Source organism: Cyprinodon tularosa, unplaced genomic scaffold, assembly GCF_016077235.1.
Source record: "Cyprinodon tularosa strain WSP-4 unplaced genomic scaffold, ASM1607723v1 ctg959, whole genome shotgun sequence".
NCBI lineage: Eukaryota > Metazoa > Chordata > Actinopteri > Cyprinodontiformes > Cyprinodontidae > Cyprinodon > Cyprinodon tularosa.
Window position 1 is genome coordinate 4 of NW_024039739.1, and position 144,179 is coordinate 144,182.

General features: G+C 37.4%; 7 protein-coding genes across 9 annotated transcripts in view; 4 read left to right on the forward strand and 3 right to left on the reverse strand.

Moving 5' to 3' along the window:
* The first annotated feature begins 37,077 nt into the window (after positions 1–37,077).
* Positions 37,078–58,426, forward strand: rorca (RAR-related orphan receptor C a). The gene is made up of 11 exons (XM_038275439.1): positions 37,078–37,385; positions 45,878–45,963; positions 46,070–46,211; positions 46,358–46,798; positions 47,105–47,226; positions 47,664–47,796; positions 51,142–51,249; positions 51,397–51,507; positions 53,484–53,596; positions 53,702–55,388; positions 57,003–58,426. The coding sequence occupies exons 1-10, from the start codon at positions 37,379–37,381 to the stop codon at positions 53,861–53,863; spliced, it is 1,425 nt and encodes a 474-aa protein (XP_038131367.1). The 5' UTR covers positions 37,078–37,378; the 3' UTR covers positions 53,864–55,388; positions 57,003–58,426.
* Positions 58,427–61,025: 2,599 nt separating this feature from the next.
* On the forward strand, positions 61,026–82,900 carry sh3gl1b (SH3-domain GRB2-like 1b). Of its 3 annotated transcripts, none has more exons than XM_038275436.1 (10): positions 61,026–61,184; positions 69,526–69,594; positions 70,548–70,620; positions 70,701–70,844; positions 71,574–71,707; positions 71,797–71,955; positions 74,776–74,879; positions 75,043–75,176; positions 75,692–75,742; positions 82,388–82,900. In XM_038275436.1, exons 1-10 carry the CDS (start codon positions 61,140–61,142, stop codon positions 82,579–82,581), a joined length of 1,107 nt encoding a protein of 368 aa, XP_038131364.1. In that variant the 5' UTR covers positions 61,026–61,139; the 3' UTR covers positions 82,582–82,900. The 3 variants fall into 3 exon arrangements, with proteins under 3 accessions (XP_038131364.1, XP_038131365.1, XP_038131366.1); XM_038275437.1 differs by having other exon boundaries at positions 75,695–75,742; positions 82,388–82,581; XM_038275438.1 differs by lacking the exon at positions 75,692–75,742 and having other exon boundaries at positions 82,388–82,581.
* Positions 82,901–86,577: 3,677 nt separating this feature from the next.
* mpnd (MPN domain containing) lies at positions 86,578–99,542 on the reverse strand. The gene is made up of 13 exons (XM_038275444.1): positions 99,323–99,542; positions 98,716–98,918; positions 98,419–98,640; positions 96,549–96,648; positions 96,394–96,472; positions 96,209–96,305; positions 96,056–96,128; positions 95,892–95,968; positions 94,342–94,510; positions 88,871–88,941; positions 87,870–87,959; positions 87,689–87,781; positions 86,578–87,616 (listed from the first exon to the last, which is right to left on the reverse strand). The coding sequence occupies exons 1-13, from the start codon at positions 99,324–99,326 to the stop codon at positions 87,530–87,532; spliced, it is 1,365 nt and encodes a 454-aa protein (XP_038131372.1). The 5' UTR covers positions 99,327–99,542; the 3' UTR covers positions 86,578–87,529.
* Positions 99,543–103,090: 3,548 nt separating this feature from the next.
* On the reverse strand, positions 103,091–107,374 carry LOC119776819 (galectin-3-binding protein A-like). Its single transcript, XM_038275435.1, has 7 exons — positions 107,322–107,374; positions 107,149–107,210; positions 106,674–106,865; positions 106,407–106,538; positions 106,032–106,302; positions 105,091–105,484; positions 103,091–103,099 (listed from the first exon to the last, which is right to left on the reverse strand). The coding sequence occupies exons 2-7, from the start codon at positions 107,204–107,206 to the stop codon at positions 103,091–103,093; spliced, it is 1,056 nt and encodes a 351-aa protein (XP_038131363.1). The 5' UTR covers positions 107,207–107,210; positions 107,322–107,374.
* Positions 107,375–110,001: 2,627 nt separating this feature from the next.
* mutyh (mutY DNA glycosylase) lies at positions 110,002–118,409 on the forward strand. The gene is made up of 16 exons (XM_038275440.1): positions 110,002–110,019; positions 110,366–110,507; positions 111,239–111,366; positions 111,856–111,895; positions 111,997–112,070; positions 112,160–112,201; positions 112,290–112,361; positions 112,471–112,584; positions 114,356–114,453; positions 114,526–114,670; positions 114,751–114,823; positions 116,165–116,344; positions 116,557–116,702; positions 116,796–116,948; positions 117,898–117,948; positions 118,071–118,409. Exons 1-16 carry the CDS (start codon positions 110,002–110,004, stop codon positions 118,227–118,229), a joined length of 1,635 nt encoding a protein of 544 aa, XP_038131368.1. The 3' UTR covers positions 118,230–118,409.
* A 2,791-nt stretch (positions 118,410–121,200) lies between these two features.
* On the forward strand, positions 121,201–128,028 carry elovl8b (ELOVL fatty acid elongase 8b). The gene is made up of 8 exons (XM_038275443.1): positions 121,201–121,522; positions 121,610–121,667; positions 123,086–123,273; positions 125,727–125,807; positions 125,927–125,983; positions 126,083–126,197; positions 127,250–127,377; positions 127,469–128,028. The coding sequence occupies exons 2-8, from the start codon at positions 121,610–121,612 to the stop codon at positions 127,631–127,633; spliced, it is 792 nt and encodes a 263-aa protein (XP_038131371.1). The 5' UTR covers positions 121,201–121,522; the 3' UTR covers positions 127,634–128,028.
* A 661-nt stretch (positions 128,029–128,689) lies between these two features.
* Positions 128,690–144,179, reverse strand: part of LOC119776824 (zinc finger protein GLIS1) — a gene marked incomplete at its 5' end in the record, with an annotated part of 70,684 nt that continues 55,194 nt past the window's right edge. Inside the window, 4 exons of the mRNA XM_038275441.1 lie at positions 128,690–129,796; positions 129,888–130,043; positions 130,736–130,872; positions 142,834–142,993. Of these exons, the coding sequence (XP_038131369.1) occupies positions 129,660–129,796; positions 129,888–130,043; positions 130,736–130,872; positions 142,834–142,993 (590 nt within the window). The remainder of the gene's footprint in view (positions 129,797–129,887; positions 130,044–130,735; positions 130,873–142,833; positions 142,994–144,179) is intronic.

The following is a 144,179-nucleotide window of genomic DNA, read 5'->3' on the forward strand; positions in this document are numbered from 1 at the left end:
TTTCATCTTTTAAAGGTCACATTGATATTTATTTGCAAAACACGGTGACATTCATAGACAAAATCTCATTCTGTGAGAGCAATCTCTCGGGCCATGAAAAAATCTGGTGCATTCAAATCAGAAACTTATGACGGTTTAGTCACAAACATGCAGAACACATCTTTCCCTTGCTTCAAGCCATGTCAGCTGGCCTACTGCTCCCCCTTCGTATCTTAGTCAAAGCATCACCCTTTCTGGGACCCATCTACCGCTCCGTGTGCCTTGAAAATAACAACTCTTTTGTATGGCCAAATTTTGCTGAGCGGGCAACCTTGAGATGTCAAATATTTCATTTTATTGAGTGTGCTTACTTATCACAAAGGGGGCCCCTCAACCCTGCGTTGTCCTGCAGACTTCAATCCTATTGGGGCCGGGTGCAATAGTTACACATACCTCACTGCTCTGCTTTTCTCCTCTCTGGCCTTGAATTGCTCTTATAACAGTATTTGGGAAAACAACTTTAAACTTATAAAACATTAACTTTATTTTATCTTATGATTAGTGCAGATTAATACAAAACACAGCCATGTTTGTTTTTCTTCAGCCTTCCACCCCTGGTTGACATCTTACATGTCACTGCATTTCATTGGTCAGACACATTTCTGTAATAAACGCTAACGTATCTATTGGCTTCTGACAAGATGCATTATCACCAGCTTGTGTATTCACAAATCTCATGACCATTCATCTGGCTTGCAAGGTAAAGAAGGCCCTGTCCAACACCAACATATTCAGTAATGCTTCTTTTGCTAGTAGTGGAAATATCCCATTTCACACCAAGTTTTTCTAAAAAGTAAAAAAAAGATCTCACAACTCTGCTAATCATACAGTCATTTTGGCAGGTTTTAGTATATAATTGAACTTTATAGATCTCACAGTGAATAAATTCACCTCTGCATTTAACTCATCCCCTTTTATCGTCATTACACTGTCACAAGTACAAAGCAAGTGTAGAGAGCTGGGGTTAAGTGTCTTGCTCAGGGACCCAGAGTGGCGATCTGTGGGAGTTGAACTCAGAACCTCGGTAACCCAAGAGCATCACTCATACCACTAGGCCACTATTCCTGGAACACAGTTCAGATGGAAATGTCAATTACAGTTGAGAACAATGGTCAATTTATTGCTATTGTCTATTTAAACTTAGAAAATAGGTAACTTTTAATCTCATTTTGGTAGAGACGTCTAGCTTTAGCAATTCACCTCATGTTGTTAACCCTACAGTCTGTCCAGGGTGAAGAAAACCTTTTTTTTATGCAGTAAAATTTGATTAGATGCTATATTTCTGTCATGCTACAGGTCTTATAGTTGCACGGAAATTATCCCAGTGGACAGAAGATCAGCTGATCCTGCTTAAGACTGAGAATGTTTTTATATAGGCCTAAAGGGCATAAAATATATCTGAAGACATTATTTACAATTTCACATGACAACTTTGTTACAGTAAATTGGTCACTGTTTTCTCTGCTGAACAGTGTTCATATTACAAGCTCAACTTAGATCAACTTATGTTAACAGAGGCTGTGGACAGATTCAGATCACTGGATCATAAATTTGCCAGTATAATTTCAAAGCGGGCGCAGCTACTGCTGCCTTGTAGGAAGAAGATTCCGGGTCGAATCCCAGTCTGGGATCTTTCTGCAAGGAGTTTGTATGTTCTCCCTGTGCGAGCATGGGTTCTCTCTGGGTGGCTTCCTCCCATAGTCCAAAAACGTGACTGTTAAAATCTCTTTAGCTGTGAGTGTGTGCATCAATGGTTATTTGTCCTTTTAGTCTCTATGTTGCCCTGCGATAGAATGGCAACCTGTCCAGGGTGTACCCCACCTTTTGCCCGTAGAGAGCTGGAGATAGGCACCAGCACCCCTCGCAACCCCAGCTGGGATAAAGCATGATGGAAAATGGAAATGGAAAATTTCCTAGCTACTGAAGCCGTAAAAAAGAACAGAAATTTCATTGTGGTCATAACAAAAACAACATCCTACAGTTACATATAAAAGTTTACAAAAATCGCCAATGTGACAGATGAGTTGCAGTTAAAGATATGGAAAGATACAGTCATTAGCCTCACATAACTTCATTGTAGTAAATCAGAAGTTGTTCTGCTTAAAACAGCAACTAGAGAAAAAATGTGCTGTGAAAGTGTAGAGCATTCAAATATTTTTTAAATGATAAAAGCAACTAGAATATCTACTTGAAAAGCTTTTCCGTGACTTAAAGGATTTTTTGCACAGAATTTTCTCTGTAAATGACGTTGCATAACATGAGCCACTGTGATTGTGACTGATTAAAATGGGTTAAGGACCACATTTATGCCTGGGTTCCCACTCATCCATGAATAGAATCATAACACTTTCATTATAATAATCGAGTTCATGATCTTCAATTTAAATCTGATGTAGAGAACAGCTGTCCCTGCATGGCTCCTGTTAAGCAATCATGCATTGCTGTATCTCACCAACAGGGGTCATTGTTTTGTTGGAATGGGTTATTAACACTCAATTGATACTGCTACATAACTTTAATAAACCCAAGGAAATAGTTGCTGTAGGGAAAATATTGTATTTCAGTTTTAGCTTTTTGGAATATGTTAAACAGGCAAAACCTGTTAAAAAGGCATTCATTTAAGACTAAAAGATAGATTATATGCTCATTTTACATGGATAGATTGCCATTCCATTGCAGTGCATGGAATTATTATTACTTAAATTAGTTGTGTCTATACAAAATAATTCTGACATTTGAAAGTTGATTAAAAAAACAAGAAGATATATGGTATCAGGTTTTCAATATAATATGAAAGCAAAATCAGAACAATGTGTCATGCATATTTGAGCGTCTCACAGGCAGCTGTTTATTCCATTATTTGAAAATGCACAGTTGAAACATCTACAAAGACATGGCCTTTATCAAAACTGACAGTTCAGACAGATTGAACATTAATCAAAGAAGCAGTGATAAAGCTCAATATAACACAGGTGGAGCTGCAGGGATGAACAGCTCAAGTTTTAAGAATATCTGCAAAGTTAAACTTTTAGTTGATCACTACACAAATTCCCCCCTCATGAAATAATGGTTAGAAGAGGGAGGTTACCGTTAAGAAACAAACGATTAGATTAACTGTCAAGCAAAGCAGGTAACAGAAAACAATATTGCCTAAGGAGTTCTGGTCAGATAAGGATTAGGTTACATGTAAAAACCCTGAACGCGTTGTCCCTAAATTGAAAACTGTGGGTAAGCTTTTTTAATAGGATAGAGATGCTAGCTAGAGTTTGTTGGATGAATTATGGAGCTGCATGCAGAAAAATCCTGGAAGAAAAACAGTGATAGTCAGTAAAAGACAACTTTGGGACAGGGATCCACCTTTCATTGTCCTCCATAGACAGCGATAATTATAAATGGACTGTTTAAGACTTATGAACTGGGGAGGAGGTTTACTTTCCAGAAGAACAATGCTGCTCTGCATCATAGCATATTTGTTGGTAAAACTGACCCAGTCTGGACTTAAGCCTATTTGATCAGAAAAACCGGTAGAGTTTTCACTAGATTTGCAAAGCTGGTAAGTAGATACAGTTGTTATTGCACCTAGTCCACAACTTCATATTTATTCAATGGTGCTGAATGCAAACCCACTTATTATTTGTTAAACTTTTCAAAACGAATATAGAATTTTGTCTCTTCTTCATAATTATGACATTATGAATAATGCGTTTACAACACGCATCTTCATTGTTTAAGTTCAGTTCACACCTCTCTGTCTCTTTGTTATTGGGTCAGAAGAACAAATAAATAATTTGAAGATCTAAAGGACAAAAAAAAAACTGTTTGCATGTCTCAACGGCAGCAGCAGATGGGATGTGAAGGAGCTTTTGGCTTGTTTACCTATTTGCTCAGTTTACCAATGAAGCCTCCTCTCTCCGTGTACATACAAAGGTCATGCCATGTCATGTAAGTAGGTTAGAAAATATATTGCATATCATTCTGATTCATCAGGGATAAGAACGTCCTCAACAGCTTGACAGCCTGTGCAAAATCCATCATCTTAATTTACCTTGTAAGGACACAGACTGCTGGAAATGTAGGACACAGAAAGACAACTTTTGGCCTCAAAACAAAATTTTATCCCAGGTAGATAAACATCATGTTACTTGGGTCTGCTTCTTTTTTAAAACATTAAAACAGTTTATGCATATTTTGAAATATCAGCCCTTTAACTGTTATTCAAACCTGTTAAAAAAAAAAAAAAAAAAAAACATTTATGCATCTGAAGAGGTGACTAATGCTCTCCAAACTTTATCTTTTCTTAAAAGGTTAAAAAGAAGAAAATCTTAATACACTTTGATTATTTTTATCCATTTGACCGTGGGAGATTTCTTAGCTTTATTTTTAAGCTATGATGTTTTTTTATATGCAATTTAGACCACTTGTAAAAGTAAAATATGTTTGCTAACATCATTTGTAGATTTGCATTTCATATTTAGCATATAACAGTCTTGTGATCAGAAATGCAAAACAGGAGGAAAAAAAAATCCATCTTGGGGGGGGGGGGGCTTTATCTGCAGAAACTAGAGTATGAAAGGGCTGTTAGTGTCCAGGTCTTGGTTCTGTTAAGTTTTCTTTTGAGTATTCAGTTTTACTTTGCTCGATGTTTTCTAGTTTTATTGGTTTCCTATTTTGTTGTGTTTTCTGGATATATTTGAGTTCTTAGGGTTTTTTTGTTGCCCTCTTGTGTTGGTTTCCTTTTCCCTAGCTCCTCTCTAGAAGCCTCTGTTCACACCTGCTCTCAATCAGCTCGTTAGTCCTCCCTTTGTTCACTCAGTCGTAAATACTCTACCTGTGCAGTTCCTCAGTCTTTCTCTGTCTTTTCCTGGCTCCTCATGTTGGTTTTCCCTGATGTCTCCAAGGCTCTGTTTTTTCTGTATTTTGTTATGTTGGATTTTTGTATTCTTGCCTCAGTTGCCTGTGAGTACTAAGTGATTTAAATTAAATCTTCAAGAACTCACTCTGCCTCTGCATTTGGGTCCTCAAAACCTCAACTCAACCTGACAGTTAGAAAGATAATTCAGTTGCTATGTTTAGTGTGGTGTTTTCCACCTAAAAAAAAAAAAAAGTGATCAAAATTTTAAGATGTTTATGCAGCTTAGATGAGTAGTTGTTTAGACTGCATTTTCTTTCAAAACAGTTCAAATAAAACATCTCCCCAATCCTAAATAAGTTCATAAAATTTCTGGAGAGCCTAAAAATGTATATTTACACCAAATCATCATGAACATCGTTGTTTGCAACTTCTTTGTTTTAGTTTTTGAAACAAAAACACTAAAGTAGGTGAACACCTCTACGGCTGTGTGAGCCTAATGAAAGACAGGACAGCCCAACTACAAATAGTGCAACATAATGGCTTTTTGCATAAAATAATAAAACAAAGCAAAACAAAATAGGAAATGAGAATAAATTGCCAAAAATATGTCAGTATCTTAATGAAGAAGGACCAGAAAAAATTAAGAGGATGAAGCGTCATTTCCACAAAATTAGTGAAAATTGTCCTAATATATCAGCTGCCTTGCAAGCTGCAGAGTTGTGTTGTTTATACAAATTTTATTTCAGACTTAATTATTACTGATTAACTGAAATATAATGAAACAGTCTAAGTAAAGTTTCCCTGAGTTATTTATAATAACGGGAGTAAATGCAAAAATGTAATGTTTAAGATGGTATTATGACAGTACTCAAGTTGAGGGGGGTGGCTTCCCTTCTTAAATGACCCGCCCCCCCCCCCCCCCCCCCCCCCCCCCCCCCCCCCCCCCCCATACCACTGCCTGTGACTTTTAATAGCTGAATGTGTAAATTTCTATTATATATTAACAGTAATGGCAATAATATAGCCCTTTCAACATTTGGCAGGCTGTGCTCTTATGAGTAGCCTGACCAAATTACGGTGGCCCAGAGGGCATTTACGGCTTCATTTTCATCCTCGGTGAAGCAACCAGCGGGGCAGGTGACGGTGTTCTAAACAGCATCATGGCCAATTGTGGTGAAGACGATGCAATTTGAGGGAATGTGAAAATAAGGAAGGGAGAGAATCTTCCCCAATATGCAAGTTTCTCCATATACAGGTGCTGGTCATAAAATTAGAATATCATGAAAAAGTAGATTGATTTCAGTAATTCCATTTAAAAAGTGAAACTTGTATATTATATTCATACATTACATACAAACTCATATATTTCAGATGTTTATTTTGTTTAATTTTGATGATTACAAATGACAACAAATGAAAATCTCAAATTCATCATATCAGAAAATTAGAATATTACTGAAGACCAATAAAAACAAAGGATTTATAGAAATGTTGGCCAACTGAAAAGTATGAACATGAAAAGTATGAGCATGTACAGCACTCAGTATTTAGTTGGGCCTCCTTTGGCCTGTATTACTGCAGCAATGCGGCGTGGCATGGAGTCGATCAGTCTGTGGCACTGCTCAGGTGTTATGATAGCCCAGGTTGCTCTAATAGTGGCTTTTAGCTCTTCTGAATTGTTGGGTCTGGTGTATTGCATCTTCTTCTTCACAATACCCCATAGATTTTCTATGGGGTTAAGGTCAGGAGAGTTTGCTGGCCAATTAAGAACAGGGATACCATGGTCCTTCAACCAGGTACTGGTAGCTTTGGCACTGTGTGCAGGTGCCAAGTCCTGTTGGAAAATGAAATCTGCATCTCCAAAAAGTTGGTCAGCTGCAGGAAGCATGAAGTGCTCTAAAACTTCCTGGTATGTGGCTGCGTTGACCCTGGACCTCAGAAAACACAATGGACCAACACCAGCAGATGACATGGCACCCCAAACCATCACTGACTGTGGAAACTTTACACTGGACTTCAAGCAACGTGGATGAAGTGCCTCTCTTCTTTTCCTCCAGACTCTGGGAACTTGATTTCCAAAGGAAATGCAAAATTTACTTTCATCAGAGAACATGACTTTGGACCACTCACCAGCAGTCCAGTCCTGTTTCTCTTTTCTGACGCTGTCTGTGGTTCAAGAGTGGCTTGACACAAGGAATGCGACAGCAGAAACCCATGTCTTTCATACGTCTGTGTGTGGTGGTTCTTGAAGCACTCACTCCAGCTGCAGTCCACTCTTTGTGAATCTCCCCCACATTTTTGAAGGGGTTTTGTTTCACAATCCTCTCCAGGGTGCGGTTATCTCTCTTGCTTGTACACTTTTTTCGACCACATCTTTTCCTTCCCTTCGCCTCTCTATTAATGTGCTTGGACACTGAGCTCTGTGAACAGCCAGCCTCTTTAGCGATGACCTTTTGTGTCTTGCCCTCCTTGTGCAAGGTGTCGATGGTCGTCTTTTGGACAACTGTCAAGTCAGCAGTCTTCCCCATGATTGTGTAGCCTATAGAACTAGACTGAAAGACCATTTAAAGGCTTTTGCAGGTGGTTTGAGTTAATTAGCTGATTAGAGTGTGGCACCAGGGGCCATCAATTTTGAACCTTTTCACAATATTCTAATTTTCTGATATGATGAATTTGAGATTTTCATTTGTTGTCATTTGTAATCATCAAAATTAAACAAAATAAACATCTGAAATATATGAGTTTGTATGTAATGTATGAATATAATATACAAGTTTCACTTTTTAAATGGAATTACTGAAATCAATCTACTTTTTCATGATATTCTAATTTTATGACCAGCACCTGTAATCATACCTATTCTCTGTGATTGTTGTATGAATTTCATAAGTCTGGGACAATAAATGTAAAAATGAGACGGGGAAGGAATCTTCGGCAGGTTCCAGGTTCTAAGTTTAACAAAGTGTCAGAACTTATTTAGAATGGTGGTGATAGCAAAATCGGGAATTGGCATCCACTGAGCAGAGAATTTATTCATCACACACTGACTGTAGCACATCGACTGAAACGTTTCTCCATACAAGTAAAATCCTTTTAATTCGAATTTATCTGTCCACCAAAACTATCAATTTTAAGGCATTGATATATAAGAAATATGAAAACATTAAGAATATGTTTAAAATTTCTGTTTTCATTTACTCATAAATAGGGTTGGGAATTGATAAGTTTTCATGATTCCGATTCCCTTATCGATTCTGTGAAATGATTCAATTCCTTATCGATTCTCGCCTGGGACATTCTATTTCTGCCTGCCTCGGCGAAAACAGGAGGCAGTAATCAGGAGCTGCCATCCTCTGAGCCAGCCAGGGTTCCTGTCTCGTCACAGTCATCTAAATCTAATGGAGAAGGCAACCGTTTAATGAAAAAGCATTACTGTACAATTTCGGGAATTAAACTAATCTCCCCCTGATTTAAATAAACGAGCATCACCTTTCTCTCCCTCCATGAACTGTGAAGCAACTTTGTAGCGTGTTTAATAACCCCAAAGAGAGGTAGGAAATGGGTTTATTTCCATGGCATATGCTTTACTAGGAACCGCTTTAAGCACAGCCAGTGATATGCATATATCACGCATCAAAACCGGCATCCGTTAAAATGTATGCCATGTTGTGTGCGCAGGTGTTTCTGCATGTTGGATGTATTTCCTCCCACGGATGTAATTGACACTTTGCAATGACTGCAAAGCACCTTGTTGCCATCTTTCTCTTCCTTAAAATGAAGCCAATCTTTCGATCACTTTGACCGCTTTTGTTTTGCTTTTCTAGACGTATGCCTGGTCACGTCGTACTTGCTTACTGAATGCTGTGTGCGTAAAAAACATGACGTAAGTCATGCTGCCCAGCGCTAGGCCCCTGGTGCTGCCTGAAATCCATAAGAGATTCGTTAAGCGAGCTGCCAAACGGTGCCATGGAATTGGAACGCACGGAACCGGTTCTGAACAGGAACCAGTTTTCGATTTCCATCCCTACTCATAAATGGGCGTGAGTTTGGGGCGATGCGAGCTCCCGTGACAGATGAGGTAATTCTCACTCAACCCAGAGGAGAGAATCAAAGGTTTGAAAAATGCATTTTAATTAAGCAATTTAAGACGCGTGTTAAGATTATCTTGAAAGAGCTGCCAAATGGGATGGCTAGTGATGTCTGGCCACAACCCAGTCTCATGGGAAAATGTACCCCCACTACGTTGGTCCACACTGCAAAACGTAGTGGAGGTACATTAATGGCCATTTTTTTGTGGTACTGTTACATTTCTTCTGCCTATATGCTTTCTATTGTTTTACGTCCTAGTCACTTGACTTTCAAGATTCCAGCTGGGGACACACCCTTTTAAATTCTTTGAACCATCAGAATATATTTTAAGGTAATTATAATATGAGTGTGCTTGTTGGAATCATTAACTGCTTTAAAAAATATTATTGTTATTATTACTATGCTTTTCAAAGAATTTAAAAGGGTGTGTGGGAATAGGAATATATGTACCAGAGTTCAAAATACACATTTCTAAAAGAATTTCAGATCAACTATCTGTTTTCACATCAGAGATGGTGGCAGTTATACTGAGTTTCCAATGGGGGAAGGAGGTCAGAGCAGACAGGTTGGTGGTCTGCACGGATTCCAACGCAGTTTTAGAAAGTATTCAGGGAGAAGGAAATGATAGGAAAGATTTAGTATTAGAAATTCAGCACAGTTTATTTAGATTATACAGGAGTGGCATTGATATTTAGTTTTGTTGGGTTCCAGCACATGAAGGGGTAAAAGGAAATGAATAGGCAGACAAATTAGCAAAAAGGGCTTTAGAGGAGGCAATAACAATTACAATTCCTTTAGGGAAAGGGGAAGGAAAATCATTTATTAAGAGGTAAGAAATTGAAAAATGGCAAAAAAGGTGGAATGAAGATAAAAAAGGAAGAAGGTTATATAAAGTACAAAAGTCAGTATTAAATAGAAATATTAATGAGAGAAACCGAAGGGAAGAAATAATAATGATCAGATTAAGAGTAGGTCATACTTATTTAAATGACAATTTATACTTAATAGGGAGGAAAAATAATGATAAATGTGAAGGATGTGGAGAGATAGAAAATGTAGAACACCTATTGATGAGAAAGAGTTGAAAGGACAGGCCAAGAATGGAGTCTTAAAGGATTATTGGGAAATAAAGGAAATATAAAAGATATTTATAGATTAAGGAAAGCATTATTTATTTATCTTCAGAATACAAAATTAAAAAATAGAATTTAATAGATGTAAAACAATGTTGCTACACACTCATGAACAGTAGGTGGCGGTATGCACGCCCCTTCCCTAGAGCCCGGTGGGATCCGAAAACATTTTGAATGGAAATCATTGGGGAGAAATTAATAAACTTTTGGTCCAAGTCGCTCTCTTTCACTGATTCCAGATATGCTGGTTGTGTATTTAAATTGTTTTTTTTTTTTTTTTTTTTTCCTCTTTGGTCAAAATCTGGTCAAAACCCATCAATGAGATCGCACCAAACAGGAAGTTAAATGCACAAAGGATCCGGTAGATTTCCAAATAAAACACACCCGATCTTAACCCATGATCCTTTTAACTAGTTTAATTAGTTTCTCCCGTATGCCACGACGTAATGCATTGATCTGAAAATCAACCTCAGACACAACGCACGCAGTGGCGAGGGTTTGATCCGTCAGATGGAGTTAAATCACAAAGAATTCAATGTTGAATCGGGGCGGCAGCTAAATGCTAGGCGATGGGTAGCAGCCAAAACGTTTCAATTTCACATAATCCTGACGAGATCCGAAAAACCGTAGCAAAAACTAGCAAGCGGGTGATTATGTATGTTCACTAAGTAAATATTATGTAAATAAACCCTACACTTGTCGCTATAAATGTAATCAAAACCAATTTAAATGCAGAAACTGATTGAAATTATTGATTTTCCCACTAAAAGTTAGAGAAATCTCAGCCATGTTTATACCAAAATGTTACAGTTTCACATTATCTTGAAAAATCTTTGCAAGAAACGAACAAGCAAGTGAATATGTACATTCCCTGAGTAAATATTCTGGCAACAAACTATACATTTCTCACTAGAAATGTAATCAAAACTAATTTTAATGCAAAAACAAACTCAAGTTATCAATCTTTCCACAAAAAAATGAGCAAATGTCGGCCATATATATTTTTTTTTTCTTCTCCCAGCTGGAATCTTGAAAGTCACGTGACTAGGACGTAAAACAATAGAAAGCGTATAGGCAGAAGAAATGTAACAGTACCACAAAAAAATGGCCATTAATGTACCTCCACTACGTTTTGCAGTGTGGACCAACGTAGTGAGGGTACATTTTCCCATGAGACTGGGTTGCTGGCCAATGGTCATAAATTAATTGAATGTTTACATCTGACTGCAAGGTCCCTCGTGTGACTTGCAGAGTGCCTGTTGTCCGATCAATGGTAAATAGCTTATTTTGACAGACCAGTTTGAATAGTTTTAACTCATTCATTGCCAGCATGAAGTCTAGCTTACTTCAAATTAGCCAATAGAAGCAATACTGATTTTCTCATAAACAGTCTATTTTATAAAATAAATACTGTAAATGAATATTTGAAAGGTGAGTAAAATTATTAGATTTTATTTAGCCTTATTTCATTTTCAGGCTAATTCTAATGTATTTGATTTTGTAAGCAGTTTTTTTTTTCAGATTTTGAAAATCATTTTAACTGTTTCAGTTTAATTGATTGAATTTGAATAAAATAATACTTGACTTGAAAGGATTCGGAAATTTATTTGCAATGTTTTGTGAGGTTTTGTTCTAAATCTTAATAGATTCATTGTCAAAAGATTTTCCAAAGTAAAATCAAAGAAGTGTCCTACCATGACTATGAAGCTGATCCCAGTGGAAAATTTGTCCTCTCCAGTTGTCCCTAACTATGCAGGGGCAGTGATAGCCATGCCAGTCCAAGGGCTGACTGCAGTTTGTTAAAGAAAAATGATTATTTTTTAGACTTTAATACAGTTAATCTTATGGCATGTGTAAAAGGTATGTTGTATACTCTCCTTTTCTCATATTTCTTATTTTGAACAAGTTTGTGAAGATAACCTTTCCTTGAACCAGATTACTAAATTTAAGTTTGTTCCTGAAAATTTATGGTGAGGCCCCCCGCATTCCACAAGCTGTCTGTGAAAGCTTATCTTGTGTTTTATGACCCTAAGAATTCTAGATGCCAGGACAAGCTTTCCGCCTTTTCTTGTTAAAACAAAGAAGCAAATGACCCCAGATGTTTGCAGTAAATAAGGGGAAGCTCTAGGCAGTGTCAGAGATGGCGTCTGGTTGGAGGACCGAGGGCCAGCCCTTTTTGAATGGATTAGATACAAGAGGATAAAGCTTTCTAAATAGAAGTTACAGATTAGATTTGCCCTTGCAACTCTCCAAAGATGTCTCTGTACTCTTTGCTTTCTTTCCTCCTATGTCAGGTAATGGAATGTATGTCTCTGTTGTTCTGCAGTTTCTGGTGTAGGTTTGTGCATTGTCTTATTTCTAAGTTTATGCATTGTCTTATATTGGATTAAACTCTGTAATTCTGTGATGTCAACACGCCTTGCTGATTTTCATAGTGACCACACGCAGCTCGCCGAGTGCACCTGGGAAAGGAAGAGAAACAGCCAACCTTTTTCCAAAGTTAACTATGTTAGAATATTTTCTTCCTTAACAAGTTCTACTGTAAGCTGCCTTGGTCAAGGTCAATGACCGGTGTACCTGACGTGTAACAACCATACTATGCATAGTGCTTTAGGTTAATAGAATATATTAATTAGGCTATGTATGCTTCCAAAAATACAATTACACCATCCCCCTTCTATTCTTTTTTTTTTTACAACTCAACTACTGATTATGACTTTTATGTTATCGCATGGCTTAGTTTTGTCTGCTTCACTCTGCCAGAAACCCTTCAAAGAACATAATTAGATCAGAAATTAACCAAAACGTAACAATCAATGGGCTTGATCTTTCAACTTGCAAAGAGAATACAGAGGAAAAAACTCCTTACTAAACATTCACCAATAAACTTCACAAACAGACTTGTTAGTTGTTGTGGGGGTTTTTTGCCAAAAAATCAGAATGCATGACAATTTATTGTAGAAAAGTAGATCATTAAAAAAAGAACTGTGTCATATCCATTTGACCCATTTTCAAACCATGTAATGAACCATTGAAAATGCAAGCCTGCTGTTTGAAGGTTAAAAAAATCACAGTTAATCATATTTCTGAAGGTGGAGTGTTTCACTTGATAACAGGTTTCTATGTTCCTTATAATCACCACAATGACTGGTGAAATGTCATGCTCCATACTGTATGCTGCCACTATGCTTTATTGTAAAACCTTGAAAATTTGTAGGAAAATTATGTTTACCATTAAACTCCTTGCAAATACCTTTCCACTATAATCAAATTCTACTGTTGTAACTTCTACTTTTGTAGAGATAATGGAATATTAAAAGCTGATTTATTTTATTTTATTTTTTTATTTTTTTGGAAGGTAAACTGAAACAAATTAGGGATGCACGATATAATCGGCCCCCTATGGGTATCGGCCTGTATCAGCCTTAAAACTGAATATCGGACATCGGCCACCCCACCGATGTTTAACCCGATATTTGATCAGCTTCTGAGTTTCTAAAGTCTAAAAAAAAAAAAAATACTACTTCTTCTTCTTCCTCAAAAACTTCTTTTTTACAGACTTAAAAACTTCTAAAGACGAGGGAAAAAATATTGATACATTAAAATATCCCAATATCTTCATATGCTGATATATTGCCATTTAAAAACACCATATCAATCTCTTTTACTAATGAAATATTGCTATATGTCATCGTTATGCTACGAAATCCCCCGAAAATTAACAAAATTTTGCCATATTTTTATATGTTGATATATTGACGCGGCATCGATCTATTTTACTAACAAAATCTCACAAGAATTTGCAAAATATCACGAGAGTTTTTAACAGAACGATGAAATTTCACGAGATTTTGAAAGTAAAACAGATCGATACCGCGATTTTAAAAATCAATTTGATATCAGCATATGAAAATATATTTGAGTATATTATTTTTCAAAGTGTCAGAAATGGATAACAAAACTGCTATTTTCAATGACTATTTATTTTTGTCCAGCTTTAACATCGGTATCGATATCGGTTATCGGCTACATGAGTTTTAAAATATCGGCATATCGGATATTGGCCAAAATCCCAATATCGTGCATCACTAAAACAAATCCTTAAAGGTATAGAGGAGGATGTTCTTTTTCCGGGTGGATCATCTAAATAAGGGGTCCTCCTAATTGTCAATCATTCGGGTGATATGTTTAGATAAGGCAGTCCTACATTCTCATCCCCATTTTCACTTACAGGTTTTGAGTCTGACATAGTGAAAAAATTGCAAATCTTCTTTTGCAACGTAAACTTGTATGAGCGATGCAAACAACAACTTTTAAAAAATGGCCATTAATGTACCTCCACTACGTTTTGCAGTGTGGACCAACGTAGTGAGGGTACATTTTCCCATGAGACTGGGTTGCTGGCCAATGGTCATAAATTAATTGAATGTTTACATCTGACTGCAAGGTCCCTCGTGTGACTTGCAGAGTGCCTGTTGTCCGATCAATGGTAAATAGCTTATTTTGACAGACCAGTTTGAATAGTTTTAACTCATTCATTGCCAGCATGAAGTCTAGCTTACTTCAAATTAGCCAATAGAAGCAATACTGATTTTCTCATAAACAGTCTATTTTATAAAATAAATACTGTAAATGAATATTTAAAAGGTGAGTAAAATTATTAGATTTTATTTAGCCTTATTTCATTTTCAGGCTAATTCTAATGTATTTGATTTTGTAAGCAGTTTTTTTTTTCAGATTTTGAAAATTATTTTAACTGTTTCAGTTTAATTGATTGAATTTGAATAAAATAATACTTGACTTGAAAGGATTCGGAAATTTATTTGCAATGTTTTGTGAGGTTTTGTTCTAAATCTTAATAGATTCATTGTCAAAAGATTTTCCAAAGTAAAATCAAAGAAGTGTCCTACCATGACTATGAAGCTGATCCCAGTGGAAAATTTGTCCTCTCCAGTTGTCCCTAACTATGCAGGGGCAGTGATAGCCATGCCAGTCCAAGGGCTGACTGCAGTTTGTTAAAGAAAAATGATTATTTTTTAGACTTTAATACAGTTAATCTTATGGCATGTGTAAAAGGTATGTTGTATACTCTCCTTTTCTCATATTTCTTATTTTGAACAAGTTTGTGAAGATAACCTTTCCTTGAACCAGATTACTAAATTTAAGTTTGTTCCTGAAAATTTATGGTGAGGCCCCCCGCATTCCACAAGCTGTCTGTGAAAGCTTATCTTGTGTTTTATGACCCTAAGAATTCTAGATGCCAGGACAAGCTTTCCGCCTTTTCTTGTTAAAACAAAGAAGCAAATGACCCCAGATGTTTGCAGTAAATAAGGGGAAGCTCTAGGCAGTGTCAGAGATGGCGTCTGGTTGGAGGACCGAGGGCCAGCCCTTTTTGAATGGATTAGATACAAGAGGATAAAGCTTTCTAAATAGAAGTTACAGATTAGATTTGCCCTTGCAACTCTCCAAAGATGTCTCTGTACTCTTTGCTTTCTTTCCTCCTATGTCAGGTAATGGAATGTATGTCTCTGTTGTTCTGCAGTTTCTGGTGTAGGTTTGTGCATTGTCTTATTTCTAAGTTTATGCATTGTCTTATATTGGATTAAACTCTGTAATTCTGTGATGTCAACACGCCTTGCTGATTTTCATAGTGACCACACGCAGCTCGCCGAGTGCACCTGGGAAAGGAAGAGAAACAGCCAACCTTTTTCCAAAGTTAACTATGTTAGAATATTTTCTTCCTTAACAATTGGGGGCTCGTGCCGGTTCTGGAATCTCGGCGCGTGGCTGTTTGGTCCTGATTGATCCGTTTCGGCCCGACGCTTCGGTGTGGTAAGACAGTATTTGATTATTTTTTAGTTGTCTGAAGCGCCGTGTGGTCGGACCGGGGCTGATTTGCTGTGTGCGGCCTCACAGAATTCAGATGCTGCAGAGGTAGATAGAATCCCTTCTAAAAGAGTCGGTTGTTTAAGGATTTGAATAAATACACATTACAGGGAACTGTGGCTAGTTCAAACAGAGCCTTTACGTTAACTCTGACTTAAGCTGGGTTTTAAAAAATGTATATTCTTTTTACCCTGAGGAGCAATGCCTGGGCCTCTAAAAAAAGTATTTTGGAAATTTGTGTATTGGTTAGTTTTGGCTTGTATCAGCCGGAGATTTCGACTCATCTCCAGTGGACTTATAATTATTTGGGTTAATTGGATCGAGTTGTATCACTCATGGAAAAGGACTAATAGCAGGTTAATTGGACCGAGTTGTATCACTCGTGGAAAATAAAGGACTAATAGCAGGTTGGATCACCTTTCTTCGGCACCCTTAATCGGGTTGCTTATAGTATAAAGGACTAAAATAAATTATTTGATTTAGTACGGGTTCAATCGCTCTCCCCAGCTGAAAAAGAAAAAAACCTTTTGTCACTGGGCGGATTGATTGATCGAATAAACTAAACTGAGGCTTATTTTCGCCTCGAGCTTGACCCAGCTCTGAAGTGTAGGACTGAGAAGTTGAAATGAGAATAAAAGGGATTTGTAAAATTGAAATTGGAAAATTAAAAGATGCGTCATACATTCTTTTAGCCGGCACCTGACAGTTTCTTTTCTTTTCTGTCTTTTCTTGACTGAACTACAACGTTGTCTGTGTTTCTGTGTTTTGTATGTTTCTTTGTGTTTGTGTGCGTGCTTGGCTGCGGGTTGATCTATTGCTGTGTCTGTCTCCCCCGTTATACAGTACTGTATGTTCCACCACGCGCTGCTGTCTATTCGTCTGTCTGTGTCTGAATTGTGCTGAAATTGTGCGGAAGTGATTTGTGTTTCAAGATTGTGTTATGAAATATTGTCAAATGTTTTTGCTGGATGTTGTATTACTAACTTTCTGTTAAAATGTGCTTCTGTGGGACAGAGGTGTCTCCATTTTGGTTACAAGTTGTGTTTCACAGCAGGGGGACTGATTGACCCCCCTTATTTGCATTTTGGGAGCGCTTCAGTTCTGTGCTATTTCCAGCTCATGCTTTCAGGATTCTTGGATTTTGATGTGAATTACTTTTAGAACTGTGTTTTGTGTTGAAATGAAAAGTACAAAATAACAGATTTACAGATGTTTTTACTTTCTCAGCGGGAGAAATGTGTGGCATCAGTTCCAGGCTAGACCACTGGAATGATCAAATTTTTATTTTTTATTTTATAATACTGTAACATTGACAATCACTTCAATTTCTAGGTTTCCTGACACAGGAGGGAACACCCTCACTGATTGGAACAGGAGAACAAAAAACGAGAACATATGGATGTTTTTCTGCTTAACAGTGTTTTCTACACTGTTAATGTGGGACATGTTGAAACACTAATGAATGATTTTGTTTCTTGTAGGACGATCTTCGTGTGCAGCCCATTTTGCATATTACATGACCACATGAACGGTTTTTGGGTTTTCCTACAGGGGTCTAGGTAGCCATTTAATAACAGTGGGCTATCATGAAATACGGTTGTGTGTATAATATGGAGTTTTTAAAAAAGGTTCACTCAAAACTGAACAATATTAGAACTATTGGCTAATTATGTCTTTTTTATTTTTTCAACCATGGTGTTATAATATTTGTGTTTAAGACTTTTACAGGATGAAATTTGGTTTGAAATCTGGGGTAACATCCTGCATCTTTTTTACAATGGGGTGTTGATGAGTCTGCTTTATTTTGGTTTTTCAGCAAATTATTATATAACAGTGACATAGATTTCAAATTGTTTTCAAAATGATAATTTTATTATATCAACAGGGGAGAAGCAGAAGTAGACCCTAATTCCTGGTAAATTTTTGGATATGGTTAATGGTAAATTAGTTAATCAATAATTTTGATTTTTTCATTCAACAATAGTGAATTATGGATTTCTTTAATGTAGAGTCATATGGCCTTCCTGCTTTGCTAAAATATGATGTATGTGATATAAAAGCTTCTACTAAATTAGATTTGATCATCTAAAATTGAACGGTTTCAAATAACATCTATGCCATGTTTATTTACATTTAAAATTGTTGATAGATTTCTGCATCACTGCTGACTTTGATTATATACAGTTGGGTGTAAATTCTTTGTTGAGGAAAGTTTTGGTTAAAACTGCTATGAAATTCAAATAAAATTTAAATAATTTCTGAAATTTTAAAATAGGACTTTGTCTAGAAGCGTGGGACAATGATAGGGATGTTTGGTATTTAATAGAACAATATGAAATTCATAATTATTTGACCAAGTGCAATTCCATCACAACTTTTATAAGTATCAGTACTAGGACATTCTAGAGTTTGTTCTAATTCTTTAATGAGTTTGTGAGGTTTTGATTTTAGAATTTGTAGTTGATATTTGGCACAAGCAGAGTGAATGTCATCGAGGTATTGAAGTTTATTGATTTTGAACAGTAAGTGTCATTATTTTCTTAATTCTGGCACATCCGATTGTGGACTATTTTAACAAATTTCCATGTTTATTCTTTTTGCAGTTCAGGATTTGGGGCAGTTGGCCGTTTGTGCTATAACAACAACAAATCTAGAGCCACACGGGAGGATGCATCACAAGATAAATTTTATTTATAATAGTGAAAGTAACAAAATGTGGCAAATATAAGTTTTGCTTTTTAATTACTTTGTATTATTTTTTCTCTGGCAGTTCTCCTTCCTTCTGACTTGATGGCAATCTTGGGGGAAGGGTCTTTTAAGCTCAGAGATCATGGGAAGATGTATTTGAAGGGATCTTCTTGATTACCACATCAGGCCGCTGTTGTTGCTGAACAAAGACATGATGAACTGTGCCCATCTTCTGCTGGACTGCTGTATGAAAGCCAAACGCTGTTGAGCGATTACGAAGGTCAGTGAAGGCGAACTGTTCTCCTGCTGTCACGTGAGGGCAAAGTGCTGCTCACAGGACCTGGCAACAGATGTCTCTTTTGAGTGTTGTTTTTCCTACCTGACTGAAAACAAAAGGGACTCAAGCGTTATCTGGTGGAGTCTTTTATGGCTGGGAATCAGCAGTGAGTCGGGACAACAATGATGATAGCCTTTTGTCCAAACCCGGACGGGGGCTTCAGTAGATGACTGGTCTGCTGGTTTCTATGTCCTGCTCTGTCGACCACGAAAGGCTGACCAAAGTTCATCAAAGCGGGACTGTATCCAGATGTTTCTGCACTGCAGGAATGACTGCTATTCTGGACACCTTCTGATTCAGCAGATAAAGAATTGGGGCATGGCAAGTCACTCAGCGGTGGTCCTGTTGTGTGTTCTCATGTTTGATCCTGGATTCTCACCTCTGATCATGTGACCTGGGCGCCAAAGCCCACTCCTGGGGTTCCCTTCAGTCTGCAGGTTGGAGACGAAATGGGTGCCAACAATACTTGGTAGTGGTGAATAAGTTTTTTTTAATTTTTGTAGTGTGTGATGCCATTCTTCTCTTCTTATTTTAGTTGTAGCACTGATGCGCTCTGTTGTCTTCACGTCCTGAAGCCCTGCAGTGTAATTCTAAGTGTTAAGAACACCCCATCTCCTGGGGTCAGAGGTTTTACAATGCAGTTTGGGGGTTGGTTTGCACCAACTGTTACGACACTGCATTCCTCCTCCATGATTCACTCTGTTGGTCTCACAAAATGCTAATGTGTCTTTTTCCCTTCCTGCCTGAAAAGAATGGGCAGGGACTAATTATTGCAATTACATTTTTTTTTTACTATAGCTGAATTGCATTGTGTGTTACGCTTCATCTACTAGGGAAGATGATCTAAATTTTATTTGCATAGTACAGTGGCTACCATTCAGTAAAACTAAATTTAAATTTAAATGGAATTTGAAATTAAGGTGTTAAAGTGGATTGATGGGTGTCTATAGAGCTTACTGAGCAAATGACACCAAGTTCTGTGTTGATTTCATAAATTTAATCAAACATTAAATTCTTTGATTGAGGTGTGCAGATTGTAACAGCATCTGGGACACCATGTTTGAATTGCATCCAACTGTGTTACATGAGGCTAAAGTTAGTGGTGATAGCGGATTTCATCTCAATGAGTTGTATAGGATTTTTATTGTATTCTATGACAGAACATTTGTTCTGTTATAGAAACAGGGGGACATGAATGGAATTGATCTGATAAGCAAATTTTTAGTTTGGATCTCTCTTTACTTTTCGGAAAAAGAGGTTATTGAAGTTAAATCAAAATACATTAAATGTTTTACGGTGTATTAGCAGCATTAAAGATGAGCTAACTATTTGGATATGAAATAAGTAAAATTTATAAATTGAATATACTAAACAAAATATTGACTATCAAATAATTTACATAAAATAGTGTTCTTAAACTAAGGAAGGTGATTGTTGGATTGTTGCATCTCTATTCATATGTTTTAAAATAAGTTGTTTAACTAAGACATCCAGGAAGGTCTAAACTAAAGATTTACATCATTTAATAAATTTAGCTGTATTGAATCTCTCTCCAAAACTGAAAAGGCATTGATAATTGATAAACAATATAAAAAGGGTAATACATTATTCAATTAAATATTTTATAAATAGGTTTTCAAAAGAATAAATGGATCAAAGGTAAAAATGATTGAAATTTTTGGGATTTAAAATATGATTGGAATAAAGTAGGTCATTTTTATATTTAGTGACAAGGTTAACTATACTCATGTAAAGCAGGCTGATCATTTTTAAGGTTTAAAAAATAGAAAATATGATGATTGAAATTAAATTGGTCTAAATTGGAGATTTACAAATTAGCAATTATGGAACTGCTTCTAAAATACAGTTAAGTTTTGGGTTTAACATGATAGGAAACATTAATTTCTCATGTAAGCCTTATATAAAAAGAGGGTCAAAGGATTGATAAAATACAGCTCCAAAGTAGCAGATTTATAATACAAAAGGAAGACTGTGAAGCTGTCATAAAGTGTCGGATCAATCATTAACCAATCAACAGGGTTCTCCCCATATGAGCTCCAGACAGGACGGATGTTTCCAGGACCTGCTACCCGCATTCCAGGATGGAAAGGTAGGCTTGCACATTTATCTCATAAAGATTTCTTCAATGAGTTACAGGTCCTGGCAGCAGAATTTACAAAATACCAGACGACACAGGAACGTCCAGGCTCGGGATCAGTTCGGGAAATCGACTGGGTGCGCATGAAGGTCATCAAAAGAAAGTGGTCTGAACCTCGCTTCGCCAGACCATACCGAGTCGTGGAGAGGACATCTCAGGCTGTCCGTCTGCAAGGGAAAAGGAGACATGTGGTTCCATTGGAGTCAGCTGAGGAGCCACAACGCACGCTGCAGGGCATACAGGAGAATCTACAGTCTCAACCTGCGGTTGAGGAGTGTCTGAGGCACATCACAGCGCGGAGGAGGATCTGCATTTCCGGGCAGAAGTCTGCCAAAACCACTTCATTTTCCTGAATTATAAGGCTTAAAAGGCCCGGACAGCCACAATAATCCTGTTCCGGTGTCCTTCCATTGAGAAAAGGAGATTGCAACCTCTCCTTAAACTCACTGTTATATTGGCACAAGACTCCAATTTTCAGTGAGCAACGGACACTCAGGTGAAAACCTGAGGTTTACAACCGAGGAGGAACACGTGAAGGATCAGGCTACAAGATCATCATTAACTTATCTTCTTTTTATTGCGTGTTTTCGTTTTTTGCGAACTCTTCAAGAACATTCGTTTCTTTTTGCGCGTATTTTTGGATCGTTTCCTGACGAAGAATTCATATTCATTTTTGAAAGACTATCGAAGGAGCATAGAGACGAACTCTAACTTCTTATTGTTGAATTGTGAAAAAAAAGAGAAAAAAAAAAGGTCTTTTGTAATTTTTATGTGTTTATGATGTATTTTTTATGTTGTTATTGTTTTGTATTGACAAATTGTAATTTTTGTGGCGAGTATTGTCTTTTAAGTCTGCTGAGCATTTTTTAGTAATTTCGAGATATCTTACTCTGGTTTTCCAATTTTATACTTGGGCTTATATTTCTATTGTGTGTTTCCTTCTATTGACATAACTGAGTTTTATGATTTTTCATGTTTGATAAGTGAAATGTATTTTTAGTTTAGTTTTTACTGGTTAAAATTTTGTGGTTCATCAGGTGAGTATTAAATTGTTGGACAGCGCAAGATACATTTGATAAGTCAGATAATGGAGTTCAGCTTCAGACATATGACCTGGCAGTGGAGCTAGGAGGTTCTGTCTGAAAAGGGGACTGTTATATAATTGGGCTAATGTTTTAGTTTTTTAGTATACTAAATAGTTTTTTGGTTCCTCTATTAGAAGGCTTAATCAATTTATTTGTGAGGTCTGTATGTCTCAGACCTCAAAACAGGGACTGTTAAAGAAAAATGATTATTTTTTAGACTTTAATACAGTTAATCTTATGGCATGTGTAAAAGGTATGTTGTATACTCTCCTTTTCTCATATTTCTTATTTTGAACAAGTTTGTGAAGATAACCTTTCCTTGAACCAGATTACTAAATTTAAGTTTGTTCCTGAAAATTTATGGTGAGGCCCCCCGCATTCCACAAGCTGTCTGTGAAAGCTTATCTTGTGTTTTATGACCCTAAGAATTCTAGATGCCAGGACAAGCTTTCCGCCTTTTCTTGTTAAAACAAAGAAGCAAATGACCCCAGATGTTTGCAGTAAATAAGGGGAAGCTCTAGGCAGTGTCAGAGATGGCGTCTGGTTGGAGGACCGAGGGCCAGCCCTTTTTGAATGGATTAGATACAAGAGGATAAAGCTTTCTAAATAGAAGTTACAGATTAGATTTGCCCTTGCAACTCTCCAAAGATGTCTCTGTACTCTTTGCTTTCTTTCCTCCTATGTCAGGTAATGGAATGTATGTCTCTGTTGTTCTGCAGTTTCTGGTGTAGGTTTGTGCATTGTCTTATTTCTAAGTTTATGCATTGTCTTATATTGGATTAAACTCTGTAATTCTGTGATGTCAACACGCCTTGCTGATTTTCATAGTGACCACACGCAGCTCGCCGAGTGCACCTGGGAAAGGAAGAGAAACAGCCAACCTTTTTCCAAAGTTAACTATGTTAGAATATTTTCTTCCTTAACAAGTTCTACTGTAAGCTGCCTTGGTCAAGGTCAATGACCGGTGTACCTGACGTGTAACAACCATACTATGCATAGTGCTTTAGGTTAATAGAATATATTAATTAGGCTATGTATGCTTCCAAAAATACAATTACACCATCCCCCTTCTATTCTTTTTTTTTTACAACTCAACTACTGATTATGACTTTTATGTTATCGCATGGCTTAGTTTTGTCTGCTTCACTCTGCCAGAAACCCTTCAAAGAACATAATTAGATCAGAAATTAACCAAAACGTAACAATCAATGGGCTTGATCTTTCAACTTGCAAAGAGAATACAGAGGAAAAAACTCCTTACTAAACATTCACCAATAAACTTCACAAACAGACTTGTTAGTTGTTGTGGGGGTTTTTTGCCAAAAAATCAGAATGCATGACAATTTATTGTAGAAAAGTAGATCATTAAAAAAAGAACTGTGTCATATCCATTTGACCCATTTTCAAACCATGTAATGAACCATTGAAAATGCAAGCCTGCTGTTTGAAGGTTAAAAAAATCACAGTTAATCATATTTCTGAAGGTGGAGTGTTTCACTTGATAACAGGTTTCTATGTTCCTTATAATCACCACAATGACTGGTGAAATGTCATGCTCCATACTGTATGCTGCCACTATGCTTTATTGTAAAACCTTGAAAATTTGTAGGAAAATTATGTTTACCATTAAACTCCTTGCAAATACCTTTCCACTATAATCAAATTCTACTGTTGTAACTTCTACTTTTGTAGAGATAATGGAATATTAAAAGCTGATTTATTTTATTTTATTTTTTTATTTTTTTGGAAGGTAAACTGAAACAAATTAGGGATGCACGATATAATCGGCCCCCTATGGGTATCGGCCTGTATCAGCCTTAAAACTGAATATCGGACATCGGCCACCCCACCGATGTTTAACCCGATATTTGATCAGCTTCTGAGTTTCTAAAGTCTAAAAAAAAAAAAAATACTACTTCTTCTTCTTCCTCAAAAACTTCTTTTTTACAGACTTAAAAACTTCTAAAGACGAGGGAAAAAATATTGATACATTAAAATATCCCAATATCTTCATATGCTGATATATTGCCATTTAAAAACACCATATCAATCTCTTTTACTAATGAAATATTGCTATATGTCATCGTTATGCTACGAAATCCCCCGAAAATTAACAAAATTTTGCCATATTTTTATATGTTGATATATTGACGCGGCATCGATCTATTTTACTAACAAAATCTCACAAGAATTTGCAAAATATCACGAGAGTTTTTAACAGAACGATGAAATTTCACGAGATTTTGAAAGTAAAACAGATCGATACCGCGATTTTAAAAATCAATTTGATATCAGCATATGAAAATATATTTGAGTATATTATTTTTCAAAGTGTCAGAAATGGATAACAAAACTGCTATTTTCAATGACTATTTATTTTTGTCCAGCTTTAACATCGGTATCGATATCGGTTATCGGCTACATGAGTTTTAAAATATCGGCATATCGGATATTGGCCAAAATCCCAATATCGTGCATCACTAAAACAAATCCTTAAAGGTATAGAGGAGGATGTTCTTTTTCCGGGTGGATCATCTAAATAAGGGGTCCTCCTAATTGTCAATCATTCGGGTGATATGTTTAGATAAGGCAGTCCTACATTCTCATCCCCATTTTCACTTACAGGTTTTGAGTCTGACATAGTGAAAAAATTGCAAATCTTCTTTTGCAACGTAAACTTGTATGAGCGATGCAAACAACAACTTTTAAACAGAGCTAACACGAGGAGAAATGGGCTTGTGCATCCTCTCACACATGTTTAATAGGCGTTTCCCTCTTGGGAGCTGGTACAAGGTTGTGCATGTGGATTTTTATTTTACATTTTTTTTGTGGAGAGGGCAGGTCTTTTCACAAATTCGTCAAAATCCTCCTCTATACCTCTAAGTAGGATTATTATACCCTAGTCTTTGTTAGATTTTCAAAGTCCAAAGCATTGGAAATCATTCATCTAATCTAAAACATGTTTGTTTGGTTTGTTATGTTAATCTACATAATGAAAGTAACCTGTGGCTAAAGCTTTTGAGTAGTTTGGACTTAAATATTAAACATCTTAAGTATCCTAGAACTCAATATATTCAATATACTCAATATTCTATCTGTGATTTAGACAGATACTTTTTTTTCTTTTGGAACCCTATTGGAGGACATGGGTCAAACGCTCTACTGTATCTCTCTCTAGTTTCTCTTTTCTCTGGAACAGCTGTCGAGATAAAACGAATCACATGCCGTGTTCACAGAAAAACACACATGCATGCTGGTTCGGGATCTGAGGATATAGTGTGACACTAAACACAAGCAGAGACACACAGACTGCACACAAGTGCACATCTAGTGTTTTACTTTATGGTGTTACTCAAAGGCCGCTATCACAGTTATCCATTAATGAGCAAGCTTGTGTTCTGTCTCTAAATTGATTTTTTTTATTCATTAGATTTGGGAAAACAATCCTATTGACCTGAAAAAGTATCTTTTCTTTTTCTTTTCAAAAATCTCATCGACCTCAAGAGGAATTCTTGGAAAGGCCATATGGTGATGTTGTATCCAATGTTTGTTTTCATGCCAATAATGGATGTTTTGTCACATATATGTGTGACTCTTTGCATGCATAAAGGTGTTGGTTTGAGTGTTACCACACCTCCAGGGTAGATGATTCATTACAAGCCAAGGGGGTGAGGGGCCTGCAAGGCTGTTGTCATGGCAGCGAGGGGTGGAAACACCAGATCTCCTTACAGTATCATCTTCAGATCGCCTGGACATGCACTTGGCTTTCTCCGGATGTGTGTAACAGCTGTGTTTTTAACTCTGTTTCTCTTTAATTTTATGTATTCCTTAGTTTCTCTACTATGCTCAGGTAAATGGTCGCTTTGTTGTTATTTTATTCACCTGTAGAAAACAAGTAGTCATTACAGCATGCTCTGTTTTCATGTGAAGCTAAATAAATAGTAAAAATGCAAAACAAGCACAGGGTTTAAATGGGACCTCATGTATGTCAGTTAGAAATATGTTCTAAGTCATAACAGGAAAAAATCATTACCACATACCTGCACACGCCTGCATATTTGAACCCTTAAACCAGCAGAGCAGGTAATGATAATTATATGTGCAACGTATTCTCAAAACAAGAATGGGTTCAATCTTAAAGTGAATTCTTCTCCAATCCAGACAAGGTCTAATATATATATATCTATATATATATAGATATATATATATATATTTTTTTTTGTCTGTATATATATATATATATATATAGACAAAACATTTCCTAATTCAATTTCAAGTTTATTTTTATAACCCTAATTGACAACATGTCAACCCAAGGAAATTTAAAGAGTCAATTCAATCAAATTATATTGATATTTCTTACATTTTTTATTTTTATCAAAGGTATCCCAGCAGATTGCATGGAAAAGACAAAGCTGGCATGCAAAAAGAGAACACGGAATAGCTGATCTAGAAATACTTTAAATTTTAGAAGATAATTGCAGCATAGAACCACGGATAACTTTGTCTAAGAAAGGAACATAGTTAATCGGATGAGACCAGAGCTGTTTTTTTGATCAAGAGGTTGAAAGAGAGCACATATAGTTAAGCTTGCCATCTTAGATAAACAAAAATCAGTCACTTCAGATGTTATCACCCAATAAATGGCCATTATTAGTGGTTATCAGTCCCATAGAGGGGCCTCAGATTGGTCCTCCTCCTACTAGTAGGCTCAGCAGGTTATCACCGAATGAATCCTAATGCTAAACCTAAGGTAATTCCTTTTGTGCCTGCAGAATGAGCTAATCTATTTAGGTGTAATCTGAACATAATTTTAGTTCGCTCATAAACTCATTAATAACAACAAATCTCATCTTGTCAACTGAGTTGCTTTTAATCACTATATTTTATATTATCTGCCATTAGAAACCTACTAGAAGCCATTCTATGAGACTGATAACCGCTAATAACAGCAATCCATTGCTTCGTTGCATCCAAATCGCGTGCAAAATTACGGGAGGCCCATGGGGATTCTAATATTATACTTTATTTTAGGCTGTTACTTTTAGTAAAGAGGTGATCAAGAAAGCAAACTGTCCAAATAAGGCTTAAAATCCTTCATTAGAACTTACAATTTATTGTAAAACATTGCTGCATATAAAGTAACATACAGTAGCAGATAATGAATAAAATATAATAAAATACCCCATCCCCACAACTTAGTTATTGCACAGTTATATACTTAATAACATACACTCAACAAAAATATAAAATCTACACTTCTGGTTTTCCTCCCGTTTTTTATGAGATGAACTCAAAGATCTAAAAAGTTTTCCACATACAAAATATAAATTTATCTCAAATATTGTTCACAAACCATTGTAAATCTGTGATAGGACTTCTCCTTTGCTGAAATAATCCATCCTACCTCACAGGTGGGTCCTATCAAGATGCCGATTAGACACTATGATTAGTGTACAGGTGTGCCTTAGACTGCCCAGGTTATTACCCAGGTACTTCTCCTGCTGAATGTATCACTCCTTTTTTGAGGTCTGTAAAGCAGATATAAGTTATTTCCATTAGAAAAAAATCATCTGTCTGCATTCCAGAGGAACAACCAAATAATCACTGAGGCTCCTTATAACAATACACTAGAAATGGATACCAGTTTGAAGGTCCACATTGAACTTGGCTTCCAATCTGCTGGATAAGAGAATTCTGACATATAAAGAAGTTAAAGACAATCTGATTTTTTTTTTTTTTAATCGCCGGATAAACATAGTTATACACTGTAAAGAAGTGCATTTTAACAAAAAGTGAGTTTTTGAGAGGGGGCTTAAAATACTACAAAATACTGGAACACTATGCCATCTCCTAATCTTAGAGCATTTTGTTCTTTGGCTGTGAGAGTGGCACAGAGTGCAAGAAATACCTGTGATGTAAATGGTTTAAATTTCAAAAAGCTTTCCACAGGAAATGCAATATATGAAATATTATAAGTAGCTTTATGAGCAATATTTAACAAAACATTTTCAGGTGATGTATTATCTGTTGGGATCTGGGGATGTACCATCTTTCTCCAGCAGAGTGCGCCGTGGGTCTCCTGGGCTGGAGCCCTTCAGCACACCTGGAGCTCGTCAGCCCATCAGGAGACCTTGCCTACATAAGCAGCTGCCAGACCTTCCTTCAACGCCGCAGTGTTGACCTAGTTTGGTTAGCAAACCTGAGCCTCTGTTACCTGACAGAATCTTTGTTATCTCAAGAGAGAAACCTGATTCTAATCTGCCTCTGTCTTTGCTCACAGGAAACCTGTCTCAAGTCTGAAGCTCTGGATGAGCTTAACCTGCCTGCCAGCCCTGGTGAGCCAAACCTGAAGATTCCAATCTGGATTTCTCCTGCTGCTCTCAGAGAAGAGCTGGAAACTCTGATCAAGGTCTGCCATTCAAAGTCAGAAGCTAGACGCTGCTGCTGCTGCTGCTGCTGCTGCTGCTGCTTGTGCACTCTGCTGAACCAACAGTCTCTGGACCCCACGGTTCCCTTTCTCACAAGTAAAGCCTGGACTTCTTCAAGGTAGACTCTGAATTATCCAAAGACTCATTTAATCATCTGACTGCCTGGCTAATCAAACGATCCATCTCTGCAGACATCAGTGAACCCAACCCGGACCGGTACCTGAACCAGTTCATGTCTTTGTGTGAAAACCTATTTCAATAAACTCTGTTAAACTTTTACTCAGCCTCCGTTTGTGTTCTGCATGTGGATTTAGCCTTAAACCAATCATGACATTATCCTGCTCACAGCTCTTGCTTTGTATGTGTTTTAATGTTGTATAAATACCAAACAGTACATAAAAGTCCACCTTCTGAAATGATTTACCTCTTTTTTTAACCAGAGGGCTTTGAATTCAATCACATTTTGATTTATTTTGTTAAGAGGGCTCCCAGCAGTGTCCCATCCATCTGCTGGTGAAGATTCTCAGTCATCCAGGTCATAGTAATTCCAACAAAGTTAAAAAAACAAACCAATGGATGATTCATTACCCATCCATGAAGCTTTCTCAATTCAAAATGTCTGGAGTAGCTTTTGAGTTCCAGGCTTATAGAGTGGCACAAACAAAAGCCTTGTTATGTCTTAGAAAACATGCAAATTGAACCCAAAAAACAGGTCAATCCCTTTAGCCGTTGAGGTCTTTGTTAGCCTACAATACCCAATACTGACCTATGCCTCTGAAAAGGGAGTCGTTAGGGTCATTGTTGGCCTGGCTGACCAGGCGAGACGTTTTTGTCCCCTGCATGGTGATGAGGATTGAGATAGCGGGAAGGAATCAACTCTATCTTTGCATTGTAGGTTTTTAAGAGCCATCCATCCATCTGTCCATCCATCCAGGTGGGTCTGGGGCTGGACAGGTTGGCAGTATATCATAGGGCTCTCTTCCAAAAACTTTTTAACTTATATCATTGAGGTGTGGTTTGCAGGTGAAACGGATATTTACTATAAAAAAAATATAAATCTTAACAATACTGAAATATTCAATTTATATAAATAAATGAACAACTGAGCAGAAAACCTTAGTTGGTGAATTTAAATGATGAATGTATGTAATGTTCCAAAAACAACCAAATTTTTCTAAATCTCAGATTTGGAAACTGATCTGTGTTTAGAATCCACTTGTTCTTCTTTTTCTGGTTTGCTTGCAAAATGCAATGATGCAAAGTGTGGAAGAAAACCAATTACGCATTAAAGGTATGCTATAATAGAAGAAAAAAGTTACATATTACTATTGCCTGTGTATTTAGATACTGAACACAGTGAATTTATTAAAGTCACCTGTTTAATGGTGGTTCATTCTGCACCTTGAGAAAGGAGGAGGATTTTTTCACATATGTTCAAGCTGTATGAATGTGAAAAATGTCAGCACTTGTTGCCAATGGACTAGAAGCTAAGAAAAAAAACTGCAAATTGAAGAGTTATCTATCATGGATTTACACTGTGATTGAATAATAATGTGTATTACTGAAGCTTGCAATTCCTTGTCAGAGCTCTGACTGTAAGTCTTATTTGAATTTAATACTATGAGCCTCAAATTATTAATATTGTGCAGAAAATATTAAAAAGCTGCATTGGTGTGCAGCGATTTGTTTAAATCCTCAAGTAATACTTCCCCATTTTTTGGTTCACAGTATATCCATCAGGTTTTCACCTGAATCCCTCCATTCCTCAAACAAATCCCTGCGGCAACTCAGAAAATACCTGCGGTCTCCGCTTCCTGTTCTGAATGTCAGTTTATCTGTCAGCAGAGAAATATCGATGAACAATAAACAGCGTGTGCGGAAGGACAATGGATAGATACACCACGTTAAATGTCAGCTTTAATTGGATGTCTATTGTCCAAATGTCCCATGTCAAGACTAAGCAAACAGACTGACCTCCCGATGACAGGATGTGAAACTAATGTGCGACAGAGGGTGAGATATTCAGCCATCTCTGGTATCAACAGCTGCACAGAGGGAAGATTAAGCTGAAGGGCAGTATAGTATGTTTCTTTGTTTAGATCATCCTGCCAAGTACAACCAGGTGCAAACAATACTTGCCAAATAAAGAGGAATCTAATTGACATCAGCGCTCTTTTTATAGCTAGACACAGAAGTTGATAAATGCCCTTATGGACTACAAATATTCTTTACCCTTTACTCTTGTTGGCATGCATGACAAAGATGTGTAAAAAATATTAACATATTAACATGCATAATTTTTTATGCAGGGCCATGACTGTATACTAGAAAGAAACAGGAAAATCCAGTCTTTAATGTGAGAATTATTCATTGAAGTAATCCAAGACTTCCTGTTCATCTGGAGTGTATAAAAGATGCAAGCAGACGATGTCCTCTGAACTGGCAGAGAACACAGAGAATTTTGTCTTACCATTAATACCCCTCTCTGTCAAACGTATTGATGGTTGTCCAAAACAGGAACGAACAATAACTGAAATAAAGACTTTTTTATTTAATGTTTTAATTTGAACATTTAATATTTACAATTTTATGCTTTCGATCTAACAATAAAACATGAATATGTTGCCTGGAAGTTTGTAAGGAAACATAATAAATACCAAGTAGATCATATTATAAACCTGTATTTATAAAACTGGAGCTCATCTGAGTAACTTTCCTTATAATCACATTTAAACTTGATAAATTAAGAACAAAATGCAGATAAAAAATTATAGTCAGGCTGACTTAATAAGTTTTACTTGACACCTGATCTTGCTTTGATGAGCGCCGATAGCTCAGTGTGAAAAACAGCTTATACCAGGCTGTTTTCTACATCCAGTCTGGTCCTCTGCTTGGGTAGATGTTTGTCAAAACTAAAGGTGAACTCAAACATATAAGAAAACATGCTTTTTGGTTGATAAGAGCTTTTTTATTTGGGTCCTCACAAAGCAAAAAAGATCAGAGCCTTATTTTATTTTACTAACTAAAGCCGGGCATAAACTGTGGGATAGTTTCAATTTTTGCATGCAGCTAAAGCTCACACAGTATGACGAATCTGCAAGGTGTAAAAGTTCACAGATTTTGGTTAATCGTCTCGCAGCTCTGCTTTGACAGCAGGATTTGTCCCCGATCACCTTACGACGGACGACTGAATTTCAAACATGTTTGATTTGCTCCCGACCTTACAATTCCTGATCGGGAGGTGGTCGTGAGAGGCTGATCGCCACCTCGTTACCCCCTGTACACTACATGAGGCATGATCAGGCTGAAACTCGGCCTGATCAAAAAATTCTTGCATGACTGGAGAATAGGAAAAGGGCAAGAAAATCGTACAGTGTATGCCTGGCTTAAGAAATAAAATATTTTCATGTACCCCTTGCAAGGCACTCGTGGTCCACTAGGGGTACGCATACCCCCGGTTGGGAAACACTTCTATAGATAATAAAATGTCAACAGAGTTTGCTTGAATTATGATACTTTTCTTTAAACATGGAAGTCACATTTTCATACTCTCAAATATAACAGGAATATGAAGTTTATTATTTATTATTACTGCAGCAGATATATCTTACTTGGAAAAAACCAAAGACCAAAGATTTTTTTTCCTCCCTTGTGTCTGAACTTGCTCATCTCAGCATGGACATCTTCTTGAATTATGTCAAAACAAGCAAGTATTATGTACATTTGATGTGATAATTTGGTAAAATTGATTTTCAGAAAAATAATATCAATAATATAAAAAGGGAATAATCCAGCAGCTAACATGCAAGAAAGAAAAAGTCTTTTAAGAACACAAATGAACAAATAGAATTTTTACCATATACATTTAAAGAAAGCAGTGGTAAAGAAAAAAATATATACTTGATTAAAAGAAAAAAAAATCTTCATATGTAAGGAAGTGAGTCACATATTTCATGTGTTTTCTACATAAAACATGAAGAACACATAAAAGAAATGACATTATCCACTGTAGATTTTTGTTTAGTTAAATCAGAATATATTAAATTTAGTAAAGAAAATAAAAAAAAAAAATAAAAAAGAACGTTTGGGAGTGTGAACTAAACTCTGGATGTTAGATTGCTCTAGTTTGTCCATAATCTTTTAAGATACATTATCTACAAATGTTATATTCATTATTTTTTTTACCATTCACCTGTTATAATCCAATGAATAACTGTTCTTTTTATATAATTTGTAGTAAATCTATAAATGACATAGCGAACATACCACATAGTTTTGCACAAAGTTTTCTTTTTTCTGTGGTTGTCTCTTCCTTTACTGAAACATGGATAAAGATGTGGCTATTGTGGACTTCTAGTAACCTGACTTTGCTTTACACTTTGCTGGTTTTTAAACTGAGTATACCATCATGCGTTTTCATTTACTGTGCAGTTTATTAAAAATCTTGATTCTGGTTAGTCAAACATTTTTATACAGTTGTTTGTGATGTGTGAATCCGTTTGCTTCTTCCCCTCTGATTGACATGAAGGGCAATTTTATCTTCTTCCAATGTATTTTGTCTGAAAAAATATGAATTATCTGCTTAATTTTCTATTTCATGGTTTTCTTAATACCTGCTTTTAAATATTTGTATTTAACTGTATAATCATGTGTCTGTAAACAACAGAAAAAATCTCTAAAGGAATGTAGAGAGTAATCTTTGAATCTAGAGTGATAATGTGTAGCACTATATTATTAATTTGGGACTGCTTACATTTAATCTTTTTTGGGAAAGACAGGAAGTTAGGCTTTGAACCTTTCTAGCTGATAGGACAAAGGGACACATTGTACCCGTCTACCATAGTTTATTTTTTAGGCAATCGCCGAAACAAAGGCAATGGCAGCATACCCTATGAGAAATCACAACAACTCACACATTTACGGATTCTGGCAAGACAGATGTCATGTGAGCAGCTAGGCGAACATCATCCTGCATGACATTGTTTTTTTGTTTTATTCCAGAGGTTGGCTTCATACCCTTTGCTTTCATCACAGCTATATATCCCGCCTTAAACGATAATACTGCAACATGATAGGCAAACCCATTTTAGGTCATTCTCAAGCAGTTTAAGCTGGATTGTGTTTTTAGAACACAAGTAACGTGGAAATTCAGCTTGCAGGCAAGATTAAGAATTTACATCATCATGGACACATTTCTGCCTTTCAGATGCTTTTAATTACAATATATTAGGTTTATTGGTACCAAAACTTGCCGCTCTGTGAGTAACATTTTAAACACAAGTCCATGTACCAGACTTTTAACTAAGTTAGAAAAGAAAACATTTCTCCGAAGCTTAAGGTATTTTGTTGAGAAATAAATCCTTCTGTCATTGACCACTCAACTCTAATATCACCTCTAAATAAGTGTCTGTCTTATTTTATTTCTTCTGCTAACAGACATATTCTTTCATTCTTTTTGAGTAGATATTTTTGAGTGGTCAAAAAATGTGGTCCAGGGGCGTGCATGTGGTGCAGTGGTTAGTGCGCACAACCCATGTGTGGAAGCCTTAGTCCTTGACGCAGTCAACCTGGATTCAAATCCGACCTGTGGTCCATTGCCGCATGTCTCTCCAACTCTCTCATTACCCCTTCCCCGTCAGCCTACTGTCGAAAAAAAAAAGAAAAGAGCCACTAGTGCTGTTAAAAAAAAAAAAAAGATTTGGTCTATGCTACATAAAGGTGTCTCTTTGCAGATGATCCAGCTTGGTATGCGCTAATTTATTGTTCAGGCTTTGAAGGTCCTATCAACTGTTTTGATACTTTAAGCACCAATCAGCTACCAGTTTAGTCTTCCTTCACTTTTTTCTAGAGCACTAATAGCAAGAGGAAATTCTGGAGGTACCTTCTCGTCTGGCCCACTGACCTATTGATTCAAGATAAGTTCAGATAAAATATAGATACAAACCAGATTACAGCCAAACAGAGACCAAGTGAGAGATTAGAGGGCATTTGAAAGAGGAGAAGGGAGAGGGTTATCAGGATGGGGGGGTGCGAGAAGAGAGGATTATTAAAGCCAGAGCCTGCATCCTAAAATAATCCTATCAGGGAGCTTTGCCCAATGCTGTGCAGGGAAGGGGACAGTTTGGGCTACAAAGTTGTTTTTGCATTCATAAAGTCATCAAACTGTGACAAGATTATGATGGGAAGCCTTTGTTTTAATGAGGAATGCCTTTCATTTGCTCTCTGGTGTTTGTTTGGTCATCTCACACAAGCTTAGCACACACGCCAACACATACACGCACGCGTTCAGCTGCCTTAATCTGCAAAGCTGGTTCAGAGTTACGTGCCTCAATGCGAAGCTCTAAGCGCCCGCTTCTTTCCATGCTTCACGTTCTAATTTGGGTATTGCCATGGTTACATAAGATTGAGGGTCAGGAGGTCAGTGACGTTGCAGACAAACACCGGATGGATGTGTGACTGTGGGGATGCACTGCAAGACATAATATAACCATAGAGATTCAGCATGAAAACAATCAGCCCTTGGTTAGGATCTAGATATGAGGAAGTTTACGTGTAGCTGCAGAATATAATAAAGGAAAACATACAAGAGTTTCCTGCAATTGTATCTACGCTTTTTTTCAGGAAACCAAACGTAATACAGCTATATACCCTGAAGTTTTTGCATGGGTTTGTGTTATGTTGGAATCTTTTTTAGTGTTTTGAGTTCTTTTGCATAAAGGAAAAACCTAACCTGCACAAAAGGTTATGCATGCACTCCAGCTCTAGCATAAAGGACACAGCATGTACTAATAGACCGATTTAGCTTGTATGGAAACGACAGTATCAATAGTGGAAAACGACCTGAGGAGAATCACTACACATGTACGTAAAGAAATAAAAGAGAGGGAGGGTGAGAAGCTCTGTGTTGGTCCACTAACCTACTTACCATAATCTCTCTCTTCTACCCATTTCATAACTGTACCAAGTTACATGATACACTTATCATCTTGCCCACGCTTGCAAATCAATTATTTTCATCAGAACTCTTATCGATAGGCTTTGCTTTTGACAGGCCGCTCTATGCCAGCGGGGTTTTTCTGTTCCCTTTTGTGCATGTCAACACGCCCCCACATCAAACAGGAATGAGAGGAATCACAACATACCTGTTGAGCTGTACTCCAAATTGAAGGATAGATAAGCCGTAAGTTAATGTAATTATGGTGCTTTCTTTTGTTTTAAAACTATCTCTAGAGCAGGATTCATTAGAAAATCCAGAGCAAGTAATTGCAGTAAAATAACCTGAGTCCAGTTTTAATTCCTCTGCTAAGAATAGAGTTTGATAATCCTTTGCAATAATTACAGCTTCTTTAAATCCTGCAACTAGCGAAAGGAAAGCTGAGGACACTGCTTCTATTCTCCTTTCTCATTATGATCACTTAAGTTATTCATCTACCCTACTATAATCAGGCTCAGCCGTTTTATTCAACAGACCTTCGGCTGGCTTCAATAACTGTGAGGGTTTCTTATCACAAGAAAAGGAGAGTTTATCTACTTTACTCTCATCCCTAGCACTTTGGATGTCTGGGAAGGTGATATAATCAAAGTAAAGATTTACCACAGTCTACTGGTTTCCTCAATCTTCGTATCTACAAGTGTCCTTTAAATGATTGGAGCTTTAGAATAAGCATAGTGTTGATTGAATGTAAAACCGTTGTTCAAACCACTTTTTGAACTCGGATGAGACTGTATTGGGTTTAATTATAAATGGGAGTGAACTGAAATATAAATCAATGGACTGTAATGAACTGGATTGCTTACATTCAGTACAAATTCAAAGGTGAGATAAGATAAGATGAGATAAGATAATATAACCTTATTGTCCATCACATTTTCTGAGATGGAGATTTGTCTTTAAAATCTGGCAACATAAAACACATAATTGAAAAGGATACTTTATATATATATTGATTTTCCTGTTTTGTTTTGATGTCACTGAACTTAATGGTACCACTAACTATTTATACTTCTAGAAATATGATGTGCATGAAATTACTTCACAGTATCGAGTGAATTGATGAGTAATGAGTAACATAAAAAAAAATAGAACAAAAAAACAATAGAGAATTTCTTATCTAGAGTGTATAAAACGCCCATCCAGGATGATTTTATTGAGTAACTGAATATTTAAAGTGTCTGTATGCATCATGGAAACCATCTAATAATCGCTTATGTTAAATTCCCTGTTAAATTGCTGTTAAATTCCCACGCTGGGAGCCTGCCACTCCGATCTGACACACTGCCACACTTTCCCACGCACGCGAGAGCCTCCTTAAAGCACGCAAAGGGGAGGAGGGGGGTGGCGCGCGCGTTAACTCACGGGGCACGAGGCGGGCGGACCGCGGCTGAGTCATGTGTAGTCCACGCGCTGAAAGTGGGTTAGTGCGAGCAGAGGGGCTGGAAGAAGGAGAGCAGCAATCGCTCCTTAAAGACATTTAGTTTTATCAGCTGCAAGGAGAACCTTGTGAATATTATTGGCAAGAACTTGCGAAGAGAAGTTAGAAAATCCATTTGAGGATTTGTGTTTTTTTCTTCAGCTTTTCCTGTTAAGAGTGAATAAATGCCCGTCGTTCTCTGCGCTTTCTGGCTTCTTTTCCACTTGGAGTTACATGCACCGGAGAGTTGATTACACTTCACCGAAAAAATGAGAGGTAAGCGGGTATTAATTCTGCTGGAAATCGCCTTAATTCAGGCAGAAAAACCTGTCGCACCAGGTTTGTTTACAAAGCAACTTTTCAGCTGCAGAGGCGCCACTTTTGAGTCCGAGGTGCGTGGACCAGGAGCGCACATTAGGAACAAGCACGCGCACTTATTCAATCTTTAATTGAATTAAGATTAATTAAGAGAATTACTAAAGATAATCCACATTTTTATTTTTTAAATACCCAATATATTTTTTTTTCTTCAGTTTTGTAGGTGTCATTAATTATAAAGTTACTACATAGTAATAAATCTGTATGGCTTTCTTATTTATTCAATTTAAATCTGTGGCAGTAAAGATGTGTTAAGATGTCCATCCTGCTCCTTTTTTTTTTCACCAGTAAGCCGCTGACTGCAGTTATGTAAGATTGGGGAAAGGGAGGCGGTGAGCAGAGTGATTCATGGGCTGTCAAAGCGCATTAATATCTAGTGGCAGAGATTGTTAAGTTAAATAAGCTAAGTAGTTTTATTCCAGAACCCCTTTTTGAATGCTTACCAATTTTAAATCCACCAAAAAGAGCTTCAAAGCTGACTCAGACATGAGTTTCACTTTGTGGAGCAAGTTTAGTTCAGTTTATTTTATGCAAATTGTGTTTTTATAAGCATTAAAGGACACATACACTGTTTTTTTTTATTTATTTATGGGGTTTGTCTTAAATAATTTGCTAGACAGACTGATTGTTTTTGTTGTCAGAATCAGCAGTTTCACTGGACAGAGTGAGAGGGGTGCTCCATTGACCTAGTTCCGTCATTGAAGATTACAGCAAGTCTCTGTTTGTCATCAGTAGTTTAAATAATGCTTTAGGAGAGACATAACTTTTTATTTATACACTTAAAAGCTGATTAGCTTTTTAGATATATTTTATTCACAAAATGCATCACATAAGTTGACATTAGATCATATCTGTTAGATAATTGTTATTTCCATCTGAGATGCACCAATGATCCGACCAAAGATAAGGTTAAAATCGAGTTTGATGCCTAAATATTAATATTTAGTCACTTATGTTAGTAAATGAATTCAAATAATGTCAAATAAACTTTATGTTTTTTTTTTCTCTTTGGTTTAGTTCTTATAAAAAAAGAGAAAAAAAAGACAAGACATCTGTAGCTAAAAATCATTTTTATTTTATCTCTGTGAACCACTTTGTTTAGTTTTGCCACGATGATGTTACAGATCATCATGCACCACCGGAACAAGCAGGATATGGGCACAGCAAGCCCACATATAAAGCACAGCAGGGCTCAATGGAGCTTCCTCTCACAGCTAAGGTTACAACCATAGCACTGCTTTTTAATTGGATTTAAAAAAAAAAGAAAATTGTATTTATTTTCAAAAAACTATAGTGAAATGTTATTTGTGGGATGTGGTTACCTAAAAACGAGAATTATACTAGTGTGTTAAGCAATTATTTTTGTTAAGTGTTGCATAAAGAGGTGCAGCCAATATAGTCAAATACATTAAGTAGTCTTATGTTTCACCCTTAAAGAAACACAAACTATAAATGTTAGCTGTAAAGAAACAAGCTCTCTCTGCTCTCCAAGGATATCACTGTGCTGAGCTCAGCCTTAAAGCCACTATCTGTTGAGAAAACAACCTTGGGGAAGATCACAGCAAGTTAGTGTATGTGTCAAGGTGCCCTTTCTGCAAACTGCATGCTTGAATTGTGCTACCCCATGTAATGTTTTAACTCTACAAACATGCATAAAAGCAAATCTTGTATCATCATTATCAAGTATTTTGCCTGCAGATTGTGATTACCTAACATATTCTGCCTAAAACATTTGCTTAGACTCCCTTATGTCGTATTTTGGTGTCATGTGTGATAGCCCGTATCTGTTGTCAAAGTATGCATAATGACAATCATATCTATAAGGATAGATATTTTTAATCAAGGTGAAAGAGGTTGTTGCAGCCTTATACTTGAATGGATTTCTGATGTTTGCTGCATGATTGAGCAATGATATTCTGTAAACTGGATTCTCCAGTCTAGTTTTTATTTGTGGTTTGGAGAGGCTCATTCGGATTAACCTTCTCACAGCTTAGTCAAATCAAAGTTTCCTGTTTACAGAGGTGCAGGATCAAAGTGTAAGTGTGACTTAAGTTCTTGGCAGATGTAGCTGTGTTGTCCGATATAAGCAATTTAACCTGAAAATACATAAAAAAATGCATTTTTCGTTTAAATAAATTGAAAGAGATTAGCAACTAGTGAAAAAAATATATAAATTGTCAGTCAAAATGACTTTAATCTTGTTTTCTTGGTGGTCTGATTCACCAAAATGCAAATACTGTTGATGCATTTTTGTTCATACACATAGATTGTCTTTCCTGCAAAATGAAATATTCCACAAAGATCCAAAACCTGCAGAAAAGCAGAATTGTGCAAGAGTGTACACCAACAGTTCTTGTTCCACCCTTGTTGTGTCTGCCAATGAAACTCCTACTCCTGCTGTACATTTTTAAAGAGTGTGCAACTACTATTGGTACATACTGTACTACCTGTTCTCTGTGGGTATCCCTTTTAGTGCTTCTTGTAGTATTTTAATATTCTAATCCTACCATTTAGACCCCAAAGATTATCACAGACTTAGGTTAAGCATACAATGTCTAGTAACTTTAAAACGCTAGGTAAATAGGACATTGGACTCAGTTTGATTACCTGGGCTGAAAGGACAAAGTCTGACTAGCTAAGGTTTTACAGCAAAGAGGAAGAAAAATGCTGACACATAGGATGGCTTGCTGGCACAAATATAGCCTTTAATGCAGTGGTTCTCTTTATTATCCTGTATTACATAGAACAAAGCTATGTGCTTTAGTTTTACACAGACTCTAATACAAAACTCCTACCTTTTGATACACATGTCTCTGAAACCTTGATTTCCTATTAAACCCTTGATATATCAAATGCTACATGTGACCTCTAACCCCTGGTGGAATATCAAAGTCCAATATGGCAACACATTCCTTAAGTATACATCATATAGTGATGATTATACTTGAGTTTTTATCCTGATATAGTTAAATGAAAGATAGAGTTTGTAGCACTATTACTTTGCAGAAAGAAGGTATCGGGTTCAATTCCCAATCCGGGGTCTTTCTGCATGAAATTTGCATGTTTTTCCCAGATTTACCCCGCTTCTCACCCATAGACTTCCAGTTATAGGCACCAGCCACACTGTGACCCTGACGGAATAAGCGGCAGTAGATGTATTTGAGATTATATTAATCTAAATACACCAAATGTATTAGTTTCTAAAGTGAAAATACAACAAATTAAGGTTATTATCTTTGGGAAAAACTGTTGTTAATAAGATGTATGTGTTGTGATATATACAGTATTCAGGTATTTTTAGAAATATTTAGGTTTATCTATCTTCAGATTGGGACTTTTACTACATTTCCCCACCCTTTTTGCAATTTGGTTAACATCCTCAAAATCAGGAATAAATGCAATCAACACTCCTTGAATTTGGATAAATACAGCCAATATGTTTTCAAAAACACCAAAATTATCAGTTATTATACAGAAAACCAGAAACTCAAATATTAATGTTTATTACTCAGAAAAATGATCCATCAAGAAGAGCATTTCTTTATCTTTACAAATTCTCCTTCCTGTTACTGCTTGTATCAGGCTCTAAAGGAGTAAACAACAAGAAATTGTGTTATACTTCTTTTTTTTCTAGGAACAAAAGATTAATAAGGTTCTCCAGATAAGCTCTCCCACAGATAAAGGAGCTCTTGTTCAGGCCCCAGCTGGATTGAAACAACCATATCAAATTAAATGTCACACACGTCATTGGTTTAGATATCAGAGCCGATGTAACAAATGCTCTGCAGACTAAAAGTATTTACACCAAACAGTGAGTAATTAAGAGCAGTGCTATTACTGTGCAACGTCTAATATCCAGTAGACCAGAACGACTACAGATATTTTTGGTGCTCATATTTCAACAGAGTAGAAATAGATTGTCGGTGGAGCTCAATTTCACTCGGATATTTGACGTGCTGCAGCAAGTTTAACACCTATGAGCTATATCTGTCTTCCTATTTGCAGCTCACTGTACTAGAGTCTGTGAAATATCTCCAGATGTTGGACTGGTTCTAAAAAAAAGTCGGATCACCTGTTGTGTTTCTTTGAATAAACCTTGCACTAATCTCTCTCTCGGCATGCCCAATGAACACATCAATTCTCTCCTTGTTTAAAGGCTGAGTCAGATTTGGTTCCACCTTAAAAGCTTCAAGAAGCCAGATTGTGTTTCTTTTCATAAGTCCGCCCCCTTCTTCACTGAATGGAAAGTGTGTCAGTGGAGCAATTTCTGTTCTCTGGTCCTGATGGTGCCACTCAGCTGACTGGCAGGTGAGGCGGCAAGTCTTAGAAACAAAGCTCCTTCTAGCCAACCAATTGGAGAGGGGCGAGAGGAGGGAGGGTTGTGGCACTGTTGCCAGGACAACCCCCTTTGAATGAGCGTGTTCATGGAATGCACCAGATGGGAGTTATATAACAGACTGGAGAGGGGAGGGAGAGGGAGAGCATCCATGGAGGGGGGAGGGACAAAAGGGAGCAATGGAGAAAGGGAATTTTTTTTTTCCATTGGCCTTTATTTATTTATATCCCTCAGTTGCATTTCATTTGCAAAGACCTCTAACAAGTGAAGATACTTCAGCATGAAGTACTCCAGAAGAAAGAAAGTTATAAGAGAAAAAAAATGAACTCATTTAATTCCCGCAGTCAGTTTTCAGTACATTGTCGGTCACTGACATCTTCTGCTCTCCCTCTGTCTGTGACGCACATCTTTCCCCCCACACTGTGACTCATGTGATTGGGTGTTTGAATTTTATAAAAAGGGCCTTCATAGAAAAAGCAATTTTCCGAAGAGCCGTGAAGACCAGTTAAATCCTATTTTGTGATTTAGCAGCTTACCTAATACGCTGTGTGACCCAGCAAAGGGTTTTAGTGTTTGCTTTGGCATCGCATGGCATTGTACTTCTCAATGTATGAGATTTGCAAATACAATGCAGCCTTCACTTGCAGATGCAAGGGTCCAAACATATTGGGGAAAAAAAGGGGAAACACAGCCAATAAAATGAACTAGTAATGGGAAATCCGTTGGTATGATTTGAAAATCCTTCTATGGCCCCTATGGTAAGAAAACCAAACACCGGCTCTTAACTAGGTCTGATTGTTTTATCTCTTGATGTTGGACAGTACCATAAACTTTTAATATTATATATACAAAATAAAAGCCTGAAAATGACTGCCAATAATGTCTACAACAGATCCCTGTACAAGCTCAAGAAAGTTATTTTGTCATGTTTATAAAACATCTTTAATATGCAATTTAAGAAATATTTGCTTTAAAAAAAAACAACATAAAACTACAAAGAGACATGAACATCTAACAGGTTTATCCACTGTTTTTGAATAAAATTATACGACAATGCATATTAATATTGAGTTAATGTCCACCCATACTCTTCTCTAATATTTGTTTACTTCAAGGGTCATCTTGATAACCTTTGTTACAAAAATCCATTACTGTAGGTGACCCTAGAGGAGTAAAATATATATGTGTGTATATATATATATATATATATATATATATATATATATATATATATATATATATATATATATATATATATATATATATATCAGGGCAGAAAGAGTAATTTATATAGTCTTATTTAAATAAAAACAATAACAAGGATATTAAATTGCAGCATCAGGTTTTTCCTGAATAGACTTCATAGAAAAATTCTGCTGCAAGATTGTAATTCGTCCTAAATCCTTGCCATCAAAGTTCTTGATTGAGCACTACTTTTAGACCTGAGTTTTCTCGTTTGTTTAAGTTTTATAGAGGAGATTTTTTTTATTTTGCCATATAAGTTTCATGGCTAAATGATGGCTATGACTAAAGTTGACAATGGAAGCTCGGTGGGTGGTTATAAAAGAAAGCTCTTATTTTACGTCTCACAGAAAAATAAAATGAAAGAACCAAACGGTTTTTTTTAAGGATTCTAATTACTAAATTAAAACATAAGATTTATGAGCACAATTAGTTAAGATTTAACTTTTGGGCATGAGCAGAAGATAACTAGAAAAGCAGAGAAGATAGACAAATGTATGGCTGCACATAGGCTAACATGTCCAAAATCAATATCAACCTTTGAATTTTTTCCAATGTAATTTACCCTAGAGCTCAGACTATTCATATATTACCCCATTTCATTTAATAAACGAATTATATTGAATTGATATATTTGACACATAAAAGCCGAACCTTAAATTGGTGCAACTTTTTGATTTGCTAAGGTTTCAAGATGCTGACAGGCTCTCAGGTTACATTTGAAGTCTCAGAAAGACTCCCCTTGGCACTACTTCTTTGTTAACCCACTAACATGCTAGCTTATCCTGAAGGAAGAGTTATAGCGTGTAAGAGAGAGCGCGATGTGAAACCTTATAACCCCCGGCTTCAGCTAATGCAATTGAGCTGCTATTCTTGGGTTGAGAAGGCCCAGCTACTGAGATAAACAACATAATGAAAAGAACAGGCTGTTCTGGAGTAAGAAGGATCAGGCTCCTTTAATGAACATTAAACGTATTATATATAGTGAGTTTTCATGTGTGGTTGACACACTTCTCTGATTTCTTTACAATCCCTCAACACGGTGAAAATTCTTTGTCATTATAACACAAATACAAACAGTAAATATTATTATGACATCTAAGAAATTATATCTTAAACTTGATCTAAATGCAGCTATGAAAGAAGGTTGTGGATCTGTTTAAGTTAAAAACCATGGCTGTCCAAAGAAAATATTGACTTGGTATAATCTGCCAACCTTTTGAGTTGACTGAATGGGTTTATTGACAAGTACTGTAGTTAGTGCGGCAGTCTTTAAAAGCAAATGTGAAGCTCCTCTGTTTTGGTAGTATTTAAATTAAGAAAAATTGGTTTGATTATTACTTGTGCCTCAGCTTTAGATATTATACACAACACACTAGGATGGACCGAATGATCAGCCCTGATTTCCTTAATTTTGGGTGATCAGCAGATACTACTTAGATGTGAAACTTGTCTTATCCACTGATACTGTCTATCACCGAAAAGGTCTGAAAATCAGCCAATGCTCTTAAAGGAATAGTACACCCAAAACATGATTAGCCTTCATTTTCTACTCACCCCCATGCTGAACAACACTCTGGAGTACTTTTTTGATATCTCAAATGCATCTGGAGATCTGGGAGGCTTCTTGCTGTCTGCTGACATTCAAATAATGGAGGTCTATGGTGACCGAGACAGAAAGGTCCATAAAAGTCCACAAAAAACGTGTCAATATTCCTCCATACTGCTCGTCCAATGTATTCCAAGTGTCCTGAGTGGGTAGCATCCAGAATTTACTCGAAACGAAGTCATTTAGAATGTTTTTAGAGCATAAACAGTAGTGTATAGTATTTCCTGAAAGCGTGCACATGCGCGCTCACGACGCTATGGAAGCCGGCAGACCAAACCAGATGAAAGTGCGCATTCAGCGTCTGCTCCGCCAATAATGCAAGCGTAGAAGAAGAAATGTGCTGTTTACCTGTGCAAAGAAAGAAACAACGAAAGAAAAATGTCTGAGGACTTCAGTGTTGAGGAAGAGCATGAGTTCTTTGCCGAGCTGAATGCGCTGGTTTGGTCTGCCGGCTTCCGTAGCGTCGTGAGCTTTCAGGAAATACTATATGCTACTGTTTATGCTCTAAAAACATTCTAAATGACTTTGTTTCGAGTAAATTCTGGATGCTACCCACTCAGGACACTTGGAATACATTGGACGAGCAGTATGGAGGAATTTTGACACGTTTTTTGTGGACTTTTATGGACCTTTCTGTCTCGGTCACCATAGACCTCCATTATTTGAATGTCAGCAGACAGCAAGAAGCCTCCCAGATCTCCAGATGCATTTGAGATATCAAAAAAGTACTCCAGAGTGTTGTTCAGCATGGGGGTGAGTAGAAAATGAAGGCTAATCATGTTTTGGGTGTACTATTCCTTTAACATTAAATTTGTGAGCATGACATCATGTGCAATTAAGTTTTTATTGTTTGAAAGGTGATTTATATTCTGACCTTATAACAACCGAAAGTGTTATTTCTAAAAAAATAAAAATAAAAAAAATAAAAAGAAACATATATCAGTCTAGACTGGAGTTGGCAGATCTTGTATTTTAAGATCGCTGATTGGTGATCGACTAGAAAACTGCAAGACACCATTAAAGGAGCATAAACAGATTAAATTAATTGCTCTCTTAATTAATTGAGTTATATTTTTTTTATGTCTGAATTCTGAGGTAAAGCTAAGAAAGAAAATCCCCAGGAATTTCTTTTATTTGAACATTTCTCTTTAAAAAAAAAAGTCCAGATATTACTTCATAACCTGTTTTTTTTATTCTTTTCAGCTCAAATAGAAGTGATTCCCTGTAAAATCTGCGGGGACAAATCATCAGGCATTCACTATGGTGTTATCACCTGCGAAGGCTGCAAGGTGAGCTTACAAGCAATTTTAATAAGAATATAACTGTGAATGAATGGTTAGTCATTACAACATTCAGTAGATAACTTCTGTTGTTTTAAATTGTGTTATTTTGTAGGGTTTCTTTCGACGTAGCCAGCAAAACAACGCCATGTATTCCTGTTCAAGACAAAGAAACTGCCTGATTGACCGGACCAACCGTAACCGCTGTCAGCACTGCCGGCTGCAGAAGTGTCTCGCTCTTGGCATGAGTCGCGATGGTGAGTTCATAGCCTCAGTCACCACTGCGTGCTAGGGCTGGGTGATATGGCCTTAAAATCTTACCACGATGCTATAAAGGATACGTATAGAGAATGTACATAAAAAATATGATAAATTGTTTCATCTCTATGCTTTTTCTCTTCAGCTGTGAAATTTGGTCGCATGTCCAAAAAGCAACGGGACAGCCTGTATGCAGAGGTCCAGAAACACCAGCAGTCACAAGAGAGCTCGGGGGTTGGTGCCCGAGAAGAGCATGGCGACCTGGCAGACCATGGCCGCACCTACAGAAGAGGCTCCAGTGCTACTCTGAGCGACTTGGATGACATCACAACCCTGCCGGAGGGTCTGCTTTTTGACCTGCCGCTGACCCCGGAGGACGCAGGTGGAGATTACTGCAACCTGGAAATGCTTGGAGGAAGCGCAGGGAGCAGCTCGTCCTCTCAGAGCTCTCCAGAGCAGAGCAGCTTGGACTTTGTTGATGGCAACCACAGCATCAAACATGAGTACCAACTGTTACATGATTCAGGACTCTTCTCTCATGCCATCCTCAACCCTCTGCCACAGGGCTGCTCCCTGCTGGAAATAGGTCAGCAGTTACCTCATTTGCTCTTTCTGGCTGTAAATAAATCCTTAAAAGTAGGGCTGCACAACTTAAAAGAATCATGCAATAGTGATATTCTTAAACATTTTGGTTTAGGTGTAATTTATGCCTGTTTGCTTCTTCCCTCACTTAAGCAACTGTGCTTTCTAAAGCATTTTGGGCTATGTCATTTATAGGCATCTGTCAACTGGTTATGAGAATTAAAAAAATGTATTCAGACCCTCTTGAAATGTTAAAATTTTTCTGAAGGATTCACAGATGAATATATAAATTCTACTTTCCTCCATTCAGAGCGTATAATCCAGAGTGTGGTGAAGTCCCATGTTGAAACAAGCCAGTACAGCACAGAAGAGCTGAAGAGAATGGCGTGGAACATCTATAACCCAGAAGAGACACGCTCATACCAGACTAAGGTAAGACTGGGACTCCCTCCTGTTCTTCATTGTCAGTAAGAAGTTTAAACACAACTGGTACCATGTAGCAAAAAAGTGGAGTTTGGAGAGCTATTAAACAAAAAAAAGCAGAAGTCTGCATTTGGAAAAATGTGATTGTCAGCTCTATATCATAAGTTGTTTCTTACTTCTACTTATTTATTTTCTTTTATTTTTTTCCGTTTTTATCAATGAACACAAATTAAAATTAGTTCACATTAGAGTAAGAATTATTAATCAAAGCATATCGCACATCTGCAGGATTTATTCTAGTTTTGTAAATTAACACCAAAGAGTGAAAGTAGAAATAGCTATGCTATTAGTCAGGCTTCACTGCAAATGAGCTAGATTCAAAGGCAATAATGAAACAGAACTTGTTTGTCAAGAACCACACCTCTCTTCTTTTTTCCTTCTTCCAGTCAGCTGAAGTGATGTGGCAGCAATGCGCGGTTCAAATTACCAACGCAATCCAGTATGTGGTGGAGTTTGCAAAGCGCATCTCTGGCTTCATGGACCTCTGTCAGAATGATCAGATTATTCTCCTTAAAGCAGGTCAGTGCATGATGAGAGCGAGCATCTCTCCAAGATAAGATCCCAGATTGTTTTGACAACAAAAGTCACTGTTATTACAGTATCATTACACTTAGATATGCTTAAGGTCGATTTAAAAACCAGTGTTGTGTTTAAATTTTGTTTTCCTTTGTTTTCCTTTTTCAATGTTTCTGTCTTATGAAACTAGGCATGTGTTTGGGTTTAAAATCATTAGAAATACCACACTTTAACAGCACCAAAATATTTAGACAACTAAAAACAGACGTGTTTATAAAGGTCAGACTTTCTTTTATTAAAAATAATGTTTTTTTTACCTACCCATGAATCATATTTTTATTATACTGCAATGATTGTATTTATAGAGTTCTTTATTTTGCTTTGATTTTTAAGCATAGACACCAGCTAAATGTAGAATATATCTAGCATATTTAGTAACAGTTTTCACCTTTTCAGCACTACGTAGAATGACATAAAGACAAAAAGCTTAAAGTGGCTTGTTTAGTAGTTGAGTAATTTAAAAGGCATTTTTCTTATAAACTGCAATTACCAGAATAATACATTTCCAGCATGAAAATTTAGCTCAGTGAAAGGTCCTGATAGGGTGAAAATTCTTTTTAATACCTTTTTAATTATGATTTGGTGATATAAGTAATGTCATTTTAATTGGGCAATGTTTTGGTGGGACATATTCTTCATTCAGAGGGATACTTGAAACAATTTATGTTCTGAGATACATAAAAAAAAGACCACTGCCCCTGAGGATCTGGAACTGATTTTTAATCATCTAAAGTTCAGTTTATGGTTTATTTAACATTGCTCAAGGATAAAAAAAAAAACCTACAAAATTTTAAGTGATTTAAAAAAAAATTGTTCCAAAGGGTTAATTATGTGAAATGGTCACAGGTTTATATCTAGAAAACTGAGTTTCTATCCATACCAGAGCTGTCTTCCTTCCCCTGTCACTTAGAGAGAGGCAACACAGAATTTCTTCACAGCAACACCAGTGTAAACATCCCAGGACTTTGTTTTGATTCGACACGATTTATAATGGGCATTTGTTGTGACACAACCATTGCTTAAAGTTTTATTACTGTGAATATAAAATGCTTTTGTTTTAAATGAGCCAGAGTTCCACTCTGCAGCAGAGGGAGGTAGAGCCCACTCAGCGACCGCCCCTGGTCGAAAACAACGAGGGTAAATCTGAGTTCCAGGAGAAAACGTTTCAGGTTTTTTACTAACAGCGTGTTGTTAGAGGGAAGAATATCACTCCATTGGTCTCCACCCTATGATAACCAGTGTTTGCTGTGATTAGAAATGTTTCCAACAGCTGAATGTATTTATCTGTGCTGTCAGAAGGGAGAGTGGAAGTCGATGAAGAGGGATGAGGTGGCAGGTTTTGGAGAAGTCGATTATTGTGAGGATGGTGGTGAAATCCTTAGATGGTGGTAGCCCAGTAACGAAATACAAGCCAATATAAGACCACGGACGTTTAGGGATAGGCAATGGTTAAAGAAGACCTCTGGGAGGCTGGTGACTAGCTTTGTCGCAGGCACACACTGGACAGGCTAGAAGATAACTTTTAACGTCCTTATATATTGTAGGCCACCATAAATTTTGTTTAAGGAGTGCAAAAGTTCGATTGATTCCAGAATGGAAGGAGAGTTTTGCCAAGTGGTCCCAGTGAAAGAGAGGGGACCTATTGGAAACAGGAACATAAACCTGGTTTGGAGGTCCAGTGCCAGGGTCCAGTTTGGACCACTGAGCCCTCAGAACTTGATCCTTTATTTCCCCACAATAAGGCCACAACAATGCAGGAAGGTTTGAATGGCGGTTTAGATATTGGGTTCCTGGTTGCTTGAGTATTGCTTAGACAGGGTTTTCAGTGTTTTTAGAGACTGGACGGTAACAGATGACGAAGTAAAAAAAGGGGAAAAAAACAGAAACCAACGTGATTGTAGAGGTTTCAGATGTTTTGCTTTTTGGAGATTCCTATGATCTGTCCACACAATAACAGGATTTTCAGCTCCCTACAACTAGTCTTCAAAAGCCATTTTTATGGCTAAGAGGTGATTGCACAAATCATTTCGTTCTGCTTGAGAGAAACGGCGGAAAAAGTGTGAGAAAGGACTGCCCCCACCCCCAAATCTCAGGCTTCAAATTCACGGACAAACAGTTTCTCTGGATCTGGCTGAATCAAAATCGGGGCATTGGCAAACATTTTCTTGAGCTATGAAAAAGCCCTTTCGGGTTCAGGTGACCAAATGAAAGGTATGGAGGAGGTCAGGCTAGTGAGGGGTTGAGTAGTTTCACTGTAGTTTTTAAGGAATCTGCAGTAGAAATTGGCGAATCCTAAAAAACATTTTAGCTGCTTGTGAGTTAAGGGAGTAGACCAACTGAGAATGGCTTGAACCTTCTCTGGATCTGTCTTCACCTGCCCGCTCTCAAGAATGTGTCCCACATTGATGTGTTTGAAACACACACTTCTCTGCTTTGACATAATGTTGTTTCTCTAAAAGACATTGTAGAACTTAATGCACCTGGACCTTATGTTCAGATAAGGTCCTGGAGAAAATCATCATTTTCAGTTTAACCTTTTTACCCTCCAGTGTGGCCTTACAATATACCCACTGGAGCAGGAAATTATTTCTTAAATAAAAATAAGGTGTACGTAAGCAAATGAAAGCTTGTGCTGCTACTAAAAACTGCCACTCCTAGAAAACTTTGAAAACTACTCATCCATGTACAAATATTTAAATATGTAAATTATCTTGAAATAGAGATAAGTCAAGCATTCAGAATGATAAACAAAAAGAGATACTGTATTAGTGCTCAATGATGTCTGATTGCTGAGGAATACTGACCATTTATATTTAAAATCCTGTATGACTGGACTGATTATAAAGTGTCACAGTTGCAGAAGTAATACATTTTCATTTTAGCTTTCTGGTCCAACCTGATCAGATTTAGGATAAATGAAGAAACTGGGAATTTGACAATTAAACAGTCTTATAATGTGCAAAGCCCTATGGAGGAAACACAGTCCTTCTTGGCCCTAATCACTTGTTTTCATATTATCTTTTCCTTTAGATATGCAGCAGTTCTTATCCCTCTAATGGCCTTGTTGCTAAAATAACATATATCATATTTAATAAACCTCTGAATTTTTTGGGGGGGGAAATATAAGAATTAAAACACCAAGCTTTAAAAGAACCTAAGTTAAGCCAAGAACCTCAGAAATAAATTAATCAGTATTGTTATTCAAACAAAGCTGTACAGTTTATTCAGATCTTGTCAAAAAAAGTCATTTTTCTTAGCAGTGCATTTCCTTTGTCTTTGTGTCTACAGGCTGCATGGATGTTCTCCTGATCCGTATGTGCCGAGCCTACAACCCCATCAATAATACAATGCTCTTTGATGGAAAGTTTGCAAGTGCTCAGCTTTTTAAAGCTCTGGGTGAGTCAGCAAGTTGTTTTTCTTCCTCTTTCCCTGTCTTTGTCTCACATAAACAACTTGAAAGGGCGAGCAGGTGATTTGAGGTCATTTTTATTTATGTCAGAATATTTTCAAATGTTGTTTTGTTTTCTTCTCTCCCCCCTTTAGGCTGTGATGACCTTGTGAATGCTGTGTTTGACTTAGCGAAAACTCTGAGTCGTATCCAGATGTCAGAGGATGAGATGGCTCTGTTCAGCGCCGCTGTCCTGCTGTCACCAGGTATGATTGACGCACCTTACCCTACATGCTTCCAGTAAATGCTAAGGCAGTGTAACTGGTTCATACTGTTTGAATTAATGTTCGAAGGTATGCCATGCATTTACTTATCTAATGCATCAACTGACCTACAAAGATTATTGTGGTGCAGTTAAACTCAGCATCCATCGTAATTTCCCCGTCGTCTGTAATGCATTGACGTAGGCACTGTCAGCCGTTTATCAGGCAGACACATTTATAGCTTTAGTGACACCGAATCTCTCTTGTGTGCTCACTGTTTCTTTATTTCTATTATTTAGCATATGCTTAATCAACTGTGAGGCATGTTAGACAGGGAAAATAATATATAAAATCATATTATCAGGCAGTAAAAGCATTTTTGGTAATTTTTTGTGGCCAAGAACAATTTTTTTTCTGTTTGTAAGACAGTTAGGCATCATTTATGGTTTATCAGTCTTTCTAAAGACTTCATTAAACATGGAAGTATGTTGCTGTTTAGATTACAACAGCTGGAATGACTAAGCATCAGTTAACTGGTTCTACTTATAGTGGACAAACCAAGGGCCCAAAGTGGTTATAAAATATTTGTTACTACCGTATTTCATTCAGGCCCTCTTTCCTGTAAATCCAGCTACCTGGTTCACTTTTATATGAGAAAACTGCAAATGTGAAAAAAAATTTTCAGGCATTTTAGGTAGAATGTAGTTATCGAAGTTTAAGTGTTATATTTCCTCATAAGCTTTAATTATAAGGAAGTCATTTAGTGTTTCTTAAGGTGGGAAACTTCACTCTTATCTAACTAGTTCTTAAACTATGATCACAATTCATGTAAATAATTTACCGCCCAAACACATATTTCCACAATAAACTACTTTCGAATCATTCCTTGCTTTGACTGTATAATAACGTTTATAAAAAATATATAGGTCACACGGTTGTGTTCCAGTGAAGCTGTTATGTCACTGTGCAGCATTTGCTATTTGTCCGTAGCCAGCGTATTTGCATGTGTGTGCTCACACAGAGCATATTTTAATATTATCACACTTCCTGTAAAGCTGTCCTTGTTTATCTTTACAGGTTTTAATGTCAGAAGAATTTTTTTTAATGGGTCTTTAAAACTGAATTACTAAATCCATGTTTTTAAATTTGACCAGCAAGTTGTGATTATGCTTGAATTTTGCTCATTTGGCAAAGTTATCTGTGATAAAAAATAAAATCTCTGTTGCTATCGGGTTGTAGACACAGTTTGGTATAATCTAGTAGTTTTTATTTCTAACATTTGAGGCTCCAGTTTATCTAATTAAGTTTCAAGCAAAAGATTATTGAATGATGAAAGATGGGTTATTTTGGCAGTCACTAAGCTGCTAATTTTTTGGCTAAATGTACTGTAGTAACTTTTTAATGCATGATCAAATTAGTTTGCACTTAAAGTCTATCAGTTTAATACACATTTAACTGCAAACTAGGGGTTTCCTTAATATTACCAGCACTCAGTTCAAGCTCACCCTGTGAACCAAGCAAAAAAAAGAAAAAATAAACTTCAAGAATTTTGAAGTTCTCCAAAAAAAAAAGGGGGTTTCACATCGGGGCAGTCAGACCTATAAAAAAAAAAACAACAAATTGCATGAAGTCCAGTTTCATTAATTAACAGCGTCCCGCTCCTAAGGAATGCATACTAAATGCATCCTAAAACTGTTTATAAATTATTCCCTTATTGGGGGGGTGGCGGCCTAGTGGTTAGGGCATAGATCTTGGAATCCAGAGGTTCTGAGTTCGAGCCCTTCTCCCACAGACTGTCTCTCTGACTCCCTCAGCAAAGAGCCTTAACCCTACACTGCAAGAAGTTCTCCAAAAAAAAAGGGGTTTCAAAAACATCCTTATTTAAATAGACTCCTAGATATTTGAATATATTGAACACAGGTAAAGTTAGGCTGGATTTGCAAACAGGATAGTAAATGACCTTCTGTCTTCTTCATCAGACCGACCTTGGCTCACAGATGTCCAGAAGATCCATAAACTGCAGGAAAAAGTTTATGTGGGTCTGCAGCGTTGCTTGCAAAAAGAAGGAGCATCTGAGGAGAAGCTAGCCAAGGTACAGAACTTTCCTGACATGGTTTTCAACATCACCATGTGACTGAGTTTTGAATTGTTCTTTTCTTATATAATTTATCTTCCCTTTTCTGTTCTCCCATCCTAGATGGTGTCGAAACTTCCCATGATGAGGTCGATATGTAACCTCCACGTAGATAAGCTGGAGTTTTTCCGCCTGGTTCATCCTGAGACAGCGTATGCTTTCCCTCCTTTGTACAGGGAAGTTTTTGGGAGTGAAATAACCTTCCCGGACTCCACCGAGGGCTAGTTTAGCCCTTTGACTAAATGCAGTGATTAACATAGCAACACTGAGGTGTATTTAGAGGAAGATGATATTGTGGTAACTGTCATAAGGCTAAACCAACAAGCCCGGTGACAATCCTGCACGTTACACTTTAGCACACACTCCTCTCTCCTCTAAAGTCCAAATCCCGTGGAGTAGCTTTCACCGCCCTGCAGGCTAACCCTTTTAACTTGACACGATGGGATCTACTGCTGGGTTGTCAGTGCACGTTACCTCCTTTGTAAAGAAGCAAAGAAACCATTGAAGAGTGGCCTACATTGTTTATATTCTCAAAAATATTTTTCTATAAGGCACCTGAAACTGCTTGTTGAGTTGAATTCCTTATATGGCATGGATTTTGTTATTTTCACAGCTCCTGTGAGCGATTGTTGAATGTACCCCACTCTTCCTGTAACCATCCATGATATGCTAGAATGTACAAACCCGCAGTAGTCCTTACCCACGTCGGGAGTTTTGCAGCAATGAAGCCTGCTCCAGTCTCATGCAGAAACAGTTGTTTCGTTGCGTACACCCTGTAGCACCCATACATTACTGTGTTTGTAACATGAACAAGCTTAAAGGGACCACGATCAACCTCTGAAGCAGAAAGTTGGCTTTTGTTTGTTTTGTAAATCAAGTTTGAACCCAAAAACACATTAGAGCACAAAAACATAGCACTTATGCTAGAAACTGATTCATTGTCTGTTTGAGCACGACGTTAGATGTCAGTGAACTGTGAGTTGTTGCTTTTTTTTATGTGATCAATGACCTCAGTCCAAATTCCTTTTCCCTTTTTTTTTTCCAAATGCCACTTAGAAAGTGAGATTATTACAGTGGTATTTTGAAAGTATTTTCAGATGTACTTCTTTTATATATATAATATATTTATATAAAGAACCATCTAAAAAAAGAAAGCAGAGTTTATATAATGCAAAGAATATTAAGTCATGTTCTTTTGCTCTGGTCGTTTTGTCCACTGTTTGAATTTCTCAGAAAAGTACGAATATACCAGAGACGCGATAAAATGAATGTGGTTATTTAGCACTTAAAAGTCGTTCTTGGGATCCCGATAAACCACACTAGCACAAGTAACAAGTTGCATGTTATTAATTCTCTGAGCAGAGCTGAATTCGGTAAAGAGATGTCCACCAGTGCTACATCTCGGCCCTCTATTTTTTAACAAGCTAAAACTCAACCAAGCAGAGTCTCAACCAAAATCTTCAAAGGCTGTGAATGAATGCACAAAGCTGAAAAGATGATAAACGATAAACGAAGGGACAAAGATGGATAAGGTGGTCAAGAGTACAGTGGTGATGATTAAGCTCCCTATGGCCTCTTTGCTTTGGGGTCAAGCCAATTCAATGTTTTGATCCGAGAACGATAGCTTGTATTCCTTATTTTCAGCTCCCTTACTACCTCAGCTTCCCAAAAACACTAGATGGCAGAGAACAGGGTTGACAGAGCCATCAGCTACCCCCCTGAGTTTATATCTATGTGTTTGCACATACAGGTGCTGGTCATAAAATTAGAATATCATGAAAAAGTAGATTGATTTCAGTAATTCCATTTAAAAAGTGAAACTTGTATATTATATTCATACATTACATACAAACTCATATATTTCAGATGTTTATTTTGTTTAATTTTGATGATTACAAATGACAACAAATGAAAATCTCAAATTCATCATATCAGAAAATTAGAATATTGTGAAAAGGTTCAAAATTGATGGCCCCTGGTGCCACACTCTAATCAGCTAATTAACTCAAACCACCTGCAAAAGCCTTTAAATGGTCTTTCAGTCTAGTTCTATAGGCTACACAATCATGGGGAAGACTGCTGACTTGACAGTTGTCCAAAAGACGACCATCGACACCTTGCACAAGGAGGGCAAGACACAAAAGGTCATCGCTAAAGAGGCTGGCTGTTCACAGAGCTCAGTGTCCAAGCACATTAATAGAGAGGCGAAGGGAAGGAAAAGATGTGGTCGAAAAAAGTGTACAAGCAAGAGAGATAACCGCACCCTGGAGAGGATTGTGAAACAAAACCCATTCAAAAATGTGGGGGAGATTCACAAAGAGTGGACTGCAGCTGGAGTGAGTGCTTCAAGAACCACCACACACAGACGTATGAAAGACATGGGTTTCTGCTGTCGCATTCCTTGTGTCAAGCCACTCTTGAACCACAGACAGCGTCAGAAGCGTCTTGCCTGGGCTAAAGAGAAACAGGACTGGACTGCTGGTGAGTGGTCCAAAGTCATGTTCTCTGATGAAAGTAAATTTTGCATTTCCTTTGGAAATCAAGGTCCCAGAGTCTGGAGGAAAAGAAGAGAGGCGCTTCATCCACGTTGCTTGAAGTCCAGTGTAAAGTTTCCACAGTCAGTGATGGTTTGGGGTGCCATGTCATCTGCTGGTGTTGGTCCATTGTGTTTTCTGAGGTCCAGGGTCAACGCAGCCACATACCAGGAAGTTTTAGAGCACTTCATGCTTCCTGCAGCTGACCAACTTTTTGGAGATGCAGATTTCATTTTCCAACAGGACTTGGCACCTGCACACAGTGCCAAAGCTACCAGTACCTGGTTGAAGGACCATGGTATCCCTGTTCTTAATTGGCCAGCAAACTCTCCTGACCTTAACCCCATAGAAAATCTATGGGGTATTGTGAAGAAGAAGATGCAATACACCAGACCCAACAATTCAGAAGAGCTAAAAGCCACTATTAGAGCAACCTGGGCTATCATAACACCTGAGCAGTGCCACAGACTGATCGACTCCATGCCACGCCGCATTGCTGCAGTAATACAGGCCAAAGGAGGCCCAACTAAATACTGAGTGCTGTACATGCTCATACTTTTCATGTTCATACTTTTCAGTTGGCCAACATTTCTATAAATCCTTTGTTTTTATTGGTCTTCAGTAATATTCTAATTTTCTGATATGATGAATTTGAGATTTTCATTTGTTGTCATTTGTAGTCATCAAAATTAAACAAAATAAACATCTGAAATATATGAGTTTGTATGTAATGTATGAATATAATATACAAGTTTCACTTTTTAAATGGAATTACTGAAATCAATCTACTTTTTCATGATATTCTAATTTTATGACCAGCACCTGTAGAGAGAGCCTCAAAAACAGTAAAATAATGCTTTTAAAACTGGATGAAAAGTAAATAAAACTTTTTTTTTTGTGCTAAAGACATCGCTCTGACTGCTGGTTTGTTTATTTCAGAGCTCTATATGCCTTTAGTTCCAGGAAGCCTTGAACATACACAGATCTATCTCTTGTTAGATCTCTAGAGATGCCTGCAGGAATCATGAAAACTTCATTTGAAGTAGACGGCTGTATTAGATTTCTGTCAAACAATAAACCTTGTTGTACCAGCGGCTCAAAGAGGCTGTGAGAAATTCAATTAAATTACTATATTCGGAGTCCTAAGACAATCACATGACAGATGTTGGATGTTGTCTCTCTTTCAGAGTAATTTTTAAGCCAAGTTGGCTTAGCACTGCTGGGACAGTGCTGTTCACCGTTCATTGTTTCATGCAGCCCGGGGTGGGGGGGGGTCTCTCTTGTTTTGGTACTAAACATTCTGGGATTGTGCAATAATGTCCTTCCCATTGTTCTCGGTATGTCGGGCCTTACCAGCCGTCTATTACAGTTCATGTTTTTTCTAGCACTCCAGCGTAATAACCTCACAGCACCATGAATAATTGTTTTTATAGCATAAAGTACCAAAAACTTAACTTTGCAGATCAGATGATCCAGTTGCATAGCATTTACAGATTGTAAACAAAGTACATTGCTTTGTGTTTGAGTCCTGATAATGTTAAATGTTAGCTCATAAAGAATTATGTGTATGTTGAAACAGTCCAGAGGGCAGGACCTATGATCTGCACTTTCATGTCCCTTTAGACTCACTCAGGGAGATAGCTGGGCTCTCTGTCCTACAGCGTCTGCAATTAGTCGAGCTAGCAGGAGACCTTGCACCAACATAAAAGACCTTTAAACCTTGATCACTGTGTACAGTACATGTTCTTGTGAATTTTTGATTACAGAAGTATCACAGAATTTTAGCCCCATGTCTGATATCATTGTTGCAAGACTTCTTTGTTGAAAACATAGATTAAGTAGGAGATGAATAAAAAAAAAACAAAAAAACAACGGATTAATTATAATCTCTGAATTCTATGTTGGTTTTGTTGTGATCTTTTGTTTATTGATTTTTATCCCGTATTGTTGTACTGGTTTGTTTTTTTTGGTTTTTTTTGCATCAGTCGATGTCCTTTTTCTCTCAGAGAGATGTGATTCTATTTTTTTTTTAAGAGTTTTTAAAGATGTCTCTCTTAAAGGTTCTCTTTCGTCATGATCCTCCTGTTTATAATCTCACTATATTTTAAGATCATTATTGTTATTGAATCAAGATAGAGTTTATTATGGAATAATTTATGTCATGGTTGTAAAGCCACAGTGAAGTGTTGTTGCACAATGGTGATACTGTATGTGGATTTAAGAATGAAATAAAAGTCTTTTTAACAACTGTAAATCCTTCCTTTGACGTCTTTTCTTGGTTCTCATGCTAGGACTTGCTGTAATGCTAAGGCAAAGGTCTGATCGTTATTATTTTACCCTTTTCTTTTGCTTTACAGATTTCATTTTTTTTTTCTATTATTAACACAGACAACACCATAAGAGAGATTTACAGGATAAAACGATGAAAAGATTATTATAGTATTAAGTTATAAGATAACTTTTATTAATTAACCTTTTTTTGGAAAAATTAGTATCACAAAGTGCTTCACATTAAAGCATAAAGCAGATGCAGAATAATTAAAAAAGTAAACACTGCAAACCATTGAAATCTAAATAAGTAAAATTTTCATAAAATAAATACATTTCTTTCTTCAACTGAGCAAGTAAGCAGGCCAATTTGTCAATGGAATAAGACAACATTTAAAATGAGGGGGGGAAAACAACTGTAATCTCTTATTTCAAGTGCATAATATCTAAATATATTATTTTAAGGGTAAAAATATTAATTTCTCTAGCCGATCATCTTATTTACCTACTGAAATTAATGGTAAATACACAAAAAAAATTACATTTTTTTTATTGTTTTTGCAATGAGATGAGAGTGTACTGCTATAATGATTAAAATTACAATAATTAAAGTAAGGAAAATAAACTCCAGAGCAAGAAACTATTGCACAGGAACTAATATAAAAGCCCTTTTAAAACAATGCATATTTAGCTAGATTTTAAAATGCAACTGAATCCATAATGGCGGAGATATTTACATGATTCTGGTGTGCACAGAAACAAATGCTCTGTTTTCTTTTGTCTTTTGCCCGGTATGCAGCATTAACAGTCAGGCATTGCTCACCTGGACTACAAATACTTTCAGGAGGTATAAGGATTTAAAAGATCAATGCTGGGACTTGACCTTGTAAAGCCCTAGAAACAACTAGAGCCACAAACTTAAAATGTATTCTGGAAGTAATGGGCAGCTTCACCAGCTACCCATTACTTCCAGAAACGAAGCTGGGTGACATTAGTGTACTTAGAAAATGCAAAAAAAGCCTTGTCCATCTATCTATATTTATATTTCAGAGAGGATAAAAACTGGAGCGATTTAGAGACCCAATGTGAAAATCAAAAGTAAAAGCGGAATTTCAATCAGCAGCACAATTGTTCCAATTTTTTTTTTTTTTTGTTTAAAGAATACATTGATATTTGTATACGTAGTACATTTCGTTGGACAAACCAAAACTAAAATGTGTGAGAGATGTCAGAATAAGTCAAAAGAATCAATGACTTAACTAAATCCAGGATGTATTTTTATTTCTTAAACATGAAGGATGTAAAACAAACACTAAAGGTCTGCAATTTTTCATTAAGATATTCTTTATATTTAGAAACTCTGACATAGCTTACATAAAATGAGTGTGGCTTAATAATTTTAGTGATCATATTTACAATGCAACTCCAAGCACTTAATAATAATTTAATGAAAGATAAGTTACATAACAAGGTGGATCTTAGTCCAACTTGGATCATTACTGACCATGATAGGTTTCTGACCCTTTTGAGCTCCTTAAATTATTACACCACCTAATACGATACTTCATCTAATTACCTGATTACAAAATCCAAAAGAAGTAGAGGGATAGGTTTGAAGTCCAAAGATATAGAAGAACATTCTTATAGTGGATGCTAGAAACTAAAGTATTGTTTAATAAATGCATGTTTTTTCTTTCTGTACTTATCTAATAATATTTATCTAAACATCCTTCCTTTGTTTATAGCTCTAGTCCTTGCATCCCCAGCAGTCCCTGAGAAATATGCTTCCCAATTGGCTTTCCATGTAAGCAGAGGGAGAAATTGCAATGTATGCAGAAAGATTCCTGGCTTGGATTCAAATTCAGGACGTTCTTACTGCAAAGCATCAGTGCTACATACTCTTATCAGTAGAATAGTATAGAATAGAATAGAATAGAAAATCCCTTTTATTGTCCCACAATGGGGAAATTCTGATGTTTACAGCAGCAAAAAGATTATAGAAAAAATGGTCACACAAATATGGAGCGTAGAAAAATGTATAAGAATCTTTGAAAATGTATGAGTATAATAATAGTGAAGAGTTAAAATATCTAGTAATAATCATTATTATTACTAGTTTTATTCCTAGGTTAAGGACAACAAATATATTTTTCTAGAGGTATAAATATTCTGAAATAAAACATCTACGTACAAATAAAGGTATTATAACCAAATATTTAGGGTTGTACTAATGCTACCATTGCAACCCATAACTGCAGCCTCAGTAAAGTACCGGTGCTTGCTAATTGTATCCAGCAGGGGGCGGTGTGGTTTAATTTCTTAAAATCATTGCGTCACAAACGTTAACGCTGTTAAATAAATATGTTCAGTGTTCGGCAGAGATTTAGCCAAGACGTAAAACATAGAGTGAGTTTAGGATATTAAATCGCTTATTTTTAAGATAATTATTGGTTCGCTATCGGGGACTCTGGCAGGAGTCGCGCTCACTGTGGACGTGGTCAGCTGGCGTGTCCCGACTTGGAGTGACGGCCCAGTAAACCTATGATCCCCCCCGAAACATTTGCTTTTTTTTTTTTTTTTTTTTTTTTTTTTGCACTGGCTCGTTTCTGACTAAGTGTAAACGTTAACTTTTTTTCCCCTTTATCTTGACCTGTTTACACGGCCGACAGTAGAAGAGCAGGGGACGGTCAGCTTCCAAGATGTCTGTGGCGGGTTTGAAGAAGCAGTTTTATAAAGCCAGTCAGGTTTGCAAAACTTTTCTTACCGTTAGCGCGAGCAGCTAGCTAGCGGCTTGTAGCATAGCAAGCTAATGCTCAGAGCCAAGCTAACACTGCTTCGTTTATTTAACGGTGGATGTTGTTTTTCTGACAGCTTGTTGTTTAGTTGTGTGAAATGTTTAAATTGCTCTTGTTTTCTCTCAACACTAAATCGGCGAGCGTGAAATGAAGCGAGTTCCCCTTAACTCACAGTAGACTGACTGGTTGATATTGCGTTGTCTGCCCTGTAAATTATTTATATAAAATGGAAACATGATTATTTATCAACAAATTATAGTGAAATAAAGTTGTTTGCTTTAAAAAAGAGGTAAATGGTCTTAAGTTAAAAAGAAAACAAGACGAGGGAGTCGTGAAAATGTGTTTTTTGTGACTGCCGTTTGAGTAGTAAAATATTTTCTTCAACTATGATCAATTTTAAACTCAAATATCAAATCTTCTGTTTGTTTTTTTCAACGATTAGAGCGTCTTAATAAATACTTGCGTACTTCTAGAGATAAAAAGAAATCCTCCTCGGTTTCTTGTCTCAGCTTTATTGTGAATGTTTTTAATTTGGGGCAACTCTCCCAGTCATGGGAGGAGACTGTTTAAAAAGATTTTTTTTTTTGTCTTTTCTTCCAACCCCTGCTGATCTAAGCAGGAAAATACATTTGGTGTCTGCCTCAGCATCCTGCCAAGAACAAACCCAGATTCCTGTAGTAGATGGTAAATAACGTCATTTTAGAGGCTGTGTTGTACAACTGGACTGTTCATGGTGAAACTGATTAGCAGAAAAAAAGACATCAAATAGATCAGGGCATGAGAATTGACCCAAATGATGGATGTAGTGGAAGAAGGCTGGACAAAGTGTGCCTTCCCTATTATTTCACTGCATTGCAGCGACTTTGCTTGCCAAAACTCCATTCGAGGCAATAACACTCCCAATAGCTCAGATTGTATTCACATCAGGAAGGCAGGAAGTTGGCTGTGGAAATGATAACTTTGCTCATATGTTGTTTTTTTCTCTCTCTCTCACTTTTGTTATCTCTCTGTTCCTTTTAAAATAATAAATATCGAACCTGAAATGTCTCTCTTGGACATAAAATCATTAGGAAGGCAAGGGAATATGTACTGATGTTTAGTACAAGATAACCAAACATGTCATCTGTTCTGTGACATGAAATTGTTCTTATACAAAAACATATGGAGAATATTGTTACATGGCAGGTTTTGGACTTTTTCTCTGTGTTTAATACTTGAAAGATAATACTCTTCACCACAAAAGATATCAAGTAGATGGAAGTCATAGATATAAAAAGCAAGCATAATTATTTAGTCTGTATTAGTGTACTGTATAATTACTTGTGAAATGTATGTCATATTGCAATATTAGAAGGTTTATCTTACGTTTAGTGATTTTTAACATTAACTGAAACAAAACTGTAATTTCTATAGCATTTAATTGACTATTTAGAATCTGTTGTATTTAAGACCTGACAAGTTGTCAAAAAGTACGCATCCATAGCAAGTTCTCTTTTCATTATTTCTATTGTGACATGAAGATCATTCCAGGAGCTAAAACAGTTCAATCTGAGAGGATTAGTTTAGATTAAATTTAGCTGGGGACTTGATTTGGTGCTAAGCTGGTTTGCAGGATCCAGACAGGGTGAGGGCTTCCTACAGAGTCAGAAAGGATAATGATTTCTAGCTTATAAAAATGTTAAGAACATTTAAAAAGGTTTTCACTCTCACATTTTGCAGATTGCTTTCCTTCTCGTGTTACCTTTTATTGTATGTTTTGGATTCCTGGTTAGAATTGTAATGGTAGATTTCCTTAACTACATATTTGCTAGCATAAAACTGAATGAGAATCACACAGTTACACTTGTAAGAAAAAAGTTTCATGTACTGTACCTAGAAATTTTACATATTTTAAAGGCAGGAAAGGGGATTTTGTGGTGGGAGATATGTTCAAAGGGTGTTTGTGTATTTTCGAATTGTGAACATGCGTCACTGCCCCCTCCTTCGCAAAAGTTCGCTGGAAACGCCTCTGCTGGTTATTTTGTATTTCAACTAGAGAGGCAGCAAAATACCAGGATGAACCTAGTCAGCAGGAAATCATTAAAAGAACAGGTCTCCGCCGGCGTCATCACTGCAAGTTATATTTACAATTTGTTGGTGTGTTCTCGCTGCTGCATGTTTCATAATTTTAAAAAACACAGTACTTACTACACAATTAAACATAATTTACCTGTCCAGCAAAAGTTTTTCGACCAAAGCATCTGTTTTCAGACCCTTTTGCTCCTGTAGGGCACGCCATCTGCGAAAACAATCTCCTGTACACACGCTTTCCCACGCCGTTCTCTCCCACATCCTCTTTTCAACTATATCAAAAATAAGGCTTTCTTTTACGGTTAGGTTTGTCAGGATTATTTTAGGTCATTGATGCTCAAGTTTACACAAAACGGTAAACAAATCGCTAAAATAAAAGCCGAGGCAGTAAACAGGCGTAGGAGTACATCTTCATGCTTCGGCGTAATGACGGACTGCTAGCGAAACAATGTATGAGTCACACTTGGAGTCTACGTGAATAACATACTGGGGGCACGTACGCAAAAGGTTTGATTAACAAACAAGTAGCCAATCCACTTTTGACAGTAGACAAAATAGATTGGCTAATGTTTTGTAGGCCCCATCACTGCCAGAGTTTGTGGATTTCAATAATTTTGTGGGGGGGTCCATAAGAGCAAGACTGCCAGCCATCAATTAAGTTATTTTAGATTAATTTGGACACTTAATTTCTGAGAAAAATCCTCTTTGATACCTTAAGTTGCTGTGTTGACATTTATCGGCTTGACTGAATATGTATTTATGATATCTGAAATATATTTCTTCCAAGTCAAAATAATACAAGTAACAATATGGGGATCTGGAATTAATTTCTAGACATCCAGAATCTTTACTTTAGATATGAAGAATATCATTTTGTTTGAAATTTTTGATTTGATAAGGTAAGAAATGCCTTTTAAATACACATTAAGACAAATATAAAAATGTTTTGCCAAAGCCAGTTTTAATCACTACAAAAACCTAGTTTACTGATTGAAAGTGGATCAGTGTATCTCTTGAGGTCTAATCACCAGTCAGCAGGTGAAGATAGAATAGAAAAATGTTGTTCTAACTGGCAAGACTTGTGCATCATCTCATGGGGTTCCTCCTCATTTTATTTCTGTCTTCCATTGCACAGTAAATACTAAGTGTCTGTTTCGCTGTACAGTTGTTTTCCATAATGCTGTTATCACACATCAGTGTGCTCTCACTGATATCATGTTCTGCTAAATACCTGTTAAAGAAGTCTGTGTACTGCTGTAAATGTGAGAACAGCTAAGGTTCTTGATGTATGTGAAATAATTGCATTCACAAAGAAAACTTCCTCAATATAAAGGACATCTATACACAGTCTAAGAACCCTCTCCCTGTAAATGTTTAATTCTCTGTGAATTAATCCCGCTCATTCTTCAATTGGATCCTCATCAAAAGGACATGCTTTGATGGTGTTTTTGACATCTAATATCTCTAATGAACCTAGTGAATGGTTTCATTTTATTGTATGTGCAATACTAAGACAGAATTCTCCTGACTAAATACAGAAATAAAACAACACAATTTGCTTTAGGGAGGGCAGAGACAGAGGAAACCCTTAGTTTATTAAGGAAAACCTGCTCCCAACCAGGTTAGTTCTGGGGAGAATATTACTACAGTACCGGTAATTGAGTTGAGGTTGAGTAGACTCTCTTTGTTAAATGGAAAACTCGGTTTCCCTGATTCCAGCTTTTAGAAACCTTACAATTTTCAGTAAACCTGCTTGTGAAATGGGCCTCTGGCCATGTTTTTGGAACAACATCCAACCTCTGTGCGCTAAAAATAGTTTTTGATTATAGCATCTGTGTAAGATGCAAAAAACAAAAATGCAAATGATGGTTTGTGGGCTTATTGGTGCGATTGTATCAGTCAGCTTTTAGATGTGAGGTCATCTGGAACCTCTATATTTTTTTACTCTTAGCATGATCAATACATTTCAGTATCACTTTTATAATGGACTAGGGCTGGACAATAATCCCAAACAATATAGTGTATATTCTATATAATTTTTAAAGGATGACCCAATCTCATATTGATTTTGGATATTGGGCTGATATTAGGCAAAAAGGGAAAAAAATGGATTACATAAGCCTGCACTTAAACTCTCTGATAATGCCGGTATGATAATAAAAAAATACTTTGCTTTGTCTTAAAGGGAAACACCGTCTTTTTTTTTTTTTTTTTTTTTTTTTTTTTTTTTTACATTGGGCCCTTGATTTTACGTTGGTACATCAAGTTCTACTCACCCATATGAGTTTTGTGTCAATTGGAGCTGTTCTGAAGATATTCGGATAGATTATATCCAAGTAACGTCTTCCTATGGGCAACGACTTTTAGGCACAAACTAAACTGTTCACAATTTATCATTTATGGTACGCCAGCATTCAAAACATGTAGGCGAATCCGCTGTTATATTTTTTATATTTATATCTTTTAAAAACGAAGCGGTGCGTGTATGACGTCATCCGCGCGCGCCGGCTACCGTTCATTCATCCTGTCCGCTGAACTGCTGCTAGTTTTACTCACATGCCTGGAAGATGTCTAGTGCTACTACCACAGATGATCTTGCTCTCGAAATGGAATTGAACGATTCAAATTAGCTAGCCAAATGAATAGAAGGGGTAGAGCGTAGCCGCATGTGGCCGGCTGCCTGTCACAACTCCAGTCCGGCGCACGGATAACGAAGGTATTTTTGGCAAATATCCTCATTGAGTTAGACATTTTATTCACTTGGTTTCTGCAAACTGAAAGCATCCAACGCAGAGATAACATTAGAAAGCTGCAGCCTAAATCTGTTATCACCATGTTTGTTAAAACAACGGCTCAATCCATGGTCACAGTTCTGGAACAGAGACTTGACTTAAAGCTGAGGATGACCTGGTTTCTACAGCAAATTATAAAAGCCACAGCAAGACCTGACTAACAGAACATTTCAGGAGGCTCATGTTTTTTTACTGAAGTGCAGTAAGCTTTACTGAATGTCAAAAAAGTATTTTTTTTACCTGAAAATGCTTCATATGTCTGGACACTTTAGCTTTTTAAGCTTGTGGTCCAGTTGTTATTACCTCCAGACATCTACTTTTTTCAGGTGCTGCATCAGCATAGCTCATTCTTTTCAGTATTCAGCTTTAATAGTCTTATTTCATCTTCTCTATTGTTTTCCATAATCGTCTCTCCCCTTTTTTGCGCATTGAAACTTCTGTATAATGTTATCCTGTAGTTATTTCAGAAGCTTGTTCTTTGTGAGCTTTAAGCCACTCGGAGTGTTTTGGTTGTCCTCCCTGATCTCTAAATTTGCTCTCTGTAAATCAGCTCTGCAGTGTTTGTCAACTGAGGAAACAAGAATTCGATCAAGCTTTGAGATAATGTAGAAGTATTTTAGTAACACACTGTTAGGCAGATAAAAAGGATTTCTGTTGCACATTAATCTATATTTGTAACGCTCTGATTTGTTTGTATGAAAACATTGAGATTTGTGTGGGTGCTTTTGTGCTGCATTTCATGGCTTTAGTGTGCAGATAAGTAATACTTTTACTGAGTTTCCCCTGCAACTTCTCTTGTGACCTGAATCTGTCAGTGTCATATGCTCTCGGGAACGCAGCAGAAATACAGGAATGCTGAGTGGAAATATCAGCATAGTGTTCTCTTAATAAGAGGACATTTAAAATGATAATCTCAACTAGGGCTGCAACAACGAATCGATAAAATCGATAAAAATCGACTTTTAAAAGCGTTGGCAACGAATTTAATCATCGATTAGTTGTGTCGCGCGATTAATGCGTCATCCGCCGCCGCCGTCATCCGGGGGAAGAAAAAAAAATATGGCGGAGCGAGTCAGCGCCGCAGTTGCAGTGTTGCCAACTCAGCGACTTTTCAGACCCCTCCAGCGACTATTTTTCAAAAAAGCGACTAGCGACAAATCTGGCGACTTTTTACGGTGTCACTGGCGGCTTTTGCCTGCCGTGGGGCGCCTCCCCCATCCCAACGCCTTTCTCCCTCTCCCACAGGAATCCCTCTCAGCGCGGCAGTCAGAGCCGCAGGATTTTAGTGAGGAGTTTACCCTCAGCGTCCAGACTGCAAATGAAGCGCGCATGCGCCGGGATTGACGGCGCAAATTGATCACAATAATTAAAATAGCCTGCGCTTTGTAAAGTGAAAAAAGTGATAACATGCAACTTTTTTCAAAAGAAATTAACATGGCACGGAAGCACCACTGTTATGACGCAGCACCTGAAAAGAAAACACTTTGGAGCCTTCGATGGCAGTGAAGAGAGCTGATCAGCAGGATGAGTAACCATGTTTGTTTGGTTTTAAAGTGGGGAAACGTAACGTTAGTTTCTCAGGTAGCTCATCTGATGCTTTCCTTACCTTGTTAGTAGGTTACAGACAGGGATAAGGTTGGCTACTTATTTTACTTTTAATTTCATTTACATTTGTTTAAGCAGCGTTTATATTTTCTTTATAAATAAATTAACTTGCAAATTATGAGGGCAAGGCTTTTAAAGTTTAAATCTTCTGGCAAAGATAAAGAAAAGAAGATCCTGCAATTTATGGAAGTAAAGCAGAACAAAATCCAGCAAGATCAGTAATATGTCAATTAATTATCTGCCACATTGGAGGATGTGTTTTTTTTACCACCCCTAGTTCTCTCATTTTTATTCCAAATACAATTTATAATTTGAATCACAGGGCTATTTTTATCTCTATGGTTCAGTATTTTCTCAAGCAGCAACTTTAACTGCTATACTTTCCTGTCTTAAAAGGCAGAACTCTTCTAGTCTAAAAAAAACTCATTTCTTGAAATGGGGGGACCTATTGTTGAACCCCTTAGGGGCTTTAAAAAACAAAAATGCCTGTCTCTTTTTGCGCTTTATGAACCAAAGTAGCCTATATTTTGTGGATGTACAGCTACATTTCTCATGTAAGTTGGCGTAGTTTTTACACAAACATTTATTTTTCATATTGCACCAGTACAGTTAATGAGCAACCTGTACTTGTGTGCTTGTTTGTTCTGTCTAAAATGTTTATTTTGGAATAAAGAGGTTAATATAAAATTTTTTTTTTTTGTCCGATTCATCGATTAATCGAAAAAATAATCGGCCGATTCATCGATTTTTAAAATAATCATTAGTTGCAGCCCTAATCTCAACCTCTTTGATGATTGCTAAATGTGTTAATTATTATCAACAAACCTATGTTCTCTTCCTTCAAAACATCAATATATTAATCTAAGAAAAGGAACAATATCTCTAACTGTGAAATGGATGTGTGCAGCAAACTATGTCAAAGTTTATCATTATCTGAAAATATTGCGTAACACATCCTAATGAAAACATGTCCTCCCAGGAAAAGCTTTTATAAATCCTCATGGAGTTCAAGCTCTTAGATTATTGTTAAATATTTATAAGAAACTGTATCCCCAGAAGGTGTGAGTGGTATTTCTGTTTTGCTTTATATTCACTCTTGCGTTTTAGAAACATAAACCACATTGTGTAGACTACAGGTGTTGTTCAGTGTTATATTTCCTGTTCACAGCCACGTCTCATCTTTATTTGGTCAGCTTGAGTAGTTTCCTGTAGGAGAGGAAATTTTAATGGTAACACAGGTGGTGGTTAAAAGAGCAACCCAGATCTGTTTCAACCTGTTATTTGTGGGTTGTTGTTTTTTACTCTGGGTTTAGATAAATTGTGATTTAGATTTATTGTGGAAAGTAAAGCAAAACAATGTCCCTGTGGATGGGTGGATTTTGTTGATCAGATCTAAAGAATAATGAAACAAAAGGATAATCAGATGTGGAGTTCTCTCAAGATAGCATTAGTTAAGATAGCAAAGATGATTTAGGAAAGTTTTCTCTAAAATTTGAATACAAGGATGTTTTACAATATTTTCACAGAAGAGAAGCATAAGAGATTCTTTTCAGATTTGGATAAAAGTAGCCAGGTTAACTACTCAAAGATTTTTTCTTTTTTATGGACTGCATTGGCAATTTTTATGTGTTTTACTACAATAATCAGTGGTAGCTTACATTAAGCTATGCGTCACGATACAAAAACTCAGAGGCTACATTTCCATATTCATGAAGCACTTCTGTCTTTTTTTCTCTCAGATCAAAACCACATAAGCGGTATTACTTAGCTTGCATTTTTATTTTCTCTCACCCCCCCCCCCCCTTTCATGTCTTCTTCTCTAGATGGTGAGTGAGAAAGTTGGTGGTGCAGAAGGAACCAAACTAGATGAGGACTTCAGGGACCTGGAACGGGTAAGAGACCTATCAGAGAGTAGGAGTCAAAGTTGTGGAGCTGCACAAGTAAATGTTTTCATTAAAAACATTTTCTTCTATGTTTATTTAGTGGCCTTAAGGCTGATTTATACTCAGAAACTCTGCCCCTGTCGCAGACACTCTGCTGTACCTCTCCAAAATTGTCGATTACCGCAGACAGGAGGGCTTTGATTGGTCAAATCTACATCCTTTCTACACTGCGTATTTCCTGTTTTGTTTGTATGACCGCCATGGTGGAAAATGACTCGTTAAGATGGACCAGCTAGAAGTGCGAGGTGTGCGAGAGCGCTGGGACCCTTTTTCCACCTGGATCACTTCTCTTTTTCACCCTCATGTCCCCCTGTTGTCACACAAATTTGACCGCCTCAAAATTATCTAGACCCACAGCTAGTTCATGATTGTCCATCTTGCATTGTGGCGTGGAATAACAGCGCAGACCACGCTTCAATATTGGGCATGAATAAAAAATATCTGCGACACGCTCACTGCGACACACTGCTGCGGGAGGATAACCAGCCCTTTAGACAAAAGTGAAAATTACCTAAAATATGGTTGTTAACTGGACCAATGACCTATAATTTTAAATGTTTAGATGAAAACAAATTTGAATAGAACATGTTGCATAAGGCATAGTCTCTGATTTGCTAATATAAAAGTTTTTTTTTTGCTGGTTATGTTTGGGTTTTGAATTTTAGTCTAGACACACCACCTAGTTAAAGACATAGCATATTTTAGCATGCTTTGAAGAAAACTCCTTCTTAAATAAAAGAGTCAGTTTTAAAGTTTAGGTGTCACCATAAACATTACAGCTATCTTAATGTTACTAGCATATTAGTATTTTTTAATTATTAAATGTTTTCATATATTTTTTTCCTTGTTCTGTTATATTTGACAAGTAACTGATGCAAACTGGGATGTGTTGTTCTTTACAGAAGGTTGATGTGACCAGTAAAGCAGTAGCGGAGGTTATCTCCAAAACATCGGAGTACCTTCAGCCCAACCCAGGTAAGAAGACAAGTCTGGTATTTGTGTGTTTACCTAATTGTAAAATTTCTGTTAACGTCCTCCTCACCTTTCTTTTAAAGCATCTCGTGCAAAACTGTCCATGTTGAACACCATGTCTAAGATCCGTGGTCAGGTGAAGAACCCAGGATATCCTCAAGCTGAAGGGCTGCTAGGAGAATGTATGGCCAAGTATGGACGGGAACTTGGAGAAGACACTAACTTTGGTGAGATATTATGTTTTCTGCTATAACACCGGGCTCAAGCTGAATACAGTACCGCTGTAGCACTGGTAGGGTAAGGAACCCAAATCCTTAAAAACTTACATCAGCCACGGTGCGGTGAGAATCCAATTACAGGGACAGGAACAGTACTTTGCTTTAGAAAATTCTGCAATAGGCAAGTTTGGCCAGATACTGTAACACCAGGCAGGGCTGCTGAATGCACTGATGAATATTCAAAAGCATGCACTTATCAGCTGATACAAGAAAAAAGCACTAATATTGGTGGGCTGATGTAGTGTGAATGAATTTTTGAAGCAGCCTGCATACGTAATCAGTGTAAGCCTGGAGTAAATCCTGGGCAGTGCAAATACTGGTGTTTATATTTATTACTTCCACAATTCCAAAATAAGTAAAAAAAAAAAAAAAAAAAGCAATCCACTGGACTTTTGGAATGGCTATGAACCATATAACTGAGAATCTTCACCAGCATACTTCCACAATGTGCCAAGTAGATGTGCATGTGTCCTGTTTATGCGTCCTGATCATTTGTGTGCAGCCAAACTACCAACTCAGCATCTAAAAGGTTATTTTGGTCTATTTTGTTTCGAATTCATGCTTTGGTGATTTAGTTTTCGCTCATTGAAGCCTAAACTGAGAGACTTGGGCTCTCTGTTTTGTTTTTATTCTAATATTACAAATCGTGACCAAATGTCAACCATCTGTTTTATCCAGGTGCTGCTCTAGTAGATGTGGGAGAGGCAATGAGGCGGTTAGCAGAGGTCAAAGACTCTCTAGACATCGACGTAAAACAGAACTTTATTGATCCATTACAAACTCTGTGTGACAAGGACCTCAGAGAGATACAGGTATGCATATGCTTTATGAAAATGTATATTTGATAAGGTCTTCAGACAGTAAAATGCAGCAGCTAAATTGTATCTATACACCACTTCAGCACCATCTGAAGAAGCTTGAAGGCCGTCGGCTGGATTATGACTACAAAAAGAAGCGCCAGGGCAAGATTCCTGATGAGGAAGTTCGACAGGCCCTTGAAAAGTTTCATGAGTCAAAGGAAGTGGCTGAGACCAGCATGTACAACCTGCTGGAGACTGATGTAAGCACTTCTTTCTGTTTAACCATCAGTGAAAGGTTGGAGCCACATCCTAAAGTCTAGTTGTTTTTAAACTAAGCCTAAGTCTTTATTTAATTAGTCATTCTCCTAATAAAGTACCTCATATCACAGTGTTAGGAGGAACACATTCAAGTAGTGGTGTTTTGGGCTTATATCGCAATTTCATTTGTATTTTACTGCCTATAGTGAGTCATTTTACAGATCTTTTGAAACCTGAACCTTTTTATTTTATAAAATTATTTGCTACTCTGGTACAAGGTTATATTGTCTGTCCTGTTCTGCGTTACGTGGCTTTTTCAAATACATTTACATCTTAAGAACAAACAGAAACTCTGTTCATTGCATCTATAAAGGTTAATCAAACACACCTGTTCAGTAGTTTAAATGCAACATTTAGTGATGATGGGGTTTATTGTTGTGTGGTGCCACAACACATTGTAGGGTCAGGATTTATACTAAAGGATGGATGGCTGAATATAGATGTGTAAAAATATATTTTATCATTTATTTTTTGAATCATCACAACCAGTTCTTTAAGAATGGGGTTTTGTTCATACTAGGTCTCAATCTGACACTATGAGTGTACCAGAACTGATATAATGCCAATATTGCAGCTTTGAGTACTGACTGATAAAGATTTTAAACTGATATGACATCAACATAAATTAAACATACTTGTATCACTTAATTTGCCCTGTTAAATGTAAGAACAGGCTTGATCAAGATCAGTAGTACACAGAAGGAATGATAATACTAGGTAGCACTATGCAGTCCTATACAGGTGCTGGTCATAAAATTAGAATATCATGAAAAAGTAGATTGATTTCAGTAATTCCATTTAAAAAGTGAAACTTGTATATTATATTCATACATTACATACAAACTCATATATTTCAGATGTTTATTTTGTTTAATTTTGATGATTACAAATGACAACAAATGAAAATCTCAAATTCATCATATCAGAAAATTAGAATATTGTGAAAAGGTTCAAAATTGATGGCCCCTGGTGCCACACTCTAATCAGCTAATTAACTCAAACCCCCTGCAAAAGCCTTTAAATGGTCTTTCAGTCTAGTTCTATAGGCTACACAATCATGGGGAAGACTGCTGACTTGACAGTTGTCCAAAAGACGACCATCGACACCTTGCACAAGGAGGGCAAGACACAAAAGGTCATCGCTAAAGAGGCTGGCTGTTCACAGAGCTCAGTGTCCAAGCACATTAATAGAGAGGCGAAGGGAAGGAAAAGATGTGGTCGAAAAAAGTGTACAAGCAAGAGAGATAACCGCACCCTGGAGAGGATTGTGAAACAAAACCCATTCAAAAATGTGGGGGAGATTCACAAAGAGTGGACTGCAGCTGGAGTGAGTGCTTCAAGAACCACCACACACAGACGTATGAAAGACATGGGTTTCTGCTGTCGCATTCCTTGTGTCAAGCCACTCTTGAACCACAGACAGCGTCAGAAGCGTCTTGCCTGGGCTAAAGAGAAACAGGACTGGACTGCTGGTGAGTGGTCCAAAGTCATGTTCTCTGATGAAAGTAAATTTTGCATTTCCTTTGGAAATCAAGGTCCCAGAGTCTGGAGGAAAAGAAGAGAGGCACTTCATCCACGTTGCTTGAAGTCCAGTGTAAAGTTTCCACAGTCAGTGATGGTTTGGGGTGCCATGTCATCTGCTGGTGTTGGTCCATTGTGTTTTCTGAGGTCCAGGGTCAACGCAGCCACATACCAGGAAGTTTTAGAGCACTTCATGCTTCCTGCAGCTGACCAACTTTTTGGAGATGCAGATTTCATTTTCCAACAGGACTTGGCACCTGCACACAGTGCCAAAGCTACCAGTACCTGGTTGAAGGACCATGGTATCCCTGTTCTTAATTGGCCAGCAAACTCTCCTGACCTTAACCCCATAGAAAATCTATGGGGTATTGTGAAGAAGAAGATGCAATACACCAGACCCAACAATACAGAAGAGCTAAAAGCCACTATTAGAGCAACCTGGGCTATCATAACACCTGAGCAGTGCCACAGACTGATCGACTCCATGCCACGCCGCATTGCTGCAGTAATACAGGCCAAAGGAGGCCCAACTAAATACTGAGTGCTGTACATGCTCATACTTTTCATGTTCATACTTTTCAGTTGGCCAACATTTCTATAAATCCTTTGTTTTTATTGGTCTTCAGTAATATTCTAATTTTCTGATATGATGAATTTGAGATTTTCATTTGTTGTCATTTGTAATCATCAAAATTAAACAAAATAAACATCTGAAATATATGAGTTTGTATGTAATGTATGAATATAATATACAAGTTTCACTTTTTAAATGGAATTACTGAAATCAATCTACTTTTTCATGATATTCTAATTTTATGACCAGCACCTGTAGATATTCGAAAGCGGGCAACATTTTACTGCAGTTGATTACCCAATAGGTTACCTCACAGATTTCAGCACCCTGTTCAACATTACTCAAAGTCTGACGTTAGCTGAATGTTGCTCTCCAGACCAGGAGTTCCTCCTGTTGATGAAAATAATCTTGGGACTTCAATTTTAGCTTCGCTTTGACTTTAAAAATACTCTTTTACTTAAATTTTATATAAACACTTGTTTTTATGCAAAAGATAAGAAAAGAAAAAAAGAAAAAAAAATAGTTGCTCTATATTATCTTAACATTCAACTCGCCTGTATCTGCAATCTTAGTGCTCCATGTGGAAAGATCATGTAGCTGATGTGTATAGTATGTGTTAATGTTTTACAAGACTTGATGGGTTGTTTTCTTTTGTCTGTATATATAGATTGAACAGGTGAGCCAGCTTTCATCTCTCGTCGAGTCGCAGCTACATTACCATAAACAAGCGGTGCAAGTGCTGGAGGAGCTTTCTGATAAGCTGCGTGACAGGTTTGTGCAGAAAGCAAATCCAAAGATATCCAAATGCATAAGTGATATGTTTTCCATGCAGCTGTGCTCTGAACCTATTCCAATCTTCAACTTAATCATCCACATCAAATTTTATCTCATTATGCTCATTTGTATCTAAAAATGGGGATATTTCTTTTAACAGGATGACTGAAGCTCAGTCTCGACCAAGACGAGAGTACATACCTAAACCCAAACCCATCTTTGACTTTGGAGAAAACAACCACTCCAATGGAAGTTACCCATCCTCAATGGCGCCTCCTCCTTCACGCAACTCTGGTAAGATGCTGAACACATTACAAATTTGAAATTATTTGTTGAAAATTTATTTAAACGGTAAAGCAAAAGATCCCCAGCTATAAATCATCAAAAGCGAAACCTCAGCTGTTTCACTTTTTTAAAACCACAGTGAAATGTCATCATGTTAAATCTGTAAAAAAAGATCTGCCTTGCTAGAGTTCTACCAAAAACTAGACATTTAACTCTGAGTTGAAAAAGCTTAGCAATCATGCAGAAACACACAGAGCCCTCAGTACCTTGCTGGCATTATTGATCAACAACTGCACACCAGTAAGCAACATGAAGCCACAGGAGAAGTGTAAAATTCCTCTTTCCTGTTTTTCCTACATAGTCTCATAAAGGCTTTTATTGATGTTTGACTTATTCAGTGTTGAAATGACATCACTTAGCTGTTGACCAATGTCATGGTGAGAGGTTGTGGCTGTGTGTGTCCCGCCCTGTTATCTGGCTGGCCTTTCTCCTGCTGACCTTGTTCCTCTTTCGTATGACATCAGCAGAACGGTCCTTTCTCTTTGCAACATTGTCCTTTCGGAAACCGGGATTGTGTGAGTCACCCACTGTGTGTCCAAGTTGCAGCCTTGGAATGATTGCATGCGTGTGTGTGTGTGAATAACACTCTGATAAGATTTTCAGGAAGCAGATGCTTTGCGGCAGTGATGGGTGTTTTACATGTGTCTTATTTAACAGAGTGTGGTTTTGCTTCAACCTAACGTCATATCCTGTCTAAACCAACTACATTTCCACAATGGGTCTTTTTTTCAGTTTTAGGAACTTGGCTACCTGCACTAATGTTTCTCCTAATGTTATATGTGAATGTTTCTTTTAATATTTGATTTAAGTGGTGTTCATAAAATTAACCATACCCAACATCTCTTCTAATGCATCTTCAGCTACTTAGTCCTAGACGCCTGGTACAAAACTAGGTTCAGATCCAGTCTTAGTATCTGAGGGTATTTTTCTGTTCATCTTTATATTAAAATACATGTCATAAGTGCTTTGTTGTGGACATTGTTACTGGTAATAAAAAAAATCTTAAAAATGAAATTGAGAAACATACAAATCATCTTCTAGTTTTTAACAGGGACAGACATCAGAAGCTGAACGTTTATACGCTGTTCAAAAAATAAATGGAATTAGTAAACAACACAGTATAACTTTGATTAAATCATTTTTAAGTAAAATCAAACTGTTGTCTTTGGAAAAAACACTGATAATCAATTTAACATGCTTTTGTGCAAATGGATAGACGGGTGGAAATTATTGGCAATTAGCAAGATGCACTCAATAAAGGAGTGGTTCTGCAGGTGGAGACCGCAGACCACTTCTCAGTACTATGCTTTCTGGCTGATATTTTGGTCACTTTTGAATGTTGGTGGTGCTTTCACCCTCGTGGTTGCATGAGACGAACTCCACAACCCACATAAGTGGCTCAAGTATTGCAGCTCATCCAGGATGGCACATTGACGTGAACTGTGGCAAGAAGGCTTGCTGTATCTGTCAGCTTAGTGTCTAGAGGCTAGAGACACTACCAGGAGAAAGGCCAGTGGAGAGGTGGAAAAGGCCGTAGAAGGGCAACAACACCTCTGCGTTTGTATAAGGAGGAACAGGAGGAACACTGCAAAATGACCTCCAGCAGGCCACAAATGTGTATTTGTCTGCAGAAACGGTTAGAAACCGACTCCACGAGGATGGTATGAGGGCCCAACATCCACAGATGGGGATTGTGCTCACAGCCCAACACCGTGCAGTATGCCTGGCATTTGCCAGAAAACGCCAGGATTGCCTAGTTTTCCGCTAACGCCCTGGGTTCTTCACAGATGAACACAGGTTAACCCTGAGCACATGTGACAGACGTGACAGTCTGGAGACACCGTGGAGAGGAATCTGCTGTCTACAACAACCTTCAACATGAATAGTTTGACACTGGGTCAGTAATGGTGTGGGGTGGCATTTCTTTGGAGGGCCTCACAGTCCTCCATGTGCTCGCCAGAGGTAGCATGACTGCCATTAGCTACCGAGATGAGACCATCAGACCACTTGTAACCTTTTGCTGGTGAGATTGGCCCTGGGTTCCTCCTAATGCAGGATAATGCTAGACAGATAATGCTATGTGGCTGGAGTGTCAGCAGTTCCTTGAAAATGAAGGCATTGAAGCTCATCTGGAACATCATGTCTCAATCCATCCATCATCATCACGTTGCATCACAGGCTTTCCAGGAGTTGGCGGATCCTTTAGTCCAGGTCTGGGAGGAGATTCCTCTGGAGACCATGGACCACCTAACCAGCAGTATGCTCAGGCATGTTAGGGAGATCATAAAGGCATGTGGAGGCCACACACAATACTAGGCCTCATTTATACCTGTTTTAGGGACATTACACTATAGTTGGATCAGCCAATAGTGGGTTTTTTCACTTTTATTTTCTGTCTTGACTCCAAATCCAGGCCTCCTCGGTTAATAAGTTTAGTTTTCCGTGATGATTTTTGTGTGATTTTGTTGTCAGCACATTCAACTTTGTACAGAACAAAGCATTCAATGAGAATATTTCATTCATTTAGTTCTAGGAAGTGTTATTTGAGTGTTTATTACTCAGTTGTCCTGTATTCTGTAACCTTTTGTGGCATTATTTATTTATTTTTTATTCAGTTGAACTGAGGGAGAAACAATTTTAGCTTAATTTTTTTATTTATTATTATTTTACTATTATTCAGAACTATTAAAAATTATTTTCTTATCTGTATTTTTTCCAATAAAATATGGGAATCAGCTCAAATCAGCGGACCGGAATATTATAAAATCAATAATAGAACATTGGATTGATAGATTTTAGCAGATATTATCACTGTTGTGATGATATTGATTACAATGCAGATATTGCCCCCTGCCCTCATCCTCATTTTAACACCACTCTTAGGGCCTGGTCCTCAGAAGCTTTCTGTGCCTTAAAGCTGCTGTAGGAGATCTTGGAAAAACGGTTCCAGCAAGCTCTATTTTTGAACATGCACAACCATGCCTCTCCCTTCAGACAATCCCTTCGAAACCACGCCTTCAAAACACATGAACGCGCATGCTGTCTGCAGCGCATCTAGAGCAACAGGAGCGGCTGCTGTTAGGGAGACAGGCAGCACTGATGATGCAGAGCATTATGATCACTCCTCTAAAGCAGTTCATTAATGCCTAAGTTAATTTAAAATGCAGAAATCTGCTGGCAAAACATGTTTGCTTTTATTATCGTGGTGCCTGCAGTTTGGATTACATATGTGAAAAACTCTGGTCACCATAGGTGTGAACGTAGCATAACAGTGGCTAGCTTACAACCAAGGCGTCTTGCACAAGCATTGGGGGGTCGATTCATTCATGTGTCAGGGTACGTGCAAAGGGGGGAGGGACAAGCAGACGACCATGATTGACGTGTCAGAGACCAGTCGTGTACACCGGACCGTCCTTTGTGATTGGTTGGGGTTATTCATTGATTTCTCACTGTAGTGGGGACCATTTATTTTAGTTTAACTTCCAGACCTCCTATTTCACTGCTTGCTAAGCAGCTGTGGGGAGAACTTTAAGCCACATGGTCAAGAATGCGTCAGAAAATATCTCCTACTGCACCTTCAAAACGGATCCAAACATATTTGTACACACAGGGCAGAGCTTTAAAGTGGGGGGAATTGATTTGCATTTGCAATTCAACAGACAGCATGTGCAAACTATTCATTTTTTCTCTGCTTTCATCAATATGCAGGTCATATTCTAATGACCCAATAACAGAGATTCATGGGTTGAGGGTAAACAAATTATTTACCACATCCAAATCAGAAACTAAACTGTGACAATAGTTTTATTGTCTTTTCTAGTAATTGTGAAAGTTGGGTGCAACATGACATCCAGAATTATCTGTGGTTATTGTGGCCATAAGGGAAGCTGTGGTACAAAGTAAGGCTGGGCTATTAATCTATCCTTTTGAAGATGTATGTATGATTTAATTATTGAGTCATGTATAATGTTTTTCACCTATCCATTTCTTGGGCCTCCACAACTCAAAGTGACATAGTTTCATAATTTTTTTTTCTTAGATGTTTACGTATAAAATACTGGCTACAAACATTCAGTGTTTTTGTTTGTTTGTTTTTTTCATTGTTTTCTTTAACACATTATTATTTTGAAAAAATTGAGGTTACCCTCCATAGGGGAGGATTAAAATAAAAAAAAATGTTTTCAAAGTAATACATGCCATGTGTCGTTTCTATTATAAAACCTAAATGAGGAAAAAAATTATCTGATTTGGCAGGGTTCGATTTTTAAGCCATATCACCCAACCTTAGTGCAAAGCCAGAGGATGGAGAGAGATGCTGTGTGCATGTAAATATATTTTGACAGTAAGGAATTTAATAAAATATTGAGTTGCCCAAAGAAAGGTTATGTTTTTCTTTGCTTTTGTCGGTAGCCTTTAAGGTGGGCTATTTGAGATGCGCTTTAATTGTAATTTAGTGTTATGATTATTTTTTTTTACTATCATTATTACCTCGATCTCCATGGCTTAGAAACTCCTCTTTCTTTTATGGTCACCTAGGAAACTGCCTGTTCAACATGCAATCTGCTCATTTTAAGGGGAGGACCAAAACTAATATAAAGCTATTTTACTTATGCAGGGATAAAGCATGTTGCCCATATACAGAGTGTATGTTAATGCTGCCTTCACAAGTTTGAGTCCTAGCCTGTTGACCTTTCCTTTGCTGCATAGCGACCCCCCCACCCCCACACATTTCCTGTCAGCCTACTTTCGAAAAATTCACTAGTGACAAAAAAAAGAGTTAAAAAGAAAACCTCACTTTGCCATTTTAACTCCTCTCTTTTAAGTGCAAGGCACAGAATTCTCACCAAAGTAATTATCACCCCTGTTATTACTTTTTTGTTCAATGCAAATTTTACCTCTCGAAATATGTGCAAAAAAATGGTGTCAACACAGCAAAGAAGGCCCTGCTGAGCCAGCAGTTTTCTCTCTCTGCAGCATGCTTGCATAGAAAAATTCTACCTCCAAGTTAAACCTCTTTCAAGTAGTCTTGAATGTAGGTGATTATTTCTATATTATTGCATCTATTTGCATAGGCTAGCAACCACCAGTAAACCTTTCCTCACAGAACCTTTCCATTTGAAACAGTATCATCTATTCTGTAAGAGATTAATAATATATCAATTTTAAACATCAGGGTGTGCAGTATTATAATATTAGGAAGGAAGTTGTATTTAAAGTGTGAGGTATTTAGTTATCACTATATTTGGGCAGTTGTAATGTCGTAACCATCCCCAATACCTATATCCCTTATTGACTTTTAGTAGCTGAGATGGGGAAGCTATTCAATCAGGGAGGGGGATATTGGTTAAAATACAAGAAATTATGTTTAAAAATGTGGGTTACTTTTAAAGTCTAAAACAAAAAAAGGGTTTTCCTTTTTTTAACCAAGGTGATTGGAAATGAGAGGGAGGAAATAAGTGGTCATGAATTTCTGAATCAAAACTAAAATTATTTACTACATCACTGCCATTAAAATATTGATGTATGCAGCATACATTAACGTTTCTATACTGAATAATGTGTATATTTTTATGAATTGCCTGAATCCACTCTGCATACATCTAATTTGACCAAAAAGACAGTTATCTGAGGTGCACGCATTAGCTGTGTAATAATAAGGTGATTAATTTAGTGCAAGAGTTTACGGGGAACAAAAAGAGACTTAATTAAAAACAATATTTATATCCCGCTTTGTGATCCACAGTGAAATCATTGCCAGCTTTGAACATTCGTTACTCGTTAACTAGAAAAATGGAGCAGGTGCTCTCCTCTGCTCCTTTGCTCTGACCGCATGCAGGGGTTTCAGGACGGGGCGGCTGCCTGTGAGACAACAATTTGACAACAATAATAGAAGGATTGATGATGTCACGTGTAGTTGCTTAGCTGTCCAAAAACAGAGAAGTCAGTAGATTTGTCTCAAAATCACTTTTTTTCTACAAAAAATAGTTCCTCAAGGGGTCTGAAAAGTCGCCCTAATTGACATCACTAAGCCATCAGTTAGTTTCATACATGCGCAAGCTTCAAAGCAAGACAGACAGGAGCTGGTGGTTTTGGTTTTTCAAAACAAAGTACATTTTAAGATGTCATCATCTCAAACAGGCCTGGAAGCTTCAGGGTCCTTCTTAGTATCTTAGCTGTCTGTAGGACTTAGCTTTTCTGGACTGAGATGACTAAGATGCTTCCAGGTGTCAGCCTCAGTTTGAGCCACTTCTGCACTGTGGGGGTTACTGTCCAAAGTGATTCGATGACCACAGGCACCTACTTATTAACAACGCAAGAAAGTGATTGCTGATGAATAAAATCAGACATCCAATGAAGGATTCAGTCCAATTCCTTCTAATTCCCTATAACCTGGGTGTGACTACAAATTGAGCTGTTGGAGGCCTCTTTCCTGCTGTGGTCATGGTGAATCGCATCCCCTGTGTCACATTGATGAGGGCTTCTTATATGGTCATGCTAAATGTGACAACTTTAGCTACTCAGCTATCACCAGTTCTGGAGCAGAAAAATAGGAATTTTTTTCATCATGGGTGTTTATAGATGCATTCATGAATTCCAAGTAGATCTCACTCTTAGTGATGTTTAACTCGTAGCCTTTTAAAAAATCTTAGCTAAGATTCCTGTTACAGTGTAATCCATGTTGCTATCTGTAAATGTGTGTTAGCACCATCCTAAGAGGAACTGTGTTCCCTTGTAGTTAGTGTTATTTATCTGCCCCTGTGAACTGATAGTGTATTGAGTAAATCCAAACGCTCTCCCTGTCTCTAGCCTACCCAGCAGTGTGTTGGGTGAACTTGATACAATGAGAAATTGTTTGGCTGCTAAAAAGCCTAGTTTGTCTGTGTGTAAATCACTGCTGATCCGCATGAGGTCACAGAGACAGAAACAAAGTGAAGAACGTGGGCAGTCCTACAGGATTGTGGTTTTCAGGAATGTTTACATGAAATGATCTTCCTACCAGATTTCCTTCACTTGTCTCAAATCTGCATCAGTGTCACACTAACATCCAAATTTTAAGCTAAAGATCTGACCTGTTTTTTATTCAACAGGAAATGTTTAATACATTTGGAACTTGGTTATTTTTTTTTCTCTTATCTTTCTATTTTTCTTGTTCTCATCAGCCCCAGAGCAGCCCAGCTGCAAGGCCCTGTATGACTTTGAGCCAGAGAATGAGGGGGAGCTGGGCTTCCACGAAGGCGACATCATCATCCTGACCAACCAAATCGATGAAAACTGGTACGAGGGCATGCTGAACGGCCAGTCAGGATTCTTCCCCCTCAACTACGTCGAGGTCCTTGTTCCATTGCCACACTAAAACAAAGAGAGCGCTGGAAGGAATTTAGAGGCGGAAACATTGTGGTGAAGAAGAAAAGTGAAGATATGAGGCGGTCTACAAAGGTTTCAATTTCACTTTGAGCTTCATCGTCATCACCAGAAGCAAGCACTTTTTGTAAACACAAGATCTGGATATGATATCAAACCAGAAGACAACTTTTTTTTCTTCAGAAAAACAAAACCCATCCAGACTAGGACTGTGACAAAACATCTTAATCCTTCATGGGACAGTAGGAATAATTCTGTGGGGACTAACTGTTGGCAATATATGAGCAATACATTTTTCATCACAAATAGGTGACAAGGTTTTAAGTCTTCTTAACAGGTCGACACACAGATCCTTGTGGGTTTTTTTTGTAATTGCAGTCTCTTTTTGAGTCGGGTAGGTGATCGATCTAACGTTAATTAGAGTAGTGCTGTTGTAGGTTGAAGATATCGCCTCAGATCTCAGTGAATTTCATGTGAACTTAACTGAAAATTCCACCAGAGCTCTGCAGTGTACGTATACCTTGATGCCACCTTCTGGCAAGATGAGGGATTACTTCACCTCCATGAAATTGAAATGAAACATGGATAAATATTGTTGTATTTCAAAAATAATTTTATATTGGCAAATTATCTAATTTTGACTGTTTCAAAGTTTGTTTGTTTTTGTCTCGTGGCTGTGTGGTCATGACTGCATCAGCAGCCAACAGATTGGACAGGATCTACCTTTACTTTCAGTGTTTCTGTCCTTATACCTTCAGTTTTCAGGAATTGTGGAAACATAACTGAGCATCGGTGGTGAAATGAGATTAAAGGAATAGTACACCCAAAACATGATTAGCCTTCATTTTCTACTCACCTCCATGCTGAACAACACTCTGGAGTACTTTTTTGATATCTCAAATGCATCTGGAGATCTGGGAGGCTTCTTGCTGTCTGCTGACATTCAAATAATGGAGGTCCATGGCGCCCGAGACAGAAAGGTCCATAAAAGTCCACAAAAACGTGTCAATATTCCTCCATACTGCTCGTCCAATGTATTCCAAGTGTCCTGAGTGGGTAGCATCCAGAATTTACTCGAAACGAAGTCATTTAGAATGTTTTTAGAGCATAAACAGTAGTGTATAGGATTTCCTAATAGCGCCCCCATGCGCGCTCACGATTCTACGGAAGCCGGCAGACCAAACCGGAAGGAAGTGCGCATTCAGCGTCTGGTCTGCCGATAATGCAAGCGTAGAAGAAGAAATGTGCTGTTTACCTGTGCAAAGAAAGAAACAACGAAAGAAAAATGTCTGAGGACTTCAGTGTTGAGGAAGAGCATGAGTTCTTTGCCGAGCTGAATGCGCTGGTTTGGTCTGCCGGCTTCCGTAGAATCGTGAGCGCGCATGGGGGCGCTATTAGGAAATCCTATACACTACTGTTTAGGCTCTAAAACGTTCTAAATGACTTCGTTTCGAGTAAATTCTGGATGCTACCCACTCAGGACACTTGGATTACATTGGACGAGCAGTATGGAGGAATATTGACAAGTTTTTGTGGACTTTTGTGGACCTTTCTGTCTCGGGCGCCATAGACCTCCATTATTTGAATGTCAGCAGACAGCAAGAAGTCTCCCAGATCTCCAGATGCATTTGAGATATCAAAAAAGTACTCCAGAGTGTTGTTCAGCATGGAGGTGAGTAGAAAATGAAGGCTAATCATGTTTTGGGTGTACTATTCCTTTAACACAGACATACTCTGCCGTTCTACACAGACCCAAAGGAAAATGCCGTGGTTGCACAGTTTCTTCAGTGTGTTTAATTTAGGAGGCAGAGCCAAAAAGACTGTAAAATGCAATGGAAACATTTAGTGTCTGTTTGTCCGCTAATGACCCTATAACACAGCCATAAATTCCTGTAGGTTTCGACTTCCGTATTTTAGCATGTTTTCCTTTTTTGAAACCTTTTTTTCTGAGCCCTGTCCTCGGCACCATTTGAATTCATGCTGTGCCTGAATAGCTGACGCTGCCGGCAGCGGGTTAGCCTTTTATATTCACCACTAACTGTCCTACTTTTACTATCCGTCTTTATGTCTCAGAGAATGTGAACCTGATCAGTCTGGACCTGTAATTCTATACCTTAACCATGAATCTGACCTGACAGATGTGTTATTGTCTCAGGCTGACTGTTCAGACAGAGCTGGCTTTCTGGTTCTGAACCGTCCAAATCCACAGTCTTCATCGAACTTCACAGCTATGAGTGAGAGAAGGAGGAAAGTTTAAACGGGGAAAACATCAAGGGATGCACGATTGGTCAAAAACTGTTTTCCATTTGGATAAGCAAAGGCTGCAATTGTTACCAGGAATTAACCTTCAGATTGTGAAGGTTGTTTTTGGTGTTTATATTTGTGAATGTTTGTGCTTTATAATCATTCACAGAGGTCTTGTTTTATTTCCATCCTTCCGTCTGTTGTCCACCACTCCATTTTGCCTGCTGACTCTTCCATCTTTCTGTGGTCATGATCCGATACGTTTACATCTCTGACCATGATACATTTCAATGTTTGTATATATTTCAAAACTAAAGGGCGTAAAAGGTGCTTTGATGATAACATTAGTCAAGAGTCAGGCATGCATGTTTTAGTGCCTTTGGAAATTAAGAGGGACTGAAGAACAACCAAAATTAACTAGTTTAGTCAAATTCTCTATAGATATTGTTTTTATTTCTACCCGTTGGCACTTTTATGTGTTTTTACATGCATGTGTCTATTTCTTCACATGGATGACACTACAGACAGTTTCCTGGACATGTTCAGACTGCTCAAAGATCTCATCAGAAGATCCATGGGAACTGCGTTCTTTCTATTTAGATTCATATCATTGTTGGTTTTAAAGTCATACCTTTCCTTAAAGGGCTATGTGTTTGTTTAACCAGTCTTACATTCTCCTTAAACTGCAATAAATTGCTATGAATTTCTATAGTGTTATTTTTTTATATAAGACCTTAAAACATTTCACATAATCTCTGCATGTAGACCTATGTTACTCATTGTACCTATGTATCTTAGATTTCATTTACTGTTTGTTATGCATAAAGAATTTAACTGCAATATATTTTTTTTTTATCATCACATTTGTTTGTGCTTCCTTCTCATTTCCTGTTTACCAACTTCTTACATTAAATAAAGGACAAACAAAAATAAAATGCTGTTTTGTGTTTGAAGTCAACTGCAAATAGTCCTTTTTTCAAATCGGTTTTGATTTAAAGAGGTTTGCACTTTCAACTAGGAAGATGGATTTTTTTGTGTGTTTTTTTTACATTTAAAAAAACACATGGCTGGAAAAATATTCTGAATCCCCAAAGTTAATACTTTTATTGAATGTATTTCCAATGGTGGAGTTAATACCTTTAGGTAAAGACTTTAAACCTAAGATATCTAACAGTGTGTTAGGATGCAGGACTCCTTGGACAAGACACTTCATCCATGTGGTGCTGGTGTATAGCAGCTTTTCTTCTGACAGTGAGCAACAGTGCAGCAATAAAGCTCACTACCTTGAATGTGAATAGCCATAAAAGTATAGTACATTTTCTATAAATACACTATTCTGTCCACCTCCTGTTTTAATATCTCTTTACAGGTTTTATTCAAGCATATCCAGGTTTTTTACTTTAATTTCTATTTGCTTCAACGTTGCCTAACTTTCCTTTCGTTCATGTCTATGCATACCCATAGCATGATGCTGCAAAAATGTTTCAGGGAAGAGCATCATTCAGGTCTGTGATGTTCCTTAAACCATATGGGTTAAAATTACAGCACTCCTTGGCCTGTATGTTTTGATCTTTTGTCTTTAAGATATTATTTATTGACTAATGTTTTGTTATAAACCTCCATGGTCTTCACAAAGAAGCTGAATTTCAGCTATCGGTGGGGGGATTTTTTAAAGCCAATTACTTATCCTTGGTTTTACCCTTGGTGGAATCAGAGTAATCGGGGTCAAAAAAGAAGAAAACTGTTTACTCTTTTCTCTCAACTCTTTAATGCGCTGCTTTATGTTGGTCAAACCCATACAAAACTGTATAAACATTCAAGCTCTTTGGCTATAATGCGGCAAAACAATTAAACAATAGATCATATTTAAATGGTTCCAGTGTATATATTTTAATACTTAGTGATTCACCAATCAGCAGGCTTAAGGCATAGCTCTGTCTGCACACATATAAACCACACAGTCAACAGTTAGTAATAAATACAGAACAGTTTGAGAGGAAGCAAATACCTGTCTTAAAGAGTGCCCATATTTCACTCAAACTAACAAAAGGACAGCAGATGGGCATGTTCACAACACAACGCACCTAACACACAAACACACACCTGTTTTGTTGAACTAGAGGAAGCACTCCACAACCAACTCCTTAATATGACCTCAGGAGCCAAAACTGGATCTGTTGGAGAGTATCGTTTGGATCAAACACATAATTTTGCATACATAGCTGATGGATGTTTTATACTACTATTGACTGCTTACCCACAACTACTATCCCCACTGACTGAGTCTATAAAGGCGAGACATTTATTACTGTTAATCATCCATATCTGTTAATATGGAAGCATATAGGTCCATGTTTTTAAAAGCAGCAGGTCTTTCACTGTCCATACAGTGTCCAGTTAAATCTGATTTCTTTTTTATGGGATTGTGTTTTGTTAGATTTGTATGTCTCTTCTCATAAAGTACAGTACAACTACAAAAAGCGACTACTTTCACATATCTAGTGCCTGTCCAGCTCTGAAAGTCTGTTTTTAATGCTATATGGATATTAACACTCAAGCAGGAGACCATTCAGGGCATCTATCTTTGTATTTTCAAGCAGAATTTAACGAGCGTCAGACCATTCAGGTCTGTTAAGCTGTTCAAAATGGAACGACTCGAGTCAGTTGGAGGTCACGTCACACGTGCAGGGCGGATCTCAGTGCGTTGTGCTAAGTTGGCTGTAGACATGTTCCAAGATCTGAGAGTAGGCCTGGTCTTTGGGGGCATGGCAGCTTAGAGAGCCCTGCAGAGACAGAAACGTTATTTAATGCATACGGTGCTTTGACACAGAGCCTTTGACCTACATGTGTCCTACCTTTATCTTGTCCATCATGGTCGTCTCAGGACACCAATACTGGTTAAACTGGACCAGATCGGGTGCCGTCCTGTAATAATCGACCAGCAGCATCTGTAGAAGAAATATGAATGTCTTTAGTCCTGCCTTGCTCTACCTTTAGGGGTTTGGCTTTAATTTCATGAGTCTGCATAATCAGTACCATCTCATTGAGAACATCACTTGTGAGAAAATTGTCCTGAACATAAGTGACTTCCACCGCCACAGGGATGCCGTAGTCATTAGGCCGTTGCTGTAGATAGGGGCGGGGGGGGACCATGATGAGAAACACGAGAACAAATGTTTCTAATTTCAGAGATGAAACATAGTAAGGTACAGAAGCCGAGAGTGGTCATACTTGACTTTTTTTTCCTTTGCTTTCGCAAGATAATGACATAACTATCTCATTATCACGGTTAAACCATTCATTGTTTTCTCGAGATAATAAGATAATTATCTCATTACCGGGAGGAAACAGATATTGATTTCTTGAGATAACGAGATGATTAACCTGTATGAGTAATGAATGAGGCTGGCCAACAGCCCTGGATTTCCAGTCCATTATGCTTACGGTAACCATAGTGTGCAGTCGGGGGTACCGCTTGTGCACAAATAATACGTTTTTCAGTTTCCTATTTTTTTTTCATTGTCAGGTCATCATGGTGGATAATTGGATTGAGTAGGTTACAGTAGAAACAACCCTGCTTTTTTAATGAAAAACTTTAATCTGGACATTTTGGGGGTTAATGCATCTCATACCTGTTACAGGCGTAACACCAGATGCTAAGGTGCAGGAGGCATAGGTCTAATTGCTTATGAATCAGAAATGGAAGCAAATCATCAAACCAACAACGTTGTCTCGTTACCTAAAAGTTAAACACAGGATTATTTAAAGAATTTCACATTGGCTGACATGACTTATAAATCATCTCCCGCTGTTGTGATATTGAAGGATGTAATCAGTTTTAACATACACCAATCATCTCGTTATGACGAGAAAACGGCTTTTGTTATCTTAAGATAATGAGAAAATTAACTCGTTTTTCTCAAGAAAACCACAGTGTAAAAAGTATCCAAGGGACACGACCGCTCTCAGCTTCTGTAGTAAGGCTCACATGGCAAACCACAAAACAAGAAGCTGAGAAGTGAAAGTTTTTTTCCAACCTCAGGTGGTGGTACGACCCAGAACGGTGTTATTGTAGATGCCACACCTTGGTTTCCATGGTAGTATGGACCTGAAACGCACCAATAAAAAGTGGTCAAGTTTCCAAAATTACATATTAAGAAAAATAAATGTGGCATTGATTACTGTTTATGCTAGAATGAAGTGTCTCTCCCTCCTTTGTATTAATCACCAGACATAACAGGAAGTCTGTCTCACAGTGGTTAGTCTCTAATACCAGATGGATTTCACCCAATAATTATACTCATCATAGGACATTTCCAAGTTTCCTGCTATTCTCTCACATTTGAGGAAATAGCTCCTTCTGACCAGTAAGTGGCGCTATAGCACTGGCCCACTCTCCTTAAAACTGTTTGCCAGTTGGTTGCCAGATTGGACAATGTTGATGCCAACATTATGTCATCTAAGCTTCATTAGCCCCTGTGTGGCTTCTGAGTTTTTTAGCTTTGTTAAGTTGTCACAAAACGTAAGAAAGCTTAACCAGTGTTTACCCTTGTTTGCTTATTTAACTATTCTTGTAGGTAAAGAATCCTTTGGAAATGTACATATATAAGCAGCAACTGGCTATAAACTGATGATATCTACTGAACTGTCTCCCACCAAGCCTGTAGGGGGATTTCTACATCTAGCCCCAGGATTAGGGGAGAAGAACAATGCTAGCTGCTGTTAGCTTGTTGGCTCGGAGCAGTAAGAGCTTCTACTGAAAGATGGGGCTTTGTCAGCTCTTTATTTCAGCTCTGCAGGAGCTGAGCCCAGCCTCTTCATTGGTTCAGCAGCTTTAATATGTTTTGATGTCTTCATTTGGGACATTTGTTCTCCATCGTGCCTGTTGCTAGCATCTTGTGCTAAATGAAAATAATCCCCTTATTCTTTGATTTAGAACTTTGACTTCACCCCCTGGGAGTTTGGAAAAATCCATAGAAAAGCCGCACCTTCTTATAATTGACCCATCAAAATGTATAAAACATAAAATATATACTTTTAGCCTGTAGCCTGTGGCAGTGGCGGCTGGTGAAAAATATTTTTGGTGGGGCTGATATAGCCTAGTGTATGTCTCCAACTAATCCGGAATAAGAATTCAAATAAACAATTGGACAATACATACAATTTAACAGTAATGATTTAATTTACTATATAATAACTAACAGTGATGATTTGGGTCACTGTGACGGGGTTCTTTGGCCTGCAAGAATCCAGGCTCAGTCGGGTTACCGGTGTTGGTGATTTATTGTGCTCAAAAACTCAAAACAGGGTGCAAAAGAAACTAAACATACAAGATACTCTGGGCCTCAGCCTCCCTCCAGTTACCAGCAATGTAACAAAGAAACAGAAAACAAAAATTGCCGCTTTTCTTCCCACAGCCCTCATTAAATAGTTTAAGCCCCTACCCTCAGGCTCTCTTATTTCTGATTTCTTCTCATGAATCAGTTTTGTCCATATATTACCTCCACAAACAATTGATGTACAAAAACAAATAATTTTTACAACTTAATTCTTTTACACAGATTCATTGACTTATTCAATTACACCAAACTGGGTTTGAACCCAGCAAAGACGCAGCCAGACTGAAGATGACAAGTCCCCGTAGCACACACACACACACACACACACACCCACACACCCACACACACACACACACACACACACGGCTAACCCCACTGAAATATTAAGTGTGCACCCTCAATACGCCAGCAGGTAACCAGGAACAGCTTGTGTGTTTTAAGTTCATGGAGCTACTGGGCTCAGCGCGAGTGTATTGGTCCTCACAAGCACAGTATAACAGGAATGTGTGTGTGGCGCGCAAAGTTAGAGAGGTTGTTTTAAAGCTACAGTGTGTAATAATTACAGGCATATAAAGTCAGAAATTTAATATATTATACATAACTATGTTATTTATCATCACCTATGAGCTCAGCCTTTTAACCATAATATTTGCGTTGCCTTAGAATTCGTTATTTATAATTACATAGGAGCGGGTCTCGCAGCCATGGAGGCTGACATCTTTGCGCTACGGCAAGCGCAGAGGCAACAAACTAGCGATTGCGAGATCTCCCATGACGCTCAAAAATAACTACGGCAAGTTGAGAGAGATTAACTGAGACGGTACTGAACAGTAGATGGCAGTATTATGCCTGAGAAGCGTTTAGTCTGCCTGAAACCAAAGAAGAAGAAGAAGCAGGTATACTGCGCCTCAGTAACAAGAAAGGTGAACAAGGCGGCAGGCGTGAGTGACTTTGCAAACTGTTTGGCACTGTGTGGCCAAACATCAGACGAATGGAGGATCATGCCTACTCTGTATCACAACGAAAAGCGGCGGACACCGAACCCCCGTCATCTAAGAAGCGGAAACACGACGAGAATAAACGCAAGCGTGACAAGAAACGGCAAAAAACACGGATCAACATTGGCACGGCATTTACACGATGGAAGTCACTGATGGAGGAAAAAGGTTTTCAAAGTGACGCTCAAGTTGCCAGTTTTCTCTTGGACAGGTAATTAATCCTACACACACAATTGTCTAATATCACTGCAGTTTTTGGAGTACAGGATGCTCAGACCTGTCTAAAACAATAACATGCTGCGTGATGATGCTGTTACTCTCCAGTATACTTATTCAGCAACGTCCCTGACGTTTCACAGGTAATGATTCAGTAATTTTCTGTAAAATAATTTTCTGGATATATACCTCGGTTACTTCTCTCCGGCTCCTTTGGAGATCTTCAAGCCTTTCCTCCTCTGCTCTCACCCCGCTGGCTCCCCTCTCTCGCCTGGCCCTAGCTGCACGGCCTCCCTGCCTTCGCCCTCGTCCTCTCCCTCTCCCTCGCGTTGTAACCCCCGTGCCACCAAAATGACTTGGACTCTGTAAACGGGGGATATATATTCTTCCAGCGAACACAATCTCGCTGTTAAACTAATGACTACAATTACTTCGTCTGTTTATATCACCATGCAAAGCAGCTCACCAAGACGTCACAACGATGTAGAAAAAATAACGGGTATATTTATTATCTTAAGTCTACATGAAATCTATACCCTACACAGACTAATGAAATACTATCTGTAAAATTATCTATGTAAACAAACCTCATCACTTGAGAGGGTAGGTGATGTGGACGTCGTAGAAGAAATTTTGTCCCGTAACGCTCGCCGTACTGTTGGGGGGGAGAAGCGGTGGGGGGGAGATGTTCATGTTGCTGCGGTCTGTAGTCTGACCGCTAGATGTCGCTGAAAATTACACACTGTAGCTTTAAGCGACGAGGTGGATTCGTCACAGTCACAATAACCATGACATGAAATGTTCATATCCTACAACAGGGATGTTCTTCTGGCAAACGGGTAGATAAATAAGGATCTCACCGAATTTGGTGGAAGCTGCATCTCGGTCGTTACATTCGCCATCTTCCCTCTAATTGTCTGCACCTGCGCTTGGGTTCAGAAGCCTGTTAAAGCGCAGTATTTTCAGCGCCCCAAGACCATAAAGTTCCGAGACGCTGATTGGCCATTAAATTCACCTAGCAATAGTACATGATTGACAGATTCTTTGCAAATGTGGGTCAGTCTGATCAGCGCCCCCAGAACAGAGAATGTAGGAGTCTGTCTGTGGAAATCCACAAATGAATGACAGTAGATAGGGAAATGTAGTTTATATAATTTGTTTTGCTTATAGGTACACAGTCTATAGAGTAAAACTGACATTTATGAGTTAATTTCTAAAAATATATTTTACGTTTCTCTCTTCTTATCAGGGGGGGCGGTGCCCCAGCGCCCCCTATGGGCCGGCCGCCACTGGCCTGTGGTAATCCATGTCTTACTACTGATGCCACTAGCAAGGTGACAGCTCTGTAGAAAGCAATACTTTTTAATACCAATGTTATGACTGAAACTAGTGGCTTGCTCAGATTTTGATCATTACATGTTAAATCTAACCAAAATGTTTTTAACCAACTAGAGTGGATGTTTTTCCAACCGATCTATCCAAACTCTATCCAACTGACAGCAACTCTCCCGCATCACTAAATATGGAGGCTGTTTAAATGCCTGCTGAAGTTCTGAGCTGTACCACGTCCCGAGGCGACCAAGTGGTATGGCGGTAGCGAGGCTAAGGACGTCATGTATATTGGCTCCTCCCCCAAATAAAGTAAACCTTTATACGCGCCTCACGGAAACGTCCAGTGGCATACTCAGTAAGGCTTCTGTTTTTATTGTCTAAGACTCCCTTTTCTCAATTTTGTTTTCCAACACTTTTCACGAAGCCTGCATCACAGAGGGAAATGGACAGCTTTTTGGCTTCTGTGTTCACGTGGTCATAAGGTTGGTTCATCAACCTGCTGTAAGATCATTGGTCACATAGTGACCAATAGCTAGTTTTCTAATAGAAGCAACCCTTAATACCCCAGGGAAACACAAAGTAATAGATTACTAATCAGAATTTCTTAAAACAATCAAGTATAGATTCCAAGTTTCTTAGTAGTGTTTAGTTTTTAAAGAACTGTAAGGAGTACGAGAGATAATACCACTAAAGTCATATTTTTTTCAGGCGGATTTCTCACCAGTGACTCAGTGTGGTGGATTAAAATCTGATAATTATTATAATAATGATTATATTTGCAAAGTCAAGGAGTAGATAGTCCTGGTCCAGAGAGTCTCAAGCACCACAACACAACAGGGGCTGATTCAATACATCAATGGGGTCAATGATAAGAAAAACTATAAATCTAGACAGCCTTCAGCCTTTAAAACATCATCACACGGACAGTGGTTGTATAATTGGGACTACAGCCTGTTGGACATAAACTGCAAGACATAAAAGTTATACGAATATGAACGTGTGTATTGTGTGTTTTTGTTCAATTCTGTGAGGTTGGCTGTGTCTGTACATCATGTCAGGCAAAGGATTGTGGGTTTTCTTAAAGCTCCTAAGCTCAAGATAGGAATGTCACAAGATTCCTATGATAGGAAGCATGCAGCCTCCACTGACACACTTTGGCTTAAGGGTCCTTACAGATTTGCTGAATTCAGATCGAACCAGTCACTGGTGATCTGGTTCAGTGAACAGGATGAAAGGAAACTAGGCAGAGTTCCTACTGAACCTGGATTCACCACCTCTGACAAAGTCAGCTTTGTTTTTGTCACGAGTAAAGTGTTAGTGCACAGTTGTTGTTTTCCCCCCTTATTTACCAGATTCAACACTCAGATCAGGTAAGAAGTATGCTAAGTACTACATTTAGTTTCTCCTTAAATCAGAGCAACAACTTTGTAATATTACAATCAAACTAGTGTTAAGATAATTATCATTGAACATGTGTGAGTTTATAACACCATGTTTATTACACTAATTAGATTAAAACATCAGTTCTGACATCCAACAGGCAGCCAATACAAAGGTGTAATAAACTTTCATCTTAAATGATAATTATCCTAACACTGGTGTTTCTAAAAAGCAGTTACTAACCACAGATGATGCCCAGACAGGGCTGGAAGCCATTGTTGGAGCCCTGCAGCCTCAGCTGGTGATCCATTTGGGAGTCGATGTCCTGCAGCGACGGCAAGGCCGGACCTCGGGGGTGGCTGTGGTACCAGCCCACTAACGATAACCCCCGCATAAACAGGTTCTGACATATCTGAAAACAAAAGAGAAAATAAACCTTTATATTTAAACTTCAGCTTTGATGACAGGAACAGGAAAAAAAAAACTGCTGTTCATGAACTGATTCAATTCAGCTTGTTTACGCAATTCATTCTTCTATTTGAACAAAACATTTACGAACCACACAACTCCAGTAAAGTATGGAGGACCAATTCTGCCATATTTAAAAATACATTAAAAAAATCCTGAAATATAATTAATTGTCAAAGAAATAGCATTAAATTTAAATTAATGTGCTTTTAAATGCAACAAAATGATGGAAATTAGAGATACTAAAAAATATTTAAAAATTGATTAATTATTTCAATTTGAATGTATTTTAACTGTTCTATTTTATATCTGCTCTTTTACTTTTACAATAATAGTTTTCTTTGTATTTTTCATGTACTTATTTATAAGAAGTAAATGCATTGCTGTTTTAAACTTTCTGATTTTTTTGACCACCCAAATATGTTTAAAACATGTTTTTCGACCCCTTTATATTATTTTCCTATTATTTTAGTTTGTTTCTTATCTTTAATAACTGATCTACTTTCTAATCATGCATATCCCTGTAGTATTTTCTCACCAAACAGATATTTCTGAAGTCGTTTATTCCCGCCTCTCCTTTCCTCCACTAATAATTTTCCGACTTCCTCTTCTTCCTTCATGTGCAGCTCTAAATGTAAAAACCGAGGGGGGGCTTTGGCACAGCATCACTGTTGCAGCTTTTCTCCTGGCTGTATAGAGCTAGTATCTGTGACTAACTTATAATGTGTTCTTGCTAATCAACTTAGCAGGGTTAGAGATTTGGCAGTGGAGTTAGAGTAGTACAGTTAGCAGCAGGTAGTGCAGTTCGTTGGGTAACTTTATTGTGCTGTTTTTACTGTCTAACCCGGAAAACACATTAGCTTACAAGACACAAAGGTGTGCTGGTTTTCATGGTGCCTTCAAAATAAAAGCATATACTGCAGATGGACTATTTTCCAACTCTAAACAGACAAAACATATTGCAGGGAAACTCGAGGTGGAATTAACCTTATGAAACCTGGTAAATGTAGTCAATATACAGCAAACTGCATATAAATAATGATTTTAAAGTTATAACACAAGGAATCTTTTATTCTTGGTAGGTTGGGTCCTCCACAGTAAGGCTGCTAACTCTGAGCTGACCTATTTGTACAAAATGTGAATTCTAGCTGCGCCTTGAAAAAAGTTTTCAAAGTTTTTCTATTTTTCTGTTTGGTTAATTTTCCCATATTTGGACAAAAACTGAACTTAACTGATATTTAAAGAGACAGGAGCTGTGTTTACATTCCAGTGTGTTCTGATGTTTGTTAAAAGTAATGCCGATAAGCTCCACATCCAGGTTTTACCTCCTCTTCAACAGCGGAGGCCGTATCTCTGTCAGCCAGCCTGGTCCGACACGGGAAAGCCCTTAGAACTGTCAGCACTAAAACACAGAGATGTTTATTAAGGTAATAAAGAGGAAGTTTAATCATCTATTTATTCCAAACACTTTCTATAACATCATACTAACATTGTGTGTTTGTGTCCCATCGCCCTCCAAGGTAGCCCACCACCTCACTGGAGGTCAGATGACAGTGAAAGTCCTTTAAAAAAAAATCCCCATTTGTCAGTAAGCTTTTCACCAGTTTTCCGCTACACTTTTTCTAAGCGCCTCAACACTCACCATTAGCAGCAGAACATTACTAGAGACGGCTACATTGAACGGTTGGAACCTGTTGATGGCTGAAAACGCTGACAGCTCCACCAGCGTGTGTGGATCTCTGAGGGCAATGCAAAGAGTTAATCACATTATAATCCTCCAAAAAAAAAAAAAAAAAAGTAGAAATACCACTGTAAGGCATGCAGTACCTGGCTGCGTCCCTGGTGCCCAAAGTGCAATATCTGACAGGAATCCTCTCTCTGTCGGCTCGACGTGAGACCATTACATCTGCAACAAAGTGAAGATGTTAACAGCTTTGAATGAGTTAAACTAAAATAGGAGATGATAGGAGAAAAGAAGAGACCATTTAAACCAGGTTTGTTGTTCTTGTTCTTCTCATCTGCCGGCACAGCTGCCTTCCCTTCCTCCTCATCCTCGTCGTCATCTTCTTCACTCACCATGCTCTAACATCATTTGAAAAAAAAGTTGAAAACAGATTAATAAATATATAATACGTACTAATAATCTATTAAACACTATCAGTCTTCGAGAACCTAAAATTCCATTTAGAAAATAAAGAAAAAAGAGGAAAGGTGCATCTGGTAATACTTTGGTTTATAAGGAGGATGACTGTGTGTAGTCTGAGATGAACCATCTATAAGCTCCGGAATCTTACAGTCACATTAAGCACAGCAGCATGATAAATTCAACATAATATAAATATTAGGGCTGAAACAATTAATTAGATTAATCGTGATAAATCGATTATTGAAATAATCTTCAACTAATTTACTATTTGATTAATCATTAACTAGAGTATAGAAACTGTAAAACATGCCTTTAGCTGACAGATCGACCCACTTAGAGCAGTAATTATACCAAAATCTTAAAATAATATATAAAAAGTTTGCATTTAAGATAAAAACAAATATTTTTTGTCCATCAATATGCTCTATCCAGAACTCCTAGAGTGGAACAGTTTTAGTTTCACCTGGTTTACTTTTTTAAAAGTTTTTTTAAGGAACCTTTGAATATCCGATTCCTAATCAATTAATAGATAAAATAATCAACAGATTAATCAATTAGCAAAATAATGGTTAGTTGCAGCCCTAATAAATATTCAGGAGAGTGATTTAATTTTCTTAACCCATGTTAAGGAAATAGAGCTTTAAACAAAACCATCAGTTACAACAACATCCCTTCTTTAACAGTCATAATCATTTATCATTGGTCATATTCTATTTCTTTTAATTGAATATAATTACATGGAATGTCTATTATGTTAATCATGTCCTTCTATTTTCCTGCCATTTAAATATGAAACGATTAAAAGTATTAATAATTTTTTGCCACAGGGTTGAATATGTGTCTGAAGCAAAGATTACCATCTTGGAGTCACCAAGTTTCCATAACAACCATTAAGTACTGTGTACATATTAGAAATGAAACAATTAATCAGATTAATCGATTATTTGATAATCATCAACTAATTTAGTAATTGATGAGTTTAGAGACTTTAAAATATGCCTTGAGGTGACAGATCAACCAACTCTTGCAAATATACAAAAACTGCTAAATAAATATATAAAAATTTTGTATTTAAGATTTAAAAAAAAAACTTTGTAAAAAGTCTTCTTTAAGGAATCTTTTGCTAACAGATTATTAATGGATTAATCAAAAAAATAAAAAAACAAATTCATCCAGTAGCAAAATAATCTTTAGTTGCAGCCCTAGTACATATTAACTGCAGGTTTGGGATTGATTTCATTAAAAAAAGCTTCTTTTTTTCTCTCCATACCATCACAAAAGTAAGGTTGTAGAGTTTAGAGACTTCCAGTGGAACCATGTACCTTCATGGCAAAAGAAAACAACTTGTGCCCATATTGAAGCCCAGAGGTTATAATGGCTGTTTCTACTCTAAAGGGTCTTGCTAAACTGTTTTGCACAAACATAATATGAGGCAGAAAATGGGTCATACATGCAAAAACAATTTAGCTAAAAAATGACAGATAAAAATAAAGGTTGGATGGTTGTAACTTTTAGTTATTATTATCTTTACCAGGAATGTAAAGAAAACATCCATAGTAAGAATACCATTAACAGGATGGTCACTCCCTGTAAAATGCTGCCTTAGCTGGGGCTTATTCTATGGATTAAATCTGTTAAGAAACACTCTAAACGTCTGAAGTTTCATTTCATCTCTAAAGTTGGCGTCACTCCTTCCCTTTCCTCACCATGTCCGCGCTTGGTTGATACTTGTGCAGCCAGGTGGTCTTGAACTGGGCCAGCTTGTGACCCCGGTAGCGCACTGATGCCCATCCACAGCCGGACTTCTTGGCTGGGTTCACCAGGCGTTTACAATGTGTCGCCCAGGCGCTTGGGGAGTTAAAGATCTGGCCCGTCTCCACCCATCGGATCTTCCCATCATTCAGCAGGTCCCCAACAAAGTTCTTACCCTGGGGGGGGGGAGAGGCAGAGGATGGGATTACATCCCAGATCATGTTCTTGACTCTAAAGCTGTGTTTCATTACCAGGTAGTGGATGGCCAACACGCCATCGCCAGGCTCCACCAGCCCATCCTTCAGCAGCACTCTCAGGGTGATGCCCCTCCGGGTCAGCAGGGAGCCTCTGCCTGAGCTGGACCTAAAATCTGCCTCCTCTCCTCCACTCAGCTCCTCCTCATCTTCCTCACCTCCATCCTCCACCACCTGAGGGGATCCAGGTGGCTCTGACCCTGAGGAAAACAGAAACAGTTAAACCTAGACAATCTAATCTTAAAACAATCAAAATAAGCATCACGACTTGTTATAAAGCACAAATACTTTTCAGGACTATTTGAGCAGGAAACCCTCAAACATTAGGATTAATCCATTGTTGTAATGAGCTTCCCTCTTTACTGCCGCATGCTACAGATATAGAGCCTTTAAAGTGTGGCTGTTTATCTGAAGATGATCTAAATTGGGGATTTAATTAATTCCAGTTAAACTGAGCTGATGTTTATTGTTTCCTATTCCAATTACAGGACACAGGAAAAGAGGCCTGCATGGCTGTTCCCCCCCCCCCCTCCCCCCCCTCTCCTCCTCTCTCTGTTAATTTCCCTCAGAATCACAATTAAAAGCCATTTTTCATTATTCTCACCCATGTCTGAGAAAGAGACGGAGAGCGCCTTTAAATCCAGCTCGGTCAAAAAAGCCGCTTTCTGCCCCGGACACTTAAAGCCGCAGCTCTCCGGGGGCTGCCTTTCACTCACACTTCGCCTCTCAAGCTCCGGCTATTATTCAAAAACATAAAATGAAGGCGTCTCTGAGGCTCCGCAGTGTAGTTTCCTTGTTGTGTTGCTTTAATGTCAGTTCCCCTCCCCTTTCTTCCTCCCTCTCTCCCCGTCCTTGTCACTCTCCCTGTGTTCCTCTCAACTGGACGCGCAGCAGCGGAGACATTATTCCCCTCTCCGTTATGTCTGAGCAAATATAACCAGATTTAAAGGGTAAATCTGAGTTTCCTCCTGAAAAATATCAAATTGAAAATCCAGCGTTTCCTCGCGCACGTGAAGCGGCAGCTATCTGTTGTTTTCTCCGCCGGTTGGAGATAAAAAGTGCCGCCTGGTCGCTCTGAGGCGAACAGATACCAAACGGTGGAGTTATAATGTTTTTTATAGGGGTTATAGAAAGAGCTTATCTCGTGCTAAAATGTAATATGGTTCATTCCTTCTTCAACATGAGATGTGGTTTCTTTATAGGAGTACAAGAAGCATATTTACCGGGAAGCAGCCAGCAGAGGGCAGCAGACCTCCAGCTGTAGGTCCGCTTCCTCACTATACCCCCATCTGCTGGTAGTACAGGCGGGTAGGGCCTGACCCTGTATGGCAAGCCATTTGCACACAAATTCGGTTTCGTCTGACCATCCACATTACGTTCTAGATATCTTAAAATACATTTTGACTACACAAAACCACATTCTGACTATCCGGAAAGGTAATTTAAGATATCTGTATTTACATTCTTATTAGGAAGAATATTAATTCAAGATATCTTAAATTACATTTTGACTAGTAAAAATTCCTTTCAAGATATTTCAAATTACGACAACGGATTAGTCATTTAAAGTGTCACACATTGGTAATTCATAAGTAGGGGAGCTGAAAATAACAGTAAATGGAGTTGACTTAACTTTTCCTCATGTGGATTAAACTGACTATAATGATTTTTTAAGGAATGATCCTCCTGGATGGATGGATGGATGGATGGATGGATGGATGGATGGATGGATGGATGGATGGATGGATGGATGGATGGATAATTTATTTTTCACTAGTCAAAACTGCACATGTCCTATCCTAAAATACATTTAAGATATCATGAATTATGGTGGCATTTGAGATATCTTTAATTAGAATTATGACTAGTCAAAACTGAAATTGAGATATCTTGAAATTACTTTATGACTAGTCGTAATTCAATCGCAGATATCTGAAATGTTTGTTTCAGATAGTCAGTAATTCATTCTAGATATTTTAAACTGACGTCTCTATACAAGTTAATGGTAAATCTGACGTCATTTTGACTAGTCAGAATGTCAATTTAATATATCTTTAATGGAAAAGCTGAATAATTCAAGATATCTTTCATTCATTTAGAGATTTCCTAAGAGGAATTTTGAATAGTCGAAATTACAATTCAAGATATCTTTAAATTTGTTTTGTCTAGTCATTATTTGCTTTTAAGATGGATGGATGGATGGATGGATGGATGGATGGATGGATGGATGGATGGATGGATGGATGGATGGATGGATGGATGGATGGATAATTTATTTTTCACTAGTCAAAACTGCACATGTCCTATCCTAAAATACATTTAAGATATCATGAATTATGGTGGCATTTGAGATATCTTTAATTAGAATTATGACTAGTCAAAACTGAAATTGAGATATCTTGAAATTACTTTATGACTAGTCGTAATTCAATCGTAGATATCTGAAATGTTTGTTTCAGATAGTCAGTAATTCTTTCTAGATATTTTAAACTGACGTCTCTATACAAGTTAATGGTAAATCTGACGTCATTTTGACTAGTCAGAATGTAATTAGAGCTATCCCGAACAGGTATTTTGACTAGTCAAAATATAATTAGAAATATCTTAAATCGCTAAAATGTCTTGTCATAAAACAATTTGAGATATCTTGACTGTAAAGGCAGTAGAACCGAATTTATTTTAAAATGGCTTGCCATACCCTACTTCCAACATCTTAACCCCCTTGAACCCCTGTAACTTATTACATACTGTCAGTCAACTCACAACATAAAGTTAAAGTAAAAGGGTAAAATCATTATGTTCTTATCTTGTAGCCACAAATTGCTCATGAGTAGTGAAGTGAGACTGCAGTTGCTTAGGGACCCCCAACCTCTTCGGGGCCCTGTCACTGTCTCCTGGTGGGCCCCCTTTGCAGTTGTGGACTAGGATGTCTCTTTACAGATGTAATGGTGTGAAAAATTCCTCTTAAACTCAAGTAATACTAGGTTAATTGACCAGACCTTATTAATACCGCAACACATGCCAGATTTCAACATGATGGTGAGCCATTTAAACACGACACCAATAGCAAAGCAGACAGTGGTACGTGTAATTACTATGTTAATAACTGTGTATAAATACACTTATATAATATGTTTCAAACTGCAATAAAGATCTTAAAAGAACAATGGTTTTGAGTATTTTATTTTTTACACTACGACTTGGAATTATGGGTAATCCAGATTGAAACCATAACCAATACGTACAATGATTTTGCGATGATGGATACCGAAAAGAGATACTTAAGGGGATTCCCGAAAAGAGAAGGAAAGAAGAGCGGTGGACGTTGCTGCTAAAGTGAGTGTTTCATGTGAACATGTCACCACCACACCTGTGTTTATTGCATTGTTTAAACAAAGACTATTTAAAATTCGACTAGATTTTTAGCAAGCGATCGTTTATGAAAAACAGATTAGTTTGGTTGTGATACCCAAACTAACAGGAACCATCCTAATCGCTCTTTTCTTGAGCATGGATAAGATTTTGAGTGAAGTCTTGTAGCTTTAATTCAAAACTGCGGTTAAGATCTAATTAAATTGAACTGTAAAAAACATTCTGGGCCTTATAATCCAGAGAATGATTTAATTTAATAAGATTTAAGATGCTTCTGGATATTTTAGTCTGAGTATATTGTGTTCTGGACATTATTCAAGTCAACCAAAAAATATAACTTAGTTTACTTGTTTCACTATTTTTTTTACTTGCACATCCCTATACCTTTACAATTTCCAAATACCATAGGCTTAGTTTTACCTATATGTGTGATTGGTAACAAAAATAAATGTAATGAAGTCAATAAATAGCACAAAACGTCAGCTTTTATTTTAGAGGTTTCCTATCCTTTCTGAAAAAAAATTTATACCCACGACATGATGCCACCACCACCATGTTTTACATTGGGGATGATAGAATACCTTGTGAGGGGTTCTACAAGGCACTCTAAATCAACACTACTTAGGTATTGCTAACTCAATCTTTTGTTTTTGCAGCTCTATTTAATATTTTATTGAAATCATTGCATTTTAAGTGCATTTGAACATCTGGATTATACAGTCTTTTAAAAGAAATACAATTACCAAAAACTTGAGCAGTAACAATTAATGAGAAAAACAGCAAATTTACTGAAACCGGTAATTATTGTTAACATTTGGTGTTATTTTTGCTTCTCCCAAACAGTTACGGTAGTTTCCAGAATGATTTAGGAAGTGCACATGTTTCTCATGAAAACCCAAGGAACAAAACATTTCCTTAGGACCAGTTCTCAGAGATCTACTTGGGAAAACCTTCACACATGTATTGTTTTTTCCCAAATACTCTTAGCAGGATCAAACTATTACAGGGCCTGTTGGAACAAAACAATAAATAAAACAGGAAAAACCCGTTCTGCTGATATTTGCGCTTAACTGGTTGCTGCTGTTGACCTTTTATATGATTCATAGCAGATTTATCTTGATACTATTTGAAAATGGAGTTTAAACGTCTTTGTGAGTTACTAGAGATGACTGTAGGTGAGGATGTCAGGGTTCAAGCTAGATCTCTGTTGTTATTTTCTTTTATGACTGCCTAGTGGTGCTGAGTGTCAGTCTGCCCCACGTCAGCTGTGGCTACAATGTAGCTCACCACTATCAATGTGTGAATGGATGACTAAAATCATTAAAAAAATCATACAATGGTCATGTTGTTTTTTTTTATTACACTGAAGAAATCGATAATAAGTACAAGCAGCAAAACAATCAGATTGAGACACCCCTGAAAAAGTACAATCAAAATGTCTTAAAAATCTACTTGGGGTATGTGGTGGATCCTTCTACCTCCACAACAAAGTGTTTGTATAGTTTTCATAGTTCGTATTTAGTTCCATATTAATTTTAAGTTATTCCATTTAGATGTATATTTTCTTATGGGTGCACACTTTTGTTCATATGTCTGAATGGTTTAACTCACTCTTGTTCTTGTCTTTGAGGTTCTGCAAATGCAGATAAGCTGCAGGTGAAAGCCAGGAACATACCACTTTCCTGAAGAACTGAGGGGGAAATGTTGTTTAAGTTGACCTCAGTTATTTTGTCACCTTAATATTTACGTATTACTTTTGCTAGGTTAAAGAGTTGTTTTATTTTTTTATTATGTTTTAGTTTTGTAAGGATTTTTTCTTTATTGGTTTTTCTCTGTTATATTGTGCCTCCCTTTAAGTTATTCCACCCCTATTTAAAGGCATTGACGATTTAGCGAGCGTATGCCAGACATATGAAAAATCTAGCAAAAATGATGGGATATCTTGGCTAAGTTATGCGTACATTTTGTATAAGGTATAAGCACGATGAAGTAAGCCGAAGCATGCTGAAACACGTCGACATACGGCAAATACTTCGGGATTTCCCGACGTATACCAGCGTATGCCATAAGAGGGGCATAAGTTACAGGTAAGTTATGTGATCGTTGAGATATGCAAAGTGTAATTTACTCATAAGTCGTAATGTCTAGCTTATCCAAAACCTAGGAGTAATGTGTGCATAACTTATGTATAACTTATCAAGACCTTATTTCCAATGCATATCACGACCAACAAACTTCCTAGCAAACATGGCACTGAATCTACAGTGACTGCAAACCTACTTTCTTTTTTCTCTATTCTTTTTTTTTGGCAGGCAGTTAGGTTAATACAGCAATCAAATAAATCTATTTATGCAGATAAGGTGCCTCCAGGCGCATCGCTGCCCCCCTCAGGACACGGGCTTGTGCATCATTTAATGGGCATTACGCTCCAGTGTGTTATGCATAAGCTAGGCTGTCGTTTGACATACGCTCTGGACGCATAAAGAATACTCGATATATACACACCCAAAATTGAAGAAAAAAAAACAGGACGTTTAGTGTATCCCAGCGTTTTAGAAGATTCTGGGACGTCAGGCATACGCTGGATAAATCGGCAAGGTGTGACAGGGCCCTAAGCAGAGTTAGTTACTTTTCAGTTGACCTCAGTTCAGTTGGGCCCATTTTATTTTGTTTTGCCGTTTGATCCTTTGTCATTTTTGACATTATTAAAAACGTTTTTTTTTTTTTTACACTTTTGGTCCTCATTAAAGTTTGGTTCCTCACAGGGGAATATTACACTGGTTCAGTTGGTATTTCTTTGATAGAATGCTGTGCATACATATATATGGTTAAATAATAGCAATGATTATACAATACGCTCTCCATTTAATTGGTTTTCATGAGAATACCAAACCTAATCCGTTGAGTAGTAAGGACAAACCACCACTTGATATGAGAACCCTGTTGATTGACATGGGTAAGTCTGTTCTGCAAGACTGGGAATAAATATAGGGTTCTCACTAAAAGGATCTCAGGAATAGTGGTGTTTTCCTGAGCAGCTGCCCACTTCTCCAGTCCATGCAAAATGACAGTTTCATTATGAACCAAAATGTCTGAACGTGAAAGAAGGGCTTTGACTAGAAAGAGAGGAAGTTTGGTCCAAGCAGGAGAATCGATCAGGGTCTCACAGTTCCATGCCAGGTAACGAAGACAGATGTCCTTCAGAGCATCATCGCTGACTAGAACTGCATACTGACAGAAAGAAATCTGGCTCTGGAAAGTGGAATCTTCTGTGAGAACCTTCCTGAAAACATGTGCTGCCTCGTCCTGGAGTTCTGTCAGGCCCCAGTCATAAGCCATCTTGATTATGCAGGTAGAGGTTATCGTGAATTTAACTTTTCTTGTGTAGAAGTATCTGAAATATGAAATATTCATTAGTTTTCTTTAATAAATAACTTAATACAATAATCTCCAAAATATTTAGGGTTAAATTAGAGTTTCATTCATTTCCTTCACCTGTCTAGCTCTGTTCTGTTCCTCACCAGATCCACCTGTTCCAGTTTCCTATTTAAGCTCCCTGTTCCCCAGCCAACAGAGCCAGATTATTCTTGAGCCTTTGTTGAAAAGAGTTTTCTAGCGAGTTTAGTGTTCTGATCCTGATCTGTTTTTGCCTTTGGACCTTTGACCTTCTTTGGTTACAGGACTAAATTAGCAGAGTTTCAGTCATAGACACCCTAGCTGCTGATACATCAGATCCACAAACTGCTCTTGTGTTTAAAATAAAAGCCTTTAATTATTCCACTGTCCTGAATTCTGGGTCCTCTGTTCTGAGTTATTACAAAATGGAAGGAAAATCCTGCATTGCTTTCAAGTAACTTACCAATACAATTGGGTCATTTTCAAGAAGTCCAGAAAAAATATATATGTTATGAGCAAGATCAGATGGCTGGAAATAAACTTACCTTAGAAATGTTCTGGCATATTGACTGCATTCAGAGGAGACACTGATGCTCAGTCTGTGGAAATCTGGCTGTGATTCTTTGAGATTAGCGTTCAAGGAGAGTATAACCCTGTGAACACAGACTGTCTCTACAGTGCTGTTGTCCACCATCACTGGTATGTTCAGGTCACAGCCGTGCCCACTGTCAAACAGCTCCCCCAGTTCCGCAGTAAGGGTTGCATTATGGTCCACAGTGTATTCAGGGGTGGGGTCCCTGATGTTGGGCTCGGATCCTGCCAGACACCAAAACGCACACGGGAGTAGGGAGGTTATAGGGTGTTTCTGTCTGTTTCTCAGCAAAATATGGATACATGTCACTTGGAGTTGGAAGCCTTACCAGTTTCACACCTAACACCAGCATCCTCAGAATGGCCACAATTATGGACTCCCCATCCACCAAAGGTACACTGAAGGAGGCTTATCTCATTTCCTGTGCATCCTAAGTCATCCATCCAGATGTTTCCGCTTCCTAAGAAAAGCAGTAAGGTTTTTTTTTTATTGTAAATAAAAAAAAAAACTTGGAGTGTTATGTTTGCAATTCTCTTAATTTATTAGAGTTAATCTGTACTGCCTTGAAAAAGTTATTCAGAGTTAGAAGCATTACCCTGCCCAAAAGCAGCAGATACTGGAGCTTCTTTTGCACCAGGATAAAGGAGCTGCTGACACACAACTTTGGCATCATTAATGTCCCAACTGTCATCGCACACGGTCCCCCAGGCCCCATTATGGAAGATCTCCACACGGCCCTCAGAGTTATCTTGACCTCCCATCAGTCTGACAAAACCTTCTTCATAACCTTCAGGAAAAAATGACAGTAATTAAGACATATAAACAACTAAACATTTCACTTCATGTCTATCCACACTAAAAACATCAGAGGGCGTAAAAAAACAAGGGAGAATATAGTTTATAAACAGTTACAAACTACTGAAATGTAAAATATTCTTTCAAACACCTTTATTAAAGAGAGGTGATGTAAAAAGTCCATTGTTGCCTATTTCAAGTTTGATCCAAGATAAATGAGATTATTATAAAGTAATGCTATAGCTTACAAAGAAACAAATCAAATTTTTACTCACCATTAGCAAAGCAAATTCTCAGAAGAAAACTGTAGAAAAACAAGGTTTTCCCTTTCATTGTGCTGTTAAAATTCAGAGGACAAGCGGGAAAATGGTCAAATTTAAGTGCTGTATAAAATGTGTTTTATTCAGAGTTTATTTGCAGAGTAACAGTAAATTGTCCATTAGCTTACCTGTACTCAATATATCTGCAGTACTTTGGAGAAGTGAACTAACCAATCTCCTGAGAAAAATGGAACTGAAGAAATCAGCAAAGAGACTTTCCCAGCAATTACCACACCCAATAAAGGTGTGTTTAATCCCATGGGAAAGAAAGAACATGTGGGCAGATGCCTCAGTGTTAAATTAGTCGTAAGTTTAATTTTTGCTTAGTTACAGACAGAGAGACTCTTTCTGCGAAATGTTTAGCATATGTTAACATGTTAGCCTTATAAGTCTAAACTTATTTAAATTAGGATTTATTGTGGTTCAGCATCATTAATTCCCAGAGAAAATATCTCAAAATGATGGCTTACCTTTGTATTGAGCTCCTTTTACTCTGATCCTTTTTTTTTAAACAACAACAACAAAAAAACAACAATCCTGTGCAATCAATTGTTCACTGAAGTCACCTGCTTATTATTATTAGTAGAAGTAGTAGTAGTAGTAAAAAGATAAAATCTGTATTTAAATACAGTGCCGGCTTAGTGGTTTGCTAGATAATATTGGAAAATGGACATCATCAAGAAGACAAAGAAACACGGCAGAATACTCAGAGGAAATGTTGCAAAAAAGTTTGTAAAATTGTCTTCAATCTCTCTAAGAGCTGTTCATCTGAAAATTTAAAGAATACGCGACAACAGCAAACTGCCTAGGAAACTGTAGAGATCCTCCTTTCCAGTGGGAGAATTCATTCATTGCAGATTTCTTGTGGGATTTTTGGAGTAAGACAACAAAATGTTATTGTTGTTTTTCACAAACCATGTAGGGGAAATTGCAAACATGTGGAAAACAGGGTTCTGTCCAGATGAGATGTAACTTTGGTGACAATGCATTCTTTAACTTCAGAACGGCTGTTCAAATACAAAATAATGAATCAGGAGGTTAACATAAAGGCATGGTACACCTTTCAGACCTATACCTGTTAGATGATGATGAAGATAATAATAATAATAATAGGCTGCACAGTGGAGCTGTGGGTAGCACTGCTGCCTTGCAGCAAGAAAGTTCGGGGTTTGATTCCTGGCCTGAGGTCTTTCTGCATGGAGTTTGCATGTTCTCCCTGTGTATGAGTGGGTTCTCTCCAGGTACTCGGGCTTCCTCCCATAGTCCATAAACATGACTGTTAGGTTAATTTACCAAAATTCTCCTTAGGTGTGAGTGTGTGCGTGAATGGTTGTTTGTCCTCCTTGTCTCTGTGTTGCCCTGCGATAAATTGGCGACCTGTCCAGGGTGTGCCCCACCTCTCATCCAGTGACAGCTGGAGCACCAACACCCCTCGCAACCCCAGCAGGGATAAAGCGTGACACAAAAAACGGATGGATGAATAATAATATGAAAATATAATGATAGTTTAAAAATAAAAAATTACTTTTGCAAGGATATGCACTTTAAAAATACTACTACTATATTCCTCTATTTACCAGTCTCTTTTGATGTTAGCTCATTTATTAACCCCTTTATTCTATGGATTCTTAATAGATGTTGGCATTGCATATGTTTCTTCTTAAACACTGCCTACATTATTTGGAGAGTCCAACTTCTGCATGCAGTGGAAAAAAGAGAGCACAATGATTCTCAAATAAAAGCAACCCTCGCATTGAGGTTAGATTTACTTTGCTTTGAAACACAACCCCATCTGGTTAATAATGGTTTCAACACTTCCTTTGCTTTGTCTGTTTAGCTGCACATCAGAAGCCCGTTTAAACAGAGGGTGTAACAGTGGTTAAAACAAATAATAAAATATATTGTGCATAGGACAGCTCAAACAATGGACTTGAACTGTAATTTCTCTCTTATGTAAAAACAAAAACAAAGATTAAAAACCACATGGTTGCCCATGAACACAAAGAGTCAGTTATTTATTTATTTTGTTCATATTTCTGATGTTTTGTATTACATAAAATAGATAAATATAGCTTTAAAGAAATACTTTTTACTGATAAGCACTTCCTCCATCCTGTTTGCAGCCCTGATTGGGAGCTTCTTGTCACTAAAACAAGTCAAATATGAAAAACGTTTTAATTGTCTTTCACAAACTCATAGACAATATTTTCTTAAAATAACACGAGAATTAAAAAAGAGCAAAGATTTTGCACTTGAACAAAGCTAATGTGTCAACATAATAATCTTATTTAAAGGTTAGAAAATGTCTAGTCATTTATGTAAAATCCTGATTCATCCTGCTCATTGTCACGTTTGTTTTTTTATTTTAATTGTAACAAAGCTGACTGCCAATTAGATGGAAAACTTAATTAACTGGCACAAATACACAAAGCAATCAAAATAAGCTGGTTAATAGTATCTAAACGTTTAACCATTGTTTTCTTCTTTTTTATATGTTTACAGAATTTAAACATGAGGATAAAATATTTTAATTATTTTATGAAAAAACTGAATAATATCACAGTTTTAGAGGCATACATTTTAAAAGCAACCAATGATTGATTACAAGTAACCATAAATCATGACATACAATAAATTCATAATTTTAGGCACTAGCTATACTTATGAATTTTGGTCGTAATTTGTCTTTTTTTTTTTTTTTACTTTATGATTTTATTTGATGTTGAAGTGGAACTTAGTACTGTATTTTATGCGATAAATGTTTATAACTCATGTTTTTATTCTTCCCATTTGATTGGTTTAGTAGCAATGGGTAAAGTTTTATCGGTAGGTTTTACAACCTATGTAAAGTATAACCCAGGAACAATCTACTTTAATATCTATATTATTGAATAAAACCCCGCAGGTTTAACTACTCATAAATTCGCTGCTTTTCTCATCACTCAGTCTTATTACATGCTTTGTTTTTTTTGTTGTTGTTTTTGGCGATTTTCTTGTTGAGATTTTAGAATGAGCTGTAAAAGTGCTTCGTTTATTTAGTCCCGCCGCTCGGATGTGACGCCGCTATTGCGCTGTATTTCCTTACCGCTGATTGGACGAGTATTAGCCGTTCTCTGTGAAGGTGGCGCGAGCTGCAATGCATTTCTGAGGGGAATCCATGGTTATTTTTTAGAACACAGTGTTTATCTCCTGTTTGCAGAGTTCAATAATGAGCAGGTTACGATTAGCAGCTGCCAAAGGTCAAAAAGCTCGCGTGGAGACACTGGAAAAAAGTATTCAACCCCGGAAGAGATTAAAAACATCATTGAAACAAGGTACCACGCTGGTTTCATAATTATTATAAGAGAAAAGGTCTGGGTGGTGTTTGAACATGAACTTAGGAGCACTAACTGAGCCCTCAGTTCCAGGGGAAAGAGTTTGCTCTGATTGTGGATTCGTTTTTCTTAGCTCTCTAACCTATTGTAAACATCTTAAAAATATAGCAGTTAAAGAAAAGCAACAACAAACAAATGAGCAAAAAATATTATGCACATGACAGCAAATACAATAGCTTTATTTTATTGGACTATCATTTTTCTGTTATGTAAAAACAAATACAACAAATAACAAACCACATGGACACAAAGAGTCATGTTTCTAAAGCTTGGTATCACCAAAAAATATTATAAATTTGGCTTTAAAGAAATACTATATATCTCTATATAACGGTCCAAAAAAAAAAAAAAAAAAAAAAAGCAAACAAGCAAGAAAAAAAAAACACCGATTTTTTTTTTTTTAAGAATTTCAAATGTTATTGAAAATTAGAGGCTGCACAGTATTGATTACTTTCAATGTGATGTTGATCATTGCTGCCTACATTAACAGGAGATCAGCAGATCATGATGGACTGCTGACTCTGAAATCATATGGCATAAGGGCTTCTAATGTCACAATTGGCCCCATATAAAGCCTAAAAGCCTGAAGACGTTTCCTATTTCAGCAGGGAGTATTTCATTGTGTTTTGTTTGATTATTTATATTTGCTTTATGTTTTCCATCCCATCCAGAGCCAGACACTCTGTGTCCATCTTCTTCATATCACTCATTCTCTGATCCTGCTGAGGTTGTGCAGCTGCGATCTCAGCTCCTTCACTGGTATGACCGAGAGAAGAGAGAGCTGCCATGGAGGACTCTGGTAAATTATTATTATTGGCATGTTTAATCACTACTTTACACTGTCAACTTATTGCTAATGTATAAACACTGCAGTCTAATCGAACTGTTAGTTTGGTGATTTTATTGTTATCTAAAATAATTTATCTGCATAGATATATTTAATTTTGCAAAAAAAATACTTTTGTACTTTTGTTTTAATTGTCATGCTTGTTCACAATTATTTATTTTTCATTTAGTTTAGTCTTTTTTTGTGCTAACTAGTGTTAATAAGTGCAGGTTTTATGTAAAAACAAACAAACAAACAAAAAAAAAACAATCAAGGACCATCCCAACTATTTTACCAGAATAGGATAGACGTTAATGACGCTATAAATGTACAAATGTTTTCAAAGCTCTTTGACTTATAATGAATTACAGGGGTTTCTATTCTTACCATAACAATTGTAATCTTCTTGATTAAGCCTTTGTAATGTAAAAGTAGTCCTGCCTGACTCTGTGTGTTCTCTAGGCTATAACAGAATCAGACATTAACATCAGGACATATGCAGGTAATAAAAACGGATGGGTTCAAGAAAATCTATACAAATTTTTACTGCGATTTAATGCATTTGTTGATGTTGATCTGTAAATAGTTTATCCTTTGGGTCAGTGTGGGTTTCAGAAATAATGCTGCAGCAGACCCAAGTTGCAACAGTCAAAGACTACTATAACAGATGGATGAAGGTGAGTATGTGAAAGTCTTTTACCTTATCTAACGTTTAAACAATCCTTTGTGAAGTCTTAATAACAATGCTGCATATTTTACGCTGCAGAGGTGGCCCACAGTGCAGGATCTCGGTTCTGCTACAATAGAGGTACTTGTTTGAACCAATGCATGCAGAAAGGCCTTTCTTTTTAGATGTAATAAATAGATTTATTTTTCTTTTTTTTTTGTGTGTGTAGGAGGTAAACCAGATGTGGGCGGGGCTCGGCTACTATTCCAGAGGAAGAAGGCTGCATGAAGGAGCCCAGAAGGTGCATCCATAATAAAATGTTTGAGCGCTGCTTGTAATAAATATACTTTTCCAGTAGTTCTGTAGTACTTTGATGTGATCATTTGTTTTTACTGGATGTTTTCCTTCAGGTTGTCTCAGAGCTAGAGGGACAAATGCCTCGGACTGTTGAGGACCTGCTGAAACAGTTGCCTGGCGTTGGACGCTACACGGCTGCAGCCATCGGGTCTATTGCTCTGGGGCAGGTTGGTCCAGTGACTGGAGCTGCTGTGGGTCAATGAAAAAAAATGCTGCTCTGACACACTGTCCTTTCTTAACGTCACTAAACATTTCGCAGTTAGACACTTAATGCATCGTAAAAGATTCTAATTAGCTTTAGTTCTTGACGTGCCTCACACAATACTACAGAGTCTAAAAAGTTTATCAAAATCAATCAATTCTTTATTCCCTCTGAAATAATTTATTTTTCTCTTTTTATTTTAGTTTTAAATATAAAACATCTAAAAAAAAAAGTTATACTGATTTTAACCTCACTGTTTTAAAAGTTACAACTGTAATAAAAAAAAAAAAAGTAGTTAAAACTTGAAAACTTTCCAACCTTTTCTTATAGAGTTTATTTGATAGGTCCTACAAGTCGATTTGTCAAATTAGAAATTAGACTTAATGAAAGTTTAACATTTTATGTGTTACATAGAAGTCTGATATGCCTACTCTGTACCGCAGTAAAAATAACAATCAGAAATATTAATATTAGTCCTGGTCAAATTTTAAAGGTGTAGTGGAGGATTATACAAAATTTTTTAAAAGACCTGCCCTCTGCACTTTAAAAGGAAATGCACTTGCACAACCCTGTACCTGCTTCCGAGAGGGAAGCACTATTAAACGTGTGCGAGAGCATGCAAGAGCCCATTATTAGCAGTGATGCGAAATGGATTTCTCCAAATAGCATGCCAAGCTTTACCATCGAGTAGAAACTTTGCAACCGAGGAAGCCTGTCGTGTGCTTTAAATGTACCGGTATGTTTTCGCATGAAAGAATCTCCCAAAAACACTCTGGTCTTGTTTCTCTCTTCTGAGGGCTTTTTTTTTCTTCTCATACACTTAGTAGATACTTTTTCTCTTATGATGCTCAGTCATTTTTAAAGAAGCGAGGTGAGAAAAATGAGCTTCAATGACTGGCTGAAACCATAGCTCATGCCTGAAAGTGCGCATGCGCAGAAAAAGATAGCTAACTGGGGACGGGCACATAGAACAGCCTTAGGTAAACATATCACCACAATAATTGGCAATTAGGAGGACCACTTATTTAGATGATCCACCCGGAAAAAGAACATCCTACAGTATACCTTAAGTTTCTTCAGAAAGATTTCAGAGCTGTTCTCATATTTTAAGATAAAAACTCCAATGTGAAACCAAACAATTTATTTCTGTGAAATGGAAGGAAAAAAATGCAAGTTGTTTAGATTTTTTTTTTTTAAATAAAAGTCTGAAAACTGTATTTCTGCTCACCCCCTTTTATTCTGGTTCCCCAAGATGAATTCCACTGATTCCTCGATTTTCATATGAACAACTAGGAGTTCAATTAGATTTAAAATAGAAAAGATTTTCTAAATCTGTCATTTAAAATGGGTTATTTTATTGTATTATATTTCATTATAAAAAAATTTAAATGTTAGAACTATAAATATACAGTCATATGTTTGTATTACATATAAACATATGATTTTTTACTTTTTTTCAAGGCTGCATTTTAAAAGAATGAAATTGTCTACAGAGCTGTTCTTAACAAAATGTATTTTTGTTTACACTTGTGTGTACAAAATGACAAAATCAATCTGTCTAAGTCTTAAGTTGAAATGCTAGAGCTGTAATAAAAAATCCGGTCCATGAGGTATTGGATAGCTTTAGGAATGAACTGCGAAACCATAATAATTCCTTAACGTTTACCAGAATAGGTGTTATTTAAAAAGTATAGCTTCATTATTAACTTTCCTTCCCTGGTACCATCTCCTCTCAGGTCACTGGTGCCGTAGATGGGAATGTGATTCGGGTGCTGTGTCGACTGAGGGCCATTGGAGCTGACAGCACGAGTCCCACAGTAACAGAGGCTCTTTGGTGCGCTTTAGATTGACATTTAATTAACCAGTGATCCTAATATCCTCTGCTGAGTTATTATTTATTTTTCAGGAGTCTTGCTAATTTGCTGGTGGATCCAAAGAGGCCTGGAGACTTCAACCAGGCCATGATGGAGCTGGGAGCACGAGTCTGCACCCCCAAAGGACCCCTGTGCAGCCAGTGTCCTGTCCAGTCTCACTGTCACTCGTATCACAAGGTTGCCTCACTGTTGAAGCTCGGGGGGTGGAGGAAATTCTCTAATGTATTAAAAGCTTTTCATTTGTGTTTTTTGTGCAGGTTCATTTAAAACAGGAGCAAAATGCGAAGAAGCTTTTAGGAAAGATGGACATTCCAGATATTGAAGACTGCAGTAAGTCTCCTGCTTTCAGCTCAGGGGCAATTCTAGGGTCAGAGGTTTAGGGGTGCTGAGAATCCACAGAGTCCTCTGGCCAGGCAAGATTAATATCACTGTTTTTTACATATTTTCTACATTTTTGGAACTTGCTCATTGCCTTTTGCCAATCACTGCTCCATCATTAACTAATACATCATATCTGAACACTTTGGCCAAATACCGACAAGCAAAGCAGAAGCAGCTATTTTCTTATTTCACTGGCAGCTGATTTTTTTTACACTATATTCAAGCACAACTGTACACAAACAAACAATATGAATGATATTATTACATGAAGTTGTCTTCCTTCTGCTCTCAGATGTGCTTGATGAGGCTTTCTACACAAACGTGCTAATATCTTGTCAATATTAGCACCTTGGCAAAGCAGCTAGCTTCTCTTATTCCAGTTTAAACAGGGCTGCGGTACTGAACACCTGTAATGTTAGCTAAATCCTGCCATTAAATAAAGAGTAACCTAAATTTAAGCTCAGCAAACAGGAGGACTAGTAATCTTTAAAAAGAGTTTGTATTAAAGGTAAAGTGGAGGATTTTTGCAAATTCTTGAAAAGACCCGCCCTCTCCTCTGTTTTAGACTAGATGTTTGAATTCCAATGCTTTGGACTTTGAAAATCTAACAAAGACTAGAATAATAAGAATAATAATACCGTAATAATCCTACTTAAAGGTATTGTGGAGGATTTTGATGAATTTCTAAAAAGACCCGCCCTCTTCACTTTAAAAAAACCCTGTACCTTCTCCCAAGAGGGAACGCCTATTAAATGCGTTTGAGAGCATGCACAATCCCATTTCTCCTAGTGCACGCGCTGTTTAAATGGTGCTCTGTGCTTCGCTCATAAACGCTTACTTTCCAAAAGAAGATTTGCAATTTTTCCATCATGTCAGACTCACTACTGATAATTGAAAATGGGGACAAGCAAGTAGAATGGCCTTACATAAATATATCATAGGAATGACTGAAAATTAGGAGCACTACTTATTTTGATGATCCACCCAGAAAAAGAACATCCTGCACTATACATTTAAGTATAAGCTCTGTGCAACATATCCTGGTTAAAGCCACTCACTTATTCAGCATAGAGTGCTCAGGTAGGACGATGGATCAAACCATTTCAGAGACAAAGGGGTTAAATATTACTTTTAATCAAGTACTGTGCTGTTTTTACATTTTTTATAGTTTTTGTTTTTCTAATTGTATTTTTAGAAGCACAGTGTTAAAAAAAGGGCTGTAAACACCTATGGTTCAGCTCAACTTTTGGACATGAGTTAAATCCTCTTAATGACCCACAGTTTCCTCAGAGCACAGTGGAGCTTGTTCCCTGTGTCCCTCGGAGCCGTGGGACGATCAGCTGGGCGTCCAGAACTTCCCCAGAAAGCCAGCCAAGAAAGCTCCCCGGGTGGAGCGAACGCTGACCTGCGTGGTCACCAGGCCCGGAGAGGATGGCGAGGAGTATCTACTGGTACAGAGACCAGACAAAGGTCAGCGCTGCATGATCTCATCTTTTCCATCCTGAAGCGAGACTTCAGGAAAAAACAACCTAAAGATCTGAGGTCCATCTGTCAGTGCTCCCTCTGGTTGGCACTTTCCTTATTGTGTTGATAAAAAAAAAAAAAAAAAACACTAAAGAGTGATAGACGCGCCTCCCTGCTTGATTTAATTTAATATCAAACAGTGATGTTTGTGTTTGCAGGTTTGCTGGCAGGTTTGTGGGAGTTCCCCAGTCTGCTACAGCAGGAGTCCAACGCTGAGGTGAAACATAGGAAGGCGCTATGTGAAGAAGTCAACAGAATACTGAGAAGCTGCTTGAATGAACATTTACTCCAGTATGTGGGAGAGGTAAGCTGGATCTTTATCATCAAACTTTCACACCCTTTTCCATTGCAAGAGAGCCTTTTTCTCTGCAGCCATCTCCTCACTGTCTGCCTCTAGGTGGTGCACATCTTCTCCCACATTCATCAGACCTACGTGGTTTACAGTCTGTGCTTAAAGGAGAAGGATGCTACACAACTACAGACTGAAAAGGAGAAGTGGATGTCTGGATCTGGCCTACAGGAAGCTGCTGTGTCCACAGGGCTAAAAAAGGTTTGTGCTTGCATTGAATTCATTGCCTACCACCGATATGCTGCTAATTATTCCCTTAGCCATTGAGAGTTTGTGTGCTTGTCTGTATGTCTGTGTACAGCATAACTTTAAAAAAGTTATGCTGTACACAGAGGTGTCCCTCATGCCAAGAAAAAAATCAATTAAACCTCTGATATCATGAGGAGGAGATAGTTTGCAGATCAAGCAGTTCCCCACTAAACCAGAGGGTGGCATGCCATGCCAAGGAACAATTCATCAAAGTTTGGTAATGATCCAGGTCGTGTGCGAGTTTTAATTATATCTGGAATTCACAATTTGTAGCAAAATTTGCTGTGTGGTAGAGGTCTGCGCTCAGCAAAAAACAATCTAGAAATTAATCAAAATTTCTTAAATTAAGTGTATCTAGCCTTAATTTGAGCAGATAAATAAGATGATTTGCCAATGGAGTGAGTATTTTTTTCCGTAAAATAAAATTATTAGATAATGGGCATTTGAAATAAGACAATAAAATATTTTTTTTCTTATTTTAAATGTAAATTGTCTTGTTCCATTGGCAAGGTGTCTCACTTACCTCCTCAATTCAAGAAAAATTTACTTATTTTAAGAAAAAATTACTTATTTAGATTTCAAATTTTTTTAAGGTATGCTTTCAGAGTGCTTTTCTAGTTTCAGATGGTTTTGGTTTTACAGTTACATTTCCCTGCTTCCTAGATCTCAGCCATATCATTCAGATCACCATATTCAGCTCAGTCTTGGTAAATAGGCTGATCAGCTACGAAAGACAACCCCAATACGGATTAGCAGGAATAATAATTGTTTTTTTGGGGTTTTGCACTTTTCATCAGGATATCAAAATGTGCTGATTAATAAAAGGACCTTTTGATGCTTATTATTGTAGTGTGTGTTCAATGCTTACCATATGGCTGGTAATGTTTGCACCTTTCTGCAGATCCTGAAGCTCTTTCATTCTGTGAACAGTTTGAAGGACAAAAACTCAAAGGTAAGTTGCTTAAATAGTTACCCTTTTCAGAGCCTGACCAGATCTCTTTGTGTGAAGCAAATATCTGATAATTATCATACTCTCGGTTACATGTATCATATGTCTCTGCTTGTCTTCTTTAGGATGGAAAAAGACAAAAGCCTGAAGGTCTAAAAGATGGCAAGAGGTCACAGAGAACAAAGAAGAGTAAAATGACTGCAGCTGATGGAGGCAGACAGCGATCTCTGAGTTCCTTCTTTAAACCTGTAAAAAAAGAAGAAGAAGAAGAAGAAGACAGCTAGAGTCCCTACGGCTGTCCATCATGTTAGATGTGGAGTTTCTTTAAAACTACAGATTTTTAATCAAGTGGCATTTTTTATACCCTCTGTATATTCATATAGGACTATATGTAGATTATTTCATGTTTTTATTATACATTTGAAATCTAATCCTCATTATAATAAAAAGTGTTGAAGATTAAATTGCAGGCATGTGCCGGAAAAACACCTATTGTCATTGTTAACCTCTCAAAGATACCCTTTTATGCATTGTAGTAAATTCATTTGGTAGATACAACGAATACAAATGAATACGGCCCGTTTATTCTCAGACTAGGTAAATTTGGATGGATTTCAAAGAATATGCCAACAGATTTTGGTCAGAAGTGGAAATATTTAGAAGAACTCCTATTAAAACTTGCATTGATGACTTTGGTGACATTTACTCAAGAAGTTATTGATTAAGTCTAAATGACAAACTTAATTGTGATTTCCACCCAGGTTTTTTTTGCTTGCAATACTATATATTCACTGTTGGTTGTATTTTCATTTACTGAATCAATGTTTTCCAAAGCAAGTTTAAAAACAGTTTATATGTAAATAATGTTCCTGCATAAATCAGTTTTTATTATGCTAAGATGGCTATAGCTTGAAACTTTCTCTGGTTGTTTTTCCTGAAAAAGATTGTTTTGGACAAAATCTTTAAATAATGCATAATAATTTATATGTAGTTAATAACCCTGAGACATGAGAACAGATTTTGATAGAAATTGTAATTGTAAAATCTATCTAGTTGTTTAGGGTCACAGAAGCCAGCTGCTTACCAACTGGCAGTTTATACAACCCCAGTACGCAACATCATAGATGTTTGCGGATGAGGAGACCTCCATGGCTCCAGCCTTATCAAAATATTACACTTTGTTCTTAGCTGAAGGACGTCGCTCTCTTTCCATTTCCAAATACCATCCACGTACAGAATGAAGATGACTGTATATCCAGACAGGAACTGTCCTAATTAAGTAAACTACTGGGGAAAACATCAGTTCTGACATGCAACAGGCAGGTAATATAAGGGTATAATAAACTAATCATCAATGATAATTATCCAGGTGGTGAGAAATAAGAATTTCCCAGTTGAAATTCAGACCTCTAGTTACCCTTCTTCAAAATATATCTATTTATTTCATAGTGTTCAGAAGACACAGCGTCACTGGCAGACGATGAAATAGCACAGACTCCAAGGTTTATCCACATCTACATGCTGCCCAGAGATAATTGAATGTTTGTTTATGTATGCAACATGTCTGACGTCCACAGTGTTTGTGGATCGTTGATTTCTCAATATCTGTTTTCAACCCCAGGAAAGTTACTGGTGAGATTAAAATCTGGCTTTCAAAGCAGACCTGGCAATCAGTGCAGAAGGAAAAACTTTATACAAGCAACATGGATAATAGAAGCTTTGTGAAGATGGAGTGATTATGATGTTAGATGTATTATACACCAATACATTTAATGTCAAAGTACAGGAACATTTTTGTGTTTTCTAACACCAGTGAAAGAAGTGTCAAGGATTGTAAGCAAACCCTATTAAAAGGTTTGAGGGAAAGTCCCAAAGCTATGACATTTTAATAGCACCAATTCACAACACATAATCTCAAGGCACTACAGAGAAAATTCAACCAGATCATACAGTCAGATTGGTTTAAAGTTTTCTATCTAAGGAAAACCATCTGATTGCATCGACTCACTGACTCTTCAGCAGTCCCTCAACCAAGCATGCTTTTAGTGACAGTGGAGAGGAAAAACTCAATTTTAAAAGGAAGAAACCTCCTGTAGAACCAGGCTCAGTGTGAGCGGCCATCTGCCGAGGCCGTCTGGGATTCAAGGAGACAGAAGCAGAGATACAAAAAGAAGCAGAGATAGAAAAGGCAACTGTAAACCAGCTCCACAGGTGGCCTGTCCAGGAAAGACACATCCAGGCAGAGGAGCTCCGAGTCAGCTCACATTTTATGTCAGAGATATGTTGTGCATGATTGTCTTCTATGAAGGTATAAAGAGGCCAAACCTTTATCTCTATCATAGACATTTTTGTTCTAGATTTTCCCAATGCCAGATCACAACCAACATGCTGCAGGTTTTTAGTACCAGAGTCAGAGCCATGTCAGAGGATCAAGAACCATAACGCATTTTATGTGTTCAGGACATGAGCTATAACTGCCTTATTTACTGCGTTTAGCAGCTTGGATCAGGGAAATCAATTCATCCTTATCTTGGCCCATAGATGCTTAGTGGTCCAAAGTCGCCTTGCTCTTTCGTTAGGAAGTCAAGGTCCCAGAAAAGGCCAAAGGCACTGTAAGTCACTTGGGATTAAGGGTGTCGTTTAACCGCTGGCATCAGCCAAGTGTTTTTTATGAAGTCAGAATTCAGTGCTCCTGGTTTAATAATTATTATACAGTGTGCTTGAGAAATGGCCTGGCCAAATCTCAACAACTATGAAACATGGTGAACCAGAGGAGACACACCCACCCAACAATGTGAAACCACAAGCAGTGTGCCTCTATCCCATTAAAAACACAGTTGTAGAACAGTGGGTGGTTTTCATTAATTTTACATTGATTTAAATTAACCAAAGTCTCAGTTGGATTCATTTTAATGTCTATAGAAAGCCCAAAGTATCAGGATGGAATAGAAGAAACTTTTGTTCCTTCATATAAATCTGTTTGAAGGATATGAGCCATAAAATCCAACCTGTGCTTTTGTGACAGGTGTTTTCATAAAATCTTTATATTTAAACATGTAATTATATTTTTTAGTTGAAACAGCTTCACATAGAGGCAATCAGTTAAATGATGCCATGTCCACACAATACTTGGGGCGGGGGGGATGATTTAATTAAATAAATGTCTGATTTTCTGATATTGAGGTCTAATTATTGCGTCCTTTGTAGCATATTGATTTAGAGGAAACAGCGCCCTCCAGTGTTCTAAGACTGCAATTACCCGCTGCCTGTTGAATGTGAAAGAGAAGCACAGGAAGTGAGGTTGTCATGGATAGTATCTCCTAATTACATTGGAACGTACATCTTTAGGAGATTTTTACTCCTTCGGCGAACATTAAAGTGGTGTTTCCACTCAATACATCAAAAGCTTCCTTTTTGTCAAGACGGTACTTCAGCTGATGTCGTGTTTTTTTCCGGTGATCACGCGAAATCCAGGCAGCGTCCAAAGGTCCTCGAAGGGAGTGAAGAAGGGTGTTCTCCTACTGAGAGAACCGGGCTTACGAAAGTGATCTGAAGTGATCTGATCTGGGTTTGCAAGGTGAGTATCAGATATCAATGTATGTTTCAGGTGTAAAAGCAGAGCTCGTATTCCCCTCACCTTTAATCTGTGTTTTTATGTGTTCAGATGGCTTCTGCATGGGACAGTGTCCTCTCTGTGCACGAGCGGATAGTGGAGAATGGAGGTAGGGTGACTTATCTTGGTGCAACTTTTCCATCCATTTTTTATTTATTGTCTATTTATTTTTTATGCATGTCATGCAGCAAAGGAAATGAGTCAAGATAACCGGATCTAAATGAGAGCTGCATATATGCTCTTCAGATTGACTCCACAACAGTGCTTTGTGGCTTTCCACATAATTTACCTCCATGACACTCATATTATCTTGTTAGTAACATTTTTCAGAGTAGATCCATGGCAGTGTGAGAAACAGACAGCCATTATTTGCACTGTTTAGTTTTTTTGTTCTTAATGTAACTTTTGAACATGTTGAAAATTGTACAATGTTGGTTTAAAAGGCTTATTCAACAAGACAATATCTGTGGTCTTCATTCCTGGCAAACAGATGCAGTTTTTCACAATGTTCTGTCTGTTCTGGCTAGACAAAGGCTTGCACTATTTAACATTCTAGAGAAAACTGTAACTGTTTTCACATAGAGCTTCAGAACTACAGACAGTTTGGTATGAACACAGTGATGATGAATAAAATAATCCCCATGCATAGTCAAGCAGGAGTGTAGCCTGAGTGAAATGTTTTTGTGCAATATTTGAACCCCAGTCGGTCTCGGCAGATGGCCGCTCACACTGAGCATGGTTATTCTGGAGGTTTCTTCCTGTTAAAAGGGAGTTTTTCCTCTCCACTGTTGCTACAAGCATGCTTACTGTGAGAGATTGCATTTGAGTCAATGAGTCGATGCAATCAACTGGTTTTCCTTAGACAGAAAAGTTTGAATTCATTTGACTGTATAATCTGGTGAACTGTAAAGTGCCTTGAGATGACATGTGTTGTGAATTGGCGCTATATAAATAAACTGAATTGAATTCAATATATAAAACAAAACAAGCAGGTTTTCAGGCTTTATAATGTAGGAATAGATTTTTCCCACCACATACAACCCTGATAAAATAGTTGTTTGTTTATTAGCAAATCATTTCAAAACCTCTGTTGCACATAACAGATATCCTGTTATGTGTAACAGATAACCGAAAAAAGGGAACAAATACACAAACTTTCTTAAACTAAAGCTTTCTGGATTTTTTTTTTTTCAGATTCAGTTTAAAGCTTTAGGTTTTATTGGAGTCCAGTACTTTTTAAATATTTACCAGCTCTGCCCTGAAAAATCTCTACAACTCTATATCATAAAGGCATGCTCAGAGTCTTCCTGAGGGTCACATTTATGAGCTCACTTATCTCTGGACACTTTTATAGTTTTTTTTTTATTTGATGCATTCCTGCATAAAAAAACAAAACAAAAAAAAACAAAAAAAAAACAAAGCAAATGTTAAGACCTAGTTTGACTGTGTTTTCTCATTTTTAATCAAACTGTGCTCAAGAGAACAATTGTGCTGATGGTTCTGATTTGTAGCTTTATCGTTTTCCAGACAAAAGGACGGACCCCTGGCTGCTGGTTTACTCCCCTGTCCCAGTGTCAATCATTTTCCTGGGTTACCTCTGTGTGGTCTGGGCCGGTCCACGTCTGATGAAACACCAGCAACCTGTTGATCTCAAAGTGGTTCTCATAGTTTATAACTTTGCCATGGTTGGCTTGTCTGCATACATGTTCTATGAGGTGTGCCTCCTTACTGTTGTTATAGAACAAATCTAACCATTTAAGAAAAAGGCAGAGGTTAAAACATGAATCCAATCAAATGTCAACAGTTATCTCCATTCTATTATATTAAATTAGACTAAACTTGAATTAGTAAATTAAAGTTTTGTATGATTTAGGGAATTAGCTTGTAAAGTGGTGAATACAGTCAAGAAAAAATCTGTATATCCCTTTAAATTGTTTGTTTTTTCTTTGTTGTTATGAAAAGGTTACACATTAATATCTAATCTCATATGTTTTCTCCTCTGGAGAAGAACTTCCTTTAAGTCACAAAACATTTTCTTTAGTTACCTTCTGAATTATGATGAGAAGCTGGCATGGTTAAAGTGAAGCTCCTTACCAGGGTTTATGTAATTGGCTGTTTGTTTATTTATTTTTTTACTTAAAAAAAAATTCATTGGTGGAAAAAAGATGATAAAGATATATGAGATATATATATATATATATATATATATATATATATATATATATATATATATATATATATATATATATATATATATATATATATATATATATATATCCATCCTTAGGTCAGTATATAATATTAGTGTGTATCTGTGGACACCTGGAACCAAACCCCTGTGATATACATGCTTGAGTATTCATGTGTATAATAGCTTAACAAGGTTTCTCCATATGCTCAATAGCAGGTGTGAGTGGCCTCTGACTCGCCCTGCAGAGCCCAATGGCTGACATAGAGGCTTTCTGATTCTACATTTGAAGTGGCAAGAGTCGGCTGTATGAGCTAATATAAAATGTTAGGGTTTTTAGGAGATTTCTCTAATCATGTTCAGTTTGATCTCACGATGAACTTACACAGTTTTGAAGACTAGTACCTCCTGCAATAGAATGGATGATTTCAAATTCCCCTTTATGATATCAAATCTACCCTGAATTTAATGTTTCAAACACACATGTATTCAAATTTTTATTCATCTAATTTACAATGTATACTCAGGCTTGATTCCAGAAGAGGCTGGGGCATAGTAGGGTAGGAGCTCACTGATCAGTTGTTTGGTAAATCAGGTTGAGAACTGACCATTGGGTTCTCGCCTTTTTTGTCTTAGCAAGTTTAAAGTCTAGCAGCTTTGCAGCCCCTGATTCAGTCACTGTCTGTTGGAAAACACACAGAAAACCCTTAGTTTTATGGAAGAAAGTAGCAACTGTAGTTTCTAATAAGAAATAAAGCTTATTATATCACCTGAGATTTGAAAACAGTGGTATTGTCACTGAGTGCAAAAAGACTATTCATATCCACAGCAAGTCAGATTTCAATTTCCACAGCAAGACTTGTTTGAGCACTGAAGTGCTCCATGTTTGAACTCTGACACATAAACTGCTTTAATACCAAAGAACAAGAAAGGTCATTTTACATCTACTGAATAAATAAGCCAAAGGAGATTTTGGATTCTATTCTTTGAAGCGATGGCTTAAAACTGGAGCTTATCTGGGAAGTGTCTTAGTGGTATGTCTTCAAGCTAATCTACGTCCTCTGGCAGAAAAAAACAGCAGCATGTTTAGAAGAAGATGGATTGGGCATTGGGAAAATCTGGAACAAAAACGTCTATGATAGAGCTAAAGGTTTGGCCTTGTTATACGTTCAAAAAAGATAATGATGCACAACATATCTCAATTTATTCTGATGTTTGGGTTTTCAAGGAAGTCCTGAAAGATACTAGTGGGACCATTATGTTGTCCCAGTTTGAACTTTGTTGATTGCTTTTTTTTAAGAAGGAGGTTTGCCAAAGTCAAGGATTTTCTCTTTAACTGTAGGCCTGTGTCCTAGAATAACGGGCTAACTGCTTTTTGGTGTAGAAATCCTATTTGCTGCAGATCATAATAGCAAAAGGTTAGTCTAATAAGATACTAAAGATAATTGCCATGAAGTAATGTTAAGTAGACATTTTATATGTTTTTTAAATTATTTTTGGTTTAATATTGAGGAATCAGAGGATATTAACTGATGGCTTATGATATTAGTAAGAATGTTTTCTTATTTTCTAGTGTGGTGTTGTTAGAAAAGGCCCGATAAGGTAATATAACTCAATCAGAGAACTAGAGTAAAAAAATATATATATATTAGAACACCTGAGCCAAGTATTACTAACCAATGGTTTACATAAACCTTTAACAAAAGCAGCTAGAAGAGGAATATTTCTAACTGCACGCTTATATCAGAGATTTAAGGTACAGGCAGAATTCTTTTTTTTTATTTCTGATGTCAGGTTGGAGATACATGGTTAAGTTGTGTAAAATTTCACCAATACTCTTAGTAACAAAGGTCAACAATGAACAATGGTGTCTTATAATGAACTGATTTTATGCCCTTCTTCAGACTATTAAATGATTTCCTTTATAAATAAGTTGCATCAGCTGCTCTCCTATCACTTCTTCCAATCTACTGTTTTCAGTTTCTGGTCACATCATGGCTTTCAAACTACAGTCTGCTGTGCCAACCTGTGGATTACAGCACCAGTCCGCTGGCCATGAGGGTAAGGCTCGATACTCCTGACACTAGTATGTGTATCTGATTCTGCTCAATGTACATCCAGCAGAGTGATTAAAGATGACAGGGATATTATTCAACCAGAAACATGTTTTTTTTCTTTAGATGGCAAGCGTTTGTTGGTGGTTTTTCTTCTCTAAGGTCATAGAGCTCAGCGACACGGTATAAATCATTTCTTCTCGTTATTCAGCGTGTCATCTTTTAACTGTGTTTAAGTGCAATATTGTAAACACTAAAGCCTCCTTTTCTCCTCTTGAGCAGTTCTTCTTCATCTTGAGGAAGAAGGACAGTCAGCTGACCTTCCTTCATGTTTACCATCATGGCACTATGATCTTCAACTGGTGGGCAGGAGTCAAGTATGTGGCTGGAGGGCAGTGTAAGTCAAGCTGTCATTTATTTTCATAAGATTTATTTGATTGATCAAGACAAAGTTGAGAATATGTCTGAATTCCGAGGACGCCATTGTAAAGTGAGCAGTTCTGTTTTTGAAGGAGTTGCAGAGATCAACATTCCTGGTGCAGGAAATCACAACTTTTAATCGTGCTCTTTAAACATCTGGCATTTATGTTAGAGCGAGTTGGGGTTAGAAGTCATGTTTGCAATTTATCATAAAAGAAAGCGGGGATAAAACATGCTGAAGATGGTACTACAGTCAGATTAGACTGAAATCCTACTGTTTTACCTGAAAAAGTTGTGCCATGGTCGTGGCAGCATCAGGAAGTGGGAGTGCTTTTGATTTGTTCATCCTTTTTTTAGGCTGAAAAATACTTTAGCAGAGGTTCACGAGTAGGGCAATAAGCATAACACCCAAATCTGCTCTGTCCCTTCCGCCTGTCTCATCACCATGGGGAGCAGAGACTTCAGCCGCTCTGCCCCCCGCCTCTGGAACTCTCTACCACCCCTACTTAGAAACACGGACTCAATTCTCCATTTTAAAATGCAACTCAAAACTCATCTATATAAGATTGCGTATTCTCTTTAGATATTAATTTCACTGTCACAGCCTCTGTATTTTTTTTAATGTTTTTTGATTTTGTTTCTGACATTGTGTTTTTTTAAGCTTTTTGTACGGTGACCTTGAGTGTCTAAAAAGGTGCCTTAAAAAAAAAATACTAAGTTTCAACTGAATGGTGTAGATTAAATCATATTCCTGTGTTTCAGTGTCCCATTCAAAGTAATAATTTGGGAAATAACTATTTGGCAGAGAAGGATGGAGCAAAAATATGTCTCCAGATGTGCAAAATTAATAAAAAATGTTATTTCAGGTGGGGCTGAATAAAATGGACTTTTAATTCAACATATTTTAATTCAACCTAAACATGCATCACTTTGCATTACGTGGGTATAAGTGTTTCATTTCATGTAAGGCCACTCTTTTTGGCTTCCAATCTTACCTCCACATTTTTATTTCTGACACACTCTTTGCAGCTTTCTTCATTGGCCTTGTAAATACCTTTGTTCACATCATCATGTACTCTTATTACTGCCTGGCTGCCATCGGCCCTCATATGCAGAAGTACCTTTGGTGGAAGAGATACCTCACCTCTCTCCAGCTGGTTAGTTGCTCCACACTGTTCTGATTATTGTTGTTGCTGGATGCACAATCACAGTATCTCTAATTTAATCTAATCTCATTTGCTTCTTCAGGTGCAGTTCCTGCTCTTCCTCCTGCACACAGGCTACAACCTTTTCACTGAGTGCGACTTCCCAGACTCTATGAATATTTTCGTGTTTGGTTACTGCGTTACCCTCATCATCCTGTTCAGTAACTTCTATTACCAGAGCTACCTCCTCAAGAAGAAGCAGAAATGAGCCATCAGCAAACTTCAGGCTGAAAGTGCTGAACTAAGAGGGGCCAAGCATCCTCAGTGGAGATCTGCAGTATTTTCCTCTGTCCACTAGAGGGCACAAACCACCCACAAGTCTGAGTTTTTTGTTTTTGCTCAGACTCCAAAAAATGATATAAACTGTTTGAATCCTCACTGTTTGATTTTTATTTTCATAAATGACACTCAAATGGTTGCTGTAAACAAACTGTACATTTTATACACAATAATATTATTAGTAATAACAATAATAATAATAAGAGGCTGGGTGTCTCTGCAGTGTCAGAGGACTATTGAGCCAGTAACCTCTATCAGAAATAAATTCAAAAGCAAAAAAAAAAAAAAAAACACTTAACACACAAAAAGAAAATAAACTTTTTTCCTCCACTCATTAAACCATCACAGCAAAATAATATATTTTACACTTCAGTCCACAAAAAAAATGGAAAAGATTAAAGAAAAAAGAAGAGAGTGAAGAGAAAGAAAAGCTGTTCGGACGGTGCACAGATCTTGGCGTTTGTGATACTTGAAGTTCATACATTAAGACTGAAGATGAAGTTGGATTCTGCTGTGATTAGTGGAATTCAGTAAAATGATTTGCTCAGGTACATTTTTTCACATGAAAAATTATTGTTTGCTTTGTTAATGTACATTAAAATATCTCTGCGTACCAAGTGGTTCTCCTGGTTTTTACTGATGCAGCTGCAGATTGAAAAAAAATATAGAGAATGAAAAATATATATTTACATTTTATTTATTTAGGCATGGTTAAGCTTTTTCCAGGGTAACAATATACTGGTAGAGCTGCCTTTAAAACAACATTTACTCATGGTTTAAATCAAATGATTTCTTTGCAGCTACTATATCATTTTGCTTTGATAATTTAAGTGAAAAAAAAATCACAGTTTAAGTACCCTGCGAAGTATCATGACCCCTTACTTTTCTTAGATTTGTTAAGTTATGAAGAAAAACAGAAAAAACATTTTTGTAAAAGACCGACACAAAGTAGCACATTTTAGGTGGAATAAATATGATGCATGCTTTTCAAATATCTAATCAGAAAAGTGTGACAGTCTTCTGTAATGCGTAAACCTAAAATCACTAACCGTTGGAGCACTTTCTACAGTCATTGGTACAACTCTTGGTGTAATATGTTCTTTTTTTAAGTTTGAGGTGAAGTTCTGTGAACCACTTCTATTCAGGATTTACCAACGTTTCTCTATTAGATTTAGCTGAGAACTTTGACCATCGTAAGACATAAAAAAACTTTGGTCTAAACCATTATGTTACTTTTATGGTTCTCAGTTTAGGGTGGCCCTGCTGTAAGGTGAATCTCTGCCCCAGTTTTGAATCTCTTTGCGCCTCTAACAGGATTCTGTTCCCTTCATGATCCATCAACTTTAACAAACTTCCCTGGCCATGATGATGAGCATCTTCACATCATAATGCCCCCACTACTGTGCTTCATGATAGGGATGGTGTGCTTGAGGCTATGCAAAGTGTTAATTTACTGCCACAGAATAAAGCCTTTAGGCCAGAGGTTATCTTTGTACTAAATTCTCCAAAAGGTTTGGGTCTGGACCTTCTTGGAAATGGGAGAAATATACTTTAAGTATGTGTATCAGGATAAAAGGTTGATGACAACAGCATGCCTCGCATATGTTATTAGCTATGCATTACTATGTCTCAGTCTTAAACATAAAATCCACACAAAAAACTGTCTGATGTTGTACCATGAGAAAATGGGGATAGGTTTTAGGGGTATGAATACTATTGCAGGGTTTTATAAGCAGTGTATCCTGTAAAGAACCCAAAAGGCTTTTATTATACCTTACAATGAGGGCAAAAATGTTTAAGGGAAATGGTGAAACTTTTTTATTCAGCTGGTTTGTGTGGTGCAAAAGTCAAAATGATGAAAAGTAGGTATTGATATGAAAAACACATAAATAAAAACAGGAGGTGGAGATGCGTTCAGTGGGAGTAGTGAAGCCTTCCCTGCTCCGGCTCGCCTCTTATGTTTCCGTGTAGACTGATGACATGTGGCTCAAGCTGCGGTCAAAGCTGCCAACCTGGAAGAAGATGCTGTCGTCTGGGCTGGAGGAATACTGGCACCCTGCACCCCCCTGCAGCTCCTGGGTAACGCTAAATCCTGGTCCAAATATTATTTTATATCAGAAGATGTTAAGTGGACATCAGTAATTCTTGTATGAGGATTAGAAGAACAAAAACATAATATTTACCTGTAGGTCCAGTGTTGCTGGTTGACATGTGAAAGCCATTGTGTTGATGGGGGGAATAGGTGTGAGCATCTCCTGGGACGTGGACGCCGCTGACTGGTTGCTCCACCCTATAGGAGTCTCCAAAATGGAAGCAGCTCTGAAAGCTGGCTTGGTATTCTAGGATAAAGGAAGGGAGGAAATGATGGAAACCAGACTTGTTTAGCGGCCGCAGCATCCATTCTACAGCTGATTGTTTCTAATGCCAGCACCGTCCGTCTCAAGCTTCTAAAGCTTCTCACATCATTACAACGCTATATTTGTGCCTGGGCAAACTCTGCCAGCCTCATACTGTGCTACATTTGTCCCCGTAGCCTCAGCCTCTACTCAGGAACAACCGCAAGAGTCTTGATAATGGGAAAGAAGCCTCTCCTGCAGCACTTTTACGCAACTCCCAAACCACAGGGTGGTTAGAGAGGCGGCCGAGTGGAGATCTTTACAGGGAAAACAGTGTTCAGGACATTTGGGGAAAAAGCTTCTGAGTGACAGCTGAGACGGCTAAATGCATGAGCCAGCATTTTGTTGGCCAATCCAGCAATGGTAATAGGCTTCCGGCATGTGGTTCCAAACTCTGATCTCTTTTTTTTTACCCTAGCAGCACTCTGACAGAGCCGCAGGGCAACACCAGCCATCTAGGAGACAACTTCCTCTTACTGCGGGTCTTTGATGTGAATCTGCTGCTATTTGCATTTGTAAACAATTAGGAGTTCAGAATTTTAAAGTACCTGACCATCGAAGTCTAATATACCATAGGTAGCATTATAGCACAGTCAATATCTGTAAAAAGTTTGTAATCTTTGGGTTAACTTTACCATCAGAGGCAGCCTGATGATGGTGGTAATGTGGGTAAGGCTTGTGGTGAGGGTGACCATGTTGTTTCTCCTGTGACAGAGGAGGAGGAGTCCCAGTTGCCTTTAAACCCGGAGACAGAAGAGGGCCTGACACCCTGCTAGGAAAAAACAACAGAGGACGGGTCAAAATAAGCTAGTTTTTTTCCCAAAACATTCAGAAATCTGCAATAAAAAGTAGGAGCTGAATGTCGGATTGAGAACAACACGGGAGTCGACAAACCCAGGGGAACTGAAACTGATCTGAAGATGTTGCCCAGGAAACTGTCCAGGCATGATGATATTTAGGCTCTGCACTCGTAATGACCCCAGTGACCTTTCTATGAGCCAACTTAAAGACACCCTTACAGTTCCCTTTTAATACTTTTATATACTAAGCTAATATCACAGTGTGAAAGGAATTCCCTTCTATGTTAACTTATTAAAAATATATTATTTCTCACATCATGTCTGCAAAACTGAAATTGGAATCTGTATTTCTTTAATATTTTAAGTCAAAGTAAAAAAAAAAAACATTGTTTAAAGCTGTGAAGGTTAAACTGTTAACTGAGGTATAATTTATTTAATTCAACATGTTTTCTTCTATTTTATTGTTTAATTCATGTAAAGCCCTCTGAATAATCTTTGCATTGAATTGTGCTTTATAAATAAACTTGCCTTATCTAGCATTCAGTAATTCAATTAAATCAGTAAAAGTTGCATACATTACACACAGACAATAATAACTACACTTGAAAATAGTAACTACAAAATTTAGTTAAGGAAAATTGAATATAATACCAGACAAAAAAAGACTTATGACAGAAATGTGATCCTATTGGAAGGTGTGTCCATATATTATACAGAATATGCACTCGACAGTTTGTACCTCATTTTGCATGAATTTCTTCATTATTGTGGCATAAAGGGTGGGCGATAAGCCAGATACAGCTAAGAGAAGTGATTAAAAAAGTTGATGTTAAACAGTTAGCTTCGGTAAATGAAACAAACCCAGATCTATACTCAAACAGAGTGCCTTCAGACTGAGAAAATTCAGCAGCTACTTACGACTGCATATCAGGAATGCCAACACATAAACTGCTGCTGCGTTACTACGTGCCGCAGAGCTGCAGAGGCATATGGTTTGCAGTAAGCTCTGTAAGATCGTGATGACAGAGTGTTGCTGGAGGCGGCTGAGCCCTTAGATGACTGCTGGCCTGGCTGGAGCCCACTGCATGACCTAGTGCTACATGCACGAAGCCTGTCCCACCCATTCAGGTGCCGGCAGGGATTGGAGCAGGACGTTTGGCCGGTGAAGAGAGAAGGTCATCTCAAACAACAGAATAAGGAACTTTAAACCTTTGGTGCCAATAGTGAATTTATTTCTATCAGTTTGAAAATGTTGCCTGAGGCTAAACATATATTAATCTCTGTCAATAGAGATTATTTTGAAACTGTAAATGTTTTCTTTTAAGAAAGCAGATGGCTCTTTTATAAGAGCATATCTTTAATTAATTATCCTTTTTCAATCAGGATTCCAACCTGAGAGGTAGATAAATAACATACAGTTATGTATGTTGTACAGTTTAAATGTTAGCATTTAACAATATAATTGGAAAATTACTTTATTTATAAATTATTTAAATTTAGCAGAAAACATGTAATGAACATAGTGATGAATTAGATTACTTACACAAAATAATGAAGTGATAATGATAATATTTATGCTAAATTTGGCTCTGAGGTATGTTTATGACACCATGAACTGATAAAATTGTTTAGTATAATTTAATTATAAGAAACTTTAATCGTCTGCTTTAATCCTGCATTCTGAAGATGATAAGAAAATGTTATTGTCCATGTTGAAAGGCTACTAGCCCAGGAAGAAGCAATTTTCCAAATGATAGCTTGCAAATTCCCACATACCCTGTAGTGTGATTGAAAGCAAATTGATTTTTTAAAGGAGAAGTTCGGTTTTTAACACTTTTAGCCCATTTTCTGTAGTGTCCAGGATGAAATCGAATGATCGACACCAAAATTTTGACAATTGCTCCTGTCTCTGCTTTTTGGCTCATTTAGAATCCACCCCTGGCTGCTTTAGAATGGCTTCCATAGAGCATGTCCGATAATGTCCTTAAAACAACCTTAAACGTTCTTTTTTAAAATATGCTACTCACCGGGTCGTCAGCGCTGTTCATTGACGTTCCAAAAAAAGTTTCGTAAAGAAAAAACGTTCCTGTAGTGTTTTATTTAGCATTTTGTAAATCCCATTGAGTTCTGTAGGAATAGTCAATATTCCGCTGCCACCGGAAACGGAAATGGGGCCTGTTTACACAGTTGTAGTCTTTTCGCTTCACTCTGTGTACTCCGACGTCGAGAATCAAGAATCCACCTTTCGTATTCCATTTTCAGAGTTTTTTAAAGTGTTTAACAGAGACGTTAGCACCTCGACGTCGGAGTACACAGAGTGAAGCGAAAAGACTACAACTAATCGTAAACAGGCCCCATTTCCGTTTCCGGTGGCAGGGGAATATTGACTATTCCAACAGAACTCAATGGGATTTACAAAATGCTAAATAAAACACTACAGGAACGTTTTTTCTTTACGAAACTTTTTTTGGAACGTCATTGAACAGCGCTGACGACCCGGTGAGTAGCATATTTAAAAAAAAGAACGTTTAAGGTTGTTTTAAGGACATTATCGGACATGCTCTATGGAAGCCATTCTAAAGCAGCCAGGGGTGGATTATAAATGAGCCAAAAAGCAGAGACAGGAGCAATTGTCAAAATTTTGGTGTCGATCATTCGATTTCATCCTGGACACTACAGAAAATGGGCTAAAAGTGTTAAAAACCGAACTTCTCCTTTAAGCCATGATGATCTTTGTCACAATTTTAGAAAAGAGGGAGCAGAACCGTGTTGTGTTTATTCTTTTTACTGAAAGGACACTTGTTTTCACAAGGAAAGAAAATTGGGTTTAAAAAGCAACATCTCAAGAAAATTAAAGCTTGGGCTCAAATTGGTCCAAATGGAAAGCAATCCTAAGCATACCATCGACTTACAAAATGACGTAGACCGTAGACAACAAAATCAATATTTTGCTGTGTTCATCCCCTGATGTCAGCAACATAGACTATATGTGGACAGAGGTAAAGAGGTCAGTAAGCAAAGCTGTTAGGTGGAGCGGGCCAAACTACACTAGTTTTTGGAGAGAGGCCAAACATTTGACCAAAGCCTTTCAGTTTAAAAGGCAAGTTTACTAAGATCATCTTTATCAGTGTTTCCCAAGTGGGGGTAGACATACCCCTTGTGGTCCACCAGTGCATTGCAAAGGGGTACATGAAAATATTTTATTTCTTAGGTAGTAAAATAAAATAGGGCTAGGATCTGTTTTGCTTTCTGATGACCCAACTGAAACATTAAACAAGCTTTTATCAACCAAAAAGTAAGTTTTTCTTCTATGTTTGAATTCACCTTCAGCTTTGACACACATCAAACCAAGTAGAGGAACAGACTGGAAGTAGAGAACATCCTGGGATCAGCTGTTTTTCACACTGAGCTATCGGAGCTCAGCAAAGCAGCTCAGGTGTTTTGATGAAAACAAAGTAAAACTAATTAAGTCAGTCTGAATATAATTTATTTTTAATTTTTTGTGTATTTTGTTTCAGATTCATTGAGTTTAAATGTGATTATAAGGGAGTTACTCTGTTATGTTTTTATTTAGTATTTATTTTGATTCCTTCCCAACTTCCAGGCAACATATTTATGTTGCTTTTTTTATTTTGGGTAAATGATAAGAATTAACGGCTCAAATTAAATTAAAAGATTAAGTAAAATAGTCTTGATTATTTTATAATCAGTTATTGTACGTTCCACGTTCACAATTATCAATACCTTTGACTGAGAGGGGTACTCATGGTACGGAAAAAAATGCCCAAAGGGGTACGAAAAGGTTGGGAAACACTGACTTAAATCATGTTTGGAATCTAACAAAAGTTAAGAAATAATTTTTTTGCTTATTAATCTGGCTTTCTGTGAAAACGAGGAAATTACAGTCCAACAGCAATTATATTTAATCATATATCAGATGGTAAGAGTTCAGCTTTAAACATATTGTTTATAAATATCTGTTTTTAACTTTATGTATATTTATGAATATTTATCTTATTGTATTTCATATAAGTATTCAAGAAAATCAAAGACCCACAGAATTTCTACTTTTATATGTGTGTGTATATATATATATATATATATATATATATATATATATATATATATATATATATATATATATATATATATATATATATATATATAATTTTTTTTCTTCAGTAAAAAAAAATATATATATATTTATATATTCTTCTTCCCTTTATGATGATAAAAAAGTTGTAGTGCAACCTGCTGAAAACAATTGACTTCAAACGTATTAAAAACAAAGGGATGCTCATGTGGCACCTTGTCCGACAGCAGCCCAGAAGAAGGTAGCTGTTACCAATCTTGACTAATTCATCTGTTGGCACAGACCCAGATCACAGCAATGTGTTCCTGCAGAGAGCAGTGTTCCCCCAGGAGCTGCTGTCAGCGCAAACTCAGGAAACAGTTATACCGTTCATATTTTTACAAGCTGCCTCTATGTGCAGCTAAAGTGAATCATAAGCTAATCACTCCCAGCTGCTCCATGCCCTGATTTTGCTTGTTTGGCTCCGCTAAAAGCGACTCAGGCTCCAGGTATGAGGAAAATCTTTCATGTGCCACATTCATCTATCGCTTGAAATTCATTCTTACTGATCGTCCTGTACTACTAGGCTTTTTTCCCCCTAAGTTGGCCCACCCACTAAAGTCGTCATGGGACAACAAAGCAATTTGATCATTGGCCTTATGGTTTGCTTAAAGTCGAGTTGGATGATGAGTTAAATGAATATCAGGTTCAAACTTCATAGCAGCAAAGGAACTCTAGAGTGAAATATCTGTAATGCAGGGCCCCGGCATATTTATCAACATGTTTATAATTTTCAAGGTTTATTTATTTTACATTTTTCTTTATATCTTTGCTAAAGAATACATACCATAATTAAACTAAAACCCTGCTATAACCATGAATGGATTGACAGAAATCTAAATGATAGATACAATTCTATTCATCTTTTATTTGAAAAATTGCATATAAGCATATTAGTGGGAAATTATAAAAAAAAATATCCATTCTGTTACAAATGAAAGACTATATATAGAGTATAAAAATCGCAACATATTTCTCATATCCAATTTATTTTTTATATCAAAGCAAGCAATATTCTGAGAGCAGATTCATTCCTTACTAAACTAAATTTCTAAAGATGACCTGTAAAGGTGAAAAAATCTTTTGGATTCATTTCAAAGGCCTCCAAGAGTAAAACGTGCATGCTTTAAAACACCAAATGCATTTTCTCAGCATAACAATAAAAAGAGCAAGTGCTCTTGTACTTAGTTATGCAGGTGCATATGTCATCTAAATATCACAAAGGATTTCATTAAAAAGAAGTTAGGTTTGTATGAAGGGATAGATGAGAAAGAAGAAGACCTGAAGATTCATGAACCGTGGTGCTCTGCTCCTCATTCATCTTCGTTCACCTGCAGCTAACTGTCCCACTTGGGAATGGGGATCAGACTCCACAATCCCCACCAAAAAACCCCTTTTCTGCCTTCTCAGCTCCCCCTTTGGAGACAATGTTTAAGCCTCCTTGATGGATGACAGAGGTTGCTTTGGCACAGATTGGTGGGAAAACTTGTGTTTCTGCTTAGAGAATTAAAACAGTGCTTTGGAGAAGGACAATACAAATCTGACTGAAGCTTAAGCTAAAGCTAAGTCAGCAATGCATCCTTTATGGAAGAGTAGAATAATATCCTGAGCTGTTATAACAGAACCCAAAAGCAACAGATGTCCAAACTACAACCAAAAAGATGCACCTGTATTACACGTGTGCGATTGTAATTTATCAGATTTATACATTTTTTGACAAATAGAGTAAATCAAGTACTTATTAGAATTAAGTAGAATGTTGTACTTTGTATTTTTTTTAAATTAATTATTTTATTAATTTATTGAAAGCTGAACAAAACCAGCTAACTTTAACAAACTTCCCTATAATGAAGTTTGATGAAAATGTCAGAACGGTTGGTCCTCTCTGGAGATATAAAGCTTAGTGCTGTTGTGCTCACCCTCCTGCACCTCTTGCTGCACACTGCAGGTCAGCTTGCTTAAAGAAGTCTTTAATTATTACCTTGCATAGAAAAGAGTCATTGTGGACACCCGATGTGGAAACTAAAAGATCACCACCTATTACTCTTGATAGGATTCTGCTATTTTTAACCAGTAGGTAAGTACTAAGCTGCATATCTGTTAGATCAATGTACTGCATATTGCTGGATTAGCTGATAATATCTTCTTAATATCAAACGCACCATTTATGATTAGGTTATGAGTAATTTCACAAGGAATGGGGCTGTCACATGGGAAAATTCAACATAAAAAAAAATTAAATGTTAAATTATAGAAGCAGCAGCAAGGATGCATCACAATTGTTGTGTATATAACATTAATTTTCTTTTTTGTAGCATTTTTAATCATGGCTATCCCACTGTGAGGATCGAAAACTGAGTAATATTGACGTAGCTGGTTAGACTGTCATCCTTTACGTCCATTAGTCACATCGTTTTTTAATGGATCTAAAACTCAGTTTATCTCCAGACTTTCACTTTTGCCTTGTTGTGTGGCTTCTCACCTGTTTTTAGAGAAGTGTTTTAGAGGCTTGTCTCTAGGGTTTCTGATTGTTTTTGAGAATAATAACGTAGATCTTTGTGTGTTATGTTACAACAGAGTAGAGCAAATAATGCTTCATATTCTGCAAAGAGGTAAGTCTAAACTGCTAATAAAAATGTATGTTTTTGTAGGTCTTTTATATTTTTAGCTGCTGTTTATTCATTATTTTCAATTATTTTAAGTCATAGTTCACTTTAATTTTCTGTGATGTACCATAATGCAGCTGTATTTTTCCTTTTATATTGTTGGTATACCTTGGTCTCAGCAAGCAACCCAGCACTAACTGAGCAACAAAACGAGAGGTAAGCCACATGTTGCCATGATTAACCTTACAAAATGTTTTCTATTTGTTTTGTAATGCTGATTCTTGTTTTCAGGATCTTTGCAAAGATAATGGCTGAAAAACAGACGGCGCAAGCTCATAAAGGCCTCCCTTCAGCACAGGGGCTTAATGTAGCTCTATGCTGCCACTTTAATTCAATTAGCCTGTGTCAATCACTGCTAAGGTATCGCACCACCTCAGACTAATATTTACACAGGGGCTCTAATATCAATAACTAGGTGAAGGTAGTGCTCCCTCCTCCCCCCTGCAATTATATAACCACATATGGCTGTAGCAGTGAATGACAACATTTACCACCCATCTCAGCCGCCCAGGAGATTGGGCCACGCCAACTGCCAAATCCATTCTGACTGGCATAATCTTAATTCTAGCCTTAGAAAAATGACTGACTATATTGACAAAGTGAAAAGAGTCTAAATGGGCCATTTGAGCCAAAGTAAACACATTTAACCATGAGGTTAGAAGCTGCCACACAAGAGGCAGCTTAAGTTTGATCATTTTTCTCTAAATGTTTAATGTTCTGCAAAATCTTTTGGGAAAAACAAGTGTGAGGACTGATTTTGATTTTGGCAGAGGGCCAAATACCCAAAAGCTTTAAAACATGTAAATCCAACACTGCTCTTCCAGGAAAATCTAAGTTTTATGAGGTTTTCTCGTCGTTTGACTCCACAGCCCCGCCACCAACCATGAAGCTGTTTGATCATGAGATAAGAACTGGGCTGTCTTGTAAGCACATCTGAAACGTGTAAGATTAAAAGATGCTTGATGATGCATGTGAAGATGTTGGATTACCTATTTGGGGATTTAGGTTAAACATATGTAAGGATAAAGGGGGATTCTCCCAAACTAACGTGACCGTGGTCACATGTTCCTCATCAAGAAATCCAAAACAAGAGGATCCATGTCTTAAATCCAATATGTCACCCCTCCTGTGTAACTCGGTATCCCCTTACTCAGGTCCTTTTCACTGTCCTTGCGCTGGTAATGGTCCATGCTCTCGAGAAAAGAGATGCAGAAACCACAAGGTAATTTTGACAGCGTTCTCCTCCTACTTTCAAGGCTTGAAACAACACACCACCTTCCAGATTCTTCCAGGCTGTTCCAATTTTTACGCAGCGCCTGCCTCACTGTGATGTTTGTGCTGGATGTTAAGCCCTCTGCTGTGCCTCACGATCACAAGGAGTCATGCATATTTCCTGGACTACCACATGTAAACTCACTTCCCACTAAATGAACGTGCAAAGAACAAAAAAATCCTGAAGCAAGAAAAATATCGAAAATGTGACAGTTAAGGTATGGCTAACTGAAATAATAAACATAATAGGAAAAATTCTCTTTTGCATATTTCTTTTTTATAATAGTCTATCCGACCAGGTGTTTCTACTTATTTCTAAACCATAAAAACAAAACAAAAACATCTCTCTGGTTTTATGCTGCTTTCATTGTACAGTTCATGCTAAGCCTCTGACAACAACCAGGCTCCATTTCTGTGCAGCGCTCACTCTCTAGGGAAATCAAGTGCGCTAATGGGAAGCACGCCGAGCCAAGCAGGTACAAGAAAGGGGAGGATGGAGCATCCTTTTGGATCTTAGTTTGACCTCCCCAAGCTTTTGTTCCTATCAGTGTTATATAAAGCCTGACTAATGATACGAACTGAAGCTGGAATTACATTTATTAAATATATGTAAAACTTACATCTGTCTGCCCATGGGATATAAATATAGGGCAGATTTTTTATATATTTACCAAAAAATATAGTGTTTTTACTTTTTTGAATATTATTAGTAAACATCACAAATTAACACGGCAAACACAATAGTTTTAAAGACACAGACAACTTAAATATTTATTAAACTTTACTCAAAAAAAGAAAAAAATTGGACTTTAAAGTGCTTGAGAAGATATGTGTTTTGAATTGGTGCATTGAATATTTACCTTTTAGCATCAAATGGTTACTGTAGATTTTCGGATGTAAATCTGACATACAGTATATCTCCTGTTTCTCACTATCTTATTCAAAAAAATTTTAGTGCTGTGAACTTATTATCTCCCAGAAACCAGCTTCAATTGTTCCAGTTGTAGGTTTTCTAATTGTGCTGTTATTTCTATGCTCTTGAGAAAGAAAAAATGCTTTCAGTTTAGCATTTTCTGACCAATTTACACTTTAGGACCATTCAATCCTCTTGCCTTGTTTTTCCGATGCTCAGTTTCAACTTTTGCAAGTCATCTTCACTTAAACATTTCAATGCCAAAATGCACTGCCATGTGACTGATTGATTAGCTTCTTAGGATTTGTATTAGCAATTGAACAGGTGTACCTAATAAAGTGACCTTTGGGTGTATTATAAGTATCTTTCATTGCCTTGAAAAAAAAACTGCCCTCATATGCTTTCATTTTAAGTTATGACAAAGACCATTTGTCTTTTATAATGCTATAAAAAATACAGTTTACTGTTTTTGTTGTTTTCATTTGGCTAATACTGTTAGATAGCATGACAATCAATAAAGCATGAATCCCTGCAGGAGATCAGAACAACATGGATCCTTTGGCAGGAAAGAGCCTGCTGCGGAGAAAAAAGATAAAACTGTCGCAGAGCTTGATTTTGTATCCTCATGCATCCACAAATTGGGTCCACCCCAAAACAGAGTCGGTCGTGCGTCAGTGCTGACCTTGTGGTGACCGGAGCAACCCCTCTTCCCATGAGGGGTGTTCTTAGAAGCCTCATGTTTGTAGAAAGAAAGCCAAACTCTTGTCTCAGCAGGACCTTAAGGCTTTGGCCTGATGTGATACAAGAGGGTTACTGTAGGCCTTGATTCAGGATGAGGATGTAGTGATGGAGGGAATTTATGAAGTGTTGCTGATCCTACCGATTTGTGAAGCTATTTGAAATCAGACTTTAACATATGATGAAAGATGACTGTGTAATGGACTATTTTGGCCACAAAGTCCAGAGTCAATCCAAGTCAAAATGGGACTCTGCTCTGCTTCAGTTCCCCTGCTGAACTCAGGACTCCAAATGGACTTGAATACACACAGTGACAACTGTACCACTTGTATAATTAATTTTATAATTTGTTTTTTTGTTAAATTGGTTAATGTTATTAATATTTCTGCAAATTGTGTTGGAGCTGTAGTCCCATTTTGTGCTTTGTAATAGATTAACATTGTATAGATTATTTTTTTTACCTGGTTTACCCAGAACACAACATTAACATTTTGCCTCCTGACAGAGTCTACCAAGTCAGAACTGAAGCATTCTCAACAAAAGACTCCTAAAAGACTCCTAAAACATAAATGGTCATCCAACACAAATGGGTCGTCCCATTTGGGTAAAACTGCAAAAATTGCTCTTAGCAGATTGTGATTTCTCTTTACGAACTGTTATATAAGGGATGGTCAGAAGCAATTAATCATTTGTATCAGGAGCGGGGAAAAGTGTCCAGAATTTACTTTTTCGAAAATTCTTTATGGATTTTATGCTGTTTGGCAGCAGAGCTGTGCCGATTACATGTGAAATGAGCAGTTATGGTTCCAAGTATTGCAGAATATTCCACTAATTAAGAACCATTACTGTACACTAATTCTGGGATTTCCTTAAAGATGCCACATTTTGTAAAAAAACACATGGTAAAAGCCAACAATGACAAAACAGATAATCTTTGCTGTAATGCATTAGGCCTTTCTGTTAGCTGCTGAAAGTCTTGCTCTCTACTGTAGACTTCCTTTGAGTTATTTTTCTAAATCCTCTTTACAGTCCATTAATTCATAACACATGATTTTTCTTTTTCTTCATTCTGTAACACCAACCAGGGTGTTGTTGGCAGATAAAAACCACCACTGCTGTGTTTGCAGATGCAGGTAAACTAAATAAGGGATTTGTTCAGTTTCTGATTGATTGAAGACGTACAAGCAGTGGTGGGATTTCTATCCTTGTTTGGTGTCCAGCAACTTTTAAGTTTCTGAATGATTCAAGAAATTCTCAGAGTTCTATTAATTATCAAATTATTTGATTCTGGTTTGTTGAAATAGTGACAAATATAAAAGTTGCAGGAAGATCGACCTCATAGAAAGTTTGACAGCCCTGAATTACCGGTACCAGGCTGACTTTATTGTTTTGTCAAAACGTGGAGTTCACGATTAAACTGGAGTAAAAAAATTACAGATGGAAAGATCAGTGCCTGTTGGTCAACGTGAGTTGGATGTTGTATCGGTGTGCTAACTTCAGAGTGAATAAAGTAATAATAATAGAACATTATTGATCTTACATTAGAGAAATTTACCTCTGCATTTAACTAACTGCATTTTACTTTTACTAGAGAATGTATTTGTTTGTTTATTTATTTTATTTACTTAAGTACCGTTTCAAAGCACTTTTTCCACCACTGCATAAAAGTCTTAATCAACAACCCACCTGGTAATTCTCTGCGTGTGATTCTTTTTGTTCTCTCTGTAAAACTTTATCCTTTGAGTCTAAAGTTATCTACCAAAATATTTCATAAATTACTGGGGAAATTAAGCAATAAAAAAAGGGAAAAAAAATAACATGAAGTAGATATAAATTAAATGATGCTTTGGACTTCCTTTGGCTGCCTGGTCTCTTTATTGGTATTGCCCATATTGTATTTGTAGTAAACTTTTGCTTCAAAGGGTTTGCTACATAACCTTTGAAATGTGAAATCCTGTAGAACATGGAAAGTGAGTAACTTTTGGTGATGCATACAAGTTTTTGTTTTTTTGTATCTTTTTCCCCTCATTATTCAGGAAAAGCTCAGTCTTTCTTTTTTTTTTTAAACAGATTAATGTTTGGATTTCCCACCCTGATGACACGTTTATAATTCTTTTACCCCTAACAGTGACCCACATTGAGCAAGTATGACGCATCTCTGCATCTAGAGTTTGTTTCGCATCCCCCGGGAGAAGGGTGGAGGAGGACTTACCCGTCCCTTGCTCCATCCACAGATGCCTGAGGGGACAGGTGATGAGGACTGCCGCGGTGCTGTCGGGAGGGCAGGTCGGTGACGGAGGCAGGGTTGGGGGTATGAGAGAGGAGCTCCATCGAGGCGCTCTGATGGGGGTTGCTGGAGCCAGCATACAGGCCTGAAAGACAAACAAACTTAATTCAGTAAACGTGCCAAATAAACTCTAGGGCTCTGCATTCTCTCTTTTCCTTTGACCAAATTAAAAGCCATTTCATGGTAACGGGCCTTTGTTTTGACAACCCTCATCCAATCACTGAGCTTTGCAGAAGAAAATGTTCTTTGTTTGTGCTGTTTGTAATTTAAGGTACATTGTTTGTGCTGCCACAGGGACTTGGCCTGGTTCCGCCTTTTGTTATTATCCAATAATCAGCTAAATTAGAACATATATTTAAACGCTGAAGAGGAAAAGTAGAACCTTTAAAACATAACAAAGATTCTGTATTACATAAAGAAAATATCAAAAAGTTTCATTTAGAAACGCTCTGTTTTAAGGTTATTCAATTTATTGTTTTTGGCGCAGCTGTGTTTTGGGGGAACCATTATTTTATACTCAGGCTCCATTTTGCCAACTTTTCTTCTATTTCAAGAGGAAAAGTGTTGTTAAGTAGAAATCATTCTGCAAGCTTAAAGCTGTCAATATCAAGTTTCTCTCAATGTTTTTCTCCAATAAACGGCTCTTGCCCAGTTTTAAAATCCCAGGGTGACATCTTGAAATCTTCTTGTTTGCTCTGGCTTAGAAACTTTAAGCCTAAAGATGCTCATTATAAAGGATAAAACAGTGAAGTTGGAACCCTCAGATGTTGGGCAATTTTACCTGAACATATTTTTTCCAAGATTCCTTTTTATTCTTTACCGCTTTGAGCATACCTTTAAGATTTACTTGGACATTTCTTCCAACAAATCTGCTCCGCTGCTTCTAAGCTTTCAATAACAATAATTTTCCAGTAGTTCAGTTTCATCAACCTATAAGAAATGTTCCTCCAGAGGCCCGTTTGGCCAAGAACTTCCCACTGCAGACACCAAGTCTTGTTAGCATTGAATCAACTTGATCAACTCTTTCTCTCCTTTCACTGTAAATCTCTGGTTTCTTTCATGGTATGCAGTAGGTGAGCCCTAACTGTCTGGAACGGTTAAACTGTGACTAAAAAATGGGAGCTCAGAAGAAGTTGGAGAGAAGAGAAAATTGCTCCTGGTTTTTGCAGTTTTCAAGCCCAATTGTTCTCAAGTTGTATGCACCCTGCAGCCTGATCTAACGGCACAATAGCTTGATTCATCACCACTTAAATCATCCGTTAAAAACCTCA

What these genes read in the sequence shown, in the direction of transcription:
- rorca (XM_038275439.1), top strand. An exon ending in CTGCTCCCTGCTGGAAATAG is followed by an intron (nt 46,799 to 47,104) that starts GTCAGCAGTTAC and finishes TCCTCCATTCAG; the next exon opens with AGCGTATAATCCAGAGTGTG. An exon ending in CACGCTCATACCAGACTAAG is followed by an intron (nt 47,227 to 47,663) that starts GTAAGACTGGGA and finishes TCCTTCTTCCAG; the next exon opens with TCAGCTGAAGTGATGTGGCA.
- sh3gl1b (XM_038275436.1), top strand. Translation starts at nt 61,140, where the DNA reads ATGTCTGTGGCGGGTTTGAAGAAGCAGTTTTATAAAGCCAGTCAG. An exon ending in TCTGATAAGCTGCGTGACAG is followed by an intron (nt 74,880 to 75,042) that starts GTTTGTGCAGAA and finishes TTCTTTTAACAG; the next exon opens with GATGACTGAAGCTCAGTCTC. An exon ending in CTTTCGGAAACCGGGATTGT is followed by an intron (nt 75,743 to 82,387) that starts GTGAGTCACCCA and finishes TGTTCTCATCAG; the next exon opens with CCCCAGAGCAGCCCAGCTGC.
- mpnd (XM_038275444.1), bottom strand. An exon ending in GTAATGTTCTGCTGCTAATG is followed by an intron (nt 96,129 to 96,208) that starts GTGAGTGTTGAG and finishes TTTTTTTTAAAG; the next exon opens with GACTTTCACTGTCATCTGAC. An exon ending in ATGGGACACAAACACACAAT is followed by an intron (nt 95,969 to 96,055) that starts GTTAGTATGATG and finishes TCTGTGTTTTAG; the next exon opens with TGCTGACAGTTCTAAGGGCT.
- LOC119776819 (XM_038275435.1), bottom strand. Translation starts at nt 107,206, where the DNA reads ATGAAAGGGAAAACCTTGTTTTTCTACAGTTTTCTTCTGAGAATTTGC. An exon ending in GAGAATTTGCTTTGCTAATG is followed by an intron (nt 106,866 to 107,148) that starts GTGAGTAAAAAT and finishes TTTTTCCTGAAG; the next exon opens with GTTATGAAGAAGGTTTTGTC. An exon ending in ATCTGCTGCTTTTGGGCAGG is followed by an intron (nt 106,539 to 106,673) that starts GTAATGCTTCTA and finishes TGCTTTTCTTAG; the next exon opens with GAAGCGGAAACATCTGGATG.
- mutyh (XM_038275440.1), top strand. An exon ending in AGCTGCCATGGAGGACTCTG is followed by an intron (nt 111,367 to 111,855) that starts GTAAATTATTAT and finishes TGTGTTCTCTAG; the next exon opens with GCTATAACAGAATCAGACAT. An exon ending in TGAAGGACAAAAACTCAAAG is followed by an intron (nt 117,949 to 118,070) that starts GTAAGTTGCTTA and finishes TGTCTTCTTTAG; the next exon opens with GATGGAAAAAGACAAAAGCC.
- elovl8b (XM_038275443.1), top strand. Translation starts at nt 121,610, where the DNA reads ATGGCTTCTGCATGGGACAGTGTCCTCTCTGTGCACGAGCGGATAGTG. An exon ending in CTGCATACATGTTCTATGAG is followed by an intron (nt 123,274 to 125,726) that starts GTGTGCCTCCTT and finishes TACTGTTTTCAG; the next exon opens with TTTCTGGTCACATCATGGCT. An exon ending in ACCTCACCTCTCTCCAGCTG is followed by an intron (nt 127,378 to 127,468) that starts GTTAGTTGCTCC and finishes TTGCTTCTTCAG; the next exon opens with GTGCAGTTCCTGCTCTTCCT.